The 108,348-nt window shown below is 51.3% G+C and overlaps 5 protein-coding genes and 2 pseudogenes across 12 annotated transcripts; 3 read left to right on the forward strand and 4 right to left on the reverse strand.

Annotated features, from left to right (window-relative positions):
• Window positions 1–3,498: 3,498 nt before the first annotated feature.
• Window positions 3,499–5,204, reverse strand: LOC117094321 (annotated as a pseudogene).
• LOC117095220 lies at window positions 5,050–11,869 on the forward strand. The gene is made up of 4 exons (XM_033231971.1): window positions 5,050–5,131; window positions 5,358–5,384; window positions 9,090–9,204; window positions 10,373–11,869. Exons 1-4 carry the CDS (start codon window positions 5,050–5,052, stop codon window positions 10,467–10,469), a joined length of 321 nt encoding a protein of 106 aa, XP_033087862.1. The 3' UTR covers window positions 10,470–11,869.
• A 21,765-nt stretch (window positions 11,870–33,634) lies between these two features.
• ILKAP (ILK associated serine/threonine phosphatase) lies at window positions 33,635–69,017 on the forward strand. Of its 2 annotated transcripts, none has more exons than XM_033229678.1 (12): window positions 33,635–33,892; window positions 42,801–42,866; window positions 43,341–43,397; window positions 47,531–47,650; window positions 49,256–49,382; window positions 51,989–52,095; window positions 55,182–55,275; window positions 55,562–55,649; window positions 57,105–57,226; window positions 65,824–65,943; window positions 68,394–68,475; window positions 68,743–69,017. In XM_033229678.1, the coding sequence occupies exons 1-12, from the start codon at window positions 33,838–33,840 to the stop codon at window positions 68,881–68,883; spliced, it is 1,179 nt and encodes a 392-aa protein (XP_033085569.1). In that variant the 5' UTR covers window positions 33,635–33,837; the 3' UTR covers window positions 68,884–69,017. The 2 variants fall into 2 exon arrangements, with proteins under 2 accessions (XP_033085569.1, XP_033085570.1); XM_033229679.1 differs by having other exon boundaries at window positions 33,636–33,892; window positions 42,801–42,889.
• A 520-nt stretch (window positions 69,018–69,537) lies between these two features.
• Window positions 69,538–80,893, reverse strand: ERFE (erythroferrone). 5 transcript variants are annotated; one of them, XM_033229684.1, is made up of 8 exons: window positions 80,585–80,893; window positions 77,876–77,998; window positions 76,443–76,557; window positions 75,292–75,551; window positions 75,116–75,220; window positions 74,935–75,025; window positions 73,634–73,712; window positions 69,538–69,625 (listed from the first exon to the last, which is right to left on the reverse strand). In XM_033229684.1, the coding sequence occupies exons 1-7, from the start codon at window positions 80,777–80,779 to the stop codon at window positions 73,654–73,656; spliced, it is 948 nt and encodes a 315-aa protein (XP_033085575.1). In that variant the 5' UTR covers window positions 80,780–80,893; the 3' UTR covers window positions 69,538–69,625; window positions 73,634–73,653. The 5 variants fall into 5 exon arrangements, with proteins under 5 accessions (XP_033085575.1, XP_033085572.1, XP_033085574.1 ...); XM_033229681.1 differs by lacking the exon at window positions 69,538–69,625 and adding an exon at window positions 70,477–72,380 and having other exon boundaries at window positions 75,112–75,220; window positions 76,443–76,545; XM_033229683.1 differs by lacking the exon at window positions 69,538–69,625 and adding an exon at window positions 70,477–71,523.
• LOC117094324 lies at window positions 70,477–72,228 on the reverse strand (annotated as a pseudogene). Its single transcript, XR_004441506.1, has 2 exons — window positions 72,057–72,228; window positions 70,477–71,994 (listed from the first exon to the last, which is right to left on the reverse strand). The product of XR_004441506.1 is annotated as an uncharacterized LOC117094324 (transcript).
• A 6,180-nt stretch (window positions 80,894–87,073) lies between the features above and the next one.
• KLHL30 (kelch like family member 30) lies at window positions 87,074–101,118 on the reverse strand. 2 transcript variants are annotated; one of them, XM_033229686.1, is made up of 8 exons: window positions 101,035–101,118; window positions 98,261–99,105; window positions 96,876–97,008; window positions 94,853–94,939; window positions 94,020–94,175; window positions 91,865–92,053; window positions 90,680–90,825; window positions 87,074–89,162 (listed from the first exon to the last, which is right to left on the reverse strand). In XM_033229686.1, exons 2-8 carry the CDS (start codon window positions 99,032–99,034, stop codon window positions 88,911–88,913), a joined length of 1,737 nt encoding a protein of 578 aa, XP_033085577.1. In that variant the 5' UTR covers window positions 99,035–99,105; window positions 101,035–101,118; the 3' UTR covers window positions 87,074–88,910. The 2 variants fall into 2 exon arrangements, with proteins under 2 accessions (XP_033085577.1, XP_033085578.1); XM_033229687.1 differs by lacking the exon at window positions 91,865–92,053 and having other exon boundaries at window positions 87,632–89,162.
• Window positions 101,119–101,457: 339 nt separating this feature from the next.
• LOC117095221 lies at window positions 101,458–104,706 on the forward strand. Its single transcript, XM_033231972.1, has 3 exons — window positions 101,458–101,669; window positions 102,833–103,013; window positions 104,285–104,706. The coding sequence occupies exons 1-3, from the start codon at window positions 101,598–101,600 to the stop codon at window positions 104,704–104,706; spliced, it is 675 nt and encodes a 224-aa protein (XP_033087863.1). The 5' UTR covers window positions 101,458–101,597.
• The last annotated feature ends 3,642 nt before the right edge of the window (window positions 104,707–108,348 follow it).

Below are 108,348 nucleotides of genomic sequence, written 5' to 3' on the forward strand. Positions count from 1 at the left end.
ACTTCTTCTCCTTCCTTCTACTTTTAAAGATCCTTGTGATAACACCAGCCCCCTCCCCCCGCCCCCGGAGAATCCAGGATAATCTCCCTGTATGAAGGGCTTTAGCTTAATTCTTAATCACATTTTCAAAGTCCCTTTTGCCATGTAAACTGGCATATTTGCAGGTTCTGGGAATTAGGATGTGGTCATGAAGGACATTCTCTGTCTGTGACACCTGCCTGCGCCCTGGCCCAGGCATTCTGCCTTCCATTGTGAAGCAGTGTGGCGCCTGCTTCCCACATGGACATGGTCCCCCATCCCTGCTCACCTGCTCAGGGACTCTGCTCTCCACTGCACCATCAGCTTTTCCTCCCTTCTGGATCATTCTCATTAACCTACAAACAGACTGTAATATGAATACTTCCACTCGGAAGAATCTCCCTGGATTTGACATACTGTTAGCCTCTGCCTCATTTATTTGCTCTAAAGCAAAATTCCTTGAAAGCATCATCTACACTTACTGCCTCCACTTCCACACATCTCATTCCTCTTCATTCCTTTCCAGTCAAGCTATTGGCCACCCTTCCACTGAAACTGCACAGTCAAAATCTCCAGTGATAAGCATGCTTCCCAACCCAGTGGGCATGTCTGCATGTCAACTTCACCTTTCCTGGGTTATGACTCCTGCATCTGGAGGCTCCTCCTCCAGCCTCAAGGGCACCACACCAGCCTTCCTTCTACCTCATTGGTCATCCTCAGTCCCCTGTACTCAGTGCTTCTCCCTGCGACCTCTAACTGGATGTGTCCTTCCCAAGGCTTTGTCCTCAGTCTTCCCTGCCGCCCCCACACCCAGTGACTCCATTCGGCCCCTTTTGCCAATCCTGTACTCTTGATTCAAAGCCCCTCTCCAGGCGACCAGCTCCTCTCTATCCTCCTGTCCACTCAATGACTGCACTTAGATGTCAGATGGGCTCACACCACCACCAAAACAACAGATCCTCAGCCATCACCACTTCTTGGCACCCCATGGATTGAGCAAAAAAATCTAGACGTCACCCTCAAGTTCACCCTCTTCCTGCCATCCCACTTCCAATCAGTCAAGCCCATGAGCGCTACTTCTTTTTCTATTTTTATTTATTATTATTATTATTATTATTTGAGACTGAGCCTCACTCTGTCGCCCAGGCTGGAGTGCAGTGGCGAGATCTCGGCTCACTGCAACCTCCGCCTCCTGGGTTCAAGCGTTTCTCCTGCCTCAGCCTCCCAAGTAGCTGACACTACAGGTGCCCGCCACCAAGCCCAGCTAATTTTTTGTATTTTTAATAGACACGGGGTTTCACCGTGTTAGACAGGATGGTCGCGATCTCCTGACTTCGTGATCTGCCCGCCTCGGCCTCCCAAAGTGCTGGGATTACAGGCGTGAGCCACCGCGCCCGGCTGAGCTCTACTTCTAAGCCCTGCCTCCGCGTGTCGTCTTTGCCACCGACCGAGTCCAAGGCAGCCGCCTTTCTAACCTGGGCCTCCGCAGCAGGCCTCCGACTCCCCTCCCACTCCACGGCCGTCCTGACTGCGACCTTCAAGACTCTGCCCGGCTCAGCACCGCCGCCCCCCGGGGCTCCTCCCTTCCAGCCCTCCCTACGCTCTGCTCGGAACTCAGGCCTCTCCAAGTGACCCGAGAGCCAGGACCCGGACGGTCTCGATCAGCCCGCGCGCCCAGCCCTTGAGCCTTTCCGGGACTGCCCTGAGAGGGCGCTGAGGAATCCCCGAGCCCCCTGGCGTCAGGTTCGGGGCGGGGCGCCATGCGCTCGGAGGCGCTCGGAATAGCCAAGGCCTTGACCACGCCCCCTCCAGCCCCGCCCTGCCAGAGGCGAGCAGCGGGGCCTCATGGGAGGTGTAGTTCCAACTCCTCTACTTAGTGTTTTGTTTTTTGTTTTTTAATTTAAATCAGTTTTATTTAAGAATTTCCAACAATGGCAATTCTTATAAAAAGCATCCAAGCACAGGACACAGAACTGCAGCAAACAGCATTCTTATGGGTAGCTAACAGACATTAGAACTTCCACCCTTCTTTGAGACACCAGAGCTCACTGGTGAACTCCGCTTCCAAGTCCTCCTGCAAAGCACACCACAAGCTCAGTCCATATTCTCAGCCTATCAGTTTCAGTTCATATTTCCACACTTACATGTCAGTAACAGAAGAGAATACACACCATACAGCATTCACAGCAGCTGACAAAGAGGTAGAGGGAGTATAAGTATCGTTTCACTTAACACATTCAAGTAATGTGGGTTATCTAAGAACAAAAACTCACTTAAAGTCTTCCAACAGATATGGATGTCCTTTGAATGCAAAAAACATTTGTACATTGTTTGCTATCATTGCTGTCTGCACACTGTCACCAAAGCCACAGGATTGAGAGACACATCTCTCCAAGTTAAAAAATATCCATTATGCACCACCAAGTCTCTGAATGCGCTCTCTCCTTTTCGTGCTCATACTAGCCTTTCATGCCTGGGCACCACCATCAATCTCACACAAGGTTTCAAAAGTTCAAACAGCCTTCTGGTTCCATATCACAGCCTTGCGTTCATAGCGTTGATACGACTCCATGAAATAAAGAGTAGCGGATAAAAATGGGACACCCACCGTCCAAGACGCGGCCTGTGATGCTGATGACGAACTCTTGAATGAGAAAGTATGTAGACAGAAATATTCCTGGCCGGGCGCGGTGGCTCATGCCTGTAATCCCAGCACTTTGGGAGGCCGAGGCGGGCGGATCACGAGGTCAGGAGATCGAGACCACCCAGGCTAACATGGTGAAACCCTGTCTCTCCAAAAAGAAAAAAAAAAAAGCTGGGCGTGGTGGCAGGTGCCTGTAGTCCCAGCCACTCGTGAGGCTGAGGCAGGACAACGGCATGAACCCGGGAGGCGGAGCTTGCAGTGAGCCAAGATCACACCACAGCACTCCAGCCTGGGCAACAGAGCAAGACTCCGTCTCGAAAAAAAAAAGTATTCCTATGGCACAATATTTACAACACTACTTTCAATGAAGTGCTTCTTCTATAAACTTTTGAAATGAGATGAACTGCAGAGATTAAATGAAGGCTTCATATTGTACTTTTGTATTTGAGGGGAGACAAGTGTTAAAAACAAAGCGAAAGAACCAAACACTGTGACACCATGATCTCCTAAAAGGAGATTTTCTTAAGGAAAAAAATCCATATGGTGGGGTTCAAATTAAAACAAGGGGTAAAGAATGTAGTTCTAATCCATGGTCTCCATTTTGAACATGCAAAGAATTCACTTGACAAGTCCAGGGATAAAATATTACAGGAGAAACCTTTTACTACCAATTGTAGTGTGTTGGTTTACCAATCAGGCAAACGGCAGTTCACTTTCAGCCACTCACTATTTCAACCTTTCATGTAACAAGACTTATAAAATTCCTTTAGCTGTTCCTTTTTCTAAAGAAAAATGTCAAAAATACTGCTGAATATACTCCCCACTGAACAAACCAATTTTGAAAATTCATAGCACATATGTATTTTACAATATGCTTACCATGAGTTTAGAAAAATTTGCATTCCAACCATTCTATACCAACCAGCCATAACCCCACTGTCTACATTCCCCAGCCGGAAGACTTAGAATCCATGCTTGAGCCAAAGCCTCCATTAAAACCACTGCCCGACCCTGCATTTGATGCTGATCCCCAGCCAATTGCTGCACCAAAATTAGAACCACTGTAAGAGTTATTTCCAGAACCGAACGCCTGGTTTGGCTCCCTCTGCATGTTGCCTTGGCTTTAGTTCTTACCTGACGGGCCTGACTGGTTCTGCTGACTGGCTAACATGCCCATCATACACCAACTGCTCTGTAGCGCTGCCTGGGCGGCAGCAACCATGACTGAATTAATGCTGAATGCACCAAAGTTTATCCCACCACCCGTATTACCTTGATTGTTTCCCAAACCAGCTCCACCCCTTCTACTATTACCAAATGCACCCTGATTCCCAAAGCCACCTGGATTACAACCAAATCTTCCACTTCTTTCTATTGCTATTGTGCTTAGGTTCGGCATTGGATATATACGAACGCTGATTCCTTTAATCATCAAGTCCTCTCCACAAAGAGACTGCGCCATCTGACCATCTGCAAATGTAACAAAGGCAAAGGCCCTGAACGGCTCGGGGATGAAGACATCCATCACATCCTCGTACTGAGAGAAGAACTCCCGCAGCTCATCCTCAGTCATGTCCTCTGTACAGCACCCCACAAACACTTTCCTGCTTCTCAAAGGCTCGTCTTGGCTTTGTTGCACCGTAAGAGCTTCTCCAAAGGTACTGCAATACTCTTTCAGGCCCTGTTCAGTTGTTCCCCACGGGAGACCCGACACTGTTAAACCCGATGTTTTCTGGACTGCTCTTTTCACTTTCACTGCCCACGAAGCATCTGTCTCATTCATTTTTCTTTTGTTATCTTTCGGATAGTTGACAACATACACCAGAGTTCCCCAGCCAGCATCGGGGGCAGGCAGAATTCCTTCCACCAGCCGTCCACCTCTCATACATTGAGACGCTGGATTCCTGTAGCGAAGCCCACACGGCCCTGGAAACTGCTGTAACCGTGGACAGCAGCACCGTTCCATCGTCTTGGGATGGTATTTCAATGGGCTCATCGTTCTCATCTTCGGTTACCTGAATATATTCAGACATCTTTTACTTTTCCTCTAGGCCGCTGCTGGGAAGCCCGACAGGGACACCGAGGCAGCGACGGACCCAAGGGCCAGTTTTGTTTTGTTTTTTTTTTTTTTAAGAGGCCACCGCAGGCCGAGGCAGGACTACAACTCCCAGAGGCCTTCGCGGCCCGGAGGCCACGCCCCTTGGTCGCGAGCTCTGAGCCCTTTGCAGCATTTTGACACTCGACATCCTCGTGCTTCTTAAAACACTTGCCTAACGGTGAGCAACTGCATCCAACGGTGACCGAGGGAGTCGCGCTGCCGGATAAGCAGCTCTGCGGTGGCAGAGGCTGGGCTGCGGTCTCTCCGACATCGCGGGACAGAGGAAGAGATGAAGGCCCTGCAGCCCCCGCCGCCCGATTTACGCTTGAGGAAGCGAAGGCGAGAGAGGTCGTCTGCGGAGCCAGCCCAGGGCCGCCGGGGGGCCCAGCCCTAGAGAGCGGGGCCCGGGCTGCGGGGACCGGCGGCCTGAACGGCGGAGTGTTGGAAGCTCCCCCGGAATAGGAAGTGCAGCGGAAATCAACGACTGAGGTCAAGGAAGTTGAGGGGACGCTTGAGACCGTGGAGGGGAAGCAGGTTTCTCCAGAAGGGAACCCAGGCCTCCGCTTTGCTCAGCGTTCCCCTTGCGAATGTGCTGAGCACCTGTTGTGTGCTGGGGGTACAGAGGTGAGACTCACAGGGCCCCTGCATTATCTTTAAGATCAGCAAGACCCCGCAGAGAACCCAATCCAGTGCACACTGCCCACAGGTAGACAGTGGCATTCCTTGATAGACGGTAGCCAGGGAAGCCTAGGTCTTACTAGATCATTGTCAGTACTTGGATTTGAATGTATCTGGGAGGAGGAGGGTTAAGGTTTAAGCTATGGCTCAGAAGCCCCTCAGCTCTTCATGGAATCTCCCAGGCTTTCACTCTTACATCCTCATGGAAAAATATTGCCCTCCCTGGGAAACCATGCGTTCTGTCCACACCTGCTCTGTTCCCATGTCACTGCACTGTCTATTGACCTGTCAGTGGAGAATGACACTTGGGGTACCATCCTCTGTCTTCCAGATCTTGCCCTACCTTAGCCTTGAAAATATATTAAATGCGCCCTTAGACGTCAGGAACCATCCCTTAAACCTTGCTATTCCTCTCTGTTGAACCTGTTTCAAATCTTAAGGGCCAACCTCCGTCTTATCCACTTAATCCTGGGGAACTTGTCCTCACACCCCGTTGAGGTTTCCTACTTATTGTCCTACTGTTTTCTCACACTCGTTTTTTTTTGTTTGTTTGTTTGTTTTGTTTTTGAGATAGAGTCTCGCTCTGTCGCCCAGGCTGGAGTGCCGCGACACAATCTCGGCTCACTGCAGCCTCCGCTTCCTGGGTTCCCGCCATTCTCCTGCCTCAGCCTCCTGAGTAGCTGGGACTATAGGCACCCGCCACCATGCCCAGCTAATTTTTTGTATTCTTTAGTAGAGACGGGGTTTCACTGTGTTAGCCAGGATGGTCTCTATCTCCTGACCTTGTAATCCGCCCACCTCAACCTCCCAAAATGCTGGGATTACAGGAGTGAGCCACCACGCCCGGCCACTCGTTTCTTAAAATCAGTCTTCATTCTCATTTTCTTCACTTCCTCACCACCTGTTTGTGCCTAACGAAATTTCAGTATGGCTACGTTTCCTGCCATTCTGCTATAGAAAACTTCTGCCAGAGTCTCCAATGAACTCCTGATTGCTGAGTAGACTCTTCAATTCTCTCACCCGAACTATGCAGCGTTTGATACTCAACATCCTCGTGCTTCTTAAAACATTGTTCTTGCCAGGGTGTGTGGCTCACACCTGTAATCCCAGCACTTTGGGAGGCTGAGTTAGGCAGATCGCTTGAGCCCAGGAGTTCAAGACTAGCCTGGGCAACATAGTGAGATTCCATCTCTACCCAAAATACCAAAAATTAGCCAGACATGGTGGCCCGCACCTGTAGTCCCAGCCACTCGAGAGGCTGAGGTGGGAGTATCACTGGAGCCGGGGAAGTCAAGGCTGCAGTGAACTGAGATCATGCCACTGCACTCCGGCCTGGACAATGGGAGTGAGACTTTATCTCAAAAAATTGTTCTCTGTCTAGTTTTCTTGCTTTTCTTGTTCCACCATTCCTTCTCAGGTTCTGGCAGTGGCTCTTCACAACTGGATATTAAATATTGTCTTTTTTTTTTTTTTTTTTTGAGACAGGTTCTCACTCTGTCTCAGGGTGGAGGCTGGAGTGCAGTGGTACGATCGTGGCTCACTGCAACCTCGACCTCCCAGGTTCAAGTGATGCTCCCACCTCAGCCTCCTGAGCAGCTGGGACTATAGGCGCCCACCACCATGCCTGGCTGATTTGTGTATTTTTTGTAGAGAGAGATTTTTGTAGTGTTGCCCAGGCTGGTCTAGCAACCCACCTGCCTCACTCTCCCAAAGTGCTGGGGTTATAGGCATGAGCCGCCGCACCTGGCGAATATTGTCTTCTTAAATATGGTGCCCCACATTGCTTTGCTTGGCCCTCTTCTCTAGCTTCTAGGCTGTAATCTGTATGATCTCCATGGCTTCGCTTGCTGTGCCACCGGCTGCAAAGTCTATTTCCGGCCCAGGCCTCTCTGGAGCTCTCACAGAGTTTATCCAAATGCCCCGGCTGTCACCTCTCAGGAATCCCACAGGCTCTGCAACAAGTTCAAATGTGAACTCAGCTTTCCAACAAAACCTGCGCCTCCTTTCACGTTCTGGATCCTTGAGAGCAACCAGGTCATCAGTCCCTCAGTCTGGAAACCAGACAGTCCATGGAGACACCTCCTTGGAGCCCTGCCTGGGCAACCTTGACCTCCCAGGTTCCAGGGGACACTGGAGCCCTGCAGGTGGTGTCCAGGAACTGGCAATCCTACCTCTTCAGCAGGTTGAATGAATAAGTGGATGAATCTTACACCTTGTCCCTTTCCCGCTGTCCGGCTCCTGCATTTTTAGTTCAGGTTCGTGTCTCTCACCTGGAGAATGGCAGTGGTCATTAAGAAAACCCCTACCTGAAGGTCACGCCCTGAGCTTCAGTCCTTTCAAAAGCCCAACACCACAGATTCTCAAAGAAGAGTAGACCTGGTCCTCAGAACTTGCTGACTTTGCCTCCACACCCCCTCTGCCACCTTCTGTTTCCATGCCCTTGCCAGATACTTGGCTGTTGCTGCATGACCAAAGCCGCTGCTCTGCCTCCTGCATGCCTCCAGGTTTGGCTCAGATAGACTGTCTGCGTGAAGCCTTTCCTGGTCACCCCGGTTTTATGCAGTTTCCAAGGCTTCTTTTATTTGCCTGACGGCATAGTCCAGATAATGTTTGCTTGTTCATTCCACAGTTGTTAACTGGGATGCTCTTTGTCAGGCATTCTTCTAGTTGCTGGAGACAGACAGCCCTTCTTCTCAAGTTTATGCTGTTATGGGCAGATACACTCTTGGGTTGTTGTTTGTCTTTTTTTTTTTTTGAGACAGAGTTTGTACTTTGTTGTTCAGGCTGGAGTGCAGTGGCACGATCTCAGCTCACTGCAACCTCTGCCTCCTGGGTTCAAGTAATTCTCCTGCCTCGCCCTCCCAAGTAGCTGGGATTACAGGCACCCACCACCACACCCGACAACTTTTTGTATTTTTGATAGAGACAAGGCTTCACCATGTTGGCCAGCCTGGCCTCGAACTCCTGACCTCAGGCGATCCACCTGCCTCAGCCTCCCGAAGTGCTGGGATCACAGGCGTGAGCCACCAGGCCCAGCCTGTTGTCTCTTGATCTTGAATACGCAGTCTCTGTCTCATCTGTATTCCTGCCTCATATTTTCTCTCTCCTGCCTCTATTTTCTCTCCCTCCCTCTTTATCTCTTAAACCTTTGTGTCTTCATCTCCATCATGGGAATGGCAGTAGTACCTACTTGTTTTGAGGGTTGAATGAAAGAGCGTGGAAAGTCCCTTTCTCAGTGCCTACTGTTGGTTGGAATTCCCTTTCTCTTTGTTTCCACCTCATTCTCTGCGTTTTCATCCCCCCCGCCTTCATATCCTTCCCTTCCCCATCTCACCAGCTCTCTCTTCCTCTCTCTGGCTCCCTTCCTGTCTCCTCTCTTCCCTGTCTCTCTGCTTTTCTCTGTTTCTTTCATTCTTTCATCCCCACTTCTGTCTCTTCCTCCAGCCCACCTTTGCTGGGCTTTCCCTGCCTCTGCCTCTGCCTTGCCTTTTTGTCTTTCTCTAGCCTCCCTCTGCCTCTAGCTCCCTCTCAGACAAGAGCAGGTGACTCCCCTGATGCTTCCTGCCCCTTCCCTGGCAGTGGGTGTGGAGGGGGTGACTGTCCAGCTTCTGCAGGGCCAGCGACTTCCTCCACCTTGTTCCCTCCCTGCAGGGTCTGAGCACCTCCCTCACACAGGCAGAACCCTGGCTCCCATGTTCACCATGCTGAGAGAGACCTTCGGGGGACAGCAGGAGGCCAGCCGGGAAATGGGCCCCCCCTTGTCCAGGTGAGTGCTGTGGGGAGTCAGGCCAGCCTGTGGAGAAGGCCCCCCCTTGTCCAGGTGAGTGCTGTGGGGAGTCAGGCCAGCCTGTGGAGAAGGCCCCCCCTTGTCCAGGTGAGTGCTGTGGGGAGTCAGGCCAGCCTGTGGAAAAGGCCACTGGAGAGGGGGGAACCAGATGCTGTCTTTCCTGTTAAAAAGGGCTACCCAGTCCATGTAGCTGAGGACCAGCACCAGGCAGGATCTTTCATGGGACTTTGGGCCTTGTGAGAGGGCCACAGGCTTGTTTAGGGAGGTGGGGACAGAGTCAGGAGGGAGAAGTGCCACCTCCCCTGGGAGTGCACATGGCATGGAACATCGTAGCCCTGGGGGGGCCCTGAACCCAGCCCTAGTTTTCTAGTTAAGGATCAAGTGAGAACCCCCAGACCTCGAGCGCCTCGCTGCTGGCTGGTTCCCGTCCAGAAGTCCCTGCAGACCCTGTCCTCTGGCTTTGCCTTGCCTAAGACCCAGTCTGCACCAAGGCTGAGTCCCTGGACTTCTGGAGAGAGAGGGCTGTCCCTTTGTGCCCTACAAGTGCAGACTGTGTGTGGGTGCCTCCCCTGGCCCTGGACAGGTTCTGTGGCACCGGCAGCATGCGGGAAGGTGGGAGGAGGCACACCTTGCCCTCGGGAAGCTGAGAACAGATCCCTGGGGGCAACCTGTGCCCCTGTAACCAGGAGGAGTCTCAATAGGAAATTTTAGCTGCTCCTGGTGGAGCAGGGCCTCTGCCTTAAGGAGAGTGGAATTTCAGAGGGACAGACATTTCCTGACCATTCGTGTATAGGAAACAAGGCAATGAGAGAACAATCAGCAGAGCATGGGATCTGAGAAAAAGGTGAGATGACCTCTGACAGGCAGGCTCCTGAAGGAAGGCTTCCTGGAGGAGGTAGCATGTGAGCCCGGCAGGCCAGGGAGAGGTTGGAGGATGAGACAGAGGAGGGGGTTTGCCTTTCAGACGCCAGGCGCCACCATGCTCCCCATCTTGACTTGGGAATTTCCCAGTGACTGGGCAGGAGTGAAGCGCAGGGCCTTCCCGCTGCCGGAAATTCGGCTGTGTTGGCGCGTGGGGTCTGCCCTGGGGCGCGTGCTGCCTCCGCTGGCTTCACTCGGTTTCCCTCTCTCCCCTTCTTACCATCAGAGGCAGAGCCCGCGCATGCCCGACCTCGCTCCTCGCGGCTCCCTGGGCAGCAGCTCCCTGGCAGTTGGAACTGGAAGGCTTCTCAGAGTCCTCGTAGCCCCACCGCCCTCCCCACTCTCGGGGGTGGGCATTGGGGGGACAGAGCCAGGGCAGGGAGGAAGACAGGGCCGGGCTCACCCCACAGCTCAGCCCATGAGGGTGCGCAGAGCAGGGCTGGCAGGAGAGGGCCACTCCACACCCAGCCCTGTTGAAGAAAAAGAACAGCAACAGGGAACAGAAAGTTGTCGGTTGCTGTGTCACCATTTGCCCCGCAGCTTAGCCCCTTCAGACAAATGTAGCTGCACAGTGTCTGTGGGTCAGACATCCGGGCCCGGTGATTAGCCTCTGCCTCAAGGTCCCTCGCGAGGCCTCCGTCAGGACCCCGCGGGACTGTGAGTGGACTGCAGGCTCCGGGCGGGGAGGCTCCGCGTCTCTGCTGGCCCCGCCGCTGTGGGCAGGATTCAGTTCCTCACGGGCTATTAGGGTGAGGGCTTCGATCTTTTCTGCTTTGTGGCTGGAGGCCTCACTCCGTTCTCTGCTGCACGGACCTTTCCTTGGCACAGCTCCCGCATAGCTCAGCAAGCCCTAAAGGCAGGCTCCTGCAGCCAAAGGGAGTTCCCCCCGCTTTCTGCTGTGTTCTGTGTGTGTGGGTTCAGCCCAGGGGAGGAGGTTCCACAGGACAGACACCAGGAGTTGGGGGCGTTGAGGGCCATCGCACAGGCTGCCCACCACAGCCCCCACGTGGCCGCCTGTGTCTGTGTTCTTGCCACTGTCCCTACCCTCCGGGAGTGGGTCTGGTCTCATCAGGGAGGGCGGCGCTCTCTTCACTCTGTCCTTACTCTGGTGTTTCACTGTGATTTTAAAAACTGAAACTGGAATTGTTACCCCTTGACATAGCTGCACCCTGCGTGGGCCTCAGCGACGCCCCTCCTTCTCGTAAGCCTTTCTAAGCAGTCTGACCATTTTTAAGTCACATTTCCTGAGTGACACAGAGTATCTTAAGCTTCTGAGTGACTTGTGTTTTCCTGAGAGACAGAGGGGACCCCCAATCTGTTTCCAGAGGCCCTGATGCTGTCGTCTTGGGAGTGGAGGAACCTGAGGGAAAGTCCCCGGGGCGAGTCAGGGGAGAGCTCTGCCCTGGCGCCCTTGCACGTATCCACATGGGCCACAGCTGCACCCTGCTCTGAGCAGAGCACCTCGCCATGCTCCTGGGCACAGCCGGGCCCTCTCGCCTCCCTGCGGCTCCTAATGCCTCCCAGGCTCTGCTGAGGTCACCTTGGGCACTTAGCGTGGCTGCAGCTCTTTGCGGCCCGGTGTCCTGTCATCCATGTGGCAGTCATGTGGTCACTTTTGGTCACTTTTCGGCATTGCCCTGCACAAGGTCCATGGGGACTGGGCACCTTCGGCCATTCTTTCTTTGGTTGTCTGTGCAAATAATAAACCAAATCTGAAAAGGTCTTCAATGTCTTTACCGGCAAATCTGTCAGCCTTGGCCTTGCCTTGTGCTTGACAGAGTGGAGGGAAAAGGAGGACAGACTCGGTGGGGGGTAGGGGTGGGTGAGGAAGGCCTGGGCCAGGCCCTCCGCTGTTTTGAGGATGCTCCGTGTCTCCCTTCACCCAGTGCCACATTCTGCTCTCTGCCCTTTCTTGCCACAACTCGACCCATCCCCCGAAGGCTTGGCTACTCCTCCCTCAGGATACTGTATTTTACCCCAGCCGCCCCACCTGGAGAGCCTCCAAGGAGTGGCAGGAGCTCCTCCGGGACGTGCCGGCATCTGAAGCACAGGAGCAGAGGCCTAGACCTCCTTTCGCCCCCAACACCTGGCGACAGACATTTACCGGCTCACAGCAGCGATGAACACATTTTATATTGCACATCTGGATATATACCCACCACCTGAATGTACCATTCACATGTTACTGGACTTTGTCACATCTAGTTAATCTTCCCTGCATTGATCCATTTTATTTTTTATGCATTTCCAAGTAAATTATAGACCTCAGGCAGCTTTCCCTAACACTCCAGTGCGCACATCATTAGAATCCATTTGCCACCGGGTTTTCCTTCGGATGGAAAGCTCGGCGTTCAGTGCGATGCCCTGCTCACGGGTGAGCACCTGCCGAGTTTTGACAAGTGTGTGCTGTTTGTGCCACAGACCCTTCTCAAGGTCCTGAGCATGACCATCAGAAGGTTCCCTCACATACCTTCTAACCAGTACCCTCCCGTGCAGGAGAGTGATGCCGGAGCCTGAGGCAAAAGGAAAAAATGTGTTTTTTGTGTATGTGGTTTTCTTTCTTTCTTTTGAGATGGAGTTTCGCTCTTGTTGCCCAGGCCGGAGTGCAATGGCGCAATCTCAGCTCACTGCAACCTCTGCCTCCTGGGCTCAAGCGATTCTCCTGCCTCAGTCTCCCAAGTAGCTGGGATTACAGGCGTCCACCACCACATCTGGCTAATTTTTTATATTTAGTAGAGACAGGGTTTCACCATGTTGGTCAGGCTGGTCTCAAACTCCTGACATTAGGTGACCCACCTGCCTTTGGTCTCCCAAAGTGCCGGGTGGGATTACAGGTGTAAGCCACTGCACCCGGTGGAAAAATGTGTTTTTTAATGTTAATTTTTTTTCCACAATGTTTCAGTAAGTGGAAAAAAAAAAAAGGAAAATGTGTATATTAAAACTCAAAATATTTTAAGTTTCAATATTTTACTTATACAAAAACAGTAAGTTTACTCTCCTTACGTAAACGGAAACAAACTCATGAAGATTTCTCTTTTTTTGAGACGGAGAGACGCTCTGTCACCCAGGCTGGAGTGCGGTGGCGCGATCTCCACTCACTGCAAGCTCCGCCTCCCGGGTTCACGCCATTCTCCTGCCTCAGCCTCCCGTGTAGCTGGGACTACAGGCACCCGCCACCACGCCTGGCTAATTGTTGTATTTTTAGTAGAGACAGGGTTTCACCGTGTTAGGATGGTCTCGATCTCCTGACCTCGTGATCCGCCCATCTCGGCTTCCCAAAGTGCTGGGATTACAGGCGTGAGCCACCGCACCCGGCCCAAACTCATGAATATTTCTAAAATCTACTGTCTCGTTTTTCAGTTGAGAGAATTGTCATGTGAATTTCTCTTGACCAAGTGATGATCTTAAATAATTTTTCACTAAGTTCAGCTGACCAAAATTTCTTTCAAAGATGCTACCGTGGCCAGGCTCGGTGGCTCATGCCTGTAATCCCAGCACTTTGGGAGGCCTAGGCTGGCAGATCACGAGGTCAGGAGATCGAGACCATCCTGGCTAACACAGTGAAACCCCGCATCTAATAAAATACAAAAAACTAGCCGGGCGAGGTGGCGGGCGCCTGTAGTCCCAGCTACTCGGGAGGCTGAGGCAGGAGAATGGCGTGAACCCGGCAGGCAGAGCTTGCAGTGAGCCGAGATGGCGCCACTGCACTCCAGCCTGGGTGACACAGCGAGACTCTGTCTTTAAAAAAAAAAAAAAGGAAAATGCCACATGACTAGTAGTATTAAAAAGCTTCTCATGCTGGGTGCGGTGATCACACCTGTAATCCCAGCAGCACATTGGGAGGCCAAGACTGGAAGATTGCTTGAGCCTGGTAGTTCAAGACCAGACTGGGCAACAACGTCAGACCCTGTCTCTGAAAAAGTTTAAAAATTAGCCAGATAATCACGCCGCTGCACTCTAACCTGGGCGACAAAGCAAGACGCTGTCTCAAAAAAAAAAAAAAAAAAAAAGTTCAGTGTTTACAAATACCTTTAGTTTTCGTTTGTGAAGTGCCTTGGTTGCATTTGATCTTGATCTCCATGGGGAATAGTTTTTTAAAACAGATGTAAGAATATTCTGTCTGTTCACTGAATTCACACACAAACACAAACATACAATGTTAAAACAGGTCATCAAATTTCATTTCACAGAAGCAGAATTTTTGCATATGAATTAAGAGCTGATTGAGCACAGCAGTTTAGGGCTGCAGTGAGCCATGTTCATGTCACTGCTCTCCAGCCTGGGCAACAGAGTGAGACCCTGTCTCTTTAAAAAAAAAATTATGAGCCGAGGAAGACACAATTTGGCATAATCATTTTTGGAGGGAAATAGTAGCTTATACACCCTTGGATAACCTGCCGTAGTTGTTCCATGATCACATCCCTGGCCAAAAGCGTGTTTTCTGTTAATACCTTTTTCCAACCTCTAATTTCATAGGCTAGACTTAGTTTTTTTTTTTTTTTTTTTTTTTTTTTAAGACGGAGTCTCGCTCTGTCACCCAAGCTGGAGTGCACTGGCCAGATCTCAGCTAACTGCAAGCTCCGCCTCCCGGGTTCACGCCATTCTCCTGCCTCAGCCTCCCGAGTAGCTGGGACTACAGGCGCCCGCCACCTCGCCCGGCTAGTTTTTTGTATTTTTTAGTAGAGACGGGGTTTCACCGTGTTAGCCAGGATGGTCTCGATCTCCTGACCTTGTGATCCGCCCGCCTCGGCCTCCCAAAGTGCTGGGATTACAGGCTTGAGCCACCACGCCCGGCCGACTTAGTTTTTTCTTTGATTTCATAAAGTCAATGCAACTTATTTTACTGTTAATGGCATTATTCTTCATGTGAGCGTGCTCACAGTCTGACACACTTGTTCACAATGGGCTACATCTGGTGCACAATCAAAATTGAGGGGCTGGGCTTGGTGGCTTATGCCTGTAATCCCAGGACTTTGAGAGGCAGAGGCAGGAGGATCACTTGAGGCCATGAGTTCAAGTCAAACCTGGCAAAGACAACAAGACCCCATCTCCTTTAAAAAATTAAAAATTTTTTTTAAAGTGGGGTGGCAGATGTGGTAGCTTGTGGCTGTAATCCTAGTGCTTTAGGAGGCTGAGACAAGAGCATTGCTTGAGATTAGGAGGTGGAGCTGAAGTGAGCTGTGATTACTCCAGCCTGCGTGACAGAATGTGACCCTGTCTCTTTAAAAAAGGAAGCAAACGTATTTGCTTCTTTTATTCTTAATAATATCTCAAATCAAATATAATTTTCTAGTAGCAGTACACATTTGTTTTAATGTTATTAGACACAACATCCTTTTTTATTTTATTCTTTTGGAGACAGAGTCTTGTTCTGTTGCCCAGAATGGAGTGCAGTGGCACCATCATAGCTCACTTTAACCTTGAACTTCTGGGCTCCAGCAATTCTCCTGCATAGCGAGGACTAGAGGTGTATGCCACAATACCTGGCTTTTTTTTTTTTTTTTTTTTTTTTTCCCGAGTGGGTCTTGCTCTGTTGCCCAGGCTGATCTGGAACTCTTGGCCCCAAGTGATCCTCTCACCTTGGCCTCCCAAAACAGTGACATTTCAGGCATGAGTCACGGCTCCTGGTTCCCTTTCTTTATGATTAGCTATAAACTCACCTAAAGTTAAAAACATGCCACCATTTGGACCTCCAGTAATGTCTGGTGATCCTCTAAGATGTAAAATATTTTTTGCCTAACATGTAATACCTAAAATCACTCAAAATAATCTATTTTTATTTCACTTATTTTATTGTATTCTGCAAAGCATCATTTATTAAACTGTCAATTTGAATATTTTATTTATTTATTTATTTATTTATTTATTTATTTATTTGAGACGGAGTCTTGCTCTGTCGCCCAGGCTGGAGTGCAGTGGCCGGATCTCAGCTCACTGCAAGCTCTGCCCCCAGGGTTCACTCCATTCTCCTGCCTCAGCCTCCCGAGTAGCTGGGACTACAGGCGCCCGCCACCTCGCCCGGCTAGTTTTCTGTATTTTTAGTAAAGACGGGGTTTCACCGTGTTAGCCAGGATGGTCTCGATCTCCTGACCTCGTGATCCGCCCGTCTCGGCCTCCCAAAGTGCTGGGATTACAGGCTTGAGCCACCGCGCCCGGCTATTTATTTATTTTTTTGAGACGGAGTCTCGCTCTGTCGCCCAGGCTGGAGTGCAGTGGCCGGATCTCAGCTCACTGCAAGCTCCGCCTCCCGGGTTTACGCCATTCTCCTGCCTCAGCCTCCCGAGTAGCTGGGATTACAGGTGCCCGCCACCTCGCCCGGCTAGGTTTTGTATTTTTTTAGTAGAGACGGGGTTTCACCGTTTTGGCCAGGATGGTCTCGTTCTCCTGACCTCGTGATCCACCCGTCTCGGCCTCCCAAAGTGCTGGGATTACAGGCTTGAGCCACTGCGCCCGGCAATTTGAATATTTTAAAAAGACACTTTCATTTTAGAAAAGCATCACATGATCCAGGTGCAGTGGCTCACTCCTGAAACTCCAGCTGCTTGGGAGGCTGAGGAGGGAGTGATGCAGTGACTGCTCCAGACGGCCTGCTGCTGCCAGGAGCCGGCGACCAGCAGGGCCCCGCCTCTTCCGCGATGGGGCAGGAGCAGCTCCCCAGTGCCACTGCAGCTGCCCACACTGCGCCTGCAGACCCGGGCCTCCCACTCTACTGAGCAGGCAGGAACCCCACCGGCCCCTTCCCTGCCCAGCAGCAGCTGCCCAAAGCACGCTGCAGACTCAGGCACCCCTGCACTCTTGGGGGCCCGGGAAGGCCCCCCTGCCCTCACAGGCCCAGAACTGCCTGCTCCCACTCCCTGGCCTCTCCCTGTTCTCGGTGCCTGCTCCGATCTCAGAGCAAAATCGGGGCTGAGCTCTGGTGCCATGAACGGCAGCAGAAGGCAGACAGATTCCTGGGCAAAAGAGGACAGGTCCCTGGTGAGGCCCCACCTTCAGGCCACGGAGGGCCTGAAGGTTAGAGGCCAGGCTGCCAGTCCTGGAGCATTGGAATGGGAACTTGTGATGCTTTCTCCAGGCTGCCCATGGCTGCCCTTGGACCAATCAGCATGCACTTCCTGCCCTCTAAGGCCAATAAAAGCCCTGGCTCAGCCAGAGCTGAGCACATGACAGGAAGACCAGCTGCAGAGAGGAGCTACCGTCTCTGCTGAGAATTTAGAGAGCTTGGGACTACCAGTGGCAGAGAGGAGCAATCCACTCCAGGGCTTCTTCTCTGCTAGGAGCTGGGCAGACATTGGGACAATCCCCCTGCAGAGAGGAGCCACCACTCCAGGGCTTCCTCTCTGCTGAGAGATGAACACTCAACAGGACGACCTGCCTGCAGAGAGAAGCTACCCACTGCGGGGCTTCTTCAGGCTGTTCTAACAGTCAATAAAGCTCCTCTTTGTGGTGCTCACCCTCTACTTGTCTGCGCTTCTCATTCCTCCTGGATGCGGGACGAGAACTCAGGCAAAGATGCCACCGGCCACAGAGGTTTCCAGCCATAAAAGTGACACCCCAAAGATCCTGTAACAGGAGGATCACTTGAGCCCAGGAGTTTGAAGCCACAAATGCAGTGAGCTATGATTGACTGCATCACTGCATTCAGCCTGGGTGACAGAGAAAGACCCTGTCTCAAAAGAAGACAAAAAAGAAAGCCTCACAATAAAACAATATTTTCACGGTCACGAATTCTGTTTAACTGTTTCCAATCTTCGGAACCTTTTTTTTTTTTTTTAAGTTGCAAAAATTTGATTTTATTGCATTACTACAGAAAAATATGCATGAAAAATAAGGACAACTTTTTTTGGAATACATGAGCCGTCACAGTGAATTCATTTGCCATTAGAACATTAAAAAAAAAATGTTTTGTCAGGTGTAGTGGCTCATGCCTATAATCTCAGCAATGCAGAGGATCCCTTGAGGCCAGGAGTTCAAGACCAGCCTGGGCAACTTAGTGAGACGCCCCCTCCCCTGCCCCATTTCTGAAACAAAAAAAGAAAACTCTAGAAATGTCCATTGTGTGAAGTAGATTCCCTAAAATCTAAATCTTTTCCTTTGTGATCTATTCAGGTATGCGCTCTATTCAGATCATTTTTACTTTATCACAAAGTAGCAGCCACAGTGGATAATTATTGCAATTCGTTTCAAATGGCATTTTTCTCATCTTTTTTTTTTTTTTTTTCCAAGATGGAGTCTCACTCTTGTCACCCAGGCTGGAGTGCAGTGGCGCAATCTTGGCTGACTGCAACCTTCACCTCCCGGGTTCAAGCAATTACCCTGCCTCAGTCTCCCGGGTAGCTGGGATTACAGGTGTGCACCACCACACCCGGCTAATTTTTGTATTTTCAGTAGAGACGGGGTTTCACCATGTTGGCCAGGTTGGTCTCGAACTCCTGACCTCAGGTGATCCGCCTGCCTTGGCCTCCCAAAGTGCTAGGATTACAGGCATGAGCCACTGGGCCCTGCCGGCATCTTCTCACTTTTTCGCTTAATCTCATATTCGCTAGTTTCTGAAACTTCTGAAATTTCTCTTTAATGTTTTGAAGCAGATGCTTTAGTTAGCTGACTTTGATGACAACTCTGTTCTGATAATGTCAACATTAGAGGACTCAGTCATTTTCAGTAGCCAAAATACTGTCTTTCTAGCCAAACTTATAGTGGTCTCCTATAATTTTTACATATTTCTGCATGTATTTTTCTTCTTCTCCTGAACATTGTACCTCTTGGCTTTTTATTAATTATTTATTTTTATTTTAAAAAATTATTTTGTAGAGAGAATCTTGCTATGTTGTCCAGGCTAGTCTCCAACTCCTGGCCTCAAGCAATCCTTCTGCCTCGGCCTCTCAAAGTACTGTCATTACAGACATGAGCCACTGCATTCAGCCACTTGGCTTTTTAGATGCTGAAACCTCCACCTCCCAGGCTCAAGCAATCCTCCCACCTCAGCCTCCCAAGTAGCTAGGACTACAGGTGCATGCCACCATGCCTGGCTAACTTTTGTATTTTTTTGGTAGAGTTGGGGTTTCTCCATGTTGCCCAGGCTGGTCTCCAACTTGGGAGCCCAAGTGATCTGCCTGTCTTGGCTTCCCAAGTGCTGGGATTACAGACGTGAGTAACATGCCCAGTCTCAATACCGTATTTATCTAAAAACTTTTAGTATGAATTTAAAATATATTTTAATATAGTATTTAATTGTAGAGATTATAATATTGATTTACATTAATTAACAATATGAACTATAATGTTTAACAAGTAGGTATACATAAAATTTTGTATCAAAAATACAGAAATCTCTGGTGTGTACTGAGAGTAAAAGAAAAAAATACAGAAGCCAACTGGTGGGAATGTAAAATGGTGCAGTCACTATGGAAAATAGTTTAGTGGTTCTTCAAAACACTACACATAGAATTACTATATGACCCAGAAATTCCACTCCAAGGTATATACCCAAAAGAACTGAAAACGGGCTGGGTGTGGTGGCTCACACCTGTAATCCCAGCACTTTGGGAGGCCGAGGCAGGTGGATCACTTGAGGTCAGGAGTTCGAGACCAGCCTGGCCAATATGGTGAAACCCCATCTGTACTAAAAATATAAAAATTCGCCAGCCATGGTGGCAGGTGCCTGTAGTCCCAGCTACTTGGGAGGCTAAGGCAGAAGAATCTCTTGAACCTGGGAAGCGGAGGTTGCAATGAGCTGAGATTGCAATCTTGGCTCGCTGCAACCTCTGCCTTCCAGGTTCAAGCAATTCTCCTGCCTCAGCCTCCCGAGTAGCTGGAATTACAGGCACACACCACCACACCTGGCTAATTTTTGTATTTTTAGTACAGATGGGGTTTCACCATGTTGGTCAGGCTGGTCTCAAACTCCTGACCTTGTGATCCACCTGCCTCAACCTCCCAAAGTGCTGGGATTACAGGCATGAGCCACCGTGCCCATCCTCAATCTTTCAATAACATTTTCTTCTCTCTTTTTAAGCACTCATTAACCGCCTCGAGGCCCATTGAGGTTCTACTAACAGTCTTCTCAAGGCCCTTCCAGCCTTTGCCTGCTGCCCAGTCCCAAAGACAATATCATATGTTTTGGGTTGGGTTTTGTTTTTATTTATTTATTTATTTATTATTTTTTTTTATTATTATACTTTAAGTTCTAGGGTACATGTGCATAACGTGCAGCTTTGTTACATATGTATATTTGTGCCATGTTGGTGTGCTGCACCCATCAACTCGTCAGCACCCATAAATTCGTCATTTATATCAGGTATAACTCCCAATGCAATCCCTCCCCCCTCCCCCCTCCCCATGATAGGCCCCGATGTGTGATGTTCCCCTTCCCGAGTCCAAGTGATGTCATTGTTCAATTCCCACCTATGAGTGAGAACATGCGGTGTTTGGTTTTCTGTTCTTGTGATAGTTTGCTAAGAATGATGGTTTCCAGCTGCATCCATGTCCCTACAAAGGACGCAAACTCATCCTTTTTTATGGCTGCATAGTATTCCATGGTGTATATGTGCCACATTTTCTTAATCCAGTCTGTCACAGATGGACATTTGGGTTGATTCCAAGTCTTTGCTATTGTGAATAGTGCTGCAATAAACATACGTGTGCATGTGTCTTTATAGCAGCATGATTTATAATCCTTTGGGTATATACCCAGTAGTGGGATGGCTGGGTCATATGGTACATCTAGTTCTAGATCCTTGAGGAATCGCCATACTGTTTTCCATAATGGTTGAACTAGTTTACAATCCCAGGGTTTTGTTTTTTAGGCAAGATCTCACTCTGCTGCCCAAGCTAGAGTGCAGTGGTACAATCATGCTTCCCTGTAGCCTCAGCCTCCTGGGCTCAATCAAACCTCCCATCTCAGCCTCCTGGGTAACTAGGAACACAGCATGCACCATCTTGCCTGGCTAATGTTTTTAGTTTTTGTAGAGATGCGGGTCTCACTGTGTTGCCTAGGTGAGTCTCAAACTCCCGGGCTCAAGCAATCCACCAACCTTGGCCTCCCAAAGTGTTGGGATTACAGGTGTGAGCCACCACGCCCAGCCTGTTTTGAGTCTTTGATGTACCCACTCTGGGTACCAAATTTATCTTCCAGTTACTATTGTGTAACAAATTACCTCCAAATTCAGCACCTTCAAAAAAAGCAAGGCTGATTTTTTTTTCTTGTGGTTTTGTAGGTCAGGAATTCACAAAGGGCTTAGCTGGGCAGACCTTCCTTGGGGTCACTCAGCGGGTTGTAGTCAGATGTTGGTTGAGGAGGTGGAGCATAATGGCCAAAGAGAAGCCTCCAGCCACCATTCTCTCCACAGGAACACCAAATTCTACAACTGTCTACACAGAGAATTATCCCCATAAGAGCCAAAAATCAGGAATCAGGTGAGCAATCACAGTACCTGCTTCTAACTTCATATCAGTGAAAGAGGCAAGGAAAAGGGTAGGAAAGACCGTCTTGAATTGCCAACAACACTCCTGGCCAGTGCCCCCAGAAGTAGCTGGCCATGTAGCATGGAGAGACAATCTGTGCCCCCGGAGGGGAGAGAACACAGTGATTGTGGGACTTTGCATTGGCATGCAGTGCTGCCAACATTGGGCAGAACTCAGCTGGCACCCGTGGAGGGAGCACTTAAACAAGCCTTGGCCAGAGGGGAATCACTCATCCCAGCAGTTGGAACTTGAGATTCAGCAAGCCTTGCCGCTGCGGGCTGAAGTGCTATGGGACCCTAAATAACCTTGAAAGGCAGTTTAGGTCACAAGGACTGTAAATCCTGGGCAAGTCCTGCTGCTGTGCTGGGCTGAGAGCCGGTGAACCTGGAGGACACACAACCTAGTGAGACACCAGATGGCGCAGCTAAGGGACTGCTTGCATCACCCCTCCCCCAACCCCAGGCAGCACAACCCACATCTCCAAAAAAGACCCCTTTGTTCTGCTTAAGGAGAGGAGAGGGAAGACCAAAAAGGACTTTGTCTTGCAACTTGGATACCAGCTCAGCCACAGTAGGATAGGACGCCAGGCAGAGTCATGAGGACCTCATTCCAGGCCCTAGCTCCCAGATGCCATTTCTAGACACACCCTGGGCCAGAAGGGAACTCACTGCCTTGAAGGGAAGGACCCAGTCTGGCAGGATTTATCATCTGCTGATGAAAGAGCCCTTGAAACCTGAATAATCAGCAGTGGTAACCAGGTAGTACAGCCATGGGCCTTGAGTGAGACTGAGACATGCTGGTTTCAGGTATGACCCAGGACATTCGCAGCTGTGGCGGCTATGAGGAGGGCCCCCTGCTGCTTGAGAAAAGCAGAGGGGAGAGTAAAGTGGACTTTCTCTTGAACTTATGTACCAGTTCAGCTACAATGGGGAAGAGCACCAAGCAGGCTCTTGGGGTCCCTGATTCCAGGCCTTGGTTTGAGATTGCATCTGTGGACCTACGCTGGGCCAGAGGGGAGCCCACTTCCCTGAAGGATGAGTTCCAGGGCTGGCAGCATTCACCACAAGCTGACTGAAGAGCCCTTGGGCCTTAAATAAACACGGCAGTACCCGCTGTGAGCCTGTGGTGGTGGTGGACGTAAGAAGAGACTCCTCTGCCTGGAGAAGAGTGGGAAGGCCTTTGTTTGGTGGTTTTGGCACCAGCTCAGCTGCAGTAGTATAGAGCAACAGTAGATTTCTATGGTTTCTGCTTCCAGGCCCTGGATCCCAGGACTCACCCGGGGCCTGAGGGAATTCACAATCTCAAGGGAAGGACACAAGCCTGGCTTCCATTGCCACCTGCTGATCATAGAGCCCTAGGACCTTGAATGAACACAGATGGTAGCTAGGTAGCAGTTATAGCAGGCACTGGGCAAGAACCAGTGCTGTGCTGGCTTCACGTCTGACTCAGTACACTCCCAGTGGTGGTGGCCACAGGGGTGCTTGTGTTACCTTTCCTCAGCCCCAGGCATCTCAATACAGAGTGAGAGACTTTTTGGTTTGGGAAAAAGTAAGGGAAGAGAACAAGAGTCTCTACCTGGTAATCCAGGGAATTCTTCCAGATCTTAGATCCTCTATGAGTCTGTAAGAACCACAGTGTTACTGGGCTTACAGTAGTACCTAATGAAGTTACAGCTGCAGTGACCAAAAACATAGATCACAACACCTAAGTCTCTTCAAATACCTGGAAAGCCTCCCCAAGAAGGACAGATACAAACAAGCCCAGAATGTGAAGACTGCAATAAATGCCTGACTAGTCAATGCCTAGACACTGATGAACATCCATAAGCATCAAGACCATCCAGGAAAACATGACCTCACTAAACAAACTAAAAAGGCACCATGACCAATCCTGGAAAGACAGAGATATGTAAGCTTTCAGACAGATAATTCAAAATAGTCGTTTTTTAGAAAACTCAAAGAAATTCAATATAACACAGAAAACGAATTCAGAATCCTATCAGACAAATTTAACAGAGAAGTTGAAATAATTAAAAAGAAGCAGAAATTCTGGAGTTGAAAAATACAGTTGACTGACTGAAGAAGGTATCAGAGTCTCTTAATAGCAGAACTGATCAAATGGAAGAAAGAATTCGTTAGCTTGAATACAAGACTGTATTTGAAAATACAGTCAGAGGACACAAAAGAAAAAAGAATAAAACAGAATGAAGTATGCCTAAAGGATCAAAAGGGCAAATGTCAGAGTTATTGTCCTTAAAGAGGAGGTAGAGAGAGAGATGGGGGTAGAAAGCTTATTCAAAGGGATAACAACAGAGAAATTCCCAAACCTAGAGAAAGATATGGATATTAAAGTACAAGAAGGTTATAGAACATGAAGCAGATTTAACCCAAAGTAGACTACCTCAAGGTATTTAATAATCAAACTCCCAAAGGTCAAGGATAAAGAAATGATCCTAAAAACAGCAAGATGAAAGAAAACAAACAACATGCAATGAATCTCCAACATGTCTGGCAGCAGACCTTTCAGTGGAAACCTTACAGGCCAGGAGAGAGTGGCATGATATATTTAAAGTACAGAAGGAAAACAAACAAACAAACAAAAACAAAAAACCTTTTACCCTAGAATAGTAAAATCTGGTGAAAAAATCCTTCAAACACGAAGGAGAAATAAAGACTTTCCCAGACAAACAAAAGCTGAGGAATTTCATCAACATCAGACCAGTCCTACAAGAAATGCTAAAGAGAATTCATCAATCCCTTTTGTTGAAGAAAAGAACAGTAATGAGCAATAAGAAATCATCTGAAGGCACAAAACTCACTGGTAATCAAAGGAAGACAGGGCTGGGTGTGTTGGCTCATGCCTGTAATTCCAGCACTTTTGGAGGCCAAAGTGGGAGGATCGCCTGAGCCCAAGAGTTCAAGACTAGCCTGGGCAACAAAGCAAGAGCCCATCTCTACAGAAAAATAAAAAAATTAGTCAGATGTGATATCATACACCTGTAGTCCCAGCTACTTAGGTAGTTGAGACAGAGGATCACTTGAGCCCAAGAGGTCAAGACTGCAGTGAGCCATGACTGCACCACTGCACTCCAGTCTGGGAAACAGAGCAAGACTGTCTCTAAAAAAGGGTGTAGGGGACCAGGCACCATGGGGAGACAGGACGGAAGGAAAGAAGGAAAAGAAAACCAAAAACAACAAAATGGAACACAACAAAATGGCAGGAGTAAGTCCTTATCAATAATAACATTGAATGTAAATAGACTAAACACTCCAATCAAAAGACACAGAGTGGCTGAATGGATTAAAAAACAAGACCCAATGATCTGTTACCTACATGAAACACTCTTCACCTATAAAGACACACATAGACTGAAAATAAAAGGATGGAAACAGATATGCATGGAACCAAAAAAAAGAGCAGGAGTAGTGATACTTAGATAAGATGGATTTCAAGACAAAAACTATAAAAATAGACAACATCACTATATGATGATAAAGGGGTCAACTCAGCAAGAGGATATAGCAATTGTAAATATATATGTACCCAATACTGCAGCATCCAGATATATAAACCAAATATTATTAGTGCTAAGGAGAGTGATAGATTGCAATACAGTAACAGCTGGAGGCCAGGCATGGTGGCTCACACCTGTAATCCCAGCACTTTGGGAGGCCGAGGCAGGCAGATCACCTGAGGTCAGGAGTTTGAGACCAGCCTGACCAACAGGGTGAACACCCATCTCTACTAAAAATACAAAATTATCTGGGTGTGATGGCACATGTCTGTAATCCCAGCTACTCGAGAGGCTGAGGCAGGAGAATCGCTTGAACTCAGGAGGCAGAGGTTGCAGTGGGCCAAGATCACGCCCTTGCACTCCAGTCTGGGCAACAAGAGCAAAACTCCATTTCAAAAAATAAAAATAAATAAAAAATGAAAAAACAACAGTTGGAGACTTCAACACCCCACTTTTATAAGCATTGGACAAATCATCCGAACAGAAAATCAACAAAGAAACATCACACTTAATCTGCACTACAGACCAAATGGACCTAACAGATATTTACAGAGAATTTAATCCAACAGCTTCAGAACACATTCTTCTCCTCAGCACATGGATCATTCTCAAGGATAGAACACATGTTAGGCCACAAAACAAGACTTAAAGCAGTCAAAGAAATTGAAGTAATGTAAAGTATCTTCTCTGACCACAAGGGAATAAAACTAGAAATCAATAACAAGAGGAATTCTGGAAACTAGACAAACACATAGAAATTAAACAATATGCTTCTGAATGACCAGTGGATCAATGAGGTGATTAAGAAGGAAATTGAAAAATATCTTGAAAGAAATTATAGTGGAAATACAACATACCAAAACCTATAAGATACAGCAAAAGCAATACCAAGTGGGAATTTTATAGTTATAAATGCCTTCATTAAGAAGAAGAGGCTGGGCGTGGTGGCTCACGCTTGTAATCCCAGCACTTTGGGAGGCTGAGGCGGGTGGATCACAAGGTCAGGAGATCGAGACCATCCTGGCTAACACGGTGAAACCCCGTCTCTACTAAAAATACAAAAAAATTAGCCGGGAGTAGTGGTGGGCACCTGTAGTCCCAGCTACTCGGGAGGCTGAGGCAGGAGAATGGCGTAAACCGGTGAGGCGGAGCTTGCAGTGAGCTGAGATCCGGCCACTGCACTCCAGCCTGGGTGACAGAGCGAGACTCCATCTCAAAAAAAAAAAAAAAAAAAAAAAACTCAAATTTCTCAGCCATGTAAACCCCATCATATGGAACGCTAACTTCCCCATAATAGCTACCCACCATTCTCCAACCCAAATTTCACTGAAGAATCCTAAGCACTATATAGTGATTCCAACATTGTCCCCTCAACCCTGACGGATTGCGGGGACTCAAGCCCATCATCTCCTGATTTGGGGGGCCAGTGTTTTAATCCCCACCCATTCTCCCCACAATACTCCTATTCTTCCAATTTAAAAAACTGGACAGCTCCTATAGACTGGTTCAGGATTTGTGACAAATTAACTCCGCCATTATTCCTGTTTGTCCTGTTGTCCCAAACCCCTACACCCTCCTACACGAATTCCTCTCAACACTAGCCGCTTCTCTGTATTAGACCTCAAAGATGCCTTTCTTACTATCCCTGTACATCCCTTCTCTCAAAACCTTTTTGCTTTCACTTGGGCTGATCCTGACACAGGCTACTCCCAACAACTCACCTGGACTGTCCTCCCCCATGGGTTTAGGGACAGCCCTCACTATTTCGGTTGGGCACTTCAATTAGACCTCTCCCGACTACCTCTACAACCCAGCATTTTGCTTCAATATGTGGATTTACTCCTTTGCACCCCCTCCCTAGAATATTGTATTCAACACACCACCAGGCTTTTACATTTTTTGGCTGAATGTGGATACTGGGTATCCAAAAGAAAGGTTCAAAAGTTTCATACCTAGGAGTAATCATAACTCCAAATTCTGTCAGCATGAAAGCAAGTTGTTCAACAAATCCCATTTCCTAAAACAAAAAGGGACTTACTTTCCTTCCTCGGATTAGAGGGATATTTCCAAATATGGATAGCAAATTTTGCCATTGTCACTAAATCCCTTTATGAACACACAAAAGAAAATCTTGATCAACTCCACACTCCCACCCCAGATCTTTATCATGCTTTCTCTCACCTAAAACGTGTGTTATTACAGGCCCCTGCTTTAGGCCTTCCAAACCCCCTAAGACCTTTTAATCTATATTTACACAGTTCTCATAATCAGGTCCTTGGACTATTAGCCCAACCCATGGCAAACTCCCTCCAACCAGTGGTATGTTTTTCAAAACAACTAGACCCCATTTAGAAAACCTGGCCCCATTGCTGAAACATTTTGGCCACAACAGCCTCAATATTTATCTCTGAGGCACAAAATCTCACGTTTTATGAACCTCTTCAGGTATTTTCTTCTCACAGTCTACAAGATATGCTCAGCCATAAGGTGCTCACCTCCAGCTCATCCTCTTGCATGCAAACCCTATTTTCACCTCTCCTTCAACCCTCTAACTCTCTTCATAGATGGTCCCTGACTAACCCCGCCACTCTTTACTTTCAACACCGATTTTAGACCCCAATCAACAGTCACGCTCTGATCTAACTGAAAGTTCTCTATGTATCACTGCCTTACTTGTACTCACATAAAAAGAGCCCCAGATTGGTTTATAGATGGGAGCACATCAAAAAACTCTCCCCTCCAAGCAGAATATGCCATCATTGAAAGGATATCATGATGATATCCACTCTCTCCCACCTAGAAAGCTGTAGAGGTTGCCCCCTTGCCTTTGGGCACATCCTCCCAATAAGCAGAATTAGTTGCCCTAATAAGAGAACTAACTCTAGCAAAAAACACACAAGTGAATATATTCACCGCTTCTAAGTATGCCTGTAACATTATCCATTCCAATGCCCAAATTTTGAGTGAGCAGGGCTATCTCACAGCTAAGGGAACCCCTATCATTAATGGAAAACGTATCCATCATCTATTAAAGGCAGCTATACTTCCAGAAAAGGTTGTGGTTATCCATTGCAAAGGACATCAATCAGACAAAAGCCACATTTCTTTAGGGAACCATGAGGCTGACTATTGAGCAAAACACACCTCAACCAACCACCCAATTCCCCAACACTTTTTTCTCCTCACACACCATATCCCTTCCTTTAATCCAGAACACCAAACACAACAACTAATCACAGTGGGGGCACAATTTAAACCCCCATACTCGTTCATACAAAACAAATTAGTCCTACTTGACCCTGAAAAAACAATTCTTCTATTGGTCATTCACAACCTCTTCCACACTAGCCATTCCCCTCTGCAGCATTTCTTAAGTTCCCATATACACATAACCCCAGATACAAAGAAACAGTTAAAAGCCATTTCCCGTCAATGCTCTATTTGTAAAAAAGCTTCACCCCACTTCAACACTAGACCCCCTTCTTTCCTAATCCATCAAGCCAAGCGACACCTTCCAGAACAGGACTGGCAAATTGGTTTTACCCGTATGCCCCCAGTAAAAAGTGTTCGATTTCTTCTAGTTCTGGTTGATACCTTCTTGGGATGGGTCGAGGCCTTTCCCACAACCAACAAACGAGTTTCTACTGTACAAATTGATAATATAAATCATCCCCAGCTTCGGGGTACCTCTGTCTTTTCAATCTGATAAAGGCCCTGAATTCATATCTCAAATTATTCAAACACTTGCACAAGCCCTACAAATCGCCTGGAAGTTGCACCTCCCCTCTCCACCTCAATCTTCAGGAAAGGTTGAAGAAATGAATGGCATTCTACAAAAACACCCTCACCAGGTACCCACACCAAACACATAAAGACTGGGATACACTTTTGCCTTTAGCCCTTCTAAAAATTCGGGTGCTCCAACGTAAATCTCTAATGCTCAGCCCCTTTGAACTCATGTATGGGAGACCATTTGCCCCTTCTGCTCCACCTCAGGGTCAGGCCCCACCTCCACCAACCCCTCTCATTTCCCCTCTTGTACATACCATCTGCCATTTCATTTGGGAATATGCTGACAAATACCTGCCACAACCCATCACCGATTCCTCTAATCCCTTCCTACAGCCAGGAGACTGGGTTCTGGTAAAAGATCCCAGTCCTACCCCTAAATTCCCCCTTCACACCTAAATGTTTGGTGACCTTACCAGATCATCCTTACCACATCCACAGCAGCAAGACTCCAGGGACTCCCCAACTGGTTTCATTGTACTTCTCTCAAGAAAACAGACTTCCCTTCAGCACATACCCAAACAACCAAGTCTGAAACCCCTTCAGCCTTCTCTTGTGTCTCCCAGGACCCACTTCCCTTTGCCTCACCCGAATCCCTGAGGAAAAGGAAGAGAAATCCACATAAGCCGCTTATGTCTCTTTCTCTCCCAAACTTTCATCACTTCCTAACTAACCTTGTTACACACCTTCAGTGGTACCCTTACAAAGCTCCCATTATACATCCTGATCAGCTCATTACTGCTCTATGGGAACTTTGGGTAATTGTCTGTGAGATGGCCATGATCCTGCTGGTTAAGTTCGAGGAACTTTCCAGGACTTTACTCCTACCCAAATAACTTTTTTCTCTTTTTGCTTGTTTCTTTCAATATAAATTCCCTAATCACATCAACCTCATCAATACAACCACTCTTCATTGCTCTCAAACTAGAACGCTCTATAAACCTTACACAATCTCTCTTGAGGCAAGCTAACTCTTCCTTTGCTCTGGAGTGCTGGATGTTTATCGCTGTCTTCCTCAGCTTACACAGCCCTTCCTACATTCCTTCATGACCTTTGAACAGGAAACACAACCCTACTTTACAAACTCCAAAAAGGAGCTTCCTTTTTTGAAAGAGCTGACACTCTGGTCGGCAATTATCCCACTTCCAGGGCCAATCAGGCCAACAAATCATTTCAAACCTATGATAACTCCCTACAGTGCCTTAAGCCCCAGGGCCCTCCCCTCGAAGGGTCCTAACTAAACACACCCCCCTCTTACAACAAGCCTTACTTCGCTTTTCAGCCTCGGAAGGAAATTTCCCTGTAGGGTCCTTAATATCTAACCTATGCAACTGAACTATCATTGTTAAATGCCCCTCTGACCATCAAACTAACCAGGTTAACTACCAAGTATCACCTGAAGCAAATGGAGCATTTCTGCAGCTGGCTCCTTTGACAGCCTCTCCCTCAGTCAATGCCTCTGGCCTAAACTGTGCTGCTCCTAGTGCCCATCTTTTTCCGTGGCTCAATATCAATGCTGCAACATCCGACCACATTAATCTGTAAAAAATAACTCTTCCTATACCTCTAGTATAGTAGGTGTCTCCCTGGCCTCCTCCTTGTCCACTTGGAGTAATGAACCACAGGAAAGAACAAACACCTCATCTTTAATTCACTTATTTTCTGTCCACGTCTCCGCTTGTATTTACAACAAAGGCTTGCTATTTTTGTGTGGCCTCAACACATATATCTTAGTCTCCCCACCAACTAGACTAGAACCTGTACCCTAGTTTATCTTTCTCCCTCCATTGGACTAGTTCCTCCTAATCAATCTTTACCTGTTCCATCCATCTAATATGTTAGGAAGAGGAGGGTCATCCACGTCATTCCTTTAATGGCTGCCCTAGGTATAATCTCCAGGCTTGGGTTGGGAGCAGGTGGATTTGCCACCTGTTTAACACACTTGAAAGCTCTTTCAACAGAACTGCAGAGTTCGTTAGAAGATATGGCCCAAAGCCTAATAAGAGTCCACGACCAACTAGACTCTTTGGCTGGAGTAGTCCTCCAAAGTAGATGGGAATTAGATGTTATAACATCTGAAAAAGGAGACCTCTGCTTCTCACTGGGTAAAAAATGTTGCTTCTATCTCAACCAATCAGGTCCAGTAAGAGACGCTGCTAAAAAAAACTTAAAGAAAGGGCTAAGGCTGGGCGTGGTGGCTCAAGCCTGTAATCCCAGCACTTTGGGAGGCCGAGGCGGGCGGATCACGAGGTCAGGAGGTTGAGACCATCCTGGCCAACACAGTGAAACCCCGTCTCTACTAAAAAATACAAAAAATTAGCCGGGCGTGGTGGCGGGCGCCTGTAGTCTCAGCTACTCAGGAGGCTGAGACAGGAGAATGGCGTGAACCCGGGAGGCGGAGCTTGCAGTGAGCCAAGATCGCACCACTGCACTCCAGCCTGGGGGACAGAGCCAGACTCCGTCTCAAAAAAAAAAAAAAAAAAAAAAGAAAGGGCTAAAAAGCTAAGAGAATACCAAGACAACCAAATAAATTCTTGGTTTTAAAACAAAGTCCTAACATGGGTCATCCCATTTCTGGGCCCTCTCCTAAAAATATGCCTAGGAATAATGTTCTTACCCTGCTTAATTAACCTTTTTCAAAGATTTTTAACCAGCAGGATCATGGCCATCTCACAGACAATTACCCAAAAATATCTACAGACAGCGTTACTCCTACAATCAATCTGAAACCAAAGAACTCTCTGCTCGCTCCCCCAGCAGGAAGTAGCCAGAAAAAACGTGCTGCCCCTAGTCCTTTTCATAACTGTAGAGACTGGATTGACAGAGCAGGAGCATCGCCATCTTGGACAAACACCACCATTCTAAGTTCCCCTTGATTAAAAAACCACCTAAATCCCACCCCAAAACATCAGTCTAATGGCTAATGTCAGCATAATCGGAAGCATTCCAACCCTAAGATAAACCCCTCTTCAATGAGAAACATGCTAACCCCCAAAATAGCCTCCTCTCCAACCAGAGACATTCCAACCCTGCAATAAACTTTCCCCCACTTCCAAAACCCTTAAATATCCTTATTCTGTAAGAGAGACCGCTTAGTCTGTAAGAGAGAGGGCTCCTGAATAAAATTGGCCAAAATCCCCTCTCAGGTTTATTCTCTGAAATAAACCTGTCTTTGACTGTCGAGCCGCTTTTGTATTCCTTTCCTCTGTAACTCTTACAAGCATTGTTACTTGAGTGTTTCTGCTGTAATGGAGGAGGCAGCATGAAGATCTCAAAATGTTGCTAGTGAGAAGCCATATAGATGAGAGGCATGAAGCCTTGTTGGGCTCCCTCCCTGTCCTACAGCCAGAGGGCGCCAGAAACGCATCTAACCTCGAATGAACTGGGCTGAACTCTTTGCATAGAGGGAGACCACATAACCTGGGGAAATTGGGTAAAGGGTATTGGAACGGATGCGTAAGATTTGGGTTTGTGTTAGTTGATTTGCGGAAACATTTATGGAAACGGGGCTTTGCTCTGGACTGGATGTCAGGAAGAGGAGGATTCCATGACTGGATATCTTTTTTTTTGTTTTTTTTTGTTTTTTTTGAGATGGAGTCTCGCTCTGTCGCCCAGGCTGGAGTGCAGTGGCCGGATCTCAGCTCACTGCAAGCTCCGCCCCCCGGGTTTACGCCATTCTCCTGCCTCAGCCTCCCGAGTAGCTGGGACTACAGGCGCCCACCACCTCGCCCGGCTAGTTTTCTTTTTTTATATATATATATATTTTTTTGGTAGAGACGGGGTTTCACCGTATTAGCCAGGATGGTCTCGATCTTCTGACCTCGTGATCCGCCCGTCTCGGCCTCCCAAAGTGCTGGGATTACAGGCTTGAGCCACCGCGCCCGGCCTTTATGATTGGATATCTTGATGAAGCTTATCTAGATGGCAGGAGGACTAGACAAAGGCTAAACATGTAATGGTAAAGAAGCAGCAATCACGTTACTAGCCGAGACGAGGGAAATTTGGCCACTTTTGCGGCTTGGACAGTGTTCCTGTTTTGTCTGTGTTCAGACTTGATGACACAGTGGTCTGTTTTCTTGTCTTGATCTGTATTATGGCCTGATGTTGGTGTTTTATGAAATTGTCCATATTCAAAGAGAACACCCAGGACCAGCTGTTTGTGCCAGACCAACCCCAAGTCCTGGCTGCAGAACCAGGCCAGGTCCCCGATGTCAGTGGCCGCCTTTCTCTTTATACCCATAGAGGGGGACACCATCAAAGAGGGGTCCCTCTTCTCTGCTCCCCACAGAGACCAGTGGGTGCAGACAGGTCAAGGAATGCCTCCTTTCCCTCCAGCATCTTTTGGGGTTTCCGTCCTGACGCCCAGGGCCACTCCATCCAAGCCTCGGTTTTTCAGCCTCTAAAACAGGCCAGGAACCAGGCACGACGTGGTGAAAGGACGAGCCGGAGAGATGGCAAGAGTTCCAGAAAGCCTTCCCAGGCATCAGGGGCTGCCCTTGGATTGACAGGACAGGCCTTCTTGGACAGGAACGCAACGAAACTTGACAGAAATCGGACACCTCGGCCAAGGAAAAAGCAGGAGGGGCCCGGGATTCGCCAAGGCGGGAAACACCGTAGGGCCCAAGCGGCGCCGCCTGCCCGGCTCGCAGTCCGGGCGGGAGGGGTCTACGCGCATGCGCACTGCCCCGCCCTCCCTCCGCCCCGCTGCTCCAGCCGCCCCGCCCCGCCCGCGCGCAGCCCTCTGGGGCGGCCGGGCCACGCCGCGCGCCGATTGGTGGCGTCCGGGGCTCTCCCCGCAGGTGACTGACGGCGCCGGCAGCCCCTGCCTGTCGCCCGCCAGCCGCCGCCGCCCGCCCGGGGTGTGGAGCCCCGCCGCTACTCGCGGGCTGAGCGTCTGCCGCTGCTGCCGTCGCCGTCCAGCCTCCGCCATGGACCTGTTCGGGGACCTGCCGGAGCCCGAGCGCTCGCCGCGCCCGGCTGCCGGTAAGCGGCGTTGCCGCCGGGCAGGCCAGGGAAGGGAGGGCGGGCGGGATGGCGGCGGCCTGAGGCCTGGGGCGGCTGAGGCGGCGCCCGCGCTGGGAGGCGGCGGGCGGCGCGGGCAGCACGGGACCTGCTCCTGCCTGGACCAGCCCCGTCCGGCCCACTGGCCGCCCCGCGAGAGGCCCAGTTGCTTGCGGAGCTCGGGGAGGCCGCTCCGCCATTTTCGCTACGCAGGAAGGAAAGGGCAGCGCCGCCCCGGCCACAGCCCCTCTGCGTGGCGGTAGAAGGCGCTGGCGCGGCCGCGTGGGCCGACCCGAGGGACCAGCTCTGAACGCCCAGCGGCCCCGCGGACTCCCGTGCCACACGACTCCATCCGCGGCCCGGGCTGCCCTGCGCGCCGCCGTCCCGCGGCTTCCGGGCCGCGCCTCACCCGCGGGCTGTGGAACGGCCGCGTTCCGGGCCGGTGCAAGTTCAGGGGCTTGGCGTTTTTTTGCACAGGAGATTGAATTAATCACCATCTTAATCCTTCGTGTTTTTGAAGCCTGGAAGACAGGATGCCTCCTCCGCCATCCTATGATTTTGTAATAATTAACAGTAGTTTGTTTTTTTTTTTCCCCTGGACCACGGGAAGTTCCCCCTTTCCCTAAAGTTAAGGGGTCCGCTCATCTGCTGAGCCCTGGCCCCTGCCAGTGGGAGGCCCTGTGGGCTGTGGTTTGAGCTCAGCATCCTAGCAGCGGGAAACGGCCCAGGTTAATCCCTGCGTCCCGTGGGTTATAGTCTCCGGGTTTCATTTGTCAAAACGCGTGAATATTTCATATGCAAGAGTTCCAACTTGATGTTGTAGTTTCGGGCCTCATTACCAAACTTAACTTGGGGGTAGAAAACCTGGAAAACTTAAGACATTCAGATTTCCAGACCCACCTCAGCCCCAATAAATCCGAATCCCTGAGAGTGGGGTTTCCGAATCTTACTGAACCCCCAGGCCGACCCAGCAGGGGCTGGAGACCAGTGGTTGGGGAACTGCTGTTGTAGGGCAGACGGAGGTGAGTAAGGCCCAGCCTTCGCTTTCTAAGAGCTGCTTTCTGAAGGGTGCTAATTACGATAATTAAAACTGGCAAAAGTTAATGACTGTGGGAAATGCTGAGGGCTCTTGAGGAGGGATTGTCGCGCTCCGAGAGACTGGGGAAGGAGGCAGTGTTTGAATTAAGCTTTCTAAGGATGAGAAGCCTTGTGATTTGCGGTAATTCTGGGCAAGAAAACATTTTATTTTATTTTATTTTTTGAGACGGAGTCTCGCTCTTGTCCAGGCTGGAGTGCAACAGCGAGATCTCAGCTCACTGCAAGCTTCGGGTTCAAACAATTCTCCTGCCTCAGCCTCCCTCGTAGCTGAGATTATAGGCTCCGACCACCACACCTGGCTAAGTTTCGTGTTTTTAGTAGAGACGGGGTTTCACTATGTTGGGTGGGCTGGTTGAACTCCTGACCTCAGGTGATCCGCCCGCCTCAGCCTCCTGAAGTGCCGGGATTACAGGTGTGAGCCAACGCGCCCTGCCCCCACTGACCATTCTGATGGTACAGAGCATCTCAGTAACTGATCCTGGAGTCTTTGAACTTAGCCATTCATTTTCAAAATAACCACGGTTCTAGCTGTGGGTGAAAATTGACTTTGTGTAGCAGTCTTTTTTCTCTGTTGGTGGAGTATAATTTCTAGCAATATATTTGGAGCAGCGTTTGGATTCACCAGTGTGCCTGTAAACCTATGAGTTTTAAAGTCTCCCTTGCTTTTTACCTGCAGTTAGGTTCTGCTTGAGGGTAGGCTCCCTTTACTGACAAAAAACCTGGCAACTCAAAATCTCATAAGTTGGCACGCTAGCAGCCTTTTGCCAGATACAGTGGGAAAGGTACGTCCTGTTGCCGTTTTTTCTAAACTCAGTTTCCAACCTCGACTGAGCTGAAAGGGTGGCAGAGGGGGTGCATGGTGTTTAAACTGCCGACCCCCCGAGAATGGATTGATTAACTGCTCCCCATCTGCTAGGAGGACACTGACAATTGTCAACAGGTCCTGCTTGGCTGAGTGTATTTTTAAAAATAGCTTTAAAACGAAGAAGATCTCAGAATTTGTAGATGATTGGAAGCTGAGAGAGATTAAGTATAAAATGAGTGACAGTTGGGATCCACAGTTATCATTGCGGGCAGTTAGCTACAAACAAGATGAGATTTGACAGGTTAAAATTGTTTGTACAAGAACAGAATCTGGTTTCACATACTTGTGAAAATACTGTGATTTTTAAAAAATACCATACTTTGAATAAATCATATTGATTGCTAAAGTGAATGGAATAATGAGCATACACTGTGCATCATGACCCTCACACATGATATGTGGGTATCACAAATCTCTAATGCAGTGAACAATAAAAGACCTAGTTATTTTCACAGAGCACAATAAAAGTTGTTCAGGAAATGTAACTAGACTGTTTGGTTTAGAATCCAACTCTTCACTTACTAACTCTTGCCTTCTGTGGCTATTCCTACATCTGTAAAAAGGGGTGACACTTCCCACTGTTACTGTACAAATCAGTACAGTATGGTGCTGCACATGGTGTGGGGTAGAATGTATCATGTTTTATAGATGTTAGCCAGGGTTATTATTTTTGAGACAGCCTCATTGTGTCGCCCAGGCTGGAGTGCAGTGACACAAACACAGCTCACTGTAGTCTCGACCTCCCCGGGCACAGGTGATTCTTCCACCTCAGCCTCCTGGGTAGCTGGGACTACAGGTGTGCACCACCACAGCCAGCTAATTTGTGTATGTTTTGTAGAAACGAGGCTTTGCCACGTTGCCCAGGATGCTCTCGAACTCCTGGGGCTCAAGTGTTTTGCCCACCTTGGCCCTCCCAGAGTGCTGGGATTACAGGTGTAAGCCACTGTGCCTGGCTGAGCCATTAACAGGTGTTTAAAAGTGGAAAAATGCAGTCTTAAATGAATTATGGGAAAGCACTAAGTGTCCAAAGGGTGAATACTACACTGCTTATATCACATCAAATGTATTAATATTTTGTGTAGATCTTTTTATTTTTGTTTTAAACATTGCAGCTAATGTTTCCACCCCAAACCTCTTAAATTTTTATAATCTGGAAAGATACATAGAATGCATTAAACATTTCAGGTATTTTGCTAAATTAGTAGTTTTATCAAGCCCTTAAAAGTTTTAATTGCTGAGTGAATCAAGTTTTTAAAAGGAGAGAGAGATATATATATTTTACCTAAAAAAAAAAGTGTTCATATCAGGCAGAAATGGAACTTTTCTATGTCAGACCCATGAAAGTGCCAACTTGATGTCTTTAGGATTGGCAGCTTGTATTTGACAATCCGTATACGTCAGTTACAGGTGTCATGGTTTAAAATTGCTTCGCCAGTGACTTGGTTTCACTGTTATAGGGTGGTTCTTTTACTTATTTGGTTGCTACACCAGTACATGAAAAAATGATGGTCAGTTGTTGAGGATGAAGTAAAATATTTGCTTGCCACACCGTCTTAAATATACTTTTTAAAAAATTGGAGGCTGGGCCGGGCGCGGTGGCTCAAGCCTGTAATCCCAGCACTTTGGGAGGCCGAGAGGGGCGGATCACGAGGTCAGGAGATCGAGACCATCCTGGCTAACACGGTGAAACCCCGTCTCTCCTAAAAATACAAAAAACTAGCCGGGCGAGGTGGCGGCCGGCGCCTGTGGTCCCAGCTACTCGGGAGGCTGAGGCAGGAGAATGGCGTGAACCCGGGAGGCGGAGCTTGCAGTGAGCTGAGATCCCGGCCACTGCACTCCAGCCCGGGCGACAGAGTGAGACTCCGTCTCAAAAAAAAAAAAAAATTGGAGGCTGGGCTCGATGGCTCATACTTGTAATCCCAGCGCTTTGGGGGGGCAAGGCAGGAGGAGGTCTTGAGGCCAGGAATTTGAGAAGAGCCTGGTGCAACATCGTGAGACCCCTGTCTCGACAATTAAAAAAAAAAAAAGAATATTTGAACATAAAATAAAGGTTAAGGTATTACAGGAAAACAGATTAATTGTAAAACTACAGGGTTGAACAAGAAAAAAGTCATAAAAAAATAAAGTGAATTTGACTATGTAAAAATTTAAAATTTCTGCAGGACAAATGATACTATAAAGGCAAAAGACAGAGAAAATATTTACAATATACTTACTAAGGGTATGAGAAAGGCTCACAAAATTAATAGGAAAAAATAAAACCCACTAGAAAAATGGTCAAAGGATGTATTCTACTGGTCCAGAGGTAAGGGATACAAATGGCCCATCAACAGAAAGTTGCTGAGGAACTAGTTACCTTTTCACCTATCAGATTAGCAACAATTGGTAACATTGGTGAATGTGTAGAGAAACAGTCTCATAAAGTGTTTTGGGAGTGAAAATTACAACTTTTTGGGGAACAAATTTTGGCTTCTATCAGATTTAAACTAATATCCTTTGACGAGCAGTCTAGCATATTAAGCAGGAATACATGTATCAGGTTGTTGATTGTGGCGTCACTTGTCATATGAAGAACTGGGAAAAGCTTGAACCCATCCGTAAGGATCTGGTCGAAGGAGTGGAGATGCTTCGCATATGTTACTGTTGGAGAGAATGAATTAGACTCGGGTGTATTGGCCTGGAGCATGCCTTGATGGGTTGTGTGAACAATGTATCTGGAGTATTGTGTAGAGTATGACTCTGTCTTCTACAAATTAAAATGCATGTATCCATGTACATGAGCATTAAGGAAAGTGGAAAGGATATACTACACTCATACTGTGGTTGAGGAGTGGTGGAACCGTCCCCCTTTTTTCTGATAATACCTGTGTAGTGTTTGGAAAACACCTGGATTTATTTTATAGTTGAAAAGAAAATTGAGGTATAAAAAGCAGCTCAAGCAAAATATTTTAACATCCTTTTTTAACTTTATTGGATATAGCAACCTTTAACCTGAATATGATCAACCCAAGGGTATTTTTCTCAGCATAGTATGTAACTTCCAGTAGACTTAGCTCCAGAATGTAGATAACTGGGGGGGAGGGGGGAGTTCTTGGTGAGATTAACTATGATTAAGAAACATTTTTAGTCTTGTCTTCTCATTAAGGTTCTAATATTTTTAAGATTGGGGGAGGGGCCTCTTCCAAATTTTTAGGTCAAGGTCACACTTTGTCCAATGATTGCAAGCTCCCAGTGCTTTGAATTTCAGTTTATTCAAAATAGAATGTAAAGGCCTGGAGCAGTGGGTCACACCTGTAATCCCAGCATTTTGGGATGCTGAGGCAGGAAGATTGCTTGAGTACAGAAATTCGTGACCAACCTGGGCAACATAGTGAGACCCTGTCTCTACAAAAAATTAAAAATTTAGCTGGGCGTGGTGGTGTATGCCTGTAGTTTCAGCTACTCGGGAGTCTGACAAGGGAGGGTTGCTTGAGCCCAGAAGGGTGAGGCCGCAGTGAGCTGTGATCACACCACTGCACTCCAGCCTCGCTCACAGAGGGAGACTCTTGTCTCAGTTTAAAAAAAAAGAATTGAAGGTTTTGGCTAGTTGGTAGTTTCCTTATGTATCTATGACCTATAGATTTTTATTTTTTTTAAAGAATCCATGTATAAACTTGTAAGTTAGATCCTTTTGATGATGCAAAAGATATTTCCAGAGATTTTATACAATCTCAGGATTATCATAGGATTGTTGTAAGGGTAAAATGAGTTGATGTTTGTGAAGTTTCTGGAAGGGTGCCCATGTATGGAGGCACATAGTACCTCACTAAGAGCATGGACTGCATGGCTTTGAATCCCCACTCCACTCCTTAACTGGCTCTGTGATCTTGGATGGGTAATTGACCTCAGTGCCTAAGTTTTTAAATCGGTAAATAATAATAGTACCTATCTCATAAGAATTAAATGAGTTAAGATGTATAGAGCTCTTAGAATAGTGCCTGACAGGCAGGCAGTATTATCATTTTTAGAAGCCATTCCCAGTTGTGGCCAGCAAAATTAAGATGGTCTCATTGTGTTTAATTGAAATACCTCTCATAGTATTCCAGAGTGAGAAAGAAGGTGACAGGCAGTTCTCTGGGGATGGGGCTCAGTTTGGGGCACCATCTGACTGAATTGTAGCCAAAGGAGAGGGGGCCAGGCTCATATTAATACTAAGCTGGAAGTTGCATTGTGAGGAATGCTTGCAAGAACTGAAAATGTATTTATTACCTGGGTAAAAGAAGACTTCCCCCGTTGTACAGTGACAATGGAAAGACCTGATTTAGACGGGCAAGTTAATTCAAAAATTAAAATATGACCTGGTACAAGTGGAAGGGTTGTTTGCTCTTCAGGTTGGGCTGTTACCTGTAAATGTCCCCTCCCTTGTCCTAAGACATCTGACTGACCCCACTGAATGCAGCGTGATTGTCTGGATCATCTCATGTGGTTTTGAGTCTGTCCGGAGAATGGGCGTTTTGGTTGTTAGATCCAGTGTCGTTTGGGCAAAAGTGACCTACTTCGGGATATTAGGAATTCTTGTAAGTGGATTAATACATTGAGTAATGGTTATCCTAAATACTTTTTTTGTGGGGTGGGAACAGAGTCTGGTTTTGTCCTCCAGGCTGGAGTGCAGTGGCACTATCTCAGCTCATGGCAACCTCCGCCTCCCAGGTTCAAGCTATTTTCCTGCTTCAGCCTCCCAAGTAACTGGGGCTACAGGCACCTGCCACCATGCCTAGCTAATTTTTGTTTTTCTGGGAGAGACAGGGTTTCACCGTGTTGGTCAGGCTTATCTCGAACTCCTGACCTCAGTCCTGACCTTGGCCTCCCAAAGTGCTGGGATTATAGGTGTGAGCCACCACGCCTGGCCATACTAAATACTTTTTAATGGCTTTCTTCTGCTTCTTGTATACTTGTAGAGTCTTTATGTCACTTGTAAGAAAAGTGAAAGTATTTGCAATTACTTAATTTGTTTAGAGTCATCCTGAGAGATGAGCATACATTTTCCCGTTTGTATTAGGGATATAAAGCAAAATAGTTATTTTTTGTTAACTCAGGAATTTCTTGTGTATTTTAGGTACTTCTGACCCAAAGACCCTGGGAGAAATTTCATTCCCTTAAGTTTATAAATTTTAATTAAAGTTTTTGTGTTTAAAAGAAGAAAGTTGATACCCAGCTCATTTCTAAATGGAGGCAAAAAGATGATATGGATGAGCCTCTCGGGAGGTATAAATTTATTTGTTTAAGTGAATTGGTGTTTGGCCTTGCACAGTAGCTCACACCTGTAATCCCAGCACTTTGGGAGGCTGAGGCAGTTGGAACCCATGAGGCCAGGAGTTTGAGACCAGCCTGGCCAACATGGTGAAACCCTGTCTCTACTAAAAATACAAAAATTAGCACTGGCATGGTGGCTCACACCTGTAATCCCAGCACTTTGGGAGGCTGAGGCAGGCAGAACACTTGGTCAAGAGTTCAAGACTAGCCTGGTCAATATGGTAAGACCTTGTCTCTACTAAAAATACAAAAATTATTTAGGTTGTGGTGGTATGCGCCTGTAATCTCAGCTACTCAGGAGGCTGGAGCAGGGGAATCGCTTGAACCCGGGAGGCGGAGGCAGTGAGCTGAGATCACATTACTGCACTCCAGCATGGGCAACAGAGTGAGACTCAGTCTCAAAAAAAAAAAAAAAAAAAAAAAAAAAAAAAAAAAAAGTGGTTTTTAAGTGAGTACTTTTTTTTTGAGACAGGGTCTCATTGTGTTGCCTAGGCTGGAGTGCAGTGGCCCAGTCATGGCTCACTGCAGCCTTGGCCTCCCTGGGCTTAGGTGACCCTCCCACCTCAGCCTCCTGAGTAGCTTGGACTACAGGCGCCTGCCAACACACCTGGCTAATTTTTGTCCTTTTTTATAGACATTTTTTTGCCATGTTGCCCAGGCTGGTCTTGAACTCCGGGGCTCAAGCAGTCCTCCCACCTCAGCCTCCCGAAGTGTTGGGTTTATAGGCATGAGCCACTGCGTCTGGTTTAAATGAGCACATCTTTATACTTGAACTCTGAGGAACAAGAGGTGGGATGAAGCCTGTGTGTTTGGTTGGTGTGTTGCATTTTGCAGAAGGTGAACATGTATACTTCTAATTTGGATTCTTGTGTGCCAGTTCAGATATCTAATAGCTTAAATAGAATTTCAGGAAAAAGCTGGATAATAAGGAATGGTAGTTAAATTTTATGTGGAAAAAGATAATTGGGCATAAAACATTTAAGACATACTTTTGGAATGTAAATCTTCACATTTTTTGTTAAAAGAGTTCCTCACTTTCTCCTGAGGCTGTCTTTGATTACCTGAATCTCCTTATTTTCTCCAAAGCTATTTATTGAATCAGGCACTGTGCTGGGACTAGGGACACCAGGTTCCAACAGATTTTCTTCCCTTGCAGAATGTTACTGAAATAGGATTTTTGTAAACTTGTAGGTCTTTGAAGGTCCCTCCCCTCTTCCCCTGCCCCCAAATTTCTGAACGTCCATCTTGAAGTCCTAAGTATTGTTTTCTTGGTCTAGAAACAGTTTTTTGCTTCCCAGGATTCTGTTTTAAAGAAAGACTTTTAAATGTTTCATGCTTTCAATAATGAAATTATCAAGAAAATACTTATTTTCCTCAAGATACTCAGTGGCCCTGAAAATGCCTGTTAGGGCATCATTCATTGCTTTTATGTTGACTGCAACTGTTGGAAACAGATGCCCAGATTTAAAAAGCTGCTAAGAAAATATTTTTTAAAAATTTATCCAACAGGAAGGAGAAAATTAGAATCTAATAGCAAACTTGTCTCAAAGCAGGGGAGACCACATGATCTTCCTCTTTGAAAATCTGTCCTGGATGATGGCCACGTGCTCTCTAAACAGGTGTTCTGTGTTTTAGGGAAAGAAGCTCAGAAAGGACCCCTGCTCTTTGATGACCTCCCTCCGGCCAGCAGTACTGACTCAGGTACAGTCTTCAGGCTCTCCCAGGTGTGTGTCAACGTCTCTACTCATCCTGGGATTGTAGTTGTCTCAATCTTTTTCCCTTTCCCCCATTTTCAACACACAGATGTTTTAGGTGTTGGACTGTCTTTAAGTTTTGAATCCATGGCATCAGGTAAGGCAGAAAAATCTGCTAGTCGCTAGCCCTGAGAAGTACTGCAAGAAAATGTGGAGCAGTTTTCTCTGGTTCACTTGAGTATTTATTTTACTACCTGAAGTACAATTTAACTTTTTAAGGCAGATTTTTATTTCCTTTGAAATAATAGGACTTTAAAATAGGTTCAAGATATTATTCACCGCGGTATGAGTTGCCACTGGATTGACGCAAGAGTTTTGAGTTTATTTCAGTAACCTACATAGGTGTCCTGGTGGGATGGATTCTGAAACTTAAGCCTTACATATTTTTTGTGGGCTCACTAAGTGTTCTGCTGTGTTTCAGGATCAGGGGGACCTTTGCTTTTTGATGATCTCCCACCCGCTAGCAGTGGCGATTCAGGTAAGTAGTAGGAAAAAAAATCCAAGGTGCTGGTGGAAATAATACATAGTATTTTACTCTTCTGTGAAATTTATGTATAGGTTTTAACAGGATTTTGGATGCCATTAAGTCATACAGTATAAGGTTTAATAAAACTATAAACAGGCACATTAATTGGAAGCACAAAGATAAGATAATACTATATTACTTTCTGGTGATATTAACTTCTTGAGGTTCAGATTGTTGGAACTGCCTTTAAGAATTAAGAGTTCACTAATTTACTCTTAACTTTGTTATTAACATTTTTTTAAAATTCGAAGTTCATTATTCTGATTTGCCTTGTTAAACAGAGCGCTTGACCCAAATGTATCAAGGCTAGTATCATTGGCTCTACCTTCTCCTGAACATGTTCCTTTACATGTCCTCATTAAATAGAAGGGAAGAGTAGAGCAGATTCCCGTTGCCATCGTGGCAAAGGTATGATTCTGTCTCATGAGAACTTACGTGGAGCTCTTCTGGTTGGGGAAGGTGAGGGTTAGGAGAGGTTGGGAGATAGTGTAGCCTGAAACCTTCCCAATAAAGATAGTACCCTTAATTGTAATGAAAGTTAGTATGTTCTGGCTGGGCGTGGTGGCCCATGCCTATAATCCCAGCACTTTGGGAGGCCAAGGCGGGTAGATCACTTGAGGTCAGGAGTTCAAGACCAGCCCGGCCAACATGGCGAAACCCCGTCTCTACTAAAAATACAAAAATTAGCTGAGCATGGTGGCACATGCCTATAGTCCCAGCTACTCAGGAGGCTGAGGCAGGAGAGTCGCTTGAACCCGGGAGGCGGAGGTTGCAGTAAGCTGAGATCACGCCATTGCACTCCAGCCTCTGAGTGACAGAGCAACACTCTGTCTCCAAAAAAAAAGGAAGTTAATATGTTTAAAGAAGGCTGTTAAGGGATTTAGTAAAAGAAATGAAGATACAGCATAGCTGTCTCTTATCTACAGGACAAAAGACAATAAAGTAGTAACAATTTAGAAGATTTGCATAACACGATTAGCAAGCTTGATTTTTTGGATATATAATCTTGGGTCTAATGTTTTAGATTTCTTGAGAAGATAACACATTCTTTTTTGTTTTTTCTTGAGACGGAGTCTTGCACTGTCACCCAGGCTGGAGTGCAGTGGCGCAGTCTCAGCTCACTGCAACCTCCACCTCTCGGGTTTAAGTGATTCTCCTGCCTCAAGCCTCCTGAGTAGCTGGGACTATAGGCATGTGCCACCATGCCCGGCTCATTTTTGTATTTTTAGTAGAGATGAGATTTCACCATATTGGCCAGGCTGGTCTTGAACTCCTGACTTTGTGATCCGCCCGCCTTGGCCTCCCAAAGTACTGAGATTATAGGCGTGAGCCACTGCACCCTGCCGATAACACATTCTTTTTTCTTTTTCTTTTTCTTTTTTGAGATGGAATCTCGCTCTGCCGCCCAGGCTGGAGTGCCGTGGCACAATCTCAGCTCACTGCAAGCTCCGCCTCCCGGGTTCATGCCATTCTGCCGCCTCAGCCTCCTGAGTAGCTGGGACTACGGGCGCCTGCCACCGTGCCCAGCTAGTTTTTTGTGTGTTTTTAGTAGAGATGGGGTTTCACCGTGTTAGCCAGGATGGTTTCCATCTCCTAACCTCATGATCTGCCTGCCTCGGCCTCCCGAAGTGCTGGGATTACGGGTGTGAGCCACCTTGCCTGGCCCAATAACACATTCTTAAGCAGGCAGGAACCACTTAAAAAAGTTAATTATGTACTAAGCCATAAAATAAGCCTCAATAATCTGTTTTTTGTACAGACTACATTCTCTGACTACAGTGTAATTTGCTTAGAAGTCAATAACAAAGCTGTAAGGTGTCTTTGAAATTTTATTATTTCCTTTTCTTTTTCTTTTTTTTTTTTTTTTTTTTTTGAGATGGAGTATCACTCTGTTGGCAGGCTGGAGTACAATGTCACGATCTCGGCTCGCTGCAACCTCTACCTCCCGGGTTCAAGTTCCTCTCTCAGCCTCCCGAGTAGCTGGGACTACAGGTGCATACCATCACACCCAGCTAATTTTTGTATTTTTAGTAGAGACGGGATTTCACTATGTTGGCCAGGGTGGTCTCAATCTCTTGACCTCATGATCCGCCTGCCTCTGCCTCCCAAAGTGCCAGGATGACAGGCATGAGCCACTGCGCCTGGCCTTTTTCTTTTTTTTTTTTTTTTTTTTTGAGATGGAGGCTCGCTCTGTCTCCTAGGCTGGAACGCATGGTGAGATCTCATCTCACTGCAGCCTCTGCCTCCTGGGTTCCAGTGAGTCTCATGCCTCAGCCTCCCGAGTAGCTGGGATTACAGGCACTACCACACCCGGCTAATTTTTTGTATTTTCAGTAGATACCGGATTTCGCCATGTTGGTCAGGCTTGTCTTGAACTTCTGACCTTAGATGATTTGCCCATCTCAGCCTCCCAAAGTGCTGGGATGACAGGCGTGAGTCACCACACCTGGCCATCTGTTTTGGAATTTTAAAGGAAGATAGTTTCACATCCATTTGGGGAAAACTGGAACCCACATAGTAAGCCACAGGACACTAATGGGGACCTTTGGGAGAGATACTGTTGAAAACATCTGTGTTGCATTATGCAGGGTGCATATGTGTATCATGTTACACTGTTGCAGAAATAGGTCCTTGTGCAAGTAATTTACTCTTCTTGAGGGCAGGAACATTTTCATTACCTTTTCCTCAGCACTAAGAAATGTCTGACACAAGGAGTTCGAGACCAGCCTGCCCAACATGGTGAAACCTCATCTCCACTAAAAATAGAAAAATTAGCTGGGTGTGATGGTGCACGCCTGTAGGCTGAGGCAGGAGAATCGCTTGAACCCGGGAGGTGGAGGTTGTAGTGAGCTGAGGTTGCGTCACTGCACTCCAGCCTGGGCGACAGAGTAGACTCCGTCTCAAAAAAAAAAAGACACCTTGTGTTTACAAAAAAATTAAAAAATTATCTGGGTGTGGTGGTTCCTGCTTTCAGTCCCAGCTGCTCAGGAGGCTGAGGCAGGAGGATCACTTGAACACAGGAGTTGGAGGCTGCAGTAAACTATGATCATGACATTGCGATCTAGTCTGTGTGACAGAATGAGACCCTGTCTCAAAAACAAAAAGAAATGTCTGGCAAAGAGTAGGTTGAGTAAGTACGTAAGTACTTGCATCCTTTGTTTTTTTTTTTTTTTTTTTTAAGAGAAGCGTTTCACTACTTTGCCCAGGCAGGTCTCAAATGCCTGGGCTAAAGTGATCCTCCTGCCTCAGTCTCCGGAAGTAGCTGTGACTACAGGCGTGTGCCACTGCATCTGGCTATTGCATACTTTTATACCTAAATGCAGAGAACATATCAAGTCATTTATTAGGACAACAGCTGCTCTTATTGGAGATTGATGTGTTAGGCACTGTAACAAATGCTCTTCTTACCTGTGCTCACCTGTTTTCAAACGTCCCTCTGAGATGGCAGTATTCTTACCATGTTACGCATAGGTGAAGACAGCTGAGACTGAAAGGTTAAGTTGCACACCTCTTTGAAACTTGACTTTTCTCATTTCAAACACATATGCACTGCAGATTCCCTTAGCTCTGGCTTTGAGTACAGATTCATCCTTTTGCTAGTGGGAACAGCTGTGGCAGCCCTATTTTGCCTTTGAAAGGATGTATTACAGTTCTTAAAGGCTGCCATTTACCTCATTTTCAGTCTTTTTGGGTACTACTTTTTGGAACTTGTTTAGGGTATGTTAGTTTGCTTACAGATTTTGTAAGTGTTTTTTTTTTAACACTAAGAGCCTGTGGATATAAAAACATGTATATGCTACAGGCCAAAAAAATATATATGTATTTTTACCACTGGGAAAAGTCTTTTACAAACTCCTTCAGCAGGGTCAGTTTGACTCAGGGCCTAGATCTTTCTGTTCTCTCACTGTGGGGGCCTGCCCCACCCCTGCACCACCATGAAGACACAACTCCTGGGTCCGCCTGCCTCTGCCAGACCTTGCTTGAAATGACCTTGTCTTTGAGTGCTAGGATGAAGCCCAGTCTGCTAGTGACTTTTTCCACCAGTCTACAGCTGTGTTTCTGTCCGGCTTTTACTTTATTTCCAGGTTCTCTTGCCCCGTCAATATCCCAGATGGTAAAGAATGAAGGGAAAGGAGCAAAGAGAAAAACCTCCGAGGAAGAGAAGAATGGCAGTGAAGAGCTTGTGGAAAAGAAAGTTTGTAAAGGTTTTCAGACAGTTTGAAAACAAATGTATTAGACTTCATATTTTAAAACAACCCAGAGCAAAACCAGTTTCAGCTTTCTAATAATACTTTCTTTTTATGTCTGTATTTAAGAAATGAGTAGGGTTCCCTTTTTGCAAATGAATTTCCAAGTTTCTCTGTGCTTTCTCCTACTTTTCATGTACATCTATCTCTGATCCTACCTTTGATCAGATAGGAAACCTACATTTGTATTTGTTCCTCAAGAGTTAAAAAATACAGGTGGTTTTTTTTTCTTAGTCTTCTGCAGTGAATGGTTAGTTTTTGACCACCTAGTGTCTCTCTGACTTCCGATCTTTGTTTGCAGTTTGTCGATTAGTGCTTTGAATTACGTGATTTAGCTTTGTAGGCAGCTTCCCTAAGCCTGGAAAAAGCCGTTGAAATTTGTAGTCGGTTGTGTAACTTGTCAAAGTTAATGGGGAAGGAAACGAAAAGTATTAACTAAAGAGAATAAATACTTCAGTTGTGGTACTAAAGTATTCTTGAACTGTGGAATTTTCTTTCTTTCTTTTTTGAGACGGAGTCTCACTCTATCACCTGGCCTGGAGTGCAAGTGGTGCGATCTCTGCTCACTGCAAGTGCTACCTCCTGCCTCCTGGGTTCACGCCATACTCCTGCCTCAGCCTTCCCGAGTAGCTGGGACTACAGGCACCCACCACCACACCCGGCTAATTTTTTGTATTTTTAGTAGAGACGGGGTTTCACCATGTTAGCCAGGATGGTCTCAATCTCCTGACCTCATGATCTGCCCACCTTGGCCTCCCAAAGTGCCGGGGTTACAGGCGTGAGCCACCCCGCCCGGCCCGAGCTATGGGATTTTCATTGACTGCGTTGTCCTTTGCCATAAATTATCTCAGTGAAAGCTGTACGATGCAGGCCGAGGTATGTGAAAAAACCCACTTGTAGCTTTGCTGGGAAGATGTCATCTTCAGTTTAGCTTATCACTTCCCAGAGGACAGCTCTTCACAGTGTTTATTATTTGGCATTAGTTATCAGAAAATGAGCTTAAATGAGCCTAACCATTAAATGTAAATAGATCTCTGCCTGCATTGGAATCTTTTATCTTTTTTTTCCTCAGTTGAAGTAAAAGCAACCAGTCTTACTGTTCAAATTCTTCACCAGCCTTGAGCTTGGAAATACGTATTTTCAGGGCATCTTACAGGGCTTTTGACACAAACTCTGCTGACTTGCATTTGTCCTTATTCAATTATCACAAGACTAATTTGCATGTGATCCTTTCCCCTGATTTGAATCTCACTTCTCTGGGATGGCAGCACATCCCTTGCCCTGGTGCTTTGACTTATACCCTAGACAGAATTGTTTTATGCTCACTGACTCCTCTTTCGTGTCCCTGTGCAACCTCTTAGAGCTCACCCTGTCCAACAGTGCTCTGATTTTAGTTCCAGATTTGCAGCTGGGAAGATGCTGTAAGGGGTATTGCTTATTTGTTGGCACCATTAGGATATTGTTGAGTCAGACAGTCATAATCCCTCTCATTTGCTCTGGGACTAGGGCTTCCAGAGGGTTGGGCACAGTTTTGTATTGGCTTTTTTGTTCTCTTTTCCTTAGCCTCTTCGGTGATCTTTGGTCTGAAGGGCTATGTGGCTGAGCGGAAGGGTGAGAGGGAGGAGATGCAGGATGCCCACGTCATCCTGAACGACATCACCGAGGAGTGTAGGCCCCCATCGTCCCTCATGTGAGTCTCATGTGGTAGGAAGTCCAGCTGGCATTAACATCTCCTGGGTTCTGACTGGCATTTTGGACTGGCCAGTATGTATTTACTAGAAAGACTAACACATCACTTGATTGTACATCAGCGATTCTCAGCTGGGGTTGATTTTGCTCCCCGCCCAGGGGACATTTGTCAGTGTTTGGGTACATTTTTGTCACAATGCGGGAGGGAGTTGTTACTGGTGTCTGGGGGTAGAGACTAGGGGTGCTGCTGAGCATCTTAGCAGCGCAGGGCCGCCCCACAACAGAGTACTGTTCAGCCTGGGATGTCAGTAGTGTCGCGGTTGAGCAGCTGAGCGGGAGACGACGCTCCGTGGCAGGGCTCTGCAGCGTGTGTTACTCCTTACCAGCAACTGAGCAGCTTCTGGCAGAGAATATTTTTATTCCATGACCTAGAAGATAAGAGTTGGAAGCCACTAATTAAAATATGAATGGTGATCAAGGAGAGCTAGTACAGATAATCAGGGCCCAGGAAGAACAAAAGTCAAAATGATGTCAAGGAAATGACAGACAATGAAAAATTAGCTGCAACTATACAAACTAAAATGAAGCCTTCTGGATAAGCTCTTGGGCCTGGAGAAAAAGAAACCAGAAGGTAGGACATGAAGTTGGCTGTTAACATACATTAAAGTACGTATTTAATAATATATATTACACAGGTTACATAATTCAGAATTACATAATAAATACATTACGTACATTTATTGACACCAGTTGGTCATTAACATACAGTGTGCTGGACTCATTTGGGCTGATGGCATTTGTCCTGTAGATGAGGTCTACTCATGAAGATGAGGTGATGGCTGCTGCAGAGCAGCTGATCATATGTAGAGGGGACGGTATACACACCCTTTGAGACAAGGTCTTGCTGTTTCGCTCAGGCTGGAGTACAGTGGCACAATTCCGACTCACTGTAGGCTTGACTCCTAGCCTCAAGCAATCCTCCCATCTCAGTGTCCTGAGTAGCTGGGACCATAGGCATGTGCCACCACAGCCAGCTAATTTTTTGAATTTTTTTATAGAGACAGTGTCTCCTTAAGTTGTTCAGGCTTGTCTCAAACTCCTGGGCTCAAGCCATCCTCCCACCTTGGCCTCCCAAAGTGCTGGGATTACTCGCATGAGCCACCATACCCAGCCTGGGATTTGCATTAAAACCAGGAAGGGACCTCTGGAGCCCAAGAAGGCAGATCCTTTGAGTGTAAATTTAATTGGGAACACTAAATCATGCCTCGCAAATAACAGGCAGTAAGATAACAGCTCTGAGTTATAAACCAGATGAGGTTTTTTTCTCATGGCTCAGGATGTCCTAAATTGAAAAGGAATTCCAAAAAATTTGAAAGAAAAGCAGCTCTCTAGAATAAATGTCATTTCTCATAGGCATTTTTTTTTTTTCTTGAAATAGTTTATTTGATGTCTTTTATTCCATATATGAGGGTTTTCTGGCAAAACTTGAAAGGGGAATAGGAATAAGAGTAGCAAGAGGTTTTTCAAATGAGATATTTAAAATTTGAGTAACAATTCTGTAATATCCTCACTGCTCTTACACAATCACGTGCTGAATGACATCATCAAGTCAGTGATGGACTGCATATATGATGGTGCTCCCATAAGATTACAAATTTTGTAGAGACGGGATCTCACTATGTTGCCCAGGCTGGTCTTGAACTCCTGGCCTCAAGTGATCCTCCTGCCTTGGCCATCTCCCAAAGTGTTGGGATTAGTAGGTGTGAGCTGCCGTGTTCGGCCATAATACCGTGTTTACTGTACCTTTTCTATGTTAAGGTATGCTTAAATACACAAATACTACCACCGTTGTGTTACAACTGCCTATGGTATTTTGTGCAGTAGCGTGCTGTACAGTTTAGCCTAGGAGCAATAGGCTCTGCCATGTATGTAGCTTAGGTGTGTAAGCTACACTCTCTCAGTTTGTGTAAATATGTTCTATGATGTTCACACAACAAAATCACTTAACAGCACATCTCTATTGTTAAGTGATGCATAACTGTTTTTGACTTTTTTCGATAAATGACTTGATTGTTTTTTGTGTGCTTTTTTTTAGACGGAGTCTTGCTCTGTCACCCAGGCTGAAGTGTAGTGGTGGAATCTCGGCTCACTGCAAGCTCCGCCTACCGTGTACACACGATTCTCCTGCCTCAGCCTCCCGAGTAGCTGGGACTACAGGCGCCTGCCACCACGCCTGGCTAATTTTTTTATATTTTTAGTAGAGACGGGGTTTCACCATGTTAGCCAGGATGGTCTTAATCTCCTGACCTCGTGATCCGCCCGCCTCAGCCTCCCAAAGTGCTAGGATTACAGGCGTGAGCCACCACACCTGGCCCACACACAAGTATTTTTTTTAAGAAAAAGATAAAATGCTGTGAAAGTTACTTAAATGTTTGTCTCAGTTAAAGCCTTTTTTTCCCCCATTCATAACAGTGTGACTGGTGTCTTACCAATGTGACTTCCTCTGACTTATTAATGTTCACTCTTTGAGATGAAATTTAAAAGCTTTAATGGAAAAGTGTGTTTTTTGCTGTGAGAATTTGATTAACTCTCAATTCATTATTTCAGTACTCGGGTTTCATATTTTGCTGTTTTTGATGGACATGGAGGAATTCGAGCCTCAAAATTTGCCGCACAGAATTTGCATCAGAACTTAATCAGAAAATTTCCTAAAGGTGAGACTGAGAATGAAATCAGTTGATACTCATTTTGGTTATTGCTGTTTGGATGGCTGTATGAAGCAGTCAGATGTGTCATGTTGGCTTTAGCAGAGAATCATTGATGAGTCTTTTTTTTTTTTGAGATGGAGTCTCGCTCTGTCGCCCAGGCTGGAGTGTAGTGGCTGGATCCTGGCTCACTGCAAGCTCCGTCTCCCGGGTTCACGCCATTCTCCTGCCTCAGCCTCCCGAGTAGCTGGGACTACAGGCGCCCGCCACCTCGCCCGGCTAGTTTTTTTTTGTATTTTTTAGTAGAGACGGGGTTTCACCATGTTAGCCAGGATGGTCATTGATGAGTCTTAAAAGAGTGGTGCTGAAGCGGCCAGGCGCAGTGGTTCAAGCCTGTAATCCCAGCACTTTGGGAGGCCGAGACGGGCGGATCACGAGGTCAGGAGACCGAGACCATCCTGGCTAACACAGTGAAACCCTGTCTCTACTAAAAAAATACAAAAAACTAGCCGGGCGAAGTGGCGGGCGCCTGTAGTCCCAGCTACTCGGGAGGCTGAGGCAGGAGAATGGCGTAAACCCGGAGGCGGAGCTTGCAGTGAGCTGAGATCTGGCCACTGCACTCCAGCCTGGGCGACAGAGCGAGACTCCGTCTCAAAAAAAAAAAAAAAAAGAGTGGTGCTGGGGAGTGGACTCCAAGGCTTCCAGGCATAGCGGCCGTGCGGGGTGACTTCGGGTGGCACTTCTTATGATTCGGAGTGATAGGCACCTTTTGTGAATTGTCTTTGGGTTCAGTTAGTGTCTTGCCTTTATTAGAAAACTAGTAAAACCAACTTCAAATGGTACTGTGTTATATGTGAGGAAACAGAGATTGTTCTGGCTGGGCACGGTGGCTCACACAGCACTTTGGGAGGCCAAGGCCAGAAGATACCTCAAGCCCAGGAGTTTGAGACCAGCCTGGCAACATAGGGAGACTCCATCTCTACAAAAAAAACAAAAACAAAAACTAACTGGACATGGTGGTATGCACCTATGGTCCCTGCTGCTCAGGAGGCTGTGGTGGGAGGATTGTCTGAGCCCCAGGAGGTTGAGGCTGCGGCGAACCACAATTGTACCATTGCACTCCAGCCTGGGTGACAGAATGATACCCAGTCTCAGAAAAAAAAAATTTTTTTTTTTAAAGAAATAGGGATTGTTCTTAATCATGCTTAAAATAAATCAATTGATGTGGCCGGGCGCGATGGCTCAAGTCTGTAATCCCAGCACTTTGGGAGGCCGAGACGGGCGGATCACGAGGTCAGGAGATCAAGACCATCCTGGCTAACACAGTGAAACCCCGTCTCTACTAAAAAAATACAAAAAACTAGCCGGGCGAAGTGGCGGGCGCCTGTAGTCCCAGCTACTCGGGAGGCTGAGGCAGGAGAATGGCGTAAACCCGGGAGGCGGAGCTTGCAGTGAGCTGAGATCTGGCCACTGCACTCCAGCCTGGGCGACAGAGCGAGACTCCATCTCAAAAAAAAAAAAAAAAAGAGTGGTGCTGGGGAGTGGACTCCAAGGCTTCCAGGCATAGCGGCCGTGCGGGGTGACTTCGGGTGGCACTTCTTATGATTCGGAGTGATAGGCACCTTTTGTGAATTGTCTTTGGGTTCAGTTAGTGTCTTGCCTTTATTAGAAAACTAGTAAAACCAACTTCAAATGGTACTGTGTTATATGTGAGGAAACAGAGATTGTTCTGGCTGGGCACGGTGGCTCACACAGCACTTTGGGAGGCCAAGGCCAGAAGATACCTCAAGCCCAGGAGTTTGAGACCAGCCTGGCAACATAGGGAGACTCCATCTCTACAAAAAAAACAAAAACAAAAACTAACTGGACATGGTGGTATGCACCTATGGTCCCTGCTGCTCAGGAGGCTGTGGTGGGAGGATTGTCTGAGCCCCAGGAGGTTGAGGCTGCGGCGAACCACAATTGTACCATTGCACTCCAGCCTGGGTGACAGAATGATACCCAGTCTCAGAAAAAAAAAATTTTTTTTTTTAAAGAAATAGGGATTGTTCTTAATCATGCTTAAAATAAATCAATTGATGTGGCCGGGCGCGATGGCTCAAGTCTGTAATCCCAGCACTTTGGGAGGCCGAGACGGGCGGATCACGAGGTCAGGAGATCAAGACCATCCTGGCTAACACAGTGAAACCCCGTCTCTACTAAAAAATACAAAAAACTAGCTGGGCGAGGTGGCAGGCGCCTGTAGTCCCAGCTACTCGGGAGGCTGAGGCAGGAGAATGGCGTAAACCTGGGAGGCGGAGCTTGCAGTGAGCTGAGATCCGGCCACTGCACTCCAGCCTGGGCCACAGAGCGAGACTCCGTCTCAAAAAAAAAAAAAAAAAAAAAAATCGGGGGCCGGGCGCGGTGGCTCAAGCCTGTAATCCCAGCACTTTGGGAGGCCGAGACGGGCGGATCACGAGGTCAGGAGATCGAGACCATCCTGGCTAACACGGTGAAACCCCGTCTCTACTTAAAAAAATACAAAAAACTAGCCGGGCGACGAGGCGGGCGCCTGTAGTCCCAGCTACTCGGGAGGCTGAGGCAGGAGAATGGCGTGAACCCGGGAGGTGGAGCTTGCAGTGAGCTGAGATCCGGCCACTGCACTCCAGCCTGGGCGACAGAGCGAGACTCCGTCTAAAAAAAAAAAAAAAAATCAATTGATGTGCAGAAATTACAAAAACAAAATGGCCAGCCCTGGTGACTCAGGCCTATAATCCCAGCATTTGGGAGGCTGAGGCGGGTGGAACACGAGGTCAGGAGTTCGAGACCAGCCTGGCCAATGTGGTGAAACCCCGTCTCTACTAAAGATACAAAAATTAGGCTGGTGTGGTCGCGCACGCCTGTATTCCCAGTTACTCGGGAGGCTAAGGCAGAAGAATTGCTTGAACCTGGGAGGCGGAGGTTGCAGTGAGCTGAGATCGCGCCACTGTATTCCAGCCTGGTGACAGAACAAGACTCCGTCTCAAAAAAAAACAAAAAAAAAAACAAAATTACAGTGGGAGGAGGATCACCTTCCCTCCTTGAGAGATTGTTTTCTTTTGGCCCTTTTGTAACAGGAGATGTAATCAGTGTAGAGAAAACCGTGAAGAGATGCCTTTTGGACACTTTCAAGCATACAGATGAAGAGTTCCTTAAACAAGCTTCCAGCCAGTAAGTATAACTTGATGAAGAAGTTTGAGTGGACTGTTCGCTGTGTTTTTCTAAATGCATTTCAGTCTTCTGATGTGGTTTAACACTATTGCTCGCTGTCTGAAAAGTGCCTAGCACTCAGTAAGCCCTTATAACCATTAGCTAAATCTATCTAAAACAGAAAAAAGCAAGTATCAAGGAAATGGTCCATTTTGAAATATAAGATACTTCCCATTCAACTCTGGAAATGAGTCCCAAAGTGCTAGGCTGTTGGTGGTGACTGTGTTTCTGATGTGTTTCCCCCCAGGAAGCCGGCCTGGAAAGATGGGTCCACTGCCACGTGTGTTCTGGCTGTAGACAACATTCTTTATATTGCCAACCTCGGAGATAGTCGGGTATGTGGCTCTGGAGCCACCCACTTAGATGACAATACGTTGTATGGGGAAAAGACGTTGGCAAGTACTTGTTGAATAAGATTAAAATGATGATGTCTGGTTGAAACCTTTCTTCTCCCGGGGTTGCTGCAGAGTGTTCTGCTGCAGTTCAACTTCTGGGTAAGGGAACAGCAGCCCAGCTAGAGGCCATTTGTTCTCTGGGGAGACTTAACGCCCTGTGATAGACTTGTGCTTTAAAACCCAGATCCTGTCTTTTTTGTTTCTTTTTTCCTCCCGTGGTTTGTGTGTGTGATGCTGTGGATCAGAATGTAATCAGTATGTAAGTCGCCTAGATCTTCTTTTATTTCGTTTCTCTGACCTTAGACAGTAATGAATGAAAAGCTTTAACTCCTGCCTCTCAAAGTTACTGTGATTTCAGAGTAACTCGAAAGCTGTAGCTAGAAAATAACAGATGAGGTGCTGTTCATCCCCTGAGCCCAGTCCCCAGCTGAGGGAGAAAGCCCAGGATGGTGTTCCGAACTCTGGTGACGGTCATGGGGATGCTGTGAAGCCTAGAGGGTGCTGCTGTGGAAAGCTGGATGCAGACCCTGCCGCCTCTGTGTCAGGACCATACGTTCCGTTGCATTGCCACTTTTTCAACCGCCTTCCTTGCTCCTTCAGCTGTCACAGGAACCAAGTGACTGTCCACACTTAAGCAGCATCTTTAGACCCCTCCCCCTGATACTTTTAGGGGGATGATTCATCAAATACTAAGCGCTAGGGGTATAGCAGGGACTATAACAGATTACAGCCCCTGCCTGGTGGAGTTTATATTCTGGTGACCCTGTAGAAGACTGGCCCTAGCCCACATGTGTTTCGACAACATGACTTCAGAAATAGCAAGAGGAAAATTGGCAAAAAATAAAAAAAATAAAGACTTAGGAGTCAGACTCAAATTTGAATCCTGGCTCTGCTCTGTGACTTTATTGCATTACTTATTCTTCATGCCTCAGTGTCCTGTAAAACAGATACAATGAGCCTGGCAGGGGTAAGAACACCTGGAGGCACTAGTGTGGATGGCCTGCCTGGCACTCGGCCAGCATGCACAGCGCTTGCCCTCCTCTTTGCCTTCCATAGGCTCATGGACATGTCTCTGGCCTTGTAGACTCCAGGCCAAAAGGGACCTTGATACTTGTTGAATACTTCCTTTCATGTCACAAATGTGACAGCAGCCAGAGTGAACACTTGGCTGTATTTATTCGGCAGAGTTTGCACCAGAGTTGATAGCAAAACCAGGGGCGACTCTCTCCCTAACTCTTGTGTCTTTGACACTTCTTTGCTGCTTGATTCTCTGAACTTAGGTTTATCAGCAAGAGGCTGAATGTGAAACTCCATTGTTAACTGTTTTCTTCAACTGATACCTTTAGATGCTGGGCCCACTGAATTTCATGACTGTTATAATCTCCATCTTCCCAGGCAATCTTGTGTCGTTATAATGAGGAGAGTCAAAAACATGCAGCCTTAAGCCTCAGCAAAGAGCATAATCCAACTCAGTATGAAGAGCGGATGAGGATACAGAAGGCTGGAGGAAACGTCAGGTAACCAGGGGACTGAGAGGAGCTCATGGGAAGGAGGGCTGTTGGCTATAAAAGGATCCCAAGACCTTGAAGGAGTAGAACTTTCCCTGTTAGGCAGTCTTCAATGTGACGAGGCTCTGTCTGAGATCTAACACTGGTGACATAGGTGGATGACTGTTGTAGATTTCACACGTGTCCAAGTGGAAGGACTCTTGCCTGCCTACATTTGCAAAAGGACAAATTCATATTTACCGTTCACAGTGTTTTCTGTGCCTAGGGGGTTTCTTAAATACTGTCATTTGTCGTGGTGTCTGGCGCCGGTAATCCCAGCTACTTGGGAGGCTGAGGCAGGAGAATGGCATGAACCCGGGAGGCGGAGCTTGTAGTGAGCCAAAATCGCGCCACTGTACTCCAGCCTGAGCAACAGAGCGAGACTCCATCTCAAAAAAAAAAAACAAAAAAAGCACTGTCCTGTCACTTGTCGCACTGAATAAGTTACAGTTTTAGGTGAATTCTCCAGAGAGAAAATCTGAAGTAGTTAAGACAGGTTAAGTAATGTCTTTGGACTTCTTGGGAACAGCTGGCACAGAGGAACCTGTCTTACTTGGCTTTGTCTTTTGCAGTTTCGTTTCACTCTCTCTTTAAATCTTTGAAAACCATGTGTCTACTTTGGTTTTATTATCTGCTTCTATCCAAGGCAGCTAAAGGAGGGCATAAGTCTTTTCTTTAGAATTCCACTTCAAGAACATTGCATTATGAATTTGACCAGGAGTATTTTCTGGTTTATTGTACAGTTTGACTATTAAAATTTTATTTTCTGCCAGAGATAAGAGAGATGTCATCTCTTAGTATAAGACTGCACTTACCTATCCTTTGAAGTGTAGTTTCTCTTCTGTTGTTCATTTGGGGAAGCCTCTTTTATTGCTCTAGGCTGAATCTAGTCAGTGGTACAGGGAGGTTTCTGGAGAGTAGTTGGAACCCTTAGCATTTGTTCAAAAAGCTCCTGGATTAGTAAGAAGCAGTTTCATTCACGGTTGCTGCAGTTTGCATGAGCAGTGATGGGATTATAGGCCTGTTTTCAGGCCTCAAGCAGTGTTGTTTGCCCAGTTTTTGCCACCGTAACTACTGTCCTGGTAACTACTGTGGACAGTCGTGCCTGAGGATGTGACTCTTAACGTGAGTGTAAGCATCACCTCTTCTCCCCTTTCTTGTAAGTTTTACGTTTATTCTGCTTTTGCCTGAACTCCTTGAAAATAATTGGATACTGACAGTCCTATGGCTGAAAGTAAGGCCAGTTGTGCCTGAGGCCAGGGCTGGCTCCCCCACTCTCAGCTTTTATTATTAAATTTTTCAGACATACGGAAGAAACTTTACAATAGTAAAACAAACATTTCCAAATCTACTAGCAGTGAACATTGTGACATGTTTAGTCTGTATAGATGTGTGTCAGGTTGAGCTGTTTAAAAGTTGCAGATATGATGACATAACACCCTAAATACTTAAGCATGCACCTCCTGAAGATAAGGACGTTCTTGCCATAATTAATGAGAGTTTTCGCACCTAAGATAATAATATTTCCTTAGGTTATATTAGGTTATCTAATATCCTGTCCAAATTCTTATTTCCCGAGTTATCCCCAAAGTATCTTTGTTTCAAACCAGGGTCTAGTCAGCATTCATGTCTACCGTGGACTTGACTTGGCATTTCTTTTTTTTTTTTTTTTTTTTTTTTTTGAGAGAGAGAGTGTCTTGCTGTGTTGGCCAGAGTGCAGTGGCACGATCACAGCTCACTACAGCCTTGACCTCTGAGGCTTAAGCAATCCTCCAGCCTTGGCCTCTCAAGTAGCTGGGACCACAGGCATGTACCACTATGTCTGGCTATTTTTTTTATTTTTTGGTAGAGAGAGGGTCTCTGTCTCTGTTTTCTAAGCTGAGTTCAAGTGATCCTTCTGCCTTGGCCTCCCAGAGTGCAGGGATTACAGGTGTGCGCCACTGCACCCTGCCAAGACTAATTTCTTACCAGGCTTTGAACCATGTTACAGGCCAGCAGTTGTATAGAGTCACTAACATTCTGAACTTGTGTATTTTTTTTATGGTGTTATTTCCATATATTTCCTATAAACTGGAAGTTAGGTGTAAGGCCTTCTTTAGATTCAGATGAGATGTTTTATGGGGGATGCTGTATACTCAGCAGTCCTTCACTTTAGTAGGCACGTAATGTGACCCTTAAGTTGCCAAATCCCAGCACTTGGCTCCAGTGGTAACAACCAGATGCTCCTGTTACCTTGTGTCATCAGCAGGTAATCTGGGGAGGTTCACTGGTACCTTGTGAATATTCTGTTTCCTGTCAACCTTTCACCTAATGGTCTTAGCATCCCTAAATCATTATTTCATCAGGGATGTCAAAGATGATTTTCATATTCTGTGATTCCTTTCACATGTATTAGCGGGCATTCTATAAAGAAACTTCTTATTCATCATCAATAAGAGAACATCGTAGATTCTTCTAAAAAAGCAGAGTAAATGTTTCATTCTGTCCTTTACCAATTTGAAAGGAAGATAGTCACCTATAGTTGTGGAAATTAGTGTTTTTCTTTCACTCCTGTTTCTCTCCCTCCATCCTTCCTTTGTGAATCGCCGTGTGCCAATTGACTATTCAGTGTGTTGTAGTCACAGTCATAGTGTTTTCTGCTGCTCACTTTATTTCAGATATGACCAGTGGAAACTCCTGCTGGCTGGTTCCTGTGTCCTTTTCATATTAATGTTTCATATTGATGTTTAAGAACCAAAAACCAGGCCGGGTGCAGTGGCTCAGAGATCTGTAATCCCAGCACTTTGGAGGGCTGAAGTGGGTAGATGTCTTGAGCCTAGGAGTTCAAGACCAATTTGGCAACATTGGTGAAACCGCATCTCTACAAGAAATACAAAAAAAGAGAGAGAGAGAAATTAGCCAGGTGTGGTGGCACACACTTGTGGTCCTACTCAGGAGGCTGAGGTGGGAGGATTGCTTGAGCCTGGGAGGCGGAGGTTGCGGTGAGCAGAGATCATACCATTGCACTCAGGCTTGAGTAACAGAGCAAGACTCTTGTCTCAAAAAAAAAAATAAAAATAAAAAAATAAAAAATTATTTACATCAGTGTAGGGAATAAATTTTTTAAAAAAAGAACCCAAATCCATGTTCTTGGGTGCTCAGTTCAGTTGGATTGTCATTAGTTCTATGTCCACTCAAGACATACAGAACTAGGAAACATAACACATTTTAAATTGCAAGCTTGGAGTGCTATTTCTTACTCATATTTAACATTACAGAGTTTTCTCTTCTTTGGTTTAATATTTGTAGCTCATTTCTCTTAATGCTAGAAATCTTAGTTCTTAACAACAGTATATTTATTTGTTAAAATAGTTTCATAGTATCAAAATTATCACTACTAGGGGAGCAGAGGGCTCACACCTGTAATTCCAGTGCTTTGGGAAGCTGAGGCAGGAGGATCGCTCCATACCAGGAGTTTGAGAGCAGCCTGGGCAACGCAGTGAGACCTTATCTGTACAAAAAATAAAAATAGCACCAGGAGCCATTTCTGGTGGTATGCGCCTGTAGTCCCAGCCACTTGGGTGGCTGAGACAGGAGGGTCACTTGAGTCTAGGAGTTCTAGGATACAGTGAGCCATGATTGTGCCACTGCACTGCAACCTAGTTGACAGAGTGAGACCCTGCCTCAAAAAATAAAAATATCCTAACTTTAGTTTGTGTTCCTTGCTGTTCTCTTGTCCTTAGAATATACCTCACTAAAGCAGTACTGTTGGCACTGTGTGCAAAAATGAATTAACTATTTTTTACTGTGGTTATTTTGCCACTTTGGTTATTACTATTATTAGTTAGTTTTCTGTTTATTTTTACTCAGTTCATTGTTTTCAGTTTATCCAATTTATAAAGGGTTTCTTTCCCTTTATACATTACGGGAAGAAATGAGAACCCCTATGCATGACTGGTGGGAATGTGAAATGGTGTCCGCTATGGAAAACAGTATGGCAGTTCCTCAAACATTCAACAGAGTTAGCATATGATCTGCAGTTCCAGAGTTCAAAGCAGGGACACAAACAGATATTTGCACACCCATGTTCACAGCAACGTTATTCACCATGGGGAAGAGGGGGAAGCAGCCCAGATGTTCATTGACAGATGAATAGATAAGCAGCGTGTGAGATGTCTGTATAACAGAATATTATTTAACCTCAGAAAGGAAGGAAATTCTGACCCATGCTACAAAATGGATGAACCTGAGGACTTTATGCTAAGTAAAAGAAGCCAGATGCAAAAAGACAAACACTAGCATTTCACTCATAGGAGGTACCAGTCAAGTTCACAGAAAGTAGAATGGTGGTTCTGGGGGTGTGTGGGGGATGAACTGTGGGGTTAGTGTTTAATGGGAACAATCTCAGTTGGGGGATGAACTGTGGGGTTAGTGTTTAATGGGAACAATCTCAGTTGGGGGATGAACTGTGGGGTTAGTGTTTAATGGGAACAATCTCAGTTTGGGAAGACAGAAAAAGTTCTGGGGATGGATGGTGGTGCTGATAACACAACAGTGTGAATATATTTAATGCTGCTGAACTGTACACTTAAAAATGGTTAAGATGGGCTGGGCGCGGTGGCTCAAGCCTGTAATCCCAGCACTTTGGGAGGCCGAGACGGGCGGATCACGAGGTCAGGAGATCGAGACCATCCTGGCGAACACGGTGAAACCCCGTCTCTACTAAAAAAATACAAAAAAACTAGCCGGGCGAGGTGGTGGGCGCCTGTAGTCCCAGCCACTCGGGAGGCTGAGGCAGGAGAATGGCATAAACCCGGGAGGCGGAGCTTGCAGTGAGCTGAGATCCGGCCACTGCACTCCAGCCTGGGCGGCAGAGCGAGACTCTGTCTCAAAAAAAAAAAAAAAAAAAAAGGTTAAGATGGTAAATTTCATGTATATTTTACCATAATAAAAACGAATGAAAAACTCCCTATTGCATCCTTCAAAATCTAAATTGAGTAAAAAGACATTTATAGATATCATGCTTTCATCCCTGTCCCCTTCATCTTATTTCTTGATTCTTTCCAGTATTTCTTAACAAAAATATGTAAATCTTTGTGCATTCTTATTTTTTTCTGCTTTCTTCCATTGAAGTAGCTATGTAGCAGTGAATTTTTCTGAGAAGATTAAGACAAGTTTTATTTTTATTTTACAAGGAAGGCAGCTGAACAGATGGGAAGTTTACATACAGCATTTAAATGTAAATGTCAGTACTGTGTGCCTAGAACTTGATCAAGTGCAGGCCTCTCGCAACTAAAAGTAACTGTTGTAGCATTGTACCTTTGGTTGTCTTTGTAGCACTCATTGTATGAATACGTTGGATTTAGGCATCCACCAGTCTTTGGATGGTCAGGAGATGGAGCTTCCTCCTCCCAACCTTAACTTTGCAAACATCACTTGTGGATAGTCTATTGAGACCAACTGTGTCTTGCTTTTACTGACATGCAAGAGGAGCTGAAGTCCAAGCAGCTTCCAGCTGCTTTAGCAGCCAGATTAGCCTTAAACACACAAGTAGTAGGATGTCTCAGTCTCTCTCTCTCTCTAGAGAAAGAATTAGAACAGAAAATATCAACAAAAATAGCTAAGATCTGAAGACGCTGTTGAACAGCTTGTCAAACAGTAGGAAAACAGTTTTCTGGTTGGCAAAAAACAGAGAAGAGAAATAAAGCAGCACAAAGCAAAAGTTGGAAGTGCATAAGGGCAGGAGGACAGTCCTAATGAGGGCTGGTACCAAGGGACAGGCAGATTGGCATGGTAGGCTGAGACTTAAAATGCCACTACTTGGCTGGGCACGGTGGCTCATGCCTGTAATCCCAGCACTTTGGGAGGCCAAGGTGGGTGGATCACGAGGTCAGGAGTTGAAGACCAGCCGGGCCGAGATGGTGAAACCCCATCTCTACTAAAAATACAAAAATTAACCGGTGTGGTGGCAGGCGCCTGTAATCCCAGCTACTCAGGAGGCTGAGGCAGGAGGAACACTTGAACCCAGGCAGCAGAGTTGCAATGAAACGAGATTGCGCCACTGCACTCCAGCCTGGGCGATAGAGTGAGACTGTCTCAAAAAAAAAAAAAGCCACTACTTGTTAAGTGTTCTAATTACGGGGCTGGGGGGAAACTGAGGGAAGGGGAAAGAGAATGAACTTTGGGCAGTTTGTTTGAACTTTGAAAACTGGGCAATGGGGGAGAACCTGCTGTGAAACAGCTTTCTATTGTGTCTATAGTAGTGCAGACTTTCTAAGAAATGAACATGGATAGAGTATGTATTGGTGGCATGTGCCTGCAGTCCCAGCCACTTGGAGGCTGAGGCAGGAGGATCGTTTGAGTCCAGGAGCTTGAAGCTATAATGCGCCACCATGTCTGTGAATAGCCACTGCACTCCAGTCTGGGCAACATTGCAGGACCCTTTCTCTTCAAAACAGAGAAGAGTTCTGGTGAAATGGATAAAGCAGACTGGAAAGGACGAAGCCTGTGTCTCTGGGGCTGAGTCCCGACCAGCCTCATCAGTGGTGATCCTTTTGAAGTTGTACCAACAGTTTCCAAAGTAGACGTGGCATGGATTTACCCTTGTGTGATGCTCGATCTCAGAGTTGGGACTCTGTGATTGGCCTTTGTTGAACTGACAGGTTTTGAATGTGCACATCTATGTAGGACATTGCATTGGGTGTAGGCATAGTGCCAGGGCAGCTTGCTGCATCATTACCAAACGCTTTTCCTGGGATCCATCATTCTGTCCATGTGCTTTCTCCTGTTACTCTAGCAGTTCAGTGAATGTAAGATTACTACTCTGTACGTGGAACTTTGAAAACAAGAATGAGGCCACATTATACCTGTAATCTCAGCACTTTGGGAGGCTAAGGTGGGAGGATTGCTTGAGGTCAATTGTTTAAGGACCAGCCTGGGCAACAGCCCATCTGTACAAAAAAAAAGATTTTTTTAATTACCTGGACTTGGTGGCACCTGTAGTTCTAGCTACTCAGGAGGCTGAGGTGGGAGGATCACTTGAGCCCAGTGAGCGATTGCACCACTGCCCTCCAGCCTGGGCAACAGAGGGAGACACTGTCTCTCTTAAAAAAAAAAAAAAAAAGTAGAGAATGAGAGATGGCAGTTCCGGTGCTGCTCATATTTTCCTTCTTTAGACTTAGGAGTTGTTTCACATTTTCTGTACTGTGTTGTGCGGTACCAGAAGTTGCTGGTGGCTACTTGGGCTTCTGAGACCTGCCGTGGCAGAGGTGGTTATTATAATCTTAATCTTGTTGAAACAGGATGGGTTTATGACTGGAATGCGGGGAATCCACACCAGCCACCCTTTCACCTGGTCATGGGAGAGTGCTTTGTTGGATTTTCATAGTACTTCACTGTGAGCTGCTTCCTGAACTGGCAGTCTTAAGGCCAAGTGCCCCCACCCATCTTCAGTCCACAGCTCTTCCCCTGTGCACTCTGTTTCCTCTTGCTGTTTAACAGTTTGTATCCTAGAAGATCACTAGGCTTTTTGCAGATACCAGCAGAAGTCTTTGAAGAAGAAAAAATATGTTTGTTCTGGATACTGAACTGTGAGCCACTGAGAGGGTAACTGGGGCCCAGAGAAGGGCCAGGCTGAATTCTGCCTTTAGGACAGCAGCCCAGGAAGCATTTCCTACCATGTGCATCCATCTGCACCGCATCTTCTGAACTTGGTCCATGGAGCCCTGTGGTGATCCTAAACACCCACGCACAGCTGTGGCATTTGTGGAGTGCCCTCTCGCACTTTTGAGTATGGTTCTCTTCCCTCCCTTTACAAACAAGGGCCTGAAGGGTAGAGAGCTTGCAGCTGCTTAAGGCAACAGTGCTATAGCCCAGACCAGAATTGTTCTTTGGGGCAGTAGGCTCCCCCAAATGGTTTTTCCTTGGCAGTAGGACTGTCCCTTAGATGTCTCTTCCCATTTGTACATCACTGCCCCATCTCCTCCATATCCCCTTACCTAAAAATAGAGTGGGTGAAACTATGGTGCTATGCAGGACACTCTCATTTATATGAACGTTAAACCATCCCTGTACTTTGATGCAAAGGACATGTGCTCCACAGTCCAGGAATAGCCACTCTCAGGGATTTTCCAAATCTAATTAGATTGAAATGCAAAATATCCCTCTGTTCTAGCTATTGTTAACCCTCACTGCATGTGGGAAACACTCAAGGAGCTTTAAGATACAAAAACACTACTAGGCTCCCCTACCCAGTCCAGTCAAATCCAATACTGGACTTTGGACCTAGGTGCGTGATGAGAACTGCTGAGTCCTGTCGAAGGTTAAGCTGGGCAGTACTGCTTGGCAGCCACTGGAGGTGCTGTTCCCACCCATGTGCAGCTGGGCAGGGTCCCTACCCCAGGGCAGCAGTTAATGGCCTAGACACCCCTGCATATTGGAGACCAAGAAATGTCAGTACTGGTTAATAATGTGAATTCCACAGTCTGTATCTTTCACACTTTCATTCTCTGCTTTTAAGATGAGATTCTAAGTACTGTGGACCCATAATCTGTCAGGTAGAGTCTGAAATGTTTTTCCTCTCATTTTAGGGATGGGCGTGTTTTGGGCGTGCTAGAGGTGTCTCGCTCCATTGGGGATGGGCAGTACAAGCGCTGCGGTGTCACGTCTGTGCCCGACATCAGACGCTGCCAGCTGACCCCCAATGACAGGTAAAAGGGCCCTATCAGAGGCCTAGGTGTGCGTGCACGTGGCTTTATTTCTTTTCCTCACTTCTTCCAATTTGTATCAAGCCTTTGTTGGAGGGAAGGTGTCCGTGGTGCTAGGCCCTGGGGGTGCAGAGATAAACAATGTGGTTTCTGCTGGGGAACACACTTGGGGATGGGCAGCTGCAGTCCAGTGTGTCCTAGGCATGTGCCGTGTGCTGGGGTCTTTAGCAGTAGGGGAAGGGGGGTATCCCTGTCGGAGAGAGGAGAAGGGCCTTCCTGACAGAGGTTCGGAACACACACTGAGGCATTAACATATGACAGTGTGAAAGCTTGGCCAGACCGGCGCTTGGAGGACTGAGGAAGTGGTGGGAAAGTGATAGCAGGGTACTTCAGGGGCAGATCCTGAAGGCCCTCAGTCCCATGCTGGAGAGTTTGAATTTTAATTGTTCATTGGTAGAGAATCATAGGAGGTTTTTGCACAGAGCCAGGATTGGTTGAGAAAGAGACTGTTCACTTGTTCGTCTCCTGTTCTCTATGCCTAAACATATGGCACCATGCCGGCCGAGGGCAAGGCCTCAACAGTGAAAGATGGTTCAAGATGCTATTTTGGAGCTAGGGAGGCCCATGAGCAGCGGTGCAGCAACCCTGGCCTGATGGTGAGGGCGGAACTAAGGTAGTAACAGGAGGTGGACAAGGAAAGCTCCCGGAAGCAGAATTCACAGCACTGAGTTGATGAGGGAAGGCGAGAGACTAGTGGCACTGTGGCGGGGTGGTTCTCTGAGTCCTGCCCCAGTGCTATGGATGAAGAGCACGTGCCTTGCTTTGGCACTCGCCTGCTTGGCCTTGTCTCAAGCCACTGCCCCATTCTCCACATCTGCCTTCAGTGTGTTTGTTATGTTCTCACATACCCCGGGGTCCTCCATCACCTTTCCAGCAGTCGCCGCCTCTGGTTTTCTGAATGATGCACCTTATCTTTGCTTCCTAGCTCCCCTTCCTGGGTTGTAATCGTGGGTCTGTGTGATTGGTTATTCAGGGTCTGACTTTCAGGACACTGGAAGGGGCGGGAGCCTGCCAGGACTAGGCCCCACTGTGTTCTTAGCATGTAGCATGGAGGACATGCTCAGCAAATAGTGGCTGAGTGAAAGCCTAGTCAAAAGAGGAAAACAGGCTGGGTGTGGTGGCTCACGCCTGTAATCCCAACACTTTGGGAGGCAGAGGTGGGTGGATCACCTGTGGTCAGGAGTTCAAGGCCAGCCTGGCCAACATGGCAAAACCCCGTCTCTACTAAAAATACAAAAATTAGCCAGGCTTGGTGGTGGACACCTGTCATCCCAGCCACTCAGAAGACGGAGGCAGGAGAATCACTTGAACCCGGGAGGCAGAGGTTACATTAGTGAGTCGAGATCGTGCCACTGCACTCTAGGCGACAAGAGTGAAGTCCGTCTCAACAACAACAGAAAGGAAAACAGACACAGATATTACAGTGAGAAAAGGAACGTGGCTTATACTGTAAAGCCATAGGGAAGCATATTCCCCACCCCCAATACTGGGAGAACTAGAACTGTCAAATGGAATCCATTGGCGTTCAGAAAGATTCCAGGGGCAGTCTAGAGGGGCTTGATTCAGAAAGGGAGAACATGTGGTTTTCAAACACAGAAACACACACAGCTACCCCTTGTTGGGCCTTGGACTGGCATGCAGCCCCCAGGGTGTGCATTGTGTGCCCAAGGATGTTTCACCGAGGCCAGGCTCATTCTCAACTTTATGTCTGGAAGTGGGGGAAGGCCTATGGTATTATAAACTCTTGTATATTTACCATAACACCCATGTTTTTATTCAGTGATTTTTCTTGTGTTTGTCTAAGAAAGTATAGGACCTAATGTTTGAAGTAATAATGCTGTTAATTGGTGAACAGAAAGATAGTCTCAGTTTTGATGTATAAAATCCTATCCACAAATACTTGTAAGAAGTTTAAACCTTTGTCTCAGAAGTTGAAACCTTTGTCTCAGAAATTAAGTGGGTTTAAACAGATCTTAGCCTGGCCAGGTGCAGTGGCTCATACCTGTAATCCTAGCACTTTGGGAGGCTAAGGCAGGTGGAATACCTGAGGTCAGGAGTTTGAGACCAGCCTGGCCAACATGGTGAGACCGTGTCTACTAAAAATACAAAAAATTAGCCGGGCGTGGTGGCGGGTGCCTATAATCCCAGCTACTCAGGAGACTGAGGCAGGAGAATAGCTTAAACGGGGAAAGTGGAGGTTGCAGTGAGCCAAGATTGCGCCATTGCACTCCAGCCTAGGCAACGAGTGAAACTCCATCTCAAAAAAAAAAAAAAAAACCTTAGCCTTTGAATAGTTGGACAAATATTTATCTCCATCTCCAGGCCTTTTTTTTTTTTTTTTTTTTTTTTTGGTTGGACCTAAAACCCATTTATATTTCTCCCTGGTGTTGTAGGTTCATTTTGTTGGCCTGTGATGGGCTCTTCAAGGTCTTTACCCCAGAAGAAGCCGTGAACTTCATCTTGTCCTGTCTCGAGGTGAGAAATCTCACATGGGAGTGGTGGTTGTCCCAACTGTGTCTTAGTTTTCAGAGAAGTATAAGTCCTGAGACCCCACGTCCTCCCATTGTGGAACAGCCCTTGCGCCCTTTTTCCAGTGTGAACTCTGCCTGCTGACTCACTAGTCAGTTTGTCCTGCCAGCCCTGATGGAGACCAGAGCAGCTCCTCTTCCTGGCAGTAGTGTCTCAGGAAAGTGACAGGGTGCAGGGTCACCCCATTCACTCATTCCCTTTGTCATCTGGTAGGATGAGAAGATCCAGACCCGGGAAGGGAAGTCCGCAGTCGATGCCCGCTACGAAGCAGCCTGCAACAGGCTGGCCAACAAGGCGGTGCAGCGGGGCTCAGCCGACAACGTCACCGTGATGGTGGTGCGGATAGGGCACTGAGTGGTGGTGCGCGGCTAGGAGCACGCATGGTGTTGACTTAAAAGGTTAATTTTGTGTGTGTGCACATTGTGTGTTTTGTGTACTCCTGTGGGACTCCCATGGTTGTAAATAAAGGTTTCTTTTTTTTTTCCTAGTCTTTTGAGTTACTACACTGTGAACACCTGTTGACCCTTCCGCGATTGTGTTTGCTTTTGAATATGCTGTCTTTCCTTGTTAAAACCATTATAGGCATCTTGGACTGGCTCAGAGTGGCCTGCAAGCTGCTGGTTGTGTGATGTTTTATAGTTCACAGGCATTCTGCTGTGCTTTCACTCTCATGATGACGCTGGTCGGGGAAGTGGCATGTTGCAGTGAAGAGACCGAGGAGATGACTGGTTAGAGACAAGGCTAGGACCAGACTGGGGATTTTGGAACCCTCTAGCTCTTTTCAGTTTTCCCTATGGAAATAGTGTTGGAAAATGTTGCATAGCATAAGTACAGGCTCAGCCAGGAAACAGACTGATATACAAGGTTACTTGTGCATCAGAGCCTCCAGAAACAGTACAGAATTAGCGATTCTGATTCCATTGGTGAAAACTGCAGTCTGGCGGAAGGAGTCTGTGGAGGACTAGGTTCAGTGGCTTCCATCTGGACCCCCTGGGTGTAGGTGTGCACCTTCCTGTTGGAGCAGGCAGCCTGCTGCTGAGCATGGCCCGGAAATTCTGCTTCCCACATGAGGTAGGTGTGGGGAGTTGGTCCTGTGCTGGAATGAGGTTAATCTTTGCAGTAACACCTCAACCTTTCTGTGAAAGATGTTAAAAGCATGAAAAGAGTGCATGAATAATCTCAGAATAAGCTTTAAAATACTTTTCAAGCACTTGTTTATATAGAAAACATGTCATCATTACAACTAAGTAGTTTTTAGTAAAGCAGCTCTTGGATCCTTTTGTGTAAATGTTTGGCTCAGGATGATGTAAGATGCTAAAAATTTGCGTTTTCAGAATCTGTTTTGTAATGTTCCCTGGCCCCCACCCAACTGACACATGGTTTTATCACCCAGTTGATTCAGTGACTAGAATTGGTAGCCATGCTACAAGGACCTCAGTGGTAACTGCTTCATGTAAACCTTAGATGACTCCTGTGGGTTTGTTGTGTAAAAGCCACAAATAAAAACTGAAGTGTTGGTGCTGTCCCTTCCCCAGGGAGTTTTAAGAGCCAAGTACCCATTTTAGTTTGAGGACTGGGACATTGTCCAGTGTGGCATCATTGAAGAAAAGAGCCCTAGTACCCCAGAATCAGGAAATAGAACTATTTGGTAAATAACTTCCTGTAGCAAACCAGGTGTCTGTGCCTCATACATCCCTATGTCCCACCGTCCCCGAGAGGCTTGACCCTAGTTGCCCAGAAAAGTTCACTCCCAGCCTTCAAGGGAGCCCCTCCCACAGAGAGGCTGCAGGCCATCTCCACTTCACCTTGCAGGTTTCTCCTTACCGTGCTTAGTGAACCTGGGCTAAAGGATTGATTCTGGATCTTAAAGTCTGCCTTTTGTTTTGCAACTGTTGTGTCACACAGTTCTTAAGTACTTGAACCACCCCACGAAGTCAGTTACAGATGTTCCACCTGGCAGTATTAGATAATAAATACTTTAATAAATTGCTGCATAACACACTGAGAAAATGAAAGAGATGTGGATATGTGGCTTTTTTAAGAGTAAAAGATGTTCTCTAAAATATCTGTGCCCAGTGGATACAAAGTGAAATCTAGATAAGGGTGTGGCCACATCACCCCCTTATCAAAACACACGGGATGCAATACCCAGGCCAGCCCAGTACTTCTAGGTAGGGTGGGTATGAGTCCTACTGAGAATCGCACCAGGCCTGCCCCAGGGCAGAGTGGTTGGTTTTTGTGTATTACTGCACTTGGGGCTGGAGATGTTTGATTCGGAGCTGGGGTTTGGAAGCTGGGCTCCTGGGGATCATTCAGGCCTGGTGGTGGTCACCTCATCCAAAGGCCAGTTAGAAGGTGACTGGCCATTGCTCCCTTCTTTCCCAGGCCTGAGCACCCTTGCCAGACCAGCTTGACTCCCAGGAGGTCCTGAGGCACCAGGTTCTTCGTAGCCTGTTGTGTGGGGGAGGCAGTGGGTGAACTCTTCCTCAGCAGGTAGAAGGCCGTGGAGGTCACCGCTGAGGGCCTTGTCCTCTTCACTACCTACTCTCGGACAGTCCTGCACTTTAGGGAAAATGTGGGAGGCTGCGGGCTCACAGCCTAGGTCTCCTCATGAGAGCTGCCGTCCCCATCCCCAGGCCCCATCACTGCCACAGGAGCACAGCAGGCTTGAGACCAGCCCTCCCAAGACCACCCTTTCTCGGGACCGTCTCTCATCCACCACCTGTCCAATCTCAGAGCCGCATCGCCACCCAAGTGGGAAAGATGCTTGGGAGGCTCATCCCAGAGCTGCTGGACCAACCCAGGCCCTGGCATCCCTGGTGGAAGTCTCTTGCTTCAGCTGTTCGGATGGGTCAGCAGGCCTGGCTGTCTCCAATCTGTAAAGATGTTCTAGATCTTTCCTCTGGTGGGTGGATCCTAGCAGTGAGTCAGCACCTCGGAGGGGAGGGGAAAAGGGATCTCATCCTCCTCTGGAGAGGGTGGAAGGGGCCTTGGCTGTGAAAAGATTGGCAGAGGAGGGGAAGAGTAGAGCTCTCATTTGGAAAGGCCTTCTGAGGTGAATTTGTGAGTTAATCTTGCATACATTAGAACTGGAAGCTGGGCCCAGACTCATTGTCCCCCGAAGGCCCTTGTTGTCCAGTGTCCCTCTGGCCCAGGCTAAGCAGTGTTCAGCTCCACTGGCAGGTGGAACACAGTTAGGGGAGGGGCAGGAAAGACCAAGGAGCCCAGATGGAGACCAGGGGATTGGTGGGAGACCCTGTCCCTTCTGAGCAGTAAGAACACACGGCGTACTTCCCTGTGGCAGCCCCCTCAGCCCTGCATCAGCTGACCCTCTTCCAGGTAGGGGGCCTGGCTGGTGTGCTTTGCACTCCATGAGAACATGAAGAGAGGTGACAAAGGTGGGGCTGGGCGCAGGAGAGACGCAGAGGCCATCTGGGCAGGTGCTGAGCAGGCCAGGAAAGAGGCGGCCTGCAGCTGGGGACTAGCAGGTATCCCCAGGCATGCCGACTATTTCCGGGATAACGGCTCGAGATGGTATCCTGAATCACCCCTGGCTCCGGGACCACCAGCGTGCACGTCACATTCGTAGGCCTGCCTCCTGTGGCTCTGTGGGCTCAACTGCAGTGGCCAGTGTGGGCAGAGTTCCGGGTGGGCCTCTTCCTGCATGTGGCCACTGCTACTCCGACACTATCCACACATTGTCTAGACCTGTGCTTCATTTGCCCCCGAGAGGAAGGGACTGTGGTGGCTGCTCACACGCCCAGGAGGACAGCGCTGAAGTGGGAGCCACTGCGCACTGTGAGGGAGGAGCCGCTTGCGTTGTCCAAGAACACGGAGGCCCATTGCCCCATCTGCAAGGAGGGTGCCTTTGAGGCACTGGGCCACCCCAACAGCCTGCAGAGGCGACCCAGGGGCCAGCCAGCCACACTCCCTCCTGCCACACTCCCTCCTGCCCACTCAGCCCCGCATATGGGAAGGGCTGAGGCCGAGAGTAATGTGGCTGCCAAGGTCACAGAGCAAGGGCCCGCGCGGGTTGGGCCCTGTGCCCCACCCAGCACCTCTCCTACTTTCCCCGCAGTGCCCTGTGGTTCGCGCGTGTGGGAGCAAGCCCCTGCTCAGGGCCAGAGTGGGATTCAGGAATCCAACAGGTTTCGCAGCTGCAGGGCTTCTCAGAGCCTGTAAGGGCTCCAAGTCAGGTGGGAGGGTGGCCCTTCCCCACAGGCCTGGCCCTGCAATCATTTGGCAGGGCCTTCCATGAAACCAGCACTCTAGCCTGGCTGCTCCAAACATGGTCATGTACCAGCAGCGTCACATTCTCTGGGAACTCCCAGAAATGCATAATCCGGGATCCACCCAGAGCTGCCTCAGGATCTGCATCTTAAGAGCCAGGTGCGGCAGAGACTGAGTTCACCAAGCACGCTGTGCAGCACCCAGACAGGAACGCTGAATGCCCTTCAGCAAGCACAGACTCTGGAGCCAGGTGGCCTGGCCTCCATTTCTGGCTCTGCTGTGTGAGCTCCGGCTAACTCGGGGAGTAGCACTACCTTCTCCAAGGCTCTGGGAGAATTCAATAGCAGCTGTTACTCCACACACCTGCACTCAGTTGTTTTCTGTCAGTAAATTCCACCTTTCTGTCCATTTCTCTACCGCTTGCCAAAATTCCCAGTGCCAGAAAGAGATAAGTCACTTAGGGTTTTAGATAGGAAAACAACATCTCTGGCTTCCCACAGTCACAGGAGACTCGGCGTCAGCGTGGGCAGAGTCAGCCTGGCCTCCATTCCCTCCCTCCAGCAGACCTGTGGCGGCCGGGAGTACCGGGCCTCAGAATGAGGTGCTCAGGAAGTCTGAATATTGAGCAGAGCAGCTGCTCAAGTGGGCAGGCACCCTGGGAAAAAGGCTGTTTGGAGGAAGGAGATCAGGACTTGAAGCCTGGCTGTGTCCAGACCAAGGTGAGCGCTTGGCATGTCCTGGACCCTCTCCCAGGCCTGGAGTCTGAGGGTGCTACACCCAGTGATCCTGAACATCTAACAGCACCCTTCTGCACCCAGCCACCCGTGGCCATGCCCAGGTGGTGCCCCTCCATGCCCAAACCTGCCCCACTCACCTGCAGGTACAGGATGCCGTTCACGGAGATGGTGAAGAGCTCACTGCTGCTCTCCAGGCCCATGATGGCCTCCAGGGAGCTGTAGCCAAAACAGAAGGAGGGTCAGCCTTCCCCATGAGACCCCACCAACTTCACCCACAACACACAATCCTGCCAGCAGCCAACACATGCCCAGCCCTGGCCAAGTCTTCCAGTGGAGGTGGTGTCTGAACCGAGTCTCCAAAAGGAGGAAGGATACAGGGCCAGAGGCATGCTTGCTGTATTGGGAAAAGCAAGGCCAGGGCCCAGCAAGGGGCAGCAAAGCCCTGGCTCCAGTGGGAAAGGACACTGGCTGATACAGCCGGAAGTGGGGGTGTGGTGGAAGGTGATGCTAAAAGTTCAGGCCAACACACTCTGGGGGTTCAAAGGCAGACTAAGAAGTTCTGGACTTGATCCATTCATTCACATCTGCTCCAGGTATGGGCAGGGCATCTCCGCTGTACCTGGGCTGCCTTCTGGGTGTGGGGAGACAGGGAGCTCAGTCACGGCACTCATGAGCCAGATGGTGCAGGAGCAAGGGATGCCATCATGGGGAAGAAAGTTCCCGGGTGAGGGATGGGAGGGCGACTGAGGAGGGGCCCTCCAGAAAGCTGTCTGGAGAGGCCTCTTGGAGTAACACTGGTGCTTCGGGGCCGAGATGAAAGTCCCCGAGGTGGGAAGGAGGCGGGAGGCTGGGAGGAGCCGGGCCTCCTAGGACCTGGGGAGGAGGTGAAGGTCTGGGCAGGGAGTGGCCTGGAAAGGTCATTTTTTTTTTTTTTTTTTTTTTTTTTTGAGACGGTGTCTCGCTCTGTAGCCCAGTTGCCCAGGCTGGAGTGCAGTGGCCGGATCTCAGCTCACTGCAAGCTCCGCCCCCCAGGTTTATGCCATTCTCCTGCCTCAGCCTCCAGAGTAGCTGGGACTACAGGCTCCCGCCACCTCGCCCGGCTAGTTTTTTGTATTTTTTTTTTTTTTTAGTAGAGATGGGGTTTCACCGATCTCCTGACCTCGTGATCCGCCCGTCTCGGCCTCCCAAAGTGCTGGGATTACAGGCTTAGAGCCACCGCGCCCGGCCCGGAAAGGTCATTTTTAACAGCCCCTAGTTGCTGTGAAGGGAAGGCCTGATCGGGGCAGGAGTAGACCAGGAGAACTGGAAGGTGTAGGGTCACCCAGGCCACGGCGGGGTGGGAACGGGCGGAAGCCCCGTCCAGTGCCTCGTTTAACCAGGCACAGCTTGTGGGGGCCAAGCGAATGCGGGTGTGGGGTCCGGGCCGGGATGCACTCACGTGTTGCGCTGGCACTGGGACTGGATGCAGATGAGCAGGCGCAGGTGGTCTCGAGGGCGCGGCGGCCCCCTCCTCGGCGGCTCCCCGAGCGCTGTGGGGGAGGGCGGGACGTGGTCACTTGGGCAGGCGGCAGGGTGGGCGACAGGGCGGGCGGTCCCCCCACGCCCCGGGCCTCACCCACGTGCAGCGTGGCGGCAAGCGCGTAGAAGCCAGCCACGGGCGCCCTGTACTGGCCGCTGGTCAAGTTCAGGCCTGAGCCGCGGCGGAAGGCACCCTCCGCGTCGGGCTGCGAGGGGCACGGATGGTCATCCCGGCTCCCGCCTGGCCGCATGGTGCCACCCGCCCTCCCGCACTCACCAGGTAGTAGACGCCCAGCTCATGCAGCGCGCGCCGCTCCACCACCACGTCCCGGCGCAGGCGGCAGAGGAAAGCGGCCTCCACGCGCGGCGCCCGCGGCCCTGGGGCCGGGGGCGCGGCCAGCAGTGCCAGCACGTCCCCCGCCGTGTCGTCGTCCTCCCCGGCGGTGGCCGAGACCGGGGCGAGGCTCGCAGCGACGGGCCCGGCGGGGCCGCGCGTGCAGGGTTCGTGCTCCACGCGCTCCCGCTGCTGCACAGCGCCTGGCACAGAGCGAGCGGTGGCCGCGCGCCGGGGACCCCTCACCCGCCCGCCGGGTGGGTGCAAGCGGGACAGGTGCAAGCAGGACGAGGGGCCTGCCCGGCGCAGGGGTGGGGCGAGGGCGACGCCCCCTCGGCCCGAAGGGCCTCGGAGGCTTTGCTTCCTGACCCTGCAGCGGCTTCCGTTTCCCTCACCATTTGGAAAGCTCGGGCAGAAGTGCCCCAGCGCCCCTGGTCTCCAGCCTCACCTCTACCCCACCCACATTTTCCAAAGAAGCTGGGGGTAAAATAAGGGATTGCGACTTTACTGGAAGTACAAGGAGGTTCTTCAGCGCAGAGGGTGCTATATTTAAACAAACGAGACATTGAACTAAAAGGGAAAAAAGGCTCAATTCTAATGACTAATGTGAGCCGCTGCTCCGCAGCAGGCCTCAGTGTGGACTCGGCAGCTCGACTCAGCTCTGCGTCCTCCAGCGCAGGTTGCCCCAGCCTGGGCCAGTGGCGACTGTGGGTGCCAGGCTGAACTGCACCTGGTGCTGCCTCATATGCTAGCCTCTGCCTTTCACTGAGCTCTCCCGACTTCCAGGCAGGGCATGGGCGCTGGTCCCTGAGCACCTGCCATGCTGAGTGGCCAGGTCCACCTTCCTCTGTGAAGCCCTCTCCTGGCCATGGTCCCCCACTCCCAGCCACCCCCAGCCCTGACTCTTGGCAGACGTGGGCCAAGACGGGGCAGGGACTGGACCTGGGCCAGCTCCACTGTCCTTGAGTCCAGCCCAGAGCAGGTGCCTCCTTGGGTGCCTGCGGAAGTGCTGAGGTTGGCCGTCGGCTCCTCGGGACACCCTCCCAGGCCCGGCTCAGTGGGGGGTGTGTGTGCCAGCGGATGCACACCCCTACCTTTCAGCAGCAGCTGGAACTCCTTCAGCAGCGCCTCGGGTGGGATGATAGGGCCTGGGGGGCCCTGGGGACCGGGAGGCCCAGGGGGCCCTGGCAAGCCGAACTGAAAGGGAACCTTGCCAGTGAGGACATATGAGGAGCAGGCTCTTGCCACTAAGAGGCAGGCAAGAGAGCTCCCCAGTGGGCTCCAACCTCCAGCCGAGGGTCTACCTCCAACAGTGAAAGCTTCTCCTGGAGTGAGTACAAGGACTGTGTTGAACCGGGGGGGCCCTCAGGGCGGGCCTTTGGCAGGGAAGGGCTCTGCTCTGAGTGGGGAGGCAGAGGGCTGAAGCCCACTCCTGCAGCCAGGCCTCCTGGAGGGAAGAAGGCTCCAGGCTGCTTTTGGGGACTTGCATCTCAGGGTCTGCACTGGGCCAGAGTCCACCATCAGCAAGTCCCCACTAGGCTGGGTTGGGACCTGAAATAGGAGCCAGTGAGCGCCTGTCGGGGGAAGCTTAGGGCAGGGCCAGGAGGCTGGGGCAGAGGTGGAAGGCCAGGCCATGGGGACAGCCTAGCCTGTGCACCTGCCTCATGTGCTCTGAGCTGGCCTTCCATTGTGTGGTCAGATCCCAGGCAGGTGAGACTGGCCCCCAGGGGACAGAGAAGCCCACACCCCCTATGTGCCATTTTGGGGGCTCCAAGTAGGAGGCAGCACCAGGACCAAGCACCAAGTTTCCACTCAGGCCAAGACCCAAGGCTGAGTGAGGGTGAGAGCGCAGCAGGCGCCAGGACCCTGTGCCCCTAGTCCCCGGGAACCAGGTACTCCTGCAGGACCCCCAGCGTGGACAAGGTTCTCACCACAGCCTGGGCTAGCCCAGCCTCCCTGGCCTGGATGCAGAGGGAGGAGAAAAGAGGGAGTGTTTGGCATTTTAGGGGTATGGGGAAATGGTTGGGACCAGGCCCCTAACTCAGGGCTTCCCCTGGGGTTGCCTGGGTTCTTTCTCTGTGTTCTCTGTCCCCAGGCCGAGGCGTGAGGGGTGTGCTATTAGAAATATTCAGGATGAGGCCGGGCGCGGTGGCTCAAGCCTGTAATCCCAGCACTTTAGGAGGCCGAGACGGGTGGATCACGAAGTCAGGAGATCGAGACCATCCTGGCTAACACGGTGAAACCCCGTCTCTACTAAAAATACAAAAAACTAGCCGGGCGAGGTGGCGGGCGCCTGTAGTCCCAGCTACTCCGGAGGCTGAGGCAGGAGAATGGCGTGAACCCGGGAGGCGGAGCTTGCAGTGAGCTGGAATCCGGCCACTGCACTCCAGCCCGGGAGACAGAGCGAGACTCCGTCTCAAAAAAAAAAAAAAAAAAAGAAATGTTCAGGATGTTGGATTGGGAGTGGATGAGGAGCGAGGAGGTGGAGCCCCCCCATGGCCTGGTGCTGACGGGATGCCGGCCTCACCTTCAGCTTCTTGGCCTTGCCCCTGCTCCTCTTCTTGCCATTGATACCCTTGTCACTCTGCCTGACGAAAAGCATCCAGGTGTCCCGGGGGTCGATGCTGTGTGCACGCTCGGCGGTGGGCTCCTGGAACACAGCCAGCCCAGCAGGGCGGTTGGCCTCACTGGGCTCCCACCAAGCAGGTGGGACACTTTGCAGGAGGTGACTGTATGGCCTTCTGTACTCTGGGACCCTGGTCCTTGTCACCTGTGGTGCCCTCAAAGGCAGTGCCTCAAAGGCGGCTCCCAAAGGGGCCCCCACCACTCACACCTTCTCCCCTTGGCCCGTGGAGGACAACTCCTAGGGAACAGGCCACACCTCAGCCTGGACTTGGCATTCATGGGAGAGGCAGACCCAAGATGCCTGGAGGGAAGATGGGGTGCAGGGCTCGGGTATAGGGGTGAATCCCTGCACTGCTGGGCCTCCTTCCTCCGGAGGAGCTGCAGTGATCACACCACCCTCCAGTCACCAGGAAGATCCAACCACGAGAGCACCCATAGGTGCTCAGGAAGAGGCAACTGTGATTATCAGGGAGCCCAACGACTAGCCAGCCCTCCTCTGTCCATCCCCCACTGTCAGAAGTTCTAAGGAGGCAAATTCAGCCCTCACAGCTGCCTCGAGTTACAATTCAGTAGGGGAGAGGACCAGGTGAGCTGCTCCTCTGTCCATCCGCCACTGTCAGAAGTTCTGAGGAGGCAAATTCAGCCCTCACAGCTGCCTCGAGTTACAATTCAGTAGGGGAGAGGACCAGGTGAGCTGCTCCTCTGTCCATCCGCCACTGTCAGAAGTTCTGAGGAGGCAAATTCAGCCCTCACAGCTGCCTCAGGTTACAGTCCAGTGGGGGAGAGGACCAGGCGAGCTGTCATGACATGAGGCCTCTGCAAGGGACGATCTTTGCCTCAGCACTTCTGAGACACTGACTAAAGCACGGACAGTGAAGCTTCTGGAAGTTCCCATTCCTGTCCTTGCTGCATCCTGACTGATGCTGACACTGAGCACAGTTTTGGGAGGGAGCTTTCTGGGAGAGGACTTGGACCCACTGGGCTATCTGGGCTCCAGGCAAGGCTGCCAGCTGGGAAGGAAAGCAGCTCAAGAGGGCTTAGATGAGGTCATGGGTGCTGACGCTGGGGGCGGACAGAAGGACCCTGGGATTTTATAGCTGACCAGGCCCTTTTATCAGAGACAAAGCCGGTTGCCAAGTCACTGCCTTTGGTTCCTGGCTGCTCGAGGGGACGCAGGGCCTTCTTTTGGGAGCTGGCTGACCAATGCACAGACCAGGGTGCTGTGGTGGGAAGACGGGGCTGCGGTGCCAGAGGAGCCTGTGGTTGGACGGAGAAAGGGTGCAGGGTGCCCAGGGCCCTCAGCGCTTCCTTGTGCCTTGGAGGGTCAGCTGTACCACCTGCTGGCTGCTCTCCACTCTACCCCCTCCCAGGACCCTCTTCCACTTTGCGTGTGCCCTCTGCGGAAACATGCAGTGAGGATGCTGCACACCAGTCAGGAGGGGTGTGCCCAGCTGACCTTCCCAGCTGTACCTGTAGCCTGTGGATGGACTCGGACCCCAGTTTGGTTTGGGGGTAGAGCCGTTAACAGGCAGAACCATGTCAGTTGGCATACCAGGAGATGGCCCCAGCCGTGAGGGTGGGTATTGGGCAGCTGCCCTGGTTCCAGCCACAAGGGGTCTCTCAGAAACAAGCCTTGGAGCCTGGGAGGACCTCTGGTCACCGTGTCCCCTACAAACAGGGTCCAACCAAAACTCCATCTGGAAGCACCTGAGCCCCTTCTGCCTCCTGCTGACCGTGCCCTGACATTTGGCTGCTGTGCCCACCTGGGTGGTCTGGCCAACTGCAGGGGGAGAGGTTGCCCTCAGTCCCTGGAAAGCAGCTGGGGGTGGTAGGGCTGGGATAGAGAACTCTGGGGGACCCCAGGCCTAGCTGCACCCCTGTCCCCTCTAGTAGATGCCCTCCTGGCTCTCCCCTCTACTGTCCCTGAGCATCTTCAGAGTAAAGAGCACCTGCCGCCCACCCCGGCTTCCCTGGAGCGGCCCTGCCTCCCTGACCCAAGGCCCGGCCACACTAAGGGCCCCTCTGAAGTTCTCCTCTCCTCAGGCCTGGGCCACACCTCCCCAACCGGACCGCCCTCTGCTCAGCAGTCCAGGCTCCAAAACCCTGGAGAGGAGGGGGCAGGGCAGAGCGCAAGATCACCCCTTCACGGCCAGAAGCTACTTGACTCAAAGCCACATGTCATTCCCCACCCTGAACAGCCCCCTGACCCCAGACCCGCAGGGAAACACTTTGTTTTCAGAGAACTGCACCAAATAGATTGGGGGCGGTGTCAGTAATTTGCTTACACTTTTTACAAATGCGTTCTTCCCAATTTCCTCAACTCAAGTTATTTACACTTTATCTATTTCCCAACTTCCTTCTGTCCCAAAAGAAAAGGGGGTTTTCGCCGACCTAGCAGAACCTTGCTTTAAGTCAAACTACCCCAAAGCCAAAGTCAAGGCTCCCCGCCGGGCTGAGGGCAGCGTCTACACGGCCCCGAGTCTCGGCGGAGCCCCGGATCCGGGCATTGCAGCAGCTCTCGGGGATGAGGGCGGGCTCGGCCTCTCCGTCCTCCTCCCGGGCCGGAGCCTGTGGGCGCGGGCTGGGTCCGGAGCCGACCCGGGCGTCTTACCGGCAGATGGGCGGCCGGCCCCGCGCGGCTCTCCCCGGGGCCCCAGGGCAGATCGTTCCCGGGCGACGGCTCCTCGCGGGCGCGGCTCCTCGAGGGCGCCCCAGGCTCCGGGGACCCCAGGCCCGCGGCGGCGGCCAGCAGGCCCGCGTAGACAAGCAGCAGGCGGGCTCCGGCGGGGCGGCGGGCCGGGGCCATGCGGGCGGCGGCTCCGAGTGCGGCGTCTCGGGCGTGCCGGGCTCCTCGCCTTATAACGCGCTTGAATCCCCCGCCTCGCCCGAGACCGCGCGCCCGCCCGCGCCCCCTCCCGGCTCCCGCGCGCGCTGCAGGGGGAATGGGGGGAGTGTCCGGGCTCGGGGCTGGGGGAGGGGGGCACGGGGAGCGGGGCAGGGCAGGGAGAGGGAGGGGTGTTCCCCGGCTGTGCGCGTCCCCTCTGCAAATCCCGGTTCTGGGGTCCCTCCGCGCTTCCAGCGCTTCCGCTTCCTGGGGAGCGAGGCGCCTCTTCTCCCGGCCCTGGACCCTCAGCCCTCACGACCCCATTTTCTTTGCGGAGAGCCAGGCGCTGCCTCTTCCCAGCGGGCCCGAGGATCCTTTCTCCCCTCTCTATCCCCCACATCCTCTGCAGGGACCCCCGAGGTATCCCCTCCCCATTCTCCTGGACGCGCCCCGCGAGGGCCAGGCCTCTACGACACAGGTGGAGCAAATCGGAGCCGGGAGACCCTAGGGGCCCCTTCTCAGCTCCCCTTTCCCAGGGGGGAACTACCCCTTCCAGGCCGCCCTCCCTCCATGGCTAGCGTGCTCCGATTGCAGAGACTCACTGTTCTTCCCCACCCGGCTCACCTGCAGGGACCAAGGGGACGCAGGGAGGCGAGAAACAACTCAGGACAACCGCACTGCCCTGGTGGGGCCTGGGCTGGGAGGACTGACCCCTATTGTGCCCTAGTGGGGGTGTGGGGACAGACTAGACCAGAAGCCAAGCTGCCCACCGCCTACCAGAGTCGGTGCCCCCAGAGGTGGACCAGACCCTGCAGGCCTCAGAGAAGGTGGCAGGCCTCTGGGCACCCCTACCAGGAAAGAGGCAGCCCCCAGCCCCACCCCACCCCTGGCTTTGTTATATGGCATACCCTTTTGGCTATCTGCCCCGCCACTAAGACGCTATGCCGAGGAGGGTCGCACGCTTGGCTCGCCTGCCCCACCCCGGAGGCACCTGCCCCAGTGGGTACACAGTGCGTTTTGTTAAAGAACCGGAGAAGGCTCCGCTGGAAAAGCACCTCCCACTCACGCGGAGGGCTGCTGTTCCCCTCTTTTGAGAAGAGCCCGCTTGGGAAACGAGGCCTTACCCTGTCCTGGTTCAAAGGATGTGGCAGCAGGAACTGAAAGGGGCACCAGCAGCCGCAGGTGGTACCCGCCCAGGCTTGGGGATGGGCCAAAGTCAGTCCCCAGATGCAAGCTGGCCTTTGTCGCCTGCCTTTTCTGGCCACTCATGCGATGTTCCACCTGGCTGGCCTCATGCCTGGCAGGTGGGGAAACCAGGAAATACTTAATACTTTAATTAAAGCATGGGATCAGAAGGTAATTATTCCCAGTGATTCCACCCCTTTTCCCATAGGATATGGGAATGGTGTAGAGTTGGGTGGGGAGGCCGTTTAAAGAGAAACATACCCTGCCCAGCATGAGAATCTGTCCAGCAGGGGTGAGTCCCGTGGACTTACTCTATGAAGATGTCTTTCAATGGCAGGTGAGGACACAAGAGAGAAGTCCTGCCTTTAAAAGCCACAAATGGGCCCAGCACAGTGGCCACACCTGTAATCCCAGCACTTTGGGAGGCCGAGGCGGGTGGATCACTGGAGGTCAGGAGTTCGAGACCAGCCTGACCAAACCTGGTGAAACCCCGTCTCTACTAAAACTACAAAAATTAGCCAGGCGTGGTGGTGAGTGCCTGTAATCCCAGCTACTCAGGAGGCTGGGGCAGGAGTATTGCTTGAACCTGGGAGGTAGAGGTTTCAGTGAGCCAAGATCAAGCCATTGCACTCCAGCCTGGGTGACAGAGCCAGACTCCATCTCAACAAAAAGCCACAAATGATTTAAAAAAAAAAAAAAACCAATACAACGAAAACATTTGAATTCCTATAAAACATGCAAGTCTTTAAGACACATTTGAGAAATACGAGAAACACTGGCTTAGGTCATATGTGCCCAGCAAGATATCTGAACTTATTTCACCTGCAAACATTCCACAGGCTTGTCACAATTAAAGACATTTGCTCCCAAATTCACACATATGAGGCGGATGTCTTAAAGCCCTCAAAGAATGAAGGTTTTCTCTGGTGGGTTTTCATGTCTGGTTCTATTGGAATGTCTATTAAGAAGCCTGATGTGTGGAACTCTGTCATGACATGTCTGAATGTGACATGCACACTCAGTGTGATGTGTTAACATTTCATTCGGTTTCTCTTATTCAGAGGGACTGTATCTGTGAACCACAGGACCCCGGCATGCCGTATTCTCCTGTATTCTGCTAGTAGAGAGGGGTTCCTGTCAGCCAGGCGCGGTGGCTCACGCCTGTAATCCCAGCACTTTGGGAGGCCGAGGTGGGCAGATCACGAGGTCAGGAGATCGAGACCATCCTGGCTAACACGGTGAAACCCCGTCTCTACTAAAAATACAAAAAATTAGCCGAGCATGGTGGCAGGTGCCTTTAGTCCCAGCTACTTGGGAGGCTGAGGCAGGAGAATGGCGTGAACCCGGGAGGCGGAGCTTGCAGTGAGCCGAGATGGCGCCACTGCACTCCAGCCTGGGAGACAGCAAGGCTCCGTCTCAAAAAATAATAATAATAATAATAAAAAGAGAGATGGGCTCCTGTTGGAGTTGCAGCTGCCCAGGAGTTGCAGCTGTGTGAATGGTACCTTCTTGCTTCTGGAGAAGCTCATCCACACCAGCACCTCATTCGATTCCCCACCAATTGGCCCAGAGAGGTGGGCGGCTTGCCCAGGACGCAGCCCATGGGCAGAACCCGAGTGGGGCTGGAGAGGCCCTCCTGCCCACTGGGCAGGTTACATCTTCACAGCCTTATGTTTTGCTCGTTAGGGTTCCTCCTACTCTAGTTGGTGTGAAGTAAGAGCTCCGTGATGAGTTGGAGCATTACTGCAGAAAAAATAGCCCCATCTTTTCCCTGTGAGGAATGGGCATCCCACAGGTCTGAATTCCCTCTGGGGTCCTGGCCGCAGCTATGGCTCAAGGTGGGCGCCGATTGGTTCCACCCAAGCCCTGGGAAGAGGAGGCTCTGCCACCGTCAGCAACACTGAGGACACACAGGGATGACGTGCCCCGATTTGGGAAACATTACCCTTAAGATACTGGCGTGATGTCATCCACTTCACAGCGGGGGGCCCCAGCTTTCAGGCCAGCATTAAGGACAAGTGCTGTTGCCATGTGAAAAAGTTATTTTCCCAAACAATGAACAATCCTAGTGATGTCATAGGCCCTGCCAGAGGGCCCAAATCAAATCGGTTCTGGTGCTGGGGCAGCCTCCTGTGACACTATCCTGAGGGAATGACTCTTCCTGGGTTGGGGGCAGAGAGCAGAGAGGCCGGGGGTCTTCAGGTGCGGCCCCTGCATGTATCTATGTTCACATTTCAAAGTGGTTTTCACTCAGGGGAAGGTGGAGCTCAGCAAAGAATTGCGCAGATCAAGGAGCAGCAGAAATGAGGACCTCCCCCTGCAGCAGCAGCCCATGGGTCAGAAGTGGGGCTGGCATCGCGGCAAGCCAGTGCATCCCACGGTGGAAGGACTAAATGAGTGGCCACAGAACGGGGATCACTGGAGCAGGAGGTGGCCTCCCCCACGCGCCTTCATGCCTGGCTGAAATCTAATCCTCATTCTTGGGCCCTCATGTCACGGCCCAGGCCTGCCTTCCCAGCAGCCTGATGCAGTCAAGCTGTTCCCACTCTTCTCTCTTCCTCCAGAGGAAGGACCTCTGCCAATGAAGTCATGGGAATAGAAGCTCCCTCTGTCCCGCAAACAGTGGGACTGTGAAGTCAGCTTGTTGTGTGGCCTCCCGAGGCCCAGGCAGGCGGCCGTGGCTGTTTACTGGGCCTTGCAAGTCCATGACGTCATCTAATATACAAATCATGTGATTATCCCCAGTGCACAGATGAGGAAACTGAGGCTCAGATCTTGGGACTGGCCCAAGATCATGGAACCATCAAATGAAACCACATTCAGGTCTGGCCCCTACAACTGAGGTCAGTTGCTCTGAAGAACCCACAGATTTAGTTCAATTCAGTGAGCATTTGTGCAGTTCCCGCAACGTGCAGGCACCAGGCCGAGCCCTCAGAGTACACTGTGGCCTCCTGCATGGATGTGTGGGCAGTCTCGGGCCTCATGGGGGACAGTTCTTTCTCACTTCTGCCCAGAGGGTCTCTTGAGTTTTCTGCTAATTGTCTACATGGTTTTAATAGATTAATTAAAATAATCATCTTTAGCTCACCTCTCAGTTGAACGCAATGCCATTTTGGAAAGAATCACATTCTTAAATGTGACTGTGATCAAAATCACCTTGGCATCTGACGGAGTCATGATGGCTCCTGGGGTCTGTTCCAAACAGGACACTTCCCCCATGGAGATTCCTCACTCTCAGTGACAACCACACACCTGGCTGCCCTGCCAGGTACCGGTGCTGCAGAGCCTGGGAGAAGCAGCTACACTTCAGACCAAGCAGCTGGCACCACACCGGGCACTGGGGATGGACAGTACAGACATCTTTCCTGTGTATGTGGCTGTGCCCTCTCTCCTTAAGCCATTGGCACATTCTCCATCCATACACATGCTTTCAACTGGATCAACTGATGGCCCAGCCAACTGGAGTAGTGGCCTGTATCCGTCTGTTTTCTTTCTATAAAGGAAAACTTGAGGCTGGGTAATATATAAAGAAAAGAGGTTTATTTGGCTCACAGTTCCACAGGCTGTACAGAAAGCGTGATGCCAGCATCTGCTTCTGGTGAGGCCTCAGGAAGCTTCCCATCATGGTAGCAGCAGAAGGGGAGCAGGAGCAGGTATGTCACACAGAGAGGGAGCAAGGGAGAGCAGGGGAGGTGTCAGGCTCTTTAACAATCAGCTCTGCATGAGCACACCACCATTACTGCACCACGCCATGCCTGAGGGGTCTGCCCCGTGATCTAAACACCTCCCACCAGGCCCAGCTCCAACACTAGCGATCAGACTCTACATGAGATTTGGAGGGGACAGATCTCCAAGCTATGTCATGGTCTACCTGACTACGGAAAACTGTCAGGTGACCAGTCCATTTAATTACAGTCACCTGAGGGTGTCAATGGCCTGATTCCAGGAACCACTGTCCCTGCCTGAATAGAGAAGATGCTGGATAATAAAAGGGGCCTGTCTGGCAGGTGTTGGGAAACTCAAGTCCACTGGAAGTGGCTGGAAGCATGCCTAGGCCCTGGCTTACCTGGGGACCTGAGGGAGCTGAGATAGAGTTGGCGGTGCTGGGCCTGGCTCAGGGCCCTGTGTGCCCACTGAAGGCTGAGGGGCCTTAGTTTACCCAGCATCTTCTGTGGGAAAGATAACACACACCTACCTGGAGGACATGAGCACGTGGGGCTGGGGAGGTGGGTTTCACTCGCACACCCCTGTGGGCTTTTGCACATGTTCCAAGGCTACGCACTTTCCTTTCTAGAAGCCCATATTAGCCTCAAGCCTTCTAATGAGTCCTTGCTGTCCTGGGATTTTGATGGTGGAAGGGGGTGCCTTGGCTGCCCTATGACTGTCGTTTGGTGAGTGCATTAATGTCCCTTCCTGCAAAGCTCTCAAGTGGGTGACGTGTGCCAGACATTCTGGCCGCCATCCTGGTGCCCTGGCCACCTTCTCCACCTGTTCTCTGTCCCCAGTTGGCCACTACAGCCTGTCAATGGCCTCTCTTCCTTCTGGGTTCTGGTTGGGTTTGACCTGTAGGAGGCGCTAGTGGGAGACAGGGGGCAGGCCGGAGAGAGAGGGATGGACTCTGCCACCTCCTCCCAGCTGGGCAACAGGGGTGGTGGCTGCATTCCCCCACCAAGGCCCTCTCTCAGCAGCTCCCTGGAGTCTGGTCTGCCCTTTCTCTTCCCCCAAGACAGAGGGGGTTGCGCTCCCCAGTGCTGCTGTCCTGGGACGCCTCTCCAGCCTCTGGGCTCCCTTCACCCTGCCCACAGCATGGGGAGAGGCCGTCATGAAACTCACCTTAGGCTCTCACCTCAATACCCAGCAGGCGCCCCTTTCCTCCTGGTGCCATGAAGGGTGCGATGGCCCCCTGAATCAGGAGCCCAGCTGATCGGGCGAGGTGTACTTTGGCACCTCAAAGCTGGGAGCCAGGACCTGGAGAGGCCCACGCCCTCCACCCATGGACCGCCCATATTCCTGCAGGGCATGCAGCGGTGGAGAACAGGTCGTGCTCTGGCATGCCGCCCTTTTGGCTACTTTGTGATCAAAGTTAGCCTATTTTGACATTTCATGTCTTCAGTTGTATTTTTATTTATTTTAAAATATTCCTGCAGAAATGGTTTACATGGAGGCTTTGTTTTTAAACAGCCCTTTGGCTGACCTCCTTCCATCACTATCTAGAAAACATTGCAGATTTCCACGTGGAAACAGAGCCCAGGGCCCCAGAAACCCTCACCTGTGCTTCATCCAATCTACCTGCCACTGAAGGTCTCCTCAGCTCTGGGCTCTTGTTCCTTTGGAAGCACCCAGTGGCCCCACTCTCTCTGGCCCTCCAGGGTCAACTCACTTCTCCCACACCTTGTAATCCCAGCACTTTTGGAGGCTGAGGCGGGTGGATCACCTGAGGTCAGGAGTTCAAGACCAGCCCAGTCAACATGGTGAAACCCTGTTTCTACTAAAAATGCAAAATTTAGCCAGGCGTGGTGATGGGTGCCTGTAATCCCAGCTACTAGAGATGCTGAGGCAGGAGAATCGCTTGAACCCAGGAAGTGGAGGTTGCAGTGAGCTAGGATCGCACCATTGCACTCCAGTCTGGGTGACAAGAGGCGCAAAAAAAAAAAAAAAATGCTGTGAGAGGCAGGTCTGGGAGCAAAGCAGATCCCTACCTATGGAAGCTCAAGAGACCCAGGGGTTCCTGTCCTCAGAACCCAAGGATGTCAGAGGCCCCTCTGGTCCCCAGGGGCAGCGGCTCTTCAGGGAGGAATCCATGGGCTGCTCCTGGAGAGGAAGCCTGGATCTGGTGGGAGACGGGAGCTGCCCAAGGCCTCTGCGGGGCACCACCAGGGCCTGTGCCTGGCCAGGCCTCACTCCTGACTTCTAGCCCCATATCCCAGGGCGGAGCCTGTGACAGTAAGGACATGCCACTGGGCACCCAGGGAGCGTCCTTCATTGTCTCCTTAGCTCCAAAGGTGGGTGCCTCATTCAGGATGAGGGAGAAGCCACTGAGAGCCTGAGCCAGCCGGAGTCAGGCTGCGTGCTGCCAGGGGCCCATCAGATGCTACCCCTCGCCCTCAGGAGGCTGCCACCAGTGCACCCAAGAATCATCCCCTGGTGGGAAATTCCATTCTGATGCAGAGCCTTTGTTCTGACACAAAGAGACGCAGCAATCAGTTCTGAGAGCGGTCTTTCCTGCTCGACGCCCTGTCTCCCTCCTTCCTGGTTTCTCTGTGGGTGCTGCCCGCTGGGTGCAAGAGATGGTTGGGGGCCTCCTTTGTCCACAGAAGCAGAAACACAGCACCGACATGCAAAGGCTGAGTGGGGACCCAAAGCCCACACAGTCAGGCCCGTGTGTGGTGGACGCGGAGCTTGAAGCCCAGAGAGGGGAGGTGGCCTGCCACGGTTACACTGCTGTGAGCTAGGCAGAAGCAGGCCCACGAGGACCTGGTGCTGACCCCATCTCTGGGGCCTGCCTTCCCCAGCTGCCTCCGCTTTCTGGGACACTCCGTGTTCACCCCACATTCACGCAACTGCTCCAAAAGGCCCTGCAGGGCAGGAGTGGAGCTCACAAGCTCTGGGAATGCTGGCCCAGCCCCCGGCTCCTCTCTCTGGGGTCTCGGTAACCCCAGGGACAGCAGAGCTTCCTGACCCTGTTATGCTGGTGTCCGGCACTCAGGCCCTCGTCACTGCTCAGCTCAGACTTTAGTGTGGTGGCCGCAGAAACCAAGGCTGTGTCCTCCGAGCCATGCTGTCTGATCACCCCTGGTGGCCCAAGCCCGGCCCAAGCCGGGAAGGAATGGTAGCTCCAAGTGAAGAAATAAGCGAAACTGAAAGGGGGCCGTTCCACAGGGTGATGAGGGGCTGCTGGGGGGCCCTTTCTGGGGAGCCCAGCCCTGGCTTAGTGCTCCTGGGTGGAGGTAAAGGGCTGGGTCCACTTGGAGACATCCAGGAAGACGGCGGAGGCCCCGTGGTAGAGCCAGAGCCGGGGCAGGGCGCCGTGGCGGGTCCAGGTGTCCTGAACTGTGTCGTAGGCCTCCATCTCCACGTGGTAGTCACCTTCCATGCCCTGCCAGCGGCCGCCCGTCACGTACAGCGCATCGCCCAGTGGCACTAGCGCGCCGTTCTCATGCAGGCTGTGCTGGGACTGCACCTGTACACGGTCAGCGGGTTAATGTCCCATGGCGGGAGCCAGAGAGCAGTGCTGAGGGTGCCCTCAGCAGGGTTGGGGGAGTGGCAGAGAGGCCAGCCAGCCACCTGGCCCAGATCCCCTCCATGGCACGAGCACAGGGTCCCTGGGCAGCCCACCCCAGCTGCTCCAGCCTCCTCAGACTCTTCTTCTGGTGGGGAGGCCCCTTTGCCTCTCTGACCCTCAGGCCTCAGGATGACAATTCCACCCCCTGCAGTCAGAGGGGGCCCTGAGGCCCGAGCCCAAAGCTGCCTCCCTCGAGGCCTCACCGAGGCTTCACTGTCTCACAGGAGACGGGTGTGGCTCAGCCCTGGCAGACACCCAGGAAGAGCCTAGCCCACCGTGGGCCCCCTTGCCTCACCCCTGCACCCCTGCTCAGTCTATGGCCTTGGGAGTGTCCCCGGGAGGGACTGTGGGGTGAGGGCCAGTGACTTTCCAGAGGCTGGAGAGAGGTGTGGCTTCAGGAAGAACCTGGGCGGGTGGGAAGCAGGAGGCCGGTCTGTGGCCTCCAGATGAAGACAGGGAAGAGATGAGGCCCCAGGCCCGGAGAGGGTAAGGCAGAGTCCTGCTGTGCTGGGACCTGAGGCTGGGACAATGGCCTGGGCTGGAGGAAGGCCTGGCTGTGGCCCAGCTGAGAGGGCCCAGGCTGACACGCTGGCCTGGCAGAGCCCACCCTGCACCTGTCTCACCACTGTAATGGGGGCCCTGGGTCAGCTGAGCAGTGACGCCAGGGGACAGCTGTGGGCAGCAGGATTGCAGAAGTCCTGTTGTCACCACACCAAGAGCCTGCAGGGTGGCTGCAGGAAAGAGTGCCACCTTCTCAGACTGCAGGGACTGGGAGTCTTGGGGCAGGTGGGCAGGCCCAGGGCATCTGGCTTGGTGCCAAGACCCACCCCCAACCTCCTGGGCACTGTCCCCTCCACCAGGGAGGCCGCCCAGAGGTCCACCTCCCGCCCCTTCCTCAGGGACTGATGGTCAAAGAGTGGGCCATGGTGGGATGGTGCTGAGGACAATAGAAAGGCCCCAGGGCTGGCGGCTCTCACCTCCCCGCAGCTCAGGAACCCCCTCCCTGACTTGGCCACCCTGAGGCAGAGGATGCCCTCCCTCCTGGTCCCTATAGCACCCTCCAATCTGAACCTGGTTTTTCTCCCTGAGAAGGAGGACAGACCACTCCTGTGTAGGAAGCTGGGTGTGCAGGGAGACAGCACCCGTGGCCGGCAACCCAAACCACGTTCTCCCACCGTCACTGTCTCCCCTAGCCTCAAGGGGCCTCGGGCCAGGGCACTGTTGTCGCCTTGTAGCCTGGGGGGAATCTCAACCTGCGCCACCCCGTTCCTTGCGGGCCCTCTGTGGGCACTCCAGCCTGTGCTGTCCCCTTCGCAGGGGGCCCGCTATGGCCCCCCATCCCTCGCTTCCCAGGCTGGCTCTCTGACGTCAGGAGTCCCAGGCAGGGCCTCACACGTGGGGGGGGCGTGGCCCACCTTCTGCCACAGGTTGGCCCCGGGGTCGTACACGTAGACCTTCTTGGTGTTGTCTCCGATGAGGTAGAGCTCCCCGTGCAGTGCGGCGCAGCGCGGCGAGGACAGGTACTTGGGCAGGAAGGGTGAGGCGATCACACTCCACACATCTGTGGGGAGCACAGGCACCGGCCACCATCAGCAGGGTTGCCAGTGCGGGCACTGGCGCTCTCCCCCACTCTGAGGGACCCCGACTCAGTGCCTCTCTGAACCTCAGTGAACTCGTCTGTGAAATGGGAGTAGGTTCCCGTGGTGCAGCTGAGAGGGACCCACACCTGCCTCTCACCCAGCCTTGATCTTCTCCCTGGGGACAGTGACCCCTCACAAGGCTGCAGCATAGGTGAGGGGCCTGTGAAGGGTGCAGGGATCCCTCAGGTCTCTCCCTGTTGGGGGTGCTTTGGCCTGGCTGCCACCCCACCCACTCCACCTGACTGGCTGGGGCCCCTCCCTGCCCAGCCCCCAACCCCAGGTCTGGTACCCAGGTGGGCCTTGCATGGACCCTGGGCCCAGCCAGTCTCTTGAGGGTCCTCACATCCACGCCTCAGAATGCGGCCGGCCACCATCTACATTGTCCCCACACTCACACTGCAAAACAGGGTCTGCCACCATCTACACTGTCCAGAGGGTGAAACAGGACCGGAGACCAGGGTCAGGGGTGGACGGCTCAGAGTTCAGGGAGGCTGAGCTGGGCCTCCAACTCTGGCACAGAGTCCAGAACCCAAGATGGGCCTCAGGGCCTCGGAGGTTGGAGGTCACTACTCCTGGTCCATGAGGCCCTTTTGGGTAGAACAGTCAGGCAGCTACCAGGTGCTGGGCTCAGGTCACTGGCACCCTACCCCCAGCCCCAGCCCCAGCCCCAGCCCCAGCCCCAGCCCCAGCCCACTGCTGCCCTAAGGCCTGAGCAGGACAGATGTGCAGCTCGCCTCTGCGCTGGGACTCTGCGGAGGTGACGCAGTGGGTCCCCGACCCCTTGGGCCCCTGCCTTCCTCTGCGTCGCCTCCTCTTTGTGAGAGGCTGAGGCCACCAGCTCTCTCCACCCCGGACCCCGTCTATCCTCAGGAGCCCCCATCCTCGCCATCACTGCCAGTGGACTGTCGCCTGTCAGAGGGGCCTGTGGTCCTCTGTCCTCGGTCCCTGAGCCCCGCCCACCTGTGACAGGGTTGTAGCACTGCAGGGCCAGGGCATTGTACTTGCAGGCGCTGGAGCCCACCAGGTAAAGCCGGCCCCGGCAGCCGGCGGCTGAGAAGTTGCTAACGTATTTGAGGGCTGGGCTGATGGGCGTCCAGCTGTCCGTGTAGGGGTCATAGCTCTCCACCTCCACCACGTCCAGGGTGGTGCCTGCAGGGTGAGGACAGGCAGGTCAGGGCTGGGGAGGAGAGGGGAGGCCTGGAAACTCAGGGGCTGGGGCTTTGTAAGGCAGCAGGGACCACCGTGGTGGGAAGCCGGGGTGGGTTCCCCATTTCACAGATAGGGAAGCTGAGGCTCTGAGAGGCGCCGGCACCTCCCAAGGCCACCCCGCCAGGAAGTGGTGTAGGGGATGGACACTCGCGCCTAGAAATGCCCCACTCTGAGGCTGATGTTCGGGAACGAGGTGGCAGGGAGCAGTCAGGAGGCTGCCCGCCCCCAGGCCCCTCATGTGCCGGGAGTCATTTCCCAGAGTGCTCTGAACTGGAATGGAGGACGCCAGCCCTGGGAGGGCAGGTTGAGACCCTGGAGCTGTAGGCAGCTCCCTTCCAGTCCCAGATATAGTCTGGGTGTGACAGTGATGGGGACGCCTCCTGGGGAGAGCAGGCCTTGGCCTGGGCCTCTGTGAGCACCTGGGGACCTCACAAGCCCTGGGCTCGGGAGCCCTGGGTGCTTTCTGCTGTCTGGTTGGGGACACGGTAGCCACTGAGAGAAAGGGGACAGCTGGGACAGGTGGGGCATTAGAAGTGGCCTCAAGACCAGTTCATTACCTACAGAGCTTTTGGGCCACATGTGTTTTGTTTTTCTTTCTTTTTCTTTTATTTGAGACAGGGTCTTGCCCTGTCACTGAGGCTGAAGTACAGTGGTGCGATAATGGCTCATTGCAGCCTCGACCTCTCAGACTCAGCCATCCTTCTACCTTGGCCGGCACGTAACACCATGATTGCCTTTTTTTTTTTTTTTTTTTGAGATGTAGTCTCCCCTGTCACCCAGGCTGGAGTGTAATGGCTTGATCTCAGCTCACTGCAACCTCTGCCTCCCAAATTCAAACAATTCTCCTGCCTCAGCCTCCCAAGTAGCTGGGATTACATGTCCAGCTAATTTTTGTATTTTTAGTAGAGACAGGGTTTCACCATGTTGGCCAGGCTGGTCTCGAACTCCTGACCTTGTGATCCACCTGCCTCAGCCTCCCAAAGTGCTGGGATTACAGGCGTGAGCCACTGCACCCGGCCTGGCTATTTTATTTTTATTTTTATTTTTATGGGCTGGGGGCAGTGGCTCCCTCTTGTAATTCCAGCACTTTGGGAGGCTGAGGTGGGTAGACCACTTGAGCCCAGGAGTCTGAGACCAGCCTGGTCAATATAGTGAAACCCCGTCGCTACAGAAAATACAAAAATTAGCTGGGCATGATGGCAGGCGCCTGTGGTCCCACCTACTCAGGAGGCTGAGGTGGGAAGATGGAGGTTGCAGAGAGCTGAGATCACTCCACTGCATTCCAGCCTGGGTGACAGAGCAAGACTGTCTCATAAATAAATAAATAAATAAATAAATAAATAAATAAATAAATAATTTTAAAAAGGGAGACAGGGTCTGTCTATGTTGCCCAGGCTTGTCTCAAACTCCTGGGTAACATAGAGACACCCTGTCCTCCTCCAAGCAGTCCTCCTGCCTTGGCCCCGCCAAGCGCTGAGATTACAGGAGGAGCCACTGCACCTGGCCACATCTTGTTTTTCCATGTTCCTTTAATCAGTGAAGGCTCCTGGGTGACTCCTTGCTGTAGCTGCAGGTGCTGGCGGGTGGGTGTGGCTGTCCCCACTGGCCCCTCCTGCAGGAACCCCTCCTGGGGCCTGAGTCACCATCTTGCTGTCTCTGTCCCAGCATAGCAGAGGCACTGGGAGCTGGCCAGGGAGGACACCCGGGCGGTGGGTCTCGATGGCCCACCTGGTCAGGAGCCCTGGCCTGTGGCTTGCCCGCCCCACCAGACAGCGAGCCCTGAGGGTGGCAGTGGGAGCGGCATCTCTGTGGTCTCCGAGGCCAGCATGGGGCTCTCTGTTCCTATTGCTGCAGGGAAGAGAGGCTAGAACCAGGCCCCAGGGAGGAGTGGAGAGGAAGGCCTCACCGCCGATGGCGTAGATCTCCCCATTGAGTGCTGCGCTGGCATGGTTGGTGCGGGCCTTCAGCATGGGCGCCACGGGCTTCCAGGCGGCCTCCTTCAGTGGGAAGCACCAGACCTGGGTAGTTGACCAGGTGTCTGTCTTGGTGCCCCGAGAGCCACCTGCCGGGAGAAGTTCTGTCTACATGGGTACCACCAGCCTGGGGCTCCAGGCCAGTGGGGTCTGGGTACCAATGTCCAGGGGCCTCCTCCCATGCCAGGCCATGATCTCCAGCATGGTGAGCCAGGGGTGGGACCAGCGTAGCGCAGTCGAGCTATGTGACTGCACAGGCCCCTCCATCCCCCATGAACAGGGATGACAAGATCAGTGCTTTCAAGCCCCCATCAGCGGAAGCTTGTCCTCTCCCAAATCTTACAAGGAACCCGAATTTCTAAGATAGGAAAGAACAAAGTGACCCCTGCATCACATGACTCCTTCTGGGGACCAAGATGGACATCTGGTCAACCACCCAGGCCTGGGGCTTCTCGCTGAAGGAGGCCACCTGGAACCTCGTGGCGTCCACAGCAGCCATGCCAGCGTGGCACTCAGCGGGGAGGTCTGGAGCTTCCCCTGAAGGAGCTGTGCGATGCAGTGGGGGGGCCCACGCTAGCCTGTGTACAGAAGCAGCTCCCAGCTCCCATGAGTGACCACGGATTTTAAATGTCCTTGTTTTCACATGCATGGAAAGGCCTCGACAAGCCTTGACTAACCATCAGAGACCCCACTCAGTGTGGGGAGTTGCACTGAGCCCGGTGCTTGGCCGGCAGGGCATCCCTGGAAGGGTCCCTGAGCTGCCTACCTGTGACATAGATGTTGTTGTTCAGGGCCGCCAGGGAGAAACCCCACTTGTGGTAGTCGGGGAAGTCTGGAAGCGCCATCCACCTCTCTGGCAGAAGGAAAGAGGCAGAGGGTCAGGCTGCCAGGCTCCCTGCTGGGGCGGTCCCCACTACCCCTTCCCAGGTGCCTTTCTGTGCACCAGGTGCAGAAATGCACCCCTCACTGGTGGGGAAAGGGAAGGGCAGGGGGACACTGGTGCAGGGGCCCAGGGGGTCCTGGGTGCTCTGGCTTAATGTGTCCCCCCCCACCCCCTCCGCAGAGCCTGGCACTCAGAGTGGACACAGGATAGGTCCCTGGAGAAGCAGGAAGGCTTTGGAGGCCGGGGTCTTACCTTGACCCTGCAGTTGACCCCACTGACCCCAAATGGACCATTCAGCCCTGGGGCTGGCCTGTCAGTTAGATGCGGTGTGGGTTACGTGGCCTGATCTGTGGGTGTCACTAGTGTGTGATAACACCAACAGCATGCCTGCCTTCCTTCCTTCCTCCTTCCCTCCCTCCCTCCCTCCCTCCCTCCCTTCCTTCCTTCCTTCCTTCCTTGCACCCTCCCTGCCCTCCAGGCAGCCAGGCACATACAGGGGATCAGGCACAGGCCTTGCAGCAGGCAGAGCGGGTCCAAATTCCAGCTGTCGTGCCCCAGCTGTGTGTCCTTGGGCAAAGCCCAGCCTCAGTTTCCTTGCTGTAGAGTGGGGCTGACCCCTGCCTCCCAGGAGCTATGGGGACCCTCATGGGACTGCTCACTGATGGTGGCTGTTAGGATGATTGCTGCTCGGGTCATGGGGTGGGGCAGAACGATGTGCCCAAGTCAGGCCTGCCTCTCAGAGCTACAAGAGGTAAACTGAGGCAAAAGATGCAAAAATGCTTTGGAAAATCAAGACAAGACAATAAATGTGGAAATGGTAAAGTCCTATAAATGGACATATTTTGGGTGTTTGTGGAAGAGCCCCAGGCCTTCGGGATGTCCCCTGGGAAGACTCTATTTACTGTTTATGACCATTTTTGGGAGATGTGGAATTCCAGGCCTCCCTGGGAGCCGAGCCTGGCACTGTGGGCAGGGACCGTGTCCCGGTGACTCATGGCTCTGTCGCCCCAGGGAAGGGGTTGCCCAGCCATCAACAGGCCCTTCCTGCCAGCGCCCCACCTCCTGGCTGGGTCTGAGACAGCTGCTCCCTCCTGACGCCAGCCCCAGACCCCTCTCATCAGCCCCTGACCCGAACAGCTGGCCTCGGGCTTCCTGGAGTCTGCCAGCCTCTGACACCAGGGAGATGATTGGCGACCTGCCTGGTGGCCCCATGATACTAGCCAGCCTGCATCAGCCCTTTCCAGAGCACCTCCCGGGGCCAGTGCAGGGGCCTCCAGAGCCGCTGCGGGGCCCTCATGCCTCCTTTCCCGCCAAATGGCGGACCTGGCCTCAGTGCCCACTTCAGGGCTCCCTACAACTGAGTAAGGAAACAGCAGGAGCCCATTTCACAGATGAGAAAGCTGAGGCTCAGAGAGGCGAGGTCACCTGTTTGAGGGCTGGGATTACAACCCCATTTGGGCTGACCCAGAAGCTGAGCTCTCACTCCTCCAGCTGCCTGCACCCCTTTACTCCCCACCCCGCTCTCCCCTTGGGGTCTCGAGTCCCCCGGCAGGTGCACTGAGCGGGGGCATGGGGAGGAGGCAGCGGTCAGGCCACCCACTCCACAGAGTGCAGTCTGGGCCGTGGAGCCCTGTACACCGGCCCCAGGGCCTAAAAGGGACCAGAGTCCTGGGCTCTGGTTTCAGGGAAAGGGAACAGCAGTGCCCCCCAGCTTACCTCCTCACTGGGGTGCCACTGGCTCCTCTGCAGCCCCCAGGTGAGGCCCACCCAGGCATGCCCCTCACAGTGGCCTCACACAGCTCCTGGTCCTCTGCGAGCCTCATTCACTCCACCTGCAAGGTGGACACAGCGGCTCTCGCCAGACCGAGGGACAGCAGGTGGGCCCAGGCGTGGGAGGGGTACTTACTGGCCTTGCTGTTGTAGAAGGCAAAGTTCCCAAGGCGGGGAGTGGGCTCCTCACCTGCCTCATCCTCCTCCAGCGCCCGCCCGCCCACCACCACCAGGACCTCCTCCAGCTGCTGCCGGAGGGCGAGTGGTGCCTGTGGGGTGGGAGGCCAGGGTCAGGGCAACAGCAAAGTCTCCCCATGCTCTGAGCCCCCGTATGCCCTGGGCAGGCCTCAGCATATGTGTGCATGTGTGCATGCGTGTTGCTGGAGATGGTGTGTGCCCGAGTGCACAAGCTGCTCCCTCCTTGCACCACGTGCCTTTCAGGGGCATTCCTGTACCACCTTCAGAACCAGCCACACAGCAGGTATGCAGCGCCATGCATAAGCTTCTCCCCACCCCCGCTCCCTGGGTGGCCTCCAGCAGGGTGTCCTGGCTCAGTGGGAAACGCTGGCTGTCTTAGGAATGGCCGGTAAGCAGTCACTGCCTAGGGCTCCCAGAACCCCAGGCTCCCCAATAGCCGCCCGCCCTGGCCCCCATATGGAACCCCCAGATCTCCCACTGCCAGGAGTTAGAATACTAGGTGACTGCCTACTGGCAAGGCTCTGAAGCCAGCTCCAGAAGGAGGCCAGGTGCTCTGTGACTGGCTGGAATCCAGTGGGGACAGGGGTGAGGGTTTAGCCCACTACTCACTCCACCCTTGGCCTGAGGACCATCAGCCTGAGCCACTCTTTGTCCTCGGACTTGGTTCTAAAGGAGTGCCCTGGAGCAAGGCCCCTGAACAGGGTGTCCGGCAGCTGACCGTGCAGCCACTCCCAGACCTGTCACTCCATCATGACCTGCTGTGCCCACCAGGCCCACTGCCAGCACAAACAGGAAGTAGCACCCCAGAAAAGCTCGGGCGGACTGCCAGGCCTGTCTGTGCCTCCTTGCCTGTGCATAAGCTGCACCACCTTCCTGGATGGTTTTCCCCTCTTTTTCTCCCTGTGAGCTCCTATCCCTCCTCTGAGGCCCAGCTCACATGCTGCCTCCTCCAGAAAGCACTCCCTGACTGCCAGCCCCTCCCAGAATGCATCCTGGGCATATATTTGGCCCTTCCACACTGCCTGACGTCTGTTTCCAGGCTTGTCCCACTGAGCTGCAGGCTCCTTCAGGACAGGGTCAGATCTTACCACTTCTACATTCCCCTGCCCCTTGCACCCAGGGTGTGACACGCACACAAGCACGATCTGCACTTGAGGGGTGAATGGTGATGTCCTTATAGGGAACTGGCCCAAAAAAAGGAGCATTGCAAGGTCAGAGTGCACCTTGGAATGTCCACTGCTTACTCTGTCCTGATTCAGATGGGGTTTCTGGGGCTCTCCTCCCTGCTTCCCAGGAATGGGGGCCTCCCAGCTGCTCACTCACCCCATCATGGCCCTGGGACAGGGCTGCCCGGCATGCCTCTGACTCCTGGATCAGGGGCTCTGTGGCCAGCAGTTGTTGCACACAGGGCCTGGGCACGGCGTCCAGGTGCACTAGGCTGAGCAGCTCAGGCAGGTGGGAGGCTCGGGCCTGTGGGTCATGGCGCACCCAGCGCAGCAGGGCTTCAAGTCGCCTTTGCTCTGGCTGCACCTGCAGCAGGTCACTGGCCAGACAAGTGACCAGCCGGTCTCGAGGAAGCTGCAGGAACTCGTCCTCACGTGCCACAGCCTCAAAGTTCTCTCGCAGGAAGGCCCAGGCCTTGGCAGCCACGCCCAGCAGCCCTTGCTGCTCCCCAAACTCACAGATGCCCAGGCAGTTGGCAGCATCCAGTTGTTGCTGCAGGTAGCGGCCGCAGACTTTCTGCACCGAGGGGAAGTGCAGGCGTGCAGCTGTGCGTGTCAGTGCCTCCACATTGCCCTGGGTGATGGTCAGCCGGCCTGTGTACACGAAGTCCACCAGTTGCCCCACCACAGCTGGCTCCACGTCCCGCAGCTCCACGCGCGCAGAGAAGCTCTCGGCAAAGTCACCCGCAAACATGGCATGGAAGTAGGGGCTGCTGAGTGCCAGGAGGCCACGGTGGCATGGCAGCTCCCGGCCGCCCACCAGCAGTGTGACATCGGCCAGCTTGGGCTGAGAGCGCAGCCGCTGCAGGCCCTCCAGCATGTCCTGGGCATGCGAGGGCAGGTGGAAATCCAGGTCATCCACGTTCCGTACCATGATGCTGTGCCCACGGGACCCTCAGCAGCCCACCCACTCAAGGGAAGAAGTGCCTGGAGCCGCCCGAGCTCCTAGGAGAGAAGAGAGCAGGGTCAGCCAAGTGGGGATAGTCTCATCCTCCTGAGTGATGCATCCGGTCTGTCCATCAGCCCTTTCCATCCCTTGATAAACACAGGATGAGCACCGACCATGTGCCAATCACTTTCCTCGCCATCTGCCTCAAGCCACTCCCAGAACCCTGTAAGGTAGGGTAGGTGTCATTCCTGTTTGCAGTGAGGAAATTGAGGTTCAGAGGGGTGGGAGACCTACCCATGGCCAGGCATTCAGGGCAGAACAGGGCTGGCAAGAGAACCCATGTCCTAGGTCTTGTCCACAACCCTGGGCTACACTGAGCCCACCCCCTAGGGGCCCCGGAGGCACCCAAACTCCCAGAGGCGTCCTCTGTCCCAGATCCCACATTGCTGGGGAGGCCATTTGGGGGCTGCAGCAGCTCCTGCTCCCGTGGTGCTCCCAGGCACCAGGCCACGTGCCAAGCATGCAGAGAAGCTGTGCATTCACCACTCAGCCCCACGACAGTCCTGGAGGGTGGGTGTAATCATCGCTCCTTTTACAGCTGGGGAGACTGAGGCACAGAAGGTTTCAGTCACTTGCCCAAGATCACACATCTAGGAAGTGGTGAAGCTGGAATTTGAACTCAGAGCTAGGCTTGGGGGCCCAGGCTCTGAACCCTGCATTCCACGTGGCCCGCTGGAGGTTGCTAAACAGAAACCGCCAGCCAAAGGCAGCGTTCTGGAGGGTTTTGCATCACCACTCTCCTATGGTTGAAGTCAGCAAGGCTGCTTACAGGCTCATGTAATTATATGCATGTGGTTTATGTCCTTCTGGTATTGCACCCTAAGACAACCGTCCCTAGGAGAGATCAAGTCTGTGCACAATTGCCCTGGGTGATGGTCACCCCAGGGCGAAAGGCTGCGCAGCGGAGAGGCCGTGCGCCCGCTAGGGGGCGCCTCGCGGAGCCATCCCAGGCAAGAGAGGCGGCCGCGCGTCCACAGGTACAAAATGCGTGGGAACGCCAGTGGCATGGAAATGACAAAGCTCAGCTGGAGAACCAGGAGGCCAAGAGTCTGGCCGGGCAGTCACGGTGCAGGTACAGGTGCAGGCAGTGGGAGCTAGGGCTCCCCGACTTCCCGACCCGGGTGCCACCTCTTGACCCCAGAGCGGGGAAGCACCTGGGAGTCCACAGGGCCTCGCGGACCAACCCGGGCTCGCGCACAGGGCAGCTCAGGCGGCCGGCGGCCCCACGCCCCAGCATCCTGGCGGGTACACGAAGTACCCACCCAACACTGCAGGCATGGGGATCCTGCCTGGCCCCTCCCCAGGAGGCCCTGGCCCGGATGAAGGCGGTTCTGCCCTTCCTGGGCAGCTGGGAGATGAGCTGGGGCCTGAGTAGGCGATGGGGCTGTCCCTGGGCCACCGCCTGCAGGCCTCGCATTCCCGTCATTGTTGTGCTCCCTTGGGCCAGCTGCTGCTGGGGCGATGGGCCGGCAGGCATAAGTGCCCCCACTTTCCCTGGGGGCCTCAGGGGTGCCTGCTGACACCTGTCACCCTGCAGTCCCTGCATGGGTCAGGGGCTTTCTGAGGGTCTCAGAGCCTCACCCCAGTGCCTGCCCAGGCCCAGAGTGAGGAAGCTGAGTGGGCAGGACAACAAACGGCCTGAGCCCAGCAAGGCTGGCGACTGTGGCTGAGTGGCCCTGGCTGCCATCTGAGGGGTGGCCCAGCCTCCCCCTCCCACCTCTCTCCAGCTGGAACTGAGGGAAACCTGTCTCCTGAGCCCCCACCCTAAGGAGCCTGGCTTGGCCGCTGGCAGGGGCCAGGGGGTGTCTCTGAAGCACTCGGCTGTGATCCCGGCCTCCGGGGCCTAACCCACCCTCCCCGCTGCTCCCTGCTGGGTCCCCCTGCCCTCTCTGCTGTCCCCTGCCCCAGAGCCCCCTGGATCCTACCTCTCACTCAGCCTGGACCTCAAAGCTGAGAACACAGACCCTGCCTAGCCGGCAGCCAGGGGACACGGAGGCCTGCAGGGCGGGGCAGGGCGGGGCTGGTGGCCCCGTGGGGAGGGTATTTTTAGCCTCTGTCTGCAGGGTGGCGGGAGGGTCAGGTGGTGAGGGCTGGGCTGGTGGGGGAAGGAGCGAGATGCCGGCTCCTCGGTGACTGTCAGCTCAGAAAGCCCATCGAGGCCTTCCAGGGACTTGCGGCCTAGGACAGACATCAGGAAGGGCTCCAGGGCAAGCACAGGTGAAAGCTGTGGCGGTGGGGCTGGCTGGTGGGGGCAGGGGTGCAGCTTCCCCACCTGTTTCCTCATCTACAAGGTGGGGACAGTGGAGCCCGTGGTGGGGGCCTGGGGTCAGAGAGAGCCTCAGCCCAGGGCCGGGACACCGACAGGTGCTGCCCTCGCTGTTGATGTCAATGGCACCTATGTGTCCTCCTGTTCTGTTGTCACATGCGAAAACGTGATTATCATGAATAAGCACAGTTGGTTAGCAGAGGCTTTCCAAGCTGGGAGTCCATGGTGGCAGTGAGAGAACTTTGCCCAGAGAGGGGAGGCGCCACCCTCAGCTGCCCCGCCCAGCTAGCGCAGGTAGGAGCTGGGGCTCCTTGTCCTGCTACCCCATGGCCTTGGCCTCGGGGCTGCCCAGGGCGGCTAAGAAACAGGGTCATCTAAAAATACAGCAGTGGACTCTCAGCTTCCTGTCCAGCGCTTGGTTCACAGTAGTCGCAGGGAGAAGCCCTCACGCCTGGGACTGAACTGGGCTCAGAACCACAGGCCCTGACCAAGGTCAGGTGGGTTGAGTTGGGAACCGAGGAGGCCACTGGACATTTCCCACACCAGTGGCCAGAGCAGAGCTTTGTGGCTGAGGAGCTTCAAGTGCATGGGAGAGAAGCCCTCACCCTCAGCCCTCTATCCATCGGCCACGTGGGCCTGACCAGCATGACCATTTCCAGGTGTGCTGCGACCTAGAGGAGCTGGGGAGTGTCGGGTCTGGCTGTGGCCTCTTGATGCTACTAGGGATTGTCCTAATGCTCTTACAGACCAGAGAGGCCCAGGTGGCTCCCAGGGAGACAGAACCCCACTCCTGCTCCTGAGACGCACACAGCCTATGGAGGGGAAGCTCACCCACAAATTACTGCCAAGTCTGCAAGGTGCCCTCTGGGTTACCTTCCATAGGGGTTCCCTGAGTCCATGCTTCCTCTACAGCCCAGCCTGGCCCAGCCATAGCCCAGTCATAGCCCAGCCATAGCCCAGCCATAGCCCAGTCCAGCCCAGCCATAGGCCAGTCCAGCTCAACCATAGCCCAGTCATAGCCCAGCCATAGCCCAGTCATAGCCCAGCCATAGCCCAGCCGTAGCCCAGTCCAGCCCAGCCATAGCCCAGTCATAGCCCAGTCATAGCCCAGCCATAGCCCAGCCATAGCCCAGCCATAGCCCGGTCCAGTTCAGCCATAGCCCAGCCTGGCCCCGCCCAGTCCAGCCCAGCCATAGCCCAGTCATAGCCCAGTCATAGCCCAGCCATAGCCCAGCCATAGCCCGGTCCAGTTCAGCCATAGCCCAGCCTGGCCCCCGGCCCTGCTCTTTCCCCTGCTCCTGTCCCACACTGTCCCGGGATTTTCCCCCTGGCCTTGGACATCAGCTTCACGTTGGGTAGGGGACGCTTATGGAAGACCCCAACTCTCGCTGTGCCCAGGACCATTATGGGGTGGGCGCTGGAGTGCTGGGTTTCCCCACTGTCCCCGCTGTTTGCAGGCGGAACATGCAGGATTAATGCGGTCCCAGCTCAGGCTGGAGGAAATGAGGACAGGGGATTCTGATGACAGGCTGCTGTCACGGGGAGCTGGCTCTGCTCGGGGAACAGCACTGCTTGCCAAGTGTGGAGGCCTCACAGCAGCCGTCGTGGGGCTCGGAGTCCCAGCACCTCAGATGACAGGTCAGTTTGTGAAACTCAACACCGGGGGCGCAAAATATCCTCATCAACAGATTGCTACTGAGTGGTGCAGTTTTTAAAAATACACTTCTTTCTTTTTATGAGGATAAAAATAACACAAGTTCCTTTCGGAAAACAGAAAAATAAAAAGCAGAAAATGTCACCAGTAAAAGATCATTTGCCATTAACATGCTTCCAGCTCTTTCCTATTGTGAAAATGAGCCTGCCGGCGCGTGTGGGTCAGCACCCTTTCCTCACACCTTGTTAGATTGTGGGCGTTTCTGATGTGATCAGCACTGGAAGATTTTCCGTTTTTGCCAGGTGCAGTGGCTCACGCCTATAATCCTAGCACTTTGGGAGGCTGAGGCAGGTGGATTACCTGAGGTCAGGAATTCTAGACCAGCCTGGTCAGCAGAGTGAAACCCCATCTCTACTAAAAATACAAAAATTAGCCAGGAGTGGCAGTGCACACCTATAGTCCCAGCTACTCGGGAGACTGAGGCAGGAAAATTGCTTGAACCTGGGAGGCAGAGGTTGCAGTGAGCAGAGATCGTGCCACTGCACTCCAGCCTGGGCGACACAGCAAGACTCTGTCTCAAAAACAAAAAAGATTTTCAATTTCATCTCAATAGGATGACATCGCACTTTGTGAAGCTGGGAGTGGTAACCTCCTCCTGTTCGTGGACGTTCAGGCTGTTTTCCATTTGGGACTATTACAACGAAGGTGGCGTCACCTGTGTGACTATTCCCTCAGATAGACTCTGAGTGTGAAATCACCAAGTTAAAATGTGTGAGGCCAGGTGCAGTGGCTCACGCCTGTAATCCCAGCACTCTGGGAGGCCAAGGCAGGCAGATCCCTTGAGGTCGGGAATTCGAGACCATCCTGGCCAACATGGTGAAACCGCGTCCCTACTAAAAATACAAAAAAAATTAGCTGGGCGTGGTGGTGCATACCTGTCATCCCAGCTACTCCGGAGGCTGAGGCAGGAGAATCACTTGAACCTGGGAGGCGGAGGTTGCGGTGAGCCAAGGTCGCACCACGGCACTCCAGCCTGGGTGATAGAGCAAGACTCCATCTCAAAAAAAAAAAAAAAGAAATCGTGTGAGTGAGCTCCCCTCTGCTAGGCCGGGGGCCTTCCAGCTGTGAGGACGTCCCAGGCTGGGTCTGCATGTCAGTCTGCCCACCTCTCGGGGGCCTTACAGCACCTCTCACTCCATCTGGGGTGATTTGGGGCCTGGGTTCCATCAGGCTGTCCTTGTTTCCCTGTCACCAGCACTCTCACCCGTCAGACGGCCGCTCCTTCCCTGCGGACTGGCTGCGGCACCGCTTTCTGTACGTTCGCTGTTGGGATTTGTTGATTCTTGGGTCAAAACCACCTTGTTTGACGGCATATTGCGCTGTAATGAGGACGTCTTGTATCTGCGATGGAAGGCCCTGCTGCTCTGCCACATTAGTGATCTCACACACACTGCATCATCAACTGCCCCGGAAGCCAGCGTCCTGGAACGGCACGCATGCGTCGTCTCTCCGTTTCTCCTCGGGAGCGCGTGCATGGGGTGGCTGCACCTCAGGATGTCTCAGGAGGGTCCCACGACGTGCTCAGTCCAGCTGCAGTCATCGGAAGGCTGGCCTGGGGCGGGAGGGTCTGCGGGCTGTGAGCTGGAGAACCCATTCCCCCTACAGGTCCCTCTGTAGAGCTGCTCCCAACGTGAGGCGGCTGCTTCCCCGAAATAAGGCGAGCAGCAGAGATGGAGCCGTGACGCCTTTCACAGCCCACTCAGAAGTGATGTCTGCAGCTTCATCCTATTCTGGGGTACCCTGGGTGGAACGGGGCTGCATGCTGTGACCACCCGGAGGCAGGGGTTGCTGGGGGCCTTTGTGCAGGCTGGCCCCCATGGCAGGCTTCGTTCATTTCTTCTTTTAAATGGCCTTCAGAGGCATTAACTCAGAGGCATTAATTTTTTTTTTTTTCAGATGGAGTCTTGCTCTCTCACTAGGCTGGAGTGCAGTGGTGCGATCTCCGATCACGGCAACCTCTGCCTCCTGGGTTCAAACAATTCTCCTGCCTCCCGAGTAGCTGGGATTACAGGCACCCACCCCCACAGCCAGCTAATTTTCGTATTTTTAGTAGAGGCGGGGTTTCACCATGTTGGCCAGGATGGTCTCGATCTCTTGACCTCGTGATCCAACTGCCTTGGCCTCCCAAAGTGCTGGGATGACAGGCGTGAGCCACTGTGCCCGGCCGATGTTACATTTTTAAATGAGTTAGGCTTTGCATTAAATCTGTGCACCGACATGCAGGGAGCCCGCCCTCTGCACACTGACCCAGCTGTGAGGGAGAAGCTGGGGTTCCTGCACTGACCCAGCCATGAGGGAGAAGCTGGGGTTCCTGCACTGACCCAGCCATGAGGGAGAAGCTGGGGTTCCTGTACTGCCCTTGGGGAAGGCTTCTGTTTTTCCACATCTCCATCCTGCCCTCATCTATGGGCTGGGGACACAGGGCTCCCTTTCCCCTGGATGTTTTTGACTCACCGGGAAGTCCCCAGGCTTTGCGCCTTTGCTTTGCATGTGGCCACCTCATCGATGTTGGCACCTCCAGGGTGCTGTGGCTGCCATCTCTGGTCCTTAGTTTTTGTCAATTGAACAACAGATTTATAGGCACCAAACGGGCCCTATAGCTGTGAGTGTGGCATTGCAGGGGCCAGTGCCTGCCTGCTCCGGGGACACGTGCTCCCCACGGGTGAGCTGCTGGTGGGCACGGGTTCCAGCTGCCGGGCATCAGAATCGCCTGGAATGGCTTAAAATCCCAGCTTTCCAGACCCACCCCAGGCCAAGGGAATCAGAATCCCTGAGGCAGCTCCCCCAGAGGCAGGGTATTGGCAGAAGGTCACTTAGGGGTCACCCCAAGGCATCCCAGCAGCACTCCAGGGGCCCAGCCTGGATCTGAGCCACACCCCACCCCTCGCCTGGCATTCCACCCCAGGCTCTCCTGGGACCCCTGATGTGTATGTCTGTTGCTGGCCTTGATCCAGCTCCTCAGTTGGGAAACTGAGGCCTGGAGGCTATGGAAGACTTGCCCAAGGCCACAGCGAGTTGGCAGGGACACCCGGAGCCAGGAGGGCTGACTCCCTGCCCAGTGCTCTCTCTTGAGCACCCTCGGCCAGGGAGCAACCTGAGGCCTGCTGCCCTCACCTCCAGCCCCTCCTCTGTCAGGGCCTTCAGAACAACACTGCCAGCAAGCGGTGCGTCAGGGGACTCCAGGAGACACCCCCAGCCAAGGGCTCTCCCTAGACCCACCTGCTGCCCCTTGCCCTCTGCCAGCCCTGGGCAGTGGCTGTACTGGGTGGAGCAGCCTCATCAGTCTCCACTGGGCGCGTGTTGTGGCCAAGAGCCAGGGCCCCACTGACGGAGAAGCAGCGTTCAGGATGCTCCCGGCCGCTCCCAGTGCCCTGCTCATTAGAAACAACTGAAACACCTGTAATCCCAGCACTCTGAGAGGCTGAGGGGGGCAGATTGCTTGAGCCCAGGAGTTCAAGACCAGCCTGGACATCATAGCAAGACCTTGTCCCTACAAAAAATACAAAAAAAAAAAAAAAAATTAGCTGGGCATGGTGGCTGACACCTCAGTTACCGTCACTCGGGAGGCTGAGGTGGGAGGATTGCTTGAGGCCAGGAGGCAGGAGCTGCAATGAGCCAAGATTGCACCACTGCACTCCAGCCTGGACAACAGAGCCAGACCCTGCGAAAGAAAGAAAAGAGAAGAGAAGAAAGAGAGAAAGAAAAGAAAAGGAAAGAAAGGAAGAAAGAAAAAAAAGGGAAGAAAGAAAAGAGAAAGGAAAGAAAGAGGAAGAAAAAGAAAGAAAGAAAGAGAAAGAGAGACAAGGAACTCTGAAGTGCTCACTGCATGCTGGTGAGTGTCTGAGACGATGATGCTGATTCCCCAGCACACAGGCCCCTCCCACGTGGGACCTCCATCCTCCCTCACTGCCACCCCAGGAGCGTGAGCTCCGTATGTGTCCCATGCTGCAGATGAGAAACCAGAGGCTCTGAGGGACCACGGACAATGGCCCTGATATTTCTGCAGAGCTGAGATGAGACTCAGGTTTGGTACCGGGGTCTGTGGGGGCACAGGCGGCTCTCGGGGATGGGTAAACAAGTACAAGAGAGGGGGTGGGCTAGGAGTGGGAATCTTTATTTAGCAAACACATGTTCAGCTTCAGCTCTACGGCAGGGTCTTCAGCAGTGGAGGAAGCCAGAGCAGGCCGGCCGCAGAGCAGGCTCTTGGGGAAAAGCCACTGGCCTGGCGCTGAGGCGGGTGCTACTTCCCTTCCTGGCCCCGCCCACCCTGATGGCCAATACCACCCCTCCCAATTTTATATCTTCTTATTTATTTATTTATTTTTTGAGTCAGAGTCTCGCTCTGTCGCCCAGGCTGGAATGCAGTGGCCGGATCTCAGCTCACTGCAAGCTCCGCCTCCCGGGTTTACGCCATTCTCCTGCCTCAGCCTCCCGAGTAGCTGGGACTACAGGCACCCGCCACCACGCCTGGCTAATTTTTTGTATTTTTAGTAGAGACAGGGTTTCACCATGTTAGCCAGGATGGTCTCGATCTCCTGACCTCGTGATCCGCCCGCCTCAGTCTCCCAAAGTGCTGGGATTACAGGCGTGAGCCACCACGCCTGGCCAATTTTACATCTTCTTCAGCGTCCCTCCCCTTAGGCCCCAGTCAGCCGCGAGGGTCCCTCTGTTCCATCTAACAGCTTGCCTGCTGCCTTCCAGGTTCTGCCTGGGCAATCCCCAGGGAGCAAGGCAGGGACCCCTGACAAGCCTGTCCCCTGACTGCACCCTCCTCTGTCCCAAAGGGCCTGGATGCCAGGAAGAAGATTCCTGAAGCCTCCCCTCCCTGCCACTCCCTGCTGGGCCATCTCACAGCTGCAGAGCCCCGCCCCCAAAGTCACTGTGGGCTTGGGCCCAGCCCTCCTCAGCCCCAGAGCCTGGGTGATGACCCATTCTCCTGGCTGCCATCAGGAGCTGGGGACAAACCACACCCTATGCCAGCCATGCCCAGCACCATGTCCAGGGATACTCGGCAGCACCCAGAGCCCCCGAGGATGGAATCCATCTCCCTTCCTTATCCCTCCCTCCAGTGCCCAGGCCCCCATGAAGAGGTGCACTGTGGGTGACACCCAAGTGCCCTCACGGAGTAGCCACGCCCCACCGAGGTCCGGCTGCTGCCCATCCCTGCCGGCATTCTCCTCTGTGTGCAGCAGCCTTTGAGAGTGGACGCCAGCCACCCTGTCTGGAGGACTCTCTCTCAGCCACTGCTACTCCCACGTC

This window comes from Trachypithecus francoisi, unplaced genomic scaffold, assembly GCF_009764315.1.
Source record: "Trachypithecus francoisi isolate TF-2019V2 unplaced genomic scaffold, Tfra_2.0 Lachesis_group13, whole genome shotgun sequence".
Taxonomy (NCBI): domain Eukaryota; kingdom Metazoa; phylum Chordata; class Mammalia; order Primates; family Cercopithecidae; genus Trachypithecus; species Trachypithecus francoisi.

Excerpts from the sequence above, each read along its gene's own strand:
- LOC117095220 (XM_033231971.1), top strand. The coding sequence starts at position 5,050 with ATGAAGGCCCTGCAGCCCCCGCCGCCCGATTTACGCTTGAGGAAGCGA. Across the intron at positions 5,385-9,089 it reads TGTGTGCTGGGGGTACAGAG|GGTCTGAGCACCTCCCTCAC; the intron begins GTGAGACTCACA and ends CCCTCCCTGCAG. Across the intron at positions 9,205-10,372 it reads ATGGGCCCCCCCTTGTCCAG|AGGCAGAGCCCGCGCATGCC; the intron begins GTGAGTGCTGTG and ends TCTTACCATCAG.
- ILKAP (XM_033229678.1), top strand. The coding sequence starts at position 33,838 with ATGGACCTGTTCGGGGACCTGCCGGAGCCCGAGCGCTCGCCGCGCCCG. Across the intron at positions 42,867-43,340 it reads GGCCAGCAGTACTGACTCAG|GATCAGGGGGACCTTTGCTT; the intron begins GTACAGTCTTCA and ends GCTGTGTTTCAG. Across the intron at positions 68,476-68,742 it reads TCATCTTGTCCTGTCTCGAG|GATGAGAAGATCCAGACCCG; the intron begins GTGAGAAATCTC and ends GTCATCTGGTAG.
- ERFE (XM_033229680.1), bottom strand. The coding sequence starts at position 80,779 with ATGGCCCCGGCCCGCCGCCCCGCCGGAGCCCGCCTGCTGCTTGTCTAC. Across the intron at positions 77,999-80,584 it reads GGCCGGCCGCCCATCTGCCG|GAGCCCACCGCCGAGCGTGC; the intron begins GTAAGACGCCCG and ends GCTGTGTTCCAG. Across the intron at positions 75,026-75,111 it reads TGCCGCCACGCTGCACGTGG|CGCTCGGGGAGCCGCCGAGG; the intron begins GTGAGGCCCGGG and ends CCTCCCCCACAG.
- KLHL30 (XM_033229686.1), bottom strand. The coding sequence starts at position 99,034 with ATGGTACGGAACGTGGATGACCTGGATTTCCACCTGCCCTCGCATGCC. Across the intron at positions 94,940-96,875 it reads CTTCTACAACAGCAAGGCCA|AGAGGTGGATGGCGCTTCCA; the intron begins GTAAGTACCCCT and ends TCCTTCTGCCAG. Across the intron at positions 94,176-94,852 it reads CAACAACATCTATGTCACAG|GTGGCTCTCGGGGCACCAAG; the intron begins GTAGGCAGCTCA and ends TTCTCCCGGCAG.
- LOC117095221 (XM_033231972.1), top strand. The coding sequence starts at position 101,598 with ATGGTGGCAGTGAGAGAACTTTGCCCAGAGAGGGGAGGCGCCACCCTC. Across the intron at positions 101,670-102,832 it reads GCCCCGCCCAGCTAGCGCAG|GCGGAACATGCAGGATTAAT; the intron begins GTAGGAGCTGGG and ends CGCTGTTTGCAG. Across the intron at positions 103,014-104,284 it reads CCCAGCACCTCAGATGACAG|CACTCTCACCCGTCAGACGG; the intron begins GTCAGTTTGTGA and ends CCCTGTCACCAG.